Source organism: Myotis nattereri, assembly GCF_964212035.1.
Source record: "Myotis nattereri genome assembly, chromosome: 4".
NCBI lineage: Eukaryota > Metazoa > Chordata > Mammalia > Chiroptera > Vespertilionidae > Myotis > Myotis nattereri.
Window position 1 is genome coordinate 108,712,136 of NC_138079.1, and position 141,915 is coordinate 108,854,050.

General features: G+C 52.4%; 2 protein-coding genes across 3 annotated transcripts in view; both read right to left on the minus strand.

Moving 5' to 3' along the window:
• Positions 1 to 11,863: 11,863 nt before the first annotated feature.
• CACNG3 (calcium voltage-gated channel auxiliary subunit gamma 3) lies at positions 11,864 to 82,917 on the minus strand. Its single transcript, XM_081089365.1, has 4 exons — positions 81,809 to 82,917; positions 20,185 to 20,268; positions 17,144 to 17,284; positions 11,864 to 12,898 (listed from the first exon to the last, which is right to left on the minus strand). Exons 1-4 carry the CDS (start codon positions 82,017 to 82,019, stop codon positions 12,387 to 12,389), a joined length of 948 nt encoding a protein of 315 aa, XP_080945491.1. The 5' UTR covers positions 82,020 to 82,917; the 3' UTR covers positions 11,864 to 12,386.
• Positions 82,918 to 117,519: 34,602 nt separating this feature from the next.
• The window catches only part of PRKCB (protein kinase C beta), a 291,692-nt gene continuing 267,296 nt past the window's right edge, over positions 117,520 to 141,915 (minus strand). The window contains exons 16-17 of one of the 2 annotated variants that reach the window (XM_081089650.1): positions 138,780 to 138,920; positions 117,520 to 118,162 (exon numbers count right to left, since the gene is read on the minus strand). In XM_081089650.1, the coding sequence (XP_080945776.1) occupies positions 118,010 to 118,162; positions 138,780 to 138,920 (294 nt within the window). In that variant the 3' untranslated portion in view covers positions 117,520 to 118,009. Of the gene's footprint in view, positions 118,163 to 120,615; positions 123,771 to 138,779; positions 138,921 to 141,915 lie in introns of those variants that run through there. The other variant, XM_081089649.1, reaches the window with a different exon arrangement.

Below are 141,915 nucleotides of genomic sequence, written 5' to 3' on the forward strand. Positions count from 1 at the left end.
AAGTTATCAATTTTTATAAACAGCCTATGGGCCCAGCTGAGCAAGAATGTGAATGGACTTTGGTGACTTCTGAAGTTCAGGCTCATTTCGGATGAATTAAATAAGAATCTCCACAGTGGGGTCTGGAAATTTGTATTTCTTTTTAAAGATTTTTAAAATTGCCTTTTAGAGAGAGAGGAAGGAGAAGGAGGGAGGGAGAGAAACATTGATGTAATAGTGAAACATTGATCGGCTGCCCCTTTCATGTCCCCTACAGGGGATCTAATACAAAACCGGGTCCTGTGCCCTGATCAGGAATTGAACCAGCAATCTTCCAGTGCCTAGAACGATGTCCAACCAATTGAGCCACCCCAGCCAGCACTGGACATTTATATTTTTAAAGTTTCCTCCAAATGATGCTCATGGGTAGCTAGGCCTGAGGACCACTGGTCTTGGTCCCTCATGGTCATGTCGTTCCCCTTATTGGTAACTGGCTTAGTGGGGAGTCAATCCTGGCCTGAGAGAGGAAGGCGTAAAGTTTCTTCCCTCTTAAAGGCACACAGGGAAGAGGCAGCTCTTTCTACGGGTTGTTGTATCTGGATATGATGGATACTGGCCTAGGATAGAAAGGTTTCTGATGGAAAGACTTTGGGTCCTTAAATTTATCTTTGAGCTACTGAATTATCTAATCATGTGGAGGAGTCTTCATCTTGAGATTTTTTTTTTTTTAATGGAGGATACCTTTTTCTTAAATTGTGTGGCAGAGATGACTAGTCACCTGCCAAAGGTTCATAATGCTTTGTAGTACGTAGAGCAATTTCTTGGAATCAACTCTCCAGCCATGAGTGACATTTTCTGTGTTTCCACCCCTGGGATCTAGATGGTACCAGGTCACTCAGTCCCACTAATGGGATGTGAGATGAAGTGGCTACTTCTGGGTCAAGGTGATTAAGTTTTGGTGGGAGATCCTTCACCTTCTCACCACCACCCCTCTCTTCTTCCTTCCACCTACCCAGGTGGATGAGATGAGGACAACCCTGAAGCCACAAGACGGCAGAAATAGAAGACAGAAACAACTTGAGTCCCTGCAGAGCCACCGGGAGTGCCGCTCAGCCGTTGGCCTTTATGTGAACAGGAAATAAAGATTTTTGTTAAGCCCTGAGATTTTGGGGTTTGTTTGTTTTGACAGATAGCCTGATGAATACAAGCTAGTTAATAGAACTGGGTGTTACAAAACCAAAAGATTATTTATTTATTTAAAAATCTCTATAGTTGAAAGTATCATGTATGTCCCTCTTTCCCCCCCATTGAAACCTTCTAGCCCGCATCTGCCCCCTGCCCTAGGCCTTCACCACCCAATAATCTGTGTCCATGGGTTATGCACATATGCGTACAAGTTCTTTGGTTGATCACTTCCCATTCACCCACCCTCTTCCGCCTTCCCTCTGAGGTTCCACATTGTGCTCTATGCTTCTATGTCTCTGGATGTATTTGTCAGTTCATTTTATTCATTCGATTCCACTTATGAGTGAGACCATGTGATACTTGTCTTTCTCTGACTGACTTATTTCACTTAGCATAATACTCTCCAGGTCCCTCCGTGCTGTCTCAAAAGGTAAAAGATCCATCTTTTTTACTGATGCATAGTATTCCATGCTATAAACGTCCAGTTTTTTTATCCACTCATCCACTGAAGGGCCCTTGGGCTGTTTCCAGATCTTAGCCATTGTAAATTGTGCTGCTATGAACATAGGGGTGCATACTTTCTTTCTGATTGGTGTTTCGTGTTTCTTAGGATATATTTCTAGAAGTGGGATCGCTGGGCCCAATGGCAATTCCATATTTAATATTTTGAGGAAACTCTGTACTGTTTTCCAGTCTGCATTCCTACCAGCAGTGTATTAGGGTTCCCCTTTCTCCACATCCTTGCCAACACTTATCATTTGTTGGTGGTAGCCATTCTAACAGTGTGAGGTGATACTTCATTGTCATTTTAATTTGCATCTCTCTGATGATCAGTGACTTTGAGCATTTTTCATATGTCTCTTGGCCATCCATATGTCCACTTTAGAGATGTGCCTATTTTGGTCCTTTGCCCATTTTTTATTGGATTATTTGTCTTCCTTTTGTTAAGTTGTATGAGTTTTTTATATACTTAGGATATTAACCCTTTATCAGGTGTATCATTACCAAATATGTTCTCCCATACAGTGGTCTCTCTTTTTATTTTGTTGATGGTTTCTTTTGCTGTGCAGAAGCTTTTTATTTTGATGTAGTCCCATTTGTTTATTTTCTCCTTAGTTTCCTTTGCCCTAGGACAGTGGTCAGCAAACTGCGGCTTGGCAAACCGAGGCTCGCGAGCGACATGCGGCTCTTTGGCCCCCTGAGTGTGGCTCTTCCACAAAATACTGACTTCTGTGCATGGGCCACGAAGTTTCAATCGCACTGTACGTGCGTGCCCACATGTGGTATTTTGTGGAAGAGCCACACTCAAGCCAAAGAGCTGCATGTGGTTCGTGAGCTGCGGTTTGCTGACCACGGCCATAGGAGATGTATCTGTAAACATTACTACTAGGGGCCCGGTACATGAAATTTGTGCATGGGGGAGGGGGTAGGTCCCTCAGCCCTACCTGCACCCTCTCCAATCTGGGAGCCCTCAGGGGAGCCCTCTCCAATCCGGGAGTTTCTGTCTTTGAAATCATATGAGTGAATTGTCTGAGACCCCAACCCAGTTTGGTTTGGTGCTCACAGAATAAGAGAGGTCTTTTTTCTTCTTTGCTCTATTGGTGGAGATTTCATAGAAGTTGCAGGATATCTTCCTTTTAATTTTTCCTCAACATTCTACTTATGTCTCTCACCTTTGCTTTCCCTCCATCCCCCACCCGCAATAGTAACTTGCTCCAGGCTCACTTTGCTCTAGTGTCTAGGAGATCCCGCAACGTGTCTGCCGCCAGAACTATGATTCCCAGCATTCCTAGTGCTCCCCGCACTCTTGGTTTCTGCTTCTGGTCCAGGGGCTGCAGAAACTAAAAGGACTGGGAACTTCAGCCGCCCCCAGGCTGGGCTGACAGGACCGGACACTCCACTGGCCACAGAGCGCTGTCTGATCAATAGCTGATTCTGGCTGATTCTGTGGGGGTGGGACTTCCTCCTCCCTGCTGCCAGTCTCCACGGCAGCGATGAGGAAGCTGGGGTGACCGAGGGAGCCAAGCCCCCAAGCCACCCACTCTCTGTCCACTCTCCCACTCTGCCAAGCCCCCCAAGCCGCCTGTTCTCCATCCGCTCTCCTGCTCTGCCAAACCTCCCAACCCACCGCTCTTCATCTGCTCTCCCACCCTGTTCTCCGTCCAGTGGCTTGGGGGGCTTGGCTACCTCAGTCACTGGGAGCCACCCAAGGACCCAAGTCCCCCAAGCTGCCCTCTCTCCGTCCACTCTTCCGCTCTGCCAAGCCCCCCAAGCCACCTGCACTCTGCCCGCTCTCCGCTCTGCTCTCCATCATGCGGTTTGGGTGGCTTGGCTCCAGCGACCGAGGGAGCCAAGCCCCCCAAGTCACCCGCTCCCTGTCGCCTGGTCCCACCCTGCCCCTGGCCTCTAGGCGCCTGCGCACGTGCTTGCTGCCCACAGGCTCACCATCTTTGTCAGGTTAATTTGCACACTCACTCCTGATTAGCTGTGAGCGTCGCAGAGGGATGGTCAATTTATATATTTGTCTATTATTAGTATAGATGAGTGATGTCTGAGATTTTGCTGCCTATGGTTTCTTCTAGGATTTTATGGTTTCCTGACTTACATTTAGGTCTTTTATCCATTTTTAGTTTATTCTTGTATATGGTGTAAGTTGGTGGTCTAGTTTCATTTTGTTTGCATGTATCTGTCCAACTTTCCCAACACCATTTATTAAAGAGACTATCTTGACTCCATTGTATGTTCTTGCCTCCTTTGTCAAGTATTAATTGAGTGTAATGCTGGGGTCTCTGTTCTGTCCCATTGACCCATATGCCTGTTCTTGTGCCAGTACCAGGCTGTTTTGATTGTGGTGACTTTGTAGTATAACTTGATATCTGGTATTATGATCCCACCAACTTTGTTCTGCTTTCTCAATGTTGCTGAAGCTATTTGGGGTATTTTTTTGGTTCCATATAAATTTTTGGAGTATTTGTTCTAGATTTGTGAAATATGCTGTTGGTATTCTAATAGGGATTGCATTAAATTAGGGATTGCCTTGGGTAGTATGGACATTTTAATGATGTTAATTCTACCAATCATGAACACAGTATCCACTTGTTTATATCTTCCTCTATTTCTTTTTCCAACGTTCTATAGTTTTTCAAGTACGAGTGTTTTACCTCCTTGGTTTATTTTATTTTATTTTATTTTTTAAAATAAATTTTTATTGTTCAGATTATTACAGTTGTTCCTCTTTTTCACCCCATAGCTCCCCTTCACCTGGTTCCCACCCCACTCCACCCCCTGCTTTTACCCCCCCCCCACTGTCCTTGTCCATAGGTGTACAATTTTGTCCAGTCTCTTCCCACACCCCCCACATCCCATTCCCCCCGAGAATTGTCAGTCCACTCCCTTTGTATGCCCCTGATCCTATTCTATTCACCAGTTCATTCTGTTCATCAGATTTTTTATTCATTTGATTTTTAGATTCACTTGTTGATAGATATGTATTTGTTGTCACTTTGTTGTTCATAATTTTTATCTTTACCTTTTTCTTCTTCTTCCTCTTCTTAAAGAATACCCTTCAGCATTTCATGTAATACTGGTTTGGTGGTGATGAACTCCTTTAGCTTGTTCTTACCTGTGAAGCTCTTTATCTGACCTTTAATTCTAAATGATAGCTTTGCTGGGTAGAGTAATCTTGTTATTCATCACTTTGAATATATCTTGCCATTCCCTTCTGGCCTGCAAAGTTTCTGTTGAGAAATCAGCTGACAGTCGTATGGGTACTCCCTTGTAGGTAACTAACTTTCTTTCTCTTGCTGCTTTTAAGATTCTCTCTTTGTCTTTTGCCCTTGGCATTTTAATTATGATGTGTCTTGGTGTGGTCTTCTTTGGATTCCTCTTGTTTGGGGTTCTCTTTGCTTCTTGGAATTATAAGTCTATTTCTTTCACCAGGTAGGGAAAGTTTTCTGTCATTATTTCTTCAAATAGGTTTTCAATATTTTGCTCTCTCTCTTCTTCTGGCACCCCCATAATTCAGATACTGGTACACTTGAAGTTGTTCCAGAGGCTCCTTACAATATCCTCATATTTTTGGATTCTTTTTTTCATTTTGCTCTTCTGGTTGGGTGTTTTTTGCTTCCTCGTATTTCAAATCTTTGACTTGATTCTTGGGATCCTCTAGTCTGCTGTTGAATCCCTGTATATTATTCTTTATTTCGCCAGTGTATGCTTAATTTCTGATTGGTCCTTTCCCATTTTTTTTTTTTTTTTGCATTCTCACTAAGATCCTTGAAGGTCTCAATAAGTTCCTTGGAGGTTTCTAGAAGATTCTTGAGTAACCTTATAACTGTGGTTTTGAACTCTATATACAGTAGTTTGCTTTCTTCCATTTGTGACATGTTTCTTTGTCTCTGCATTTTGGCTGCTTCCCTGTGTCTATTTCTATGTATTGGGTAGCTACTAAGTCTCCTTGAATTGATAGAGTGACCTTGTGTGGTAGGTGTCCTATAGGACCTAGTGGCTCAGCCTCTCCAGTCACCTGAGGTGACCACTCTAGGTCAGCGGTTCTCAATCTGTGGGTCGCGACCCCTTTGGCGGTTGAACGACCCTTTCACAGGGGTCGCCTAAGACCATCCTGCATATCAGATATTTACATTACAATTCATAACAGTAGCAAAATTACGGTTATGAGGTAGCAACGAAAATAATTTTATGGTTGGGGTTCACCACAACATGAGGAACTGTATTAAAGGGTCGCGGCATTAGGAAGGTTGAGAACCACTGCTCTGGGTGCACCCCTTTGTGGGCTGTGTGCAGTTTTCTTGTAGTTGAGCCTTGATTGCTGTTGGTGCCACTGGGAGGAATTGACATCCAGGCCATTGGCTGTGGGGACCAGCTGCAACTACAGTGGGAGAGCTGCTGTCCAGGAGACACCCTTATGGGGCATGACTTGCTTCAGAAGGGCTTTGGTGCTCACTGAGCCTGCCTCTTGAGTGTGTCACTTATGGATGTGAAGAGTTGTAATCTGGTGTGGTCTCACACTGACCACTGGGTACACTGGCTCTTGGGTCTCCAGGAAGGTACAAAGTCAGCCTCTGCCTGGGGCCACCCAGCAGGAGCTACAGAGAGATCTACAGATTCCTCCTCTTTGTATTGGGTTTGGAAGTGGCCAGATAAGGACCAGCTGTGAAGCAAGGCAGGCTGGTGCTGGTACTTTGGGGCTTCCTGACCCAGCTGCAGCTTGTTTTAGGCTGAGAAACGACAGGCCATTCATTTGCCAAAGCCTCTGTGCACAGCTAAGGTGGGGCTGTAAATTGGGTGGGGCAGGGTCTCAGGGAATCACCAGGGTGGAGCAAATAGAAATGGCTGCCAGTCAGCCCTGTACCGGGCAGGTCCCAGCACAGGAACAATGAGCACTGCAGGCACCTCTGTCAGGAAGAAAGCCACCCCGAGTTCCTGCCCCAATGTCAGACAGTCCAGTTTCTCCCTGTATGTGTCTGAGTCCCCCAGAGCCTCACCCAGGCAGGCACTGGAACTCGGAGCCAGTGGGAGCTTGTAAATTCAGTTCACTGTGCCAGCCTTTTAAGAGGAGCAGCTGCCTGTGTGTCACTCAGCCCCAATCTGCACTGGTTTTTACAATCCATAGTTCTTATTGCCCATAGGGACTTCTTTCCCCAGCTGTGGAACCCTGGGCTGGGGATCTGGTGTGGGGCTGGGACCCCTTGCTCCTCTAGGTGGCCTCTGCAGAGGTGATCTCCCTCTCTATTAAAAAAGCGGCTCACCCGAGTGCCAGACCAGCCCTTTCTGCTCCTCCTACCAGTCTCAATCCACTTTCTTCTTTACCTCTCTAGTTGTAGTTCTTCCACTCAGCCAGCTTCCCCCTGGTTCTGGATGATAGTTGTTCTGTATTTTAGTTTTAATTTTGATGTGGTTGTGGGAGGCAGCAAGTACAGGCGTTTACCTATGCCACCATCTTGGTTGTCCCAAAAGATTCTTATTGAAAGCATCGGAGAAGGGCCCATGAAGTCCAGACCTCCATGTCAAAACTTATTTTTTATTTTATTTATAAAGAGGCAATCAGCACTCCACAAATTTAAGCTAACATCCAGGAGTTGCTTGCTTTCAGCCCAGTGACCAGGCCTTGCTATTGGCTTTTTGTTGGCTATGATGTTAGGCTACGATTTACTAGCCCTCAGACAATGCCATTTGGCTTCCGGTCCTTGTTTCTCCTCCCTCCCTCCACCCTCCATCTCTCCTTTTCTTCTTTCCTTCCTTCTGATATTTGAGAATCAGATAAATAGCTCCATACTTGGCATGGGAGAAATCAGTGGAGAACAAGACAGTTAGGTATACTGCTCCCACAGAATGTATATTCTAGTAAATAAAAAATCTCACAAAAATAAAATATTGTAGACTTTTGAGCTATCAAGGGGAGAAATATGAATTATACTAAAGAATAACTGAAGATCTACTTTCTACTTTCAAGAGTTTGTGAATGAAGGTCTCACTGAAGAGGTGACTTTTCAGCTCAGACCTGAAGGATGAGAAGGGGCCAGCCATACAAAGAGACAGAAGACATTTGGAGCAGCAGGGACAGCAGGTGCAAAGGCCCTGAGGAAGAAATGTGTTTGGCTGGATCAAAGAACTGAGAACGGAGGACACACAACTAGAGTGTAGGCAGCAAGATGCAAAGTGGCATGAGTAAAGTTTGATAGGTTAACACAGTCTTGAGAATGCAAGACTTTGGAGACCATGGCAAAACTTTGGATTTTATTTAGGTACAATAGGAAACCTTTGCAAGGTTGTCCTCTCTTTACCAGACAGTTAAAAAAACCCAAAAACTTCAGCTTGAGTTTTGCCCATTGTTGCTGCTCTAGTCCCATAATGTCCTTATATCTTTTCTGTTCTGCTTCCCCTGGCCAGTAGCAACTGCTCTCTGCATCTCTTAATTAAAATTTCCAGCAGAGATAACCTGATTGACTCAGTTTACCTTTTATGTCCAGTCATAAACCCTGGGCCACTGGCCACCCTATAAATGAATTGGCAAGCTTTAGATCAGGTGCAATCTGTGGTCCAATCAGCTGTGGCTGGGGGCAAGGTCGTACCCAATTCATGGTCATGTTCACTCACTAGGTGGGGTCTCAGGGCCTTTGCACATGCTTTTTTCTTCCTCCACACATCTCTTCTTTTTACTTAGACAACTCCAATTCTTTCTTTAGGTCTGCTTATAAGTGTCATGTCCACTTCTTTGACCCTTCATCAAAATTAGAGATCCCTGTTTATATTCCTTTGTACTCTGTATACAATATTTTCCCCCTGATGACACAGATCCCAGTTTCAAATGATATTGATTTTTGATGTACTCATTTAGTGCTTGTTTCTCCCACTGCACTGAGAGTTCCATGAGGGCAGCGGTCATATCTGTTGAGACATGGCTATTTCTGGCACATAGTAAGCACTGGATAACAAGTGCTAGCTGAATGGATAAATGAATGAATGAGTGAGTGAATAAATGATGAATAAATGAATGCCAACAAGCAAGAGATTATGTGGCCTAGGAGTCACTGAAGACTTTATGAGAGCACCGAATCCTGACCACTAGACCACCGGGAGGTAAAGACTTTATGGAAGGGATCTTGGTCTTGAAGAATGGACGGCATTTGGAGAAAGCAAGGAAAAACATTTCAGGCAGAAATGTCAGGGAGTTGGGAATAAGTATGGTGTAGCAGGATACAGTGTGGGCACTGGCCTCCTGGGAGCAGAGGTGTGTGTTTACATGATTTGGAAAGTGAGATGGTCTAGGTCCGTGGTCGGCAAACTGTGGCTCGCGAGCCACATGCGGCTCTTTGGCTCCTTGAGTGTGGCTCTTCCACAAAATATCACATGCGTGCATGCACGTACAGAGCGATTGAAACTTCGTGGCCCATGCGCAGAAGTATTTTGTCATGGTCATGCTGGGCCAGAAACGAGTGGGCTGGGGAAGGGAGCTGCATGACATCTAGCTGTGGGTTTAGCAATCGCCCCTGCCTCAAAGGTTAGGATGAAATGAGAAAAGAAGAGGTGTCCATGGCAAACTGCTTGGCACACACATGGGGACCTGGTGAAGCGAATACTCTTCACAGGGGTTTGGAGGACCAGGATTGCCCAGGACCTGGCTGTGAGCTGGAGTGTTAATATTAATATCTCTAGAGGCCTGGTGCACGAAATTCATGCACTTGGTGGGGGCAGGGGGGTGGGGATCCCTCAACCCGACCTGCGCCTTCTCGCAATTTGGGAGCCCTCAGTGGATGTCCGACTGTCGGCTTAGGCCTGCTCCTGCCACCGCCACTGCGCTCACCAGCCGTGAGCTCGGCTTCTGGCTAAGTGGTGCTCCCTCTGTGGGAGTGCACTGACTACCAGGGGGCAGCTCCTGCATTGAGCATCTTCCCCCTGGTAGTCAGTGTGCATCATAGCGACCAGTCATTCTGTTGTCGGGCTGAAACTGGCTCCCTGACATCCCCTGAGGGGTCCCAGATTGTGAGAGGGCTCAGGCCAGGCTGAGGGACACCACTGGTGCACAATCGGGGCTGGGGAGGGACGAGGGAGGTTGGCCAGCCAGGGAGGGACTGCGGGAGGGCTCCAGGGCATGTCTGGCCCATCTCACTCAGTCCCGAGATTGACCAGACCCCAGCAGCAAGCTAACCTACTGGTTGCAGCGCCTGCCCCCTGGTGGTCAGTGCATGTCATAGTGAGTGGTTGAGTGGCCTTAGCATATCATTAGCATATTATGTTTTGATTGGTTGAATGGCTGACGGATGACCAGAAACAGCATATTAGGCTTTTATTATATAAGATTTGATGCTACCAGCTGTGTCTAGATGAGGACTTTTTAAGCAAAGGCACTCTGAGGCCACATGCCAAAGCCTTGCAAAGACCAGGGTTAGCAGTTGTGCGTGTGAGGGTCCTTCCAGGGCTCAGGGCCTCCTTCTCTCCCCCTCCCACCCCTGTCTCTGGTCTTTGCAGGAGGGCTTTGTACCTCAGTCTCCAGAGCAGGCATCTCCATACCCTAGAATCTTTCTCTCCATCTCTGACCAACTCCCCAGATGCCCTGTTTTTAACAAACTTCTAGGTCCCAGGGCTGCGAGTTGCCGTTCCCACCTCATAGTATTCATCAGCTACTCAATGCATAGCTAAGATCCTTCCCTCCTCACAGGGCCTCAGCCATTTTTCCCGAAGTGCAGGCGGGATGAGATCCCTGATGTGACGTGGCCGGCTGTTAGAGAGCAGCAGACCCCTAGAGAGAAAGCGACCCCCTTTCCAGGCCTCCTCTGATCCTGCTGGTCCAGCCAAGGGAAGCTCTTCTCTGGTGTGAGAATACCTTCAGCATCTTTCTAACACCTGGGTTATACCTTTTCACAAAGAGCAGAACAGCCTGCATCTAGAATGTGGCGTGATTGTGGTGTCCCATTGTATTTACTTTCCCAGTTACTATTTCTACTGGCAATTACCTTTTGAGAGTAGTTCTATAAAGTTCAGTCTCAAGAACTGAAGTAGAAAACAAGCCAATTTCCAGAGAAACATTAGGTAAGTGATCGCCGATGTGGTGTGTGGACATGAAACTTCACGGGGGTTTCACTCCATCAGTAACTGAGGTTCGGAGATCAGTAAGTTAGAGCAGAGGCTTGGATGGAAACGCTGGCTCTGCTTGCTGGCTCCTAAGACATGTGCAGTGCTGGCACAAGCCGCCTCGGGGAAGTGTGAGCTCTGGGACCGTAGCTCCACCCCTGAGAGACTGGGGCGGAGCAGGAAAGCTCTTGGAAGGGAGAGTGCTGGGGTGTGCCTCAAACTCCAGACAGTCAGTGTCGGTGGAGGTGACTGCAAATATTCAAAATATTCAAAAGTCCTTCCACTTTCTCCCCCAGCACCCTCTGAGCCTGTGCAAGCACTCCCCTCCCTGCAATAGGGAACAGCCTCATTGGCCATGGACTGGGTGGTGCTCCACCCTAACTTCACATGCTGAAGCCTTCACCCCAAGGTGAGGATATTTGGGAGGGAGGGTTAGGGTCAGATGAGGTCATGAGGGTGTGGCCCTGGTGATGGGATTAGTGGCTTTGTAAAAGGAGGAAGGGAGAGAAAGAGTTCGAACTCACCCTCTCTCTGCCATCTGAGAGGAGGTGGCTGGCTGCAAGCCAGGAAAAGAGCCCTCATCAAGAACCCAATTGGCTGTGCCTGCTCTTGACTGTGCAGCTCCAGAACTGTGAGAAGTAACTGCTGTTAGAGTCACACAGCCTATGGGGCTCTGTTACGGCGGCCTGAGCAGGCTAATGCCATGCTCATTCTCTCCCGAATCCATCCAAAAATTACATATGTACACACATGTATAATTTACAATGTGCTAGTCACTCTACCTGTGGTGTTTTTTTTAAGCCTCACAACCTCATGGAGAACAGCACTAAACCATGCTCCATTTTTAAGATGAGGAGACTGAGGCTTGAAGTGTAGGTGGACTTGCCCAAGATCCTGGAGCTACTGGGTCCGAGAGCCCGGCTTCAGACCACATGCTGGCCCCGGGATCCAGGTGGGGGACACCGACTCTGACATTGGTGGGAGCGCCTCGCTGCCTCAGGAGGCGAAGGGATCGTCCTGCCAGCCAGCGTGCAGCTGAGCAGAGCTGGGCCTCCAGCTCAGCGGGGCAGCCGGCTTCGCAGCGAGACGGGAAGCAACAACACCTTGGCGCGGTTGGTCACGCAGAACCTTTAATCACATGAGTGCTTATTACAGGAGCTGCTCCGGGGCTCCGCAGCTTTGATTTCTGGTCATGTTTCTCTAACACGGAAAGGTGAATGCCTCCCCAGGGCCACTGGGCGGTTGGTGTCCTGAGGATCTGTGTGAGGGGACAATCGGGACAGCTGTGCACACGCCTGGGTATGCGGGGATCCCCCCGAGCCACCACCTGTGACTCTGAGTGAAATCCTATTCCCAGGAGGGAGGAAGGTGGAGGTCCTTCCGGGGAAGAAGGAAGGAGGGAGACACTCGGCACAGATACACAGAGAGGACGCGTCGGGATGGGCTTGGAGATCGGGGGGAGCAGAGGGTTAGGGCCTGGAAGGTAAGGGGCAGAGGAGGGGACAGGGCCGATCCATTTGGTTTCATTCTTTGTAAAAAATAATACCATCACGAGGACCATGCCATGCAACCTCAGCGACACCTGTGCACCCGCCTCCCCGCCCAGCTGCCCGGTGGAGGGCGAGAGGCAGTCAGACCGGCGTGGTGCGCCTGTTGGCCAGGTCGTTGTGCAGCGCCTCCTTGAAGTCTTTGGGCGTGGAGTTGTGGAACTGTAGAAAAGCGTGGTCCCGGTCGGAGTTGAGGAGGGTCCCCATGGTGATCTTGGAGGGGTCCCGGGAGAGGGTGAACATGGAGATGTCGGTGGAGGGGATGGCGTGGAAGCCTTTGCTGATGGGGGACAGGTCTCGGGACCTGGGCTCCGTGGAGCGGGAGCTGGACCGCCGCCGGAACCTGTACCTGTAGGGGGGCAGGCGAGCGAAAGTCGATTTCTTCAGGAGCTCCGAGTGGGACCTGGCGCGCAGCTGCTGGTGCTTCTCTATGTAGATGTGCACGGCGACCACCCCCACAATCTCGGCGATGATGAAGGAGAAGGCTCCGAAGTAGAAGGACCAGCCGTACGAGTAGCTCTTCTTGGAGTCGCGCTGCCCGGGGTCCCCAGCATTGGCCGATATGTAAACTATGATGCCAATGATGTTGCTTAACCCTAAGAGAAGGGAAGAGAAACACACCTTTTATAAGCCTCAGTGATATAAAAAATAATAAAAAAAATATAAGCCTCAGTGGTAACTTGCAGTCTTGGGATATTTATAGAAGATGTGGAGGGAACGGGAGCGAGAGGAAAGGATTTGTGGCGGGAAGCCTGAGCCTGCTGAGCTCTCCCACGCGTCTGTCCCTGGGACCTGAGCTCAGTCCTAGGCGGTGGCCTTCAGCTAAGAGTCAGCTGACTCCCACTCGGGATGCGCGACTGCCCCCTGAGAACCAGTTCACTCCACCGACACGCAATCTCCGGCAGGAAGCCATGAGGATGGTAAAATGAATGGGGTGCAGGTCCCTGCCCTTGAGATTGATATGTGAATGCAATTGGAGCAGAAGACAGGAGGGCTCTCCCAGAGACATGGACAAGTGGCTCAGGAGCCAAGGAGAGAGATGACGCAGCCACTGCCCTTTGAAGACAAGGTGACACTGAGCTGGGCCCTGAATTTGAGGAGGCGTGAGCCAGGCGATGAAAGGCCATGGCCCAGGGAGTGAGAGGAAGAATGACTTACAAGGCTCCAGCTTGAGTCATGGGGACACTGCTGGCATCTTGAGCTAAAATAAGAGGCAGCAGAGAGAACAGGTTTTGAAGAGAGGAGAGGAGTGGAGAGGAGAGGAGAGGAGAGGAAAGGAGATGGAGGAGAGGAGAAGGAGGGGAGGGGAGAGAGGGGAGGGGAGAGGAGAGGAGAGAGGAGAGGAGAGGAGAGGAGATGGAGGAGAGGAGAAGGAGGGGAGGGGAGAGAGGGGAGGGGAGAGGAGAGGAGAGAGGAGAGGAGAGGAGAGGAAAGGAGAGGAGAGGAGGGGAGGCAGGGGAGGGGAGAGAGGGGAGGGGAGGGGATGGAGAGGAAAAGAGAGGAGAGGAGAGGAGAGGAGAGGAGATGGACGGGAGGAGAAGGAGGGGAGGCGAGAGGAGAGGAGAGGAGGGGAGAGGAGAGGAGAGGAGAGGAGAGATTTGGACACACCGAGTTGGTTGCTGTCCAGTGGATGTGTGTGGAGCTGCAGCTGCGGTTTGGGGAACTAAGGAGCCCTTGGGGAAGGGACAGTAGCCCCCCAAGTCTCCTCTGAGGGTAAGGTAATGCTGTAGATTAGCTGCTGCTGGAGCATCGGGATTGGGGCATGAAGTGTTGCCCCAGTAGGCAAGGTCCCCACTTCGTGTCCCCAGGTGCCAGCACGGTGGTGGCTGCCGAGGCGTCGGGGAGGAGTCAGCTCTCCAGGGAGTGGGAAGAAGGAGCCACAGAAGCCGGGCCTGGGCTGAGCGCCTGTCTGACCACCTCCCTCCCATTTCTGCTCCAAAGGCCGAATGTCTCCCTTTGTTCCTTTGCTTCAAGGGCCTCGATACCAGCAATGACTCCGAGAGGTGGGTACAGCGCTGGCGTCTCCTGGCCTCCACATTTAGACCACCTGCAGCGCCCTCACTGTCCTTCCCGCACTCGCTGGTCAATCATCGTCAGGGCCTCCTGACTCTCCCCTCCACTCCCGAGCACCCCGTACGCTTCCCGGGATCCCCAGGGTCTCCCCATGGTCCAGCACCCGAAAGGTGAAAAGCAGGGCCTGCTCCGTGCTGCCATTCTGCCCGGCTGGTGCCCGCGCACTAGGGGCCTTCACATTGGAGAGGTCTCCGGCCGCACTCCATCAGGCCTGGCCCCTGAGGGCAGGCGGGTCTGCTTCTACCGTCTCCTCCTGGCAGGGCTCCGACAGGCATTGGCGGCAGGCGCTGGTCCTGAGCTCGTCTCAGTGCGGGCTTGGCCCCGCCAGGCCGGGCGGCCGCAGCACCCACAGGAGGGAGGCCTCCCTCCCGGGCGCCAGCTCCAGGCTCAGTAGGGCAGGCCCAGTCTGTCATATTAAAACGAACATAAGCATAACGAGGAGGGGAGAGTGGAAGTCCTAAGTGTCAAAGGGAGACAAAGACATTTCAGCTTCTCACTGTGGCCCGACGCCCCTGCGGCGGGAACACATTGGAAGCTCCAAGTGGAAGTCTTGCCAGAAAAAAAGAAGTTCAGAGAGAGGCTCCGAGGTCAGACCAGGTGAAAGGAGGCGGGAACAGGCAGTATCGGGCACTTCCTGTGCACCGCCCCGGGGCCCCGGGCGGTCTGCATGCACCACCCAGGCAGCCCCGGCAGCGGCCGCGTGGAAAAGTCCCCTCTCCCACAGATGACAAGACCGAGACAGAGAGCAGGAGGCACCTCCCGTGCCCACACGGCCAGGAAATGTGAGTGGGATGTGAGCCGAGGGTGGCCCCTCAGCCAAGGTGGATTGAGATCCCGTTGACCAAGCTCACGAAGCACCAGTGGTGAGTGGGCAGCCACTGCCTCCTGCTGCCTGCTGTCAGCTCCCTGCGGGCAGGGCCGAGACTAGTTCTGTCACGGCTGTGGCCCTTCTCCCTGCCCGGAGCTGGGCCCGCAGCGCGCGTGCAGGGCATATTTGGGGGTCGAGTGAGTGAACGGAGACGGCGTAAGAATGGCATGGATCAAGGTACAGAATGGCAGCTGCTATGCATTGAGAAGTTGCTGTGTGTGGGCAGTGCTAGGCACTTTATACCAACACATCTAATCCCCTCAGCAGCCTGAAGAGGTAGAGCCATTATTAGCCCCGTTTTTCAGATGAGGAACTGAGGCACAGAAAGGTTAAGAGACTTGTCCGAGGTCACACAGCTGCAAGTAGGAGAACCAAGCTTTGCAACAGACAGCCTGGCTTCAGAGCCCAGCAGGCTCTTCAGCATTTTGCACATAGGAGGTGCCAGTAAAGGGTTGTTGATTGCTTGTCTGAGACCACAGGTCGGTAGAATAGCTGAGCGAACAAGAGCCTCCGAGAGGGCTGAGTCCTCGGGAACTTCCATTTTTTTAGGTGGAAAACCTGAGGCTCTCCGAGTTCCCTGCGGGAGATCGTGGGGGAGGTGGCCTGGGATTTGACCCCAAGCTCCTGCTCCTCCTCCCGCAGGTTCCCAGCTCCCTGTCCCTGATCAGCCAGACAGCCCCCAGCTCCTCCGCTGCCGGTGACACGCCTCCCTAGGAACCCCCTGGGGCACACACTCCGGATTTTCTCCTGCTCAGACCCCTCCCCTCAGCACAAGGCATCCCTTCTGTGGGCGCCCAGGGGCCTGGTCGGGCCGCCAGAGACTAGAACACGCCTCTAAGCAACGTGTGACCGGGCGCTCCTTTGGGGTGACCACAGCGGGGAGGTCCTGCAGGGGCCAGGACTGTACCTTTGCTGCTTTGCCAATACTAGACAGTAATATTGTGCTTTTTATGTTCAACCTACTTTCAACAACCCTGTGAAGTAGGAAGGATTATTATTTCCCATTTTACAGGCGAGGAAAGCAAGCTACAGGGAGTTGGTCGGGTTCCCAAGGCCTTGCAGGTGGAGGAGCAGAATGCAAATCCAGGAGGTAAGCTCCACCCCTTCATGCTCTTCTCCCGAGAACTATCCCGCCATTATTGGCAAAGCTCGATGTCATCGCCCAAGAGGCAGGCCCCTCCCCAGCCCCTGCCTGCTCTTTGCTTTCCTAAAGCATTGCATCCGATGGCATTGGGGGGGGGGGTGGGGGTGAGGTGGGGTGGGGAGCGGAGGGGAGGAGATGGGGGGAAACACAGAGGAGCCAGGGGAAGGTGAGGAGAGTGGAGACAAGGGAGGAGAGAGCAGGCAGAGAGCAGCCCTTCCTGCAGCTTGTCTCTCATCTCCTGGGCCCCCTCTGCTCAGGGCTGCCGTGGACTAACTCTTCCCCTGGCAGCGTCTGGCGCTGCTGGCTTTGCCTTGTTCCCAGAGGTGCTTTGAGCGATCTGCAGCTTTGAGCCCTTGAAGAGCGGTGAGCAATCTTTAACCAGCAGGCACATACCTCCAACTGCCAAGAGGCCCTGATGAGCGGAAGTTGGACCCTTTCAAACACACGGACCCCGTCTCTCAGGCCGCACGCCATCCAGGCCCCTCGCCCTCGTGCGAGCGTGGGCACCCCTCAGTCCTGCCCCCTGAGCTGACCTTGCACGTCGCCTCCCGTCTCTCCTCTATGCCACCCCTCGCGAGTGTTGGCATCTCTATTCTGATTAAAGTCCGTGGGCCCTCCTTCCTAACATAACAAGCGAAGGTTTTCCTGCTGCTCCCTGGAGGGAGCCCTGGGCAGCACTGCCTTGCCCCTGGCCCTGGCCGGGTGTGGTGTCTGTGTGGTGTCTGTGCGGATCTCAGGGCGGGGCCGGGTGCTCACCTGCAGAGACAAAAAAGATGCCCGCGCTGAGGATGACGTTGTGCCTGCTGCGGTGGAACTCGCTGGCCGCCACGCAGAGTCCCCCGAAGAAGAGCAGCGTGACGCTGAGGATGGGGAAGACGCTGGAGGCCCTCACAGCCCCTGCGGAGAGAAGGAGAGGCCCGCCTGTCCCAGCCGGCCCAGGGCCCCCGCCCCCCTCCCTGCGGCCCCGGCACAGATGCCTGAGGGAAGCCAGTGTGTGTGCTGGGCAGAGCCTGCATCCGTGTGGCCCTGAGACCAGCGCCTCCCCAGGGCCCGGGCTGGGCTCCTCTGCAGCAGACCCTGAAACTCAGTCATTTAGCTTTGGGTTTGGGTAAGGAAGTCTGATGGGCCAGTGCAGCTACCCGGGGCTACGGGCCTCACTCACATGAGATTACCCCCGACCTCCCACCTCCCCTTCTCCTGGGGATGGGTCCTCAGCTGCCCACTTCCCTGCCCAGCCAGTGAGCACAGCCGCTGTTTGCTCCTGGTGGGGGTTGGGCACGGGCACAGGAGAAGCAGGGCCCCTAAGATTGTCCCTGCAGGAGGGAGTGTGACAGCGAATAGCAAGTATAAGGCACTGTGCCAGGATGACAGGTTGCAGAAGAAACCGACGTTTTGTTTTGCCCACATTTCGAATCAGGAGCCCGGGCTTCATGTTGCACGGGGCCCTGCAAATACATGGCCAACCCGGGTCCCGGGCCTCCCACCGATCACACGCTAGTCACCATCACGCAGGCTCTTCCCGGCGCACACCTACACCTCACAGCCCTGGGCTGTGTGCACGTGTGAGAGGCGTGGCTATGCGGCGCGTAAACGTGGCTGTTGCCCTGTGGTGCTGTCACTGCGTGGTGACCGGTCGGTGGCCAGCCCACTCCCCCGAGCGCTCGGCTCCACTTGCTGCCTCACGCCGCACGCCAGCTGTGCCGTTTCTTCCTGTCGGCTGGTGTCCACTCTGGGTTTGTGTTAGCCCAGCCAGGCACTTTCAACAGCCTTAAGAGGTAGAGCCATTATTAGCCCCATTTTTCAGATGAGGAAACTGAGGCTTCCGAACAAAAAGGCTTTACTGTTTTCTTCCCCAACCACCAGGGCTGAGCGGGGGTCTTCAGGGTGGGGAGAGATGCTTATTCCCAGTGACCTCACCATCGGTGCCTGAGCGGGGCTGGCCGAGCCCAGAGGTCTCTTAAGGGGCGTCTCTGGTCCACAGGAATGTGTGTGAACAAACCTCCCACCAGAGGTGTAAGCTGTCGCCCACCCACAGCACACGGGAAGGAGCGAACGGCAGAAGAGTCAGTGTGCAGAGCCCTGTCCCGCCACGTGTGGTCACAGCAGGACCTGCTGTCGCCAACACTGGGGCTGGCGCCCCTGCGGGAACATGACCCTGTGTGGCTGGGTCAGTGGCTCCAAAATTCTCAGCAAGAAATCCGTGTGCCGAACCCCTTAACCTGGCCACTTCCGTGGCTGAGGGTGGAGCACAGGTGGGCCGTGGTGAGGACCCCGCCCTTCCAGAGGCAGAATCGTGTTTTGTGGGAAAAGCCACGGACCGCTCCCAAGAGCTGTCCAGCAGGTTTGCCGGTTGTGAAATAGAAGTCACAGTTCCATTCGGTCTCCAACGGGGCAAACACCACAGCCTCATCAGATGCGAAAGAAAACAGAAAAACTCCGAGCACTTGGGAGAAACCCCACTGGGAGGGAGTGTAAAGTCCTCTTTGGAGGGGTCCACGGACTCTCTGTCATCCTCAAACTTGGGTCACACCAGCTCTCTAAGCGTGGCCTGTATTCCCCACACCAGTCTTTCTGAGCTGCTGGCATAAATACCTCTGAGCAGGACTTTGGGTAAAGGCTAGTAAATGGATAAGGACTGAAAAGAGGTAAGTGGTACGCTTATGTTGTAAAAATTAGCTTAAATATGACTGTTTCTTTCAAATTGACCCCTGCACCACTCACACTGTTACGTGACTAAAGGCTCCTACATAGACCCACAGCCCATCTGCAGACTAGCGGGTGTGAACAGAGCTAAAAATGATTTTAATTGTAAAAACACTCATCTTGAGGTATGAGTTACACACATACTCTGAATAGGACAATTTCTCAAAGTTCTTATTTTAATAGGAGTTTTATAAACAGCCACCTTGCCTTGAACACTCCCCTCGAATTCCCCTTTCAGGCGAACTGGGTACACACGCCCGTTGGAGAAGTTACATTTCAATTACACTAAGTCCCAATTCTCCTTGTGCCTGCGCGGGACCTTGCTATTGCTCATCTCACGCAAGGAAAAGGGCTAACGTGCGCTGGCTAAATGGAGTGGGCGTGAGCTTATTTACTAGTAATTGTCCTGACCCTGTCAGAGGGAGGACATTATAATCTCATTTCTGAAGAGATAAAGAAAGCGAAGAGATGGAGGGATAGGCGGCTTGGCCCAGGTCCATCCCCGCTGGCAGGGCGCCAGGCGGGCACTCGAGCCCACAGTGACCGGCATCCAGAGACCTTGCTCTGAGTCACCACACTCTGCACCTCCGCCTGCTGTACTTGGGACAGTCCGTGTCATTTCTGGGTTATGACCTTGGGACAATCCTAGGGAGACACTGGCCCTGCCCTTGTAGGACTGAAGTCAAAGAGAAGTGAGCTTTGCTTTTCATTTATTCCCCCAGGTCTTGCCCCTAGCACCTCGCCATTAGCACCTCGCCCATTAGCACTTTTCCATTAGCACTTTCCCCATTAGCACCTCACATCCACCCTCTGGGGAAGGTGCAAACTTGGATGCCAGTTAAAGGAAACGCCTTCGATTTCTCGCAAGCAGACTACAAGGCCCACTTCATTCCCGGTTTCCTGTTCAGTGAAAGGAGAGACTTGGCTATCAGAACCGCCTGAATGTCCGTCCAGCAGCGAAGGTCCCCTGAAGGCTCCTTTGCACGCGTCCATTTCTAGGGGGAGCTCTGAGCAGCCCCAAACTCAGGGGCAGCTGGGTGACTCCAGGGCACCTTCCCTCCTCCCTGGGGAGACCCGGGAATGGGGCAACTTACGAAGCAGATACTCAGCCGTGTCCTGTTCATAGTCAGCATCGTCTGGGAAGTGGTCGATTTTCTTGCAGACCCCTCGGAACGCCCCTGTGGGAACAAACGTGGTCCTGAGCGAGGGGGAGGGCTGGGTGTGGGTGGCGGCGGGGGGCGGGGGAGGGGGGTGGAGAGCAGAGTCTCTGCCTGGTCCCAGCCCCGCTCCTCAGCCCCACGGTGAAGACCCGCCTGGGTTGCTGGGGTTGTGGCGGGATGTGTGGAGGCTGGCCCAGCAGCATCTTTCTTAGGGCACAAAAAGGAGCCAGTAGAGGAAAACAAGAAGAAAAAGACAGGGGCTTTCTGTTTTCTAGGTGCTGCGTGGTCTTGGGATCCATTTAGAGGAGCAGAGAACTCTGAAGCACAGGCACTCATGTTGAGGACTGTCCTCTTTCCTTCCTCCCAACCAGCGCGGGAACCGGGAGAAGGGAGCGGAGCGTCACATAGAACTTCCCTGCCCGCCCCGCAGGCGCCGAAGACGGGCATAGGCATTTGCTTGTGCCCAACCGGTGAAGGCAGCACTGGAACTCCCGTCCAGATGTGCTGGCTCCTGGGGGCAGGTCCCAGGCCCCCCAGGAGGAGCCACTCCCCTAACAATGGGCACGGCTGGCACAGGACCGTCCCTCCTCCCCGACAGACTCTAAGGCTCACCCTTCTGGCAGCTGCATGGCTGCATCTTGGGGAAAGTGACTGCGGTATTTCCCTTCCTTTTCTTTCCTCAGCATCAGCTTGACTTAACTCATTGTGGGTGTTTGATAGTCGGTGTGGGTGTTTGTTAACTACCCAATTAACCGGTCTCTGGGGGCAGCTAATGGCTCCGCCAGTTCTTATACATGACAAACAACTTTAGAACCTCTCACCACAAGCAGCACGGACTGCGCGTTATTGGCGTTCCGGCCCCTGTCACAGACGTCTAGTGGTAGCGCGGGGCGGGTGTCCTGGACAGCGGGCAAGGTTTACAGTCACACAGAGCCTGGCTTTTGCTGTGAGAATTACGTGAGGTGACATGTGAAGATGAGCTCATGGTCTGCAAAGCTCTGGGCACGTCAGAATAATGGTCAATACTTAACGGGCTTCCAATGGGCCAGGCACAGAGCGGAAGCCCGGCTTTCCTTCTCCACTCAGTTGGGCAGTCCCAGGCGATGGGCTATTCACAGGGACATTTGATGGTGAGGCCAGAGGACCACAGAGGGGCTCAGGCATCACCACTGGCGGTGGGGAACCTAAGCCCACGGTTTTCCATGACACTATGGATGTAGCTGCTGTTATGATGCGTAGTATTATCTTACTAGAGGCCCAGTGCACAAAATTCATACATTCGGTTGGGGGGGTCCCTCAGCCCGGCCTGCACCCTCTCATAGTCCAGGAGCCCTGGGGAGGATGTCCAACTGACATCCTTAGTGCTGCTGCGGAGGCGGGAGAGGCTCCCTCTACTGTTGCTGCGCTCGCCAGCTGTGAGCCTGGCTTCTGGCTGAGCGGCGCTCCCCCTGTGGGAGCCCACTGACCACCAGGGGGCAGCTCCTGCATTCAGCGTCTGCCCCCTGGTAGTCAGTGCATGTCATAGCAACTGGTTGAGTGGCCTTAGCATATCATTAGCATATTACACTTTGATTGGTTGAACATATGACTGGATACTTGGCATATTAGGCTTTTATTATATAGGATACTATAAAGAGGCTTCGAGCCAGAGGCATCTCAGAATAAATGCGATGCACTATGAGGCCATCCTCTTGAGCTCCGAATCAGGAAGGGGTGTCCTGGCGAAGAGACCTAAGGACTCAAGGAAATTCTTGGGAGAAAGACAAATTCATAGCTTCTTTCCTGATATTGAAAAAAGGATTTCATTGTTTTTTCTTTAGACATTCGAGGGTCATTCACATGTCCCTGGTTGTTTTAAGCCCCCTGCCCTTCCAACTGGCTGGGTGTAAGTCGGAATAAGTCACCCGTTGAGCACACACCAAATAGCACATACCATTCTGAGCACTTTACCTGTTTTATCTTCTGTTTTTTGGGTTTTTTAAAAAATCTTCATCCAAGGATATTTTTCCATTGATTTTCAGAGAGTGGAAGGGAGGGACAAAGAGGAGATAGAGGGGGAAAGAGAGAGAGATACGAGAGAGACTCACTGGTTGATTGTCTCCTGCATGCGCCCTGACCCAGGCTGGGTACACACACTCTTGACCAGGAATCCAACCTGTGACCCTTTGGTCCTTAGGCCGACACTCTAACCACTGAGCAAAACCGGCCAGGGCTGTTTTGTCTTCTTTAGCTCTCAAAATACTAGTAGCTATTTGAGGCACCTGGTCGTCTAATCCTATTTTCCAGAGGAGGAAACGGAGGCTTAGTGAAGTGAGTGCCTTCCCCACGGACACAGCTCCCAGTGGCCACTCCAGGGCAAGTCTGCCTGGCTCCACGTTCCTGCCCAGCACTGTGACTGCTTCTCTTCCGCAGCATAGAGCTGGAAGCGCAGACCTCTGCTAGGAGGCTTTGTGATAGTTTTGTGGTCCATCCGCTTGTATCAAACTGGACCAGCAGTTCTCCATCAACCACGCTTTTCCCATGATATACGTGGGGGCCACAGAGCAGGGTGAGGGCAGTGGTTGTGTGACCACCTATTGTCAGCTGTCTTACATCCTCCAACCAAGATTTCCTGGGAAGAAGAGTTCAGATGATGATGAAATGCAAACCCTACTAAGACAGACCAGCCAGAACCACGTGGTGATAAGGACCTGCGCACATGCCTGCACCTGCGTGTGACCTGGGCCTCCCCGAGGCGGCCTAAGGCGGCTTGAAGCGAGCGAGGACTTAGAGCGAGCGGCACACCCCGCAGCTTCCAGAGAAACAGCGTCTGTTTTTTTTCACAGTCCATGAGCTAAGAATGGTTTTGCATATTCAGGTGGTTGGGAAAAAAGTCAAAAGAATAATATTTTTTTCATGACATGTAAAAAACATGTGTGCAATTCAAATTTCAGTGTTTGTAAATAAAATTGTACAGAAAAGCATTCCCTGGTTTACAGCGTTCATGCTGCAATGGCAGCGACGGCGAGGCCGCAAACAGCCACTGTCTGTCCAGGAAAGCCTTGCTGATCCCTCACAGCCCTGGCACAAACTCTGGAGTCTGGCCTTCCTGGGACAGAGGACATGGCGCAGGGGGCACTCCCAGAGCAGAGGTCAGGCGCCACGGCTTGCAGAACGGCGTGCGGTCTGGATTCTCATTTTGCTTCGTGTGCGGTATTTCGGTGCATCATTCGTAAAAATTAAATATGCTTCTGCAGGTTGAAATTTAGTATTTGTCACATGAAAGCTTGATGTGCAGATTCTCTTTGAGGAGGAGGCGCTCTGGCCCACCTTCCCCTGGGGCAACGACCCCTGCAGGGCCCCCACCCCCACCCTGAGAGCAGCCCCAGGCCTTCGTCACCGAGGCCCCTGCGCAGGTGACCACCCGAACTCAGCCTCTTCTGCACCTTGACGACAGTCACAGCTCCCGGCGCCGTCAGAAGGGACTGAGGCCGGGGTAGAGGCACAGCGCCAGCCCTGTGCTCAGCGCCTTCCTCCTGACTCTGAATCAGGCACCAGCGTGAGCACTTAGTGCCGTCCCTGGCACGTGGTTAGGAACTCGGTGAACTAGAGCTATGACTACCGGGGATCTCGGTAGGTATTTTAGGACCAGAAGAGACACGCTGGTGTCGTGGCGGGTTTTAAAAAGCAACATAAAGGAAAGAGAAGCAGGAGTTTCCCCGAGGGTGACTCCACGCTGCACGAAGCCGCTGGCACCTCGTCATACGCGCCCCGACAGGGGGCTGGGCCATGCGTGTGCTAGTAAGCGGCATGTTGCCGGCTCCCAGAATACCCACTGCTAGCGCGTCTGTGCGCTCCCTCTCGGGCTCTCTCCCCGAGCTCGCACACACACGTGGTTTTACAAAATTGGGCTCATGCTGCTCTTCTCAACTCCATACTCCCAGGAGTATTTCCCCATCAGTAGATGAAAGGGAAATAGGATGGGGTGGACCTGCTCCCGAACAGCAGAGGGTGGGACCAAGAGCGACGTCGGCCATAGGCACCTGCGGGGACGCAGTCAGAGGCAGAGACAGCCCTGACCTTGCACAGCTGCAGCTAAGGCCCCAGGGCTGAGAGTGTGGGAGCCGGGAAAAGGAGCGGTGCAGGTTGGTCTGGGGGAGAGACCCAGTGGTCACAGGTGAGAGGCGATGGGAACCCGGGTAGGACGGCCTGAGAGCGAGGCTTTGAGGATCCAGGCCCAGTAAGAGGTTTGAGATGGAGAGAGTTGGCAGAGGCTGCCTGAGACTGGCTTGGGGGGTGGGGTGGGGTCTCATCCTGTGTAGAGGCGATTGTGCTGATGGTTCGTCTATGACTCGGACAAGGGAAGCACCTTTCCTTTATGTGAGGAAGGGCGCACCTTCTTAAAGGGGAACCTCAGAAATATTCCATTAGAACCAAGAACTAGAGGCGGATGCCCACCCCCACCACCTCTATTAGACCACGATTCTGCAAGTGCCCGGGCAAGAAGCAGTAAGACAGAGCACAGAGTTAAAGCAAAAGAGAAAAGAGGCTGAAATGACCGTTTTCCAGGTGATAGAGTGGCTACTGAGGAAGCTGAAGGCTGTCTGCTAGAAAAAACTTCAGAGTGAATGCACGAGCTCAGTAAGGTGACTTCTTAGGATACTAAGCCACACAATGAGGCTGCAATCATGAAGTCACTGTGGTCCTGGCATTAAAAAATAACATTTATTAGGATATTTTTTTCAATGCAGAGAAATATTACAAAGAAAATAGGAAGCAGATAATCCATGTAAAATTAAAAGAATGCATGTACACAGAAAATTCAGTGTATATAAAAAGCATTAGATTAAAACTAAAAAGCATCTCCCTCATCACCAAAAATTCTCTCACCTAATAACTTAGTAGAGTGATTTTTGTTAACTGAATGTTGATGGAATCATGTGTAAGCTGAGATCCGCAGGTTAATTAAAAGTTAATCAGAGTACGGGAGGCGTGTCGCTTCAGGCAACATGTGTGATGATGAGAACTCGGAGTAGCTCAGGGTGGTAGAGGATCGAAGGTGGTTGGTCTGGGGACAGATCCAGCGGTTACAGGTGAGAGGTGAGAGGTGATGGGCTGTGACAACTGGTTGATTCAACCTTTGTCCCCTCCCTCTCTCCTTCCTTCTTTCCTCCCTCCTTTCTTCCACCCAAATTTAATGAGCACCCATGGTGTACTAGAGCTATGTGAGGGCCTGAGAGCCTGTCCGCATTGGGGAGAGCGTGCAGACCAGCGAGCCAATGAGCAGGACTGCTGTGCCTGGGGCGACGCGGCCGTGCTCACTGTGCATGGGCGAGGGCAGGCGGCGAGGGCAGGCGGTGGCGGTTTTGAGCAGGGTCTCTGGGCAGACACTTGAGCTCAGGCCTGAGTGAAGGGGAGGGGCCGGTTTTATGTAGAGCCAGAGGGGCTTTAGTTTGAGGACCAGGAGGGACGTCCGTGAGGTGAGGACGGCGTATCATGGCAGTCTCACCAGGCCCAGCAGCTGCCCTCCTCGCGTCCCTTCAGCGGCGGGTCTCTAGAATATCCAGGAGGTTGGGTGGCACAAGGACCAAGGTCAGTTCCCCCCTTCCTTGGGGTTGGGTGACCTAAAGGACCCACGCGGTCCTGAGTGGTTTCCGAACTAGGGAGGCGGCCGGGCGGGGCAGCGTCCTGGGCGAGCGGTGCGTCCAGGCTCCGTGGCTCCGTCTCCTGCGTGTTTCCCTGCGATCTCTCACGGCGCCCAGCCTGGGCCCCGGGCCTGGCCAGCAACAGTCAGGAAGCCGAGTGAGGCTGCTCGGCTGTGAGTCTTCATACACAGGCTGGGTTCTCGCCATCTGCAGGAAATGGAGGCTGTCCTTCAGCAGGACGTGTCTGACCTCTAGAGGGGTCGTGTGGTGCAGTGGTCACAGCATGAGCGTGGGGGACCTCAGGCTTGAGTTCGAATCTCTGCTCCCCCACTCACTAACTTACTCGGGGGGTCTTGGCTGAGTCATTTATTCCCCCGAGCCTTGGTCTTCTCTCCTCTAAAACATCGATAATCTGCAGGTTGTTGGGAGTTTTCAGAGTGGCAAGAAGAGGGTTACCGCGGGACAGCACTCTGTTCCTCGTTCTGTTTCGGCCATGGGGGTGGGAGGGCACCAGTGGGCAGCGGGGGGATGGCCTCCTCTCGTCACCCTCACGTAGACGCACACACATACGGGAGATCTGTGTGTGGCGCACACGCGGAGGGTAACGCAGGCAGGGGCTCAAGGCCGACACGACGCTCCAGCAGGGACAGGCTTCGACCTCCAGCAGGGACAGGCTTCGACCTCCAGCAGGGACAGGCTTCGACCTCCAGCAGGGACAGACTTAGACCTCCAGCAGGGACAGGCTTAGGCCGCCTGCCGTGCCGGGTGGACAAGGGCCAGGCCGAGCCTTTCCGGGTCGTCTCCGGCAGCTCTGCGCTTCGTGTTTCAGCCTCGAGTCAGGAGATCCTGGACCCAGAGCAGAGAGGCCTGGGAAGAGCGAGTGTCATCCCAGGCTCAGCCTTCTTACGTCTGCAGCCCCGAGGGGAGACCCCACGTCTGCAGCCCCGAGGGGAGACCCCACGTCTACAGCCCCGAGGGAGGCCCCGAGGGAGACCCCACGTCTGCAACCCTGAGGGGAGACCCCACATCTGCAGCCCCGAGGGGAGACCCCACGTCTGCAGCCCCGAGGGGAGACCCCACGTCTGCAGCCCCGAGGGGAGACCCCACGTCTACAGCCCCGAGGGGAGACCCCACGTCTGCAGCCCCGAGGGGAGACCCCACGTCTGCAGCCCCGAGGGGAGACCCCACGTCTGCAGCCCCGAGGGAGACCCCACGTCTGCAACCCTGAGGGGAGACCCCACATCTGCAGCCCCGAGGGGAGACCCCACGTCTGCAGCCCCGAGGGGAGACCCCACGTCTGCAGCCCCGAGGGGAGACCCCACGTCTACAGCCCCGAGGGGAGACCCCACATCTACAGCCCCGAGGGGAGACCCCACGTCTGCAGCCCCGAGGGGAGACCCCACGTCTGCAGCCCCGAGGGGAGACCCCACGTCTACAGCCCCGAGGGGAGACCCCACATCTACAGCCCTGAGGGGAGACCCCACGTCTGCAGTCCCAAGGGGAGACCCCACGTCTGCAGTCCCAAGGGGAGACACCACGTCTGCAGCCCCGAGGGAGACCCCACGTCTGCAGCCCCGAGGGAGACCCCACGTCTGCAGCCCCAAGGGGAGACACCACGTCTGCAGCCCCGAGGGAGACCCCATGTCTGCAGTCCCGAGGGAAGACCCCAAGTCTGCAGCCCCGAGGGAGACCCCATGTCTGCAGTCCCAAGGGGAGACCCCACATCTGCAGCCCCGAGGGAGACCCCACGTCTGCAGCCCCAAGGGGAGACACCACGTCTGCAGCCCCGAGGGAGATCCCATGTCTGCAGTCCCGAGGGAAGACCCCAAGTCTGCAGCCCCGAGGGAGACCCCATGTCTGCAGTCCCAAGGGGAGACCCCACATCTGCAGCCCCGAGGGGAGACCGTGAACGGGAGGCAGCCGTACCCTGTGTCCCAGGGAAGGAGAGGACGCTGGCAGGGCCACTCCCTGGTCCTCCAGGAGGGGCCCTCCTGCGAGCAGCCCACACTGATGGTCCTGGAGCAGAATTCGGTGACTGTGGCACCAGCCGACCCAACAAGGGACGCTACTTCTGAGCAGTCTCGGCAGTTACCATGCGCCCAGAGCGAGTGGGACACCCCTAACCAGCCCGCCCAGCCCAGCAACAGTGCCCAGAACCTGGTCCAGCCCAGAAATACAGCCAACACAGGCCCAGAGCTCGGCACCTGTCCCAGCCACGAGTCCCACTGGTGCACCCACATTCGAGGCTCCAAAGTCCAGCCCAGACCCAGACCAGGGTTGCCTGGAGCTAGGGCCCTGGGCCCGCAACGGGGGCCTTCTGTGAGGGCCATGGTGATGAACTTGCCTTGAGAAATCAGGAAAGAGGAGAAACATCACATTTGTCTATGCCCCTGAGTGCTTGGGTTAAGAAAGCAAAAGTAACTGCCTGACTGTAAGAAGGTTCGGGTTCCTGTGTTACAGCAGGTTTTCATTATCACAGGATACAGATACCATAAAGCATGTTGTCAGCGTGGGCTGCACATGGAGCATGTTCTCAGCGTGGGCTGCACAGGGAACTAGCAGGGGCAGGTGAGGGGTGGAGGGCTGGGGAAGTGAGTTGGAAAAGATGGACGCTCGGCTCTACCCTAGAGGTTGTCAGTCAATCAGGGCAGCTGGGCTTTGCAGGGCCCCCAGGGAGGCCCACCTGTGCAGCCAAGACAACCACAGCCTCCAGGTGAATCCACTTAGAAATAGGGGCCAATAAATAATGACCTTCAAGATGTGCTTCCAGCTTTATCTTACAGTAAATGGTCGCTTATGAAAACATGCTATTTTGTCTTATCTTTTCTTACGATTCACTCGGGTGATCAGAAACGGAAGCGCTGTTGCTCTTGGTGGGAGGGGTTATAATTTTTTTGACAAAATCGTGTGATGATCTGATGTGAAAGCTCCGCTTTCCTGGCCGGGCTGTGAAGCTTGGCTTTCACAGTAGATCATAAAATGGGTCATTTTTGCAGAACACACGTGAGCACGTCATCCGTTTTCTCTAGGGCTTCGCTAATCCTTTGATATTCAAATCCTTGCACGTGCCTCTCACCATTCTGGTCCACGGTCTCTTCCCCCATTGCCAGCTGGTGTCCCCCTGCCCGGCTCTCACTGCCCGTCGGCATGCACGCCACCCCGGCAGACCCACGCCCTCACATCCCTTTCCTGACGTCCTGTGTGCTGTGCTAGACATGCCACCTCACTGTGCAGCCGTCCGCCTCCTGCTGGCACGGTGCTGACACGTTGACAGGAGGCGGCGATCGGAGCCACGGGCCTCGCGGACTGTGAATTGCAGAGCAGCCAGCGGGGCGGTGTGGGCCGGGCGGGGCGGCTCTGAGTAGAGGCTGGTTCCTCAGTGGTCAGGCCAGGCATGCACACGTCCATATCAGGATTGGGTTTGCTGGCTTGTCCACGCAACCTCGCAGGTGCAAGGATTTGGATACCGAAATCAGGGGCATGAGGACCCTGAACTAAACTTGATCTCTGAGCAAGATGGGCGTGGGCACAGCAATGACGGCTTCCGTTTCTTATAGGAAAGCCGAAGGCGCGAGTCAGGGAGGATGACACCATCCTCTGATGTTCCCGAACTGCTGTCAGTGCACAACCCCGGTTCAGTCTTTCGTTCCACAGACTGAGGTGAAAGGTCATTTCACACAAAGCAGCATCCTGGGCACGAGGGGCTTATCAGCGAACTGAACAGACGAGGTTCTGGATCTCAAGGCTGCTATATCCCCGTAGGGGGAGACCGACTGTATGAGCACGTTAAGAAACAAATGCTTCTGTCAGAAGGAAAGGTAATTTCAGACATTGATAAGTGCCGGGACAGCAATACATTCTGGAGGGAGGCTGACTCCGGAGGACAGGAGGAACAATTAGGAGTTCGGGTGGACAGGGAAGGCCTCTCTGAGAAGGCGGCTTGAGGGGCAACATGAAGCCGCCCACGGGAAGATTTAAGAGAAGAGCTTTCTGGGAAAAGGGCCCCGCGAGTGCAAAGGCCCTGGGGCAGGGTCACCCTTTGTGTGTTTCTGGAACCAAGGGAAAGGCAGGTGACCGGAGCAGAGTGAGGGGGAAGCAGAACAAGACCAGACCCAGGGGAGAGATGACGATGGGGTGCCTGACCGGCCAGGTCGGAAGTCCGACAGGACTGTGGCACACAGCTTTGGAGGCTGTTGAGCATGTGACGCGCACGTCTGGTTTATAGTTTTAAAAGGTCTCTTGGATGCCAGGGGCTTGCGGAGGAGCAGGAATGGAAGTGCATTTTCAGAGGAATCATCGAAAGCCACCGTGACCTTGGAAGACATACTGGCGAGGGGGGCAGAATGGCAGTGCCGCCAGAGTCCTGCCCGTCCACTCAGAGAGAGAGGCCAGGCAGGAAGTGTCCGGCCGTGGGACCGAGTGCGGGAAACCTAATAGGAAGAAGGGGCTACGGAGCTTCCGGCCCTCTCTGCACGGTTACCAGGCCTGCTGCATTCTGGGAGTCTGGGGTTGGGAGCCTTGCTTGATCAGCTTATTGGGTGGGTTTGCAGTAAAATGCTTTCTCTGGTCCTAATTATGTAGTTCATTCAGGTCCAATCGGAACACAAGCCTAGCCCAAAACCCAGAGCCCAATCCTAGAGACTGGAGCCCAGGGCCCTGCCCAGAGCCCCCCCCCCCCCCCCCATCCGGGCCCAGACCAGGATCCTAGTCTAGTTGTATGTTCTAGGTCTCTTTGCTGCCTGTCACCCAACACAGCACCTGGGACTTCATGGGCCCTGGTGTGGGATCAACCAATTAGGCAGAATAAACCTGTGTTTGGGGTACCAGCTAAACAGGGGTGCAGGGAGAAAGAGAGGAGAACTTGGAATTATTTGATATTTGACTTTTACAAAAGAGCATTACAATAGCATGGAAAAATTAGAAGTGTGTTGATTTTCCTCATTTAATGGCTTAGTATTACTATTTCAGTGTTGGATTATCTATGAGGGTGGGTGGTCATAATCATTTTAGTGCTTCTAAAAGTCTTACTTCCGCCTTGGGAGGCGGTAAGTCAGGAACTCACCCAGTTTCCAGACCACAGAGGTGACAGTGGCCATGGTCGGGGCAGGGGGAGAGGGTGGTGGCCTCTTCATCTCTGTGCAGTGAGGTGGGCTCTTGTTAGCAGAAAAGCACATTCCTGGGCCCACACGATGCGCTGACTCAGACGAGTCCGAGAGCCTGTGCCTTTTGCAGCAGGCACCTGCAGGGTTTCAGCGCCAGGAGCCGGAGCCAGGAGGACACTGTCAGCGGCACGCTCGACCAGGTGGCCTCTGTGGGTATTGGACCCCCGGCTGGAAGACAGTCCAGGTGGGTTTGGGGTTGGGAGTGTTTGTACACGGTGATCCCCACTTATGTGAGCTGAAGTTGAGGCCCTAGGAGACGTGTTTGAGGTCCCTCACCAATGGAGCGTCACACAGCCCTGGTACTTGGCCTTCACATTCACAGGTGCCAGGGGACGGTGGTGTTGTTCCCAAATGCAGCTCCGCACACGGCCACAGGGACACGCTGACATCCACCGTGCACCTCTGACCCTGTTCCCATCCCCAGACCCTCCACTGGGGCTCTACTTCCTGTAAGTAGCATGTAAATGGCACAATTACAATATAATGTGGGAGGTGTGGGGTTCAAATGATTATTATTATTTTAATAGATTTTATTTTTTAGAGCAGGTTTAGGTTCACTGCAAAACTGAGCAGAGGGTGCAGAGCATGCCCACACACCCCTGGCCACACGCACGCACAGCCTGCCCAGCGGCAGCGTCCCCCCAGGTGGTGCCTGTGACAATAGACGAACCTGCATGGATACATCATTATCATGCAAAGTCCATCGTGGACATTAGGGTTCACTCTTGTTGGTGTACATCCTATGGGTTTAGAGAAATGCATAATAGCATGTATCCACCATGACGGTATCATACAGAAGAGTTTCACTGCCCCAAAAAAGTCTGTCTCCCCATCCCCCTGTGCCCCGAACCGGGCAACATTAATCTTTTCACTGTCTCTGTAATTTGCCTTTTCCAGGACATCAGACAGTTGGAATCACACAATGGGTAGCTTTTGCAGATTGGTTTCTACCACTTAGTCAGATGCATCTGAGGCCCCTCCGTGTCTTCGCATGCCTGGCGGCTCATTTCTTTTTAGCGCTGATAATATTCCACTGTCTGGAGGGACCACGTTTATTCACCCATCACCTACTGAGGGACATCTTGGTTGCCTCCAGGTTTTTGCAATTATGAATAAAGCTGCTCTGAGCATCTGTGTGCAGGTTGTTGTGTGGACATAAGTACCAAGGAGGATTTGGGTGGACACCAGGGTGAGTGGCTGCTGGGTCCCATCGTAAGGGTCTGTTTACTTTTGTAAGAATCTGCCACAGTTTCCTGTCCCATCTGCATCCGCACCAGCATGAGTGAGAGCTCCCGCTGCTTCGCCGTCGCCAGCACTGGCTGCTGTCAGTGTTCTGGGTCTCGCTGTTCTGTGGGTGCGCATCGCATCGCGTGGTTTCACTGGGCGCCTCCCTGATGTTGTGTGATGTGGAGCATCTTTCCTCTGCTTACTGGCCGTATCAATATCTTCTTTGGTGAGGTGTCTGTTACCGTCTTTGGCCCATTTATTAATCGGGTTGTTTGTTTTCTTATTGTTGAATTTTAAAAAATATATTTTTATTGATTTCAGAGAGGATGGGAGAGGGAGAGAGAGTTAGAAACATCAATGATGAGAGAGAATCACTGATCAGCTGCCTCCTGAATGCCCCACACTGGGGATCAAGCCTGCAACCTGGGCATGTGCCCTAACCAGGAATTGAAATGTGACCTCCTGATTCATAGGCCGACGCTCAACCACTGAGCCACATGGGCCGGGCTTATTGTTGAATTTTAAGAGTTCATTGTATATTTTGGGTATGGTTCTTTATTAGATGTGTCTTTTGCACATATTTTCTCCCAGTCTGTGGCTTATCTTCTTATTTTCTTGACATTGTCTTTCCAAAGGTTATGTTTTAAATCCAAATTTAGCACTTTTTTATTAAAAAAATAATCCAAGAGAGTTTTGTTTTGATTTTTAAAGTGGCATCTCATATTATGAGTGATCTGGGCTCAGATATCTGCCCTCTGTAAACATGTCACAAAAAATCCACAAAACTGGAGCATATGTTTAAACTGTCTCTACAGGAAGCCACACTTTTTGACATTTTGTGCCACCTGAGAAAGGGGAGAGAGGGGCTCCTGGACCCATTTCCAGCTGCCCTGGACTGCTCATTCCAACCCTCACTGGTCAGCTCTGCCGACACTCGCAGATCAACTCCTGAGCAAATTCATCCGGGGCCCTGACATTTACCCAGCGTCTCTTACTCTCTTCTACTCACGAAGCATGGGCGGTTGCCATGGCAACCATTAACTGCACCTGACATCTTGGAGTGGTTCCGGCATTGGGAGCAGACACTGCACTGGGGTTCAGTTCTGCAAGGTAAAGAGCTGGCTGCCTCCTCTCACCCCGTGACATCGTGGTTTCTCCCTGCAGCTGGTTAGGCGGGACCTGGTGCGGTCGATGGCCCCAGGACATGAGCGGCGCACCTGCACAGCTGCACGTAGGTTAGTTCGCAGGCTGCTGACTGCACAGGTCGGTATTGGTTTAGATAGAATAGTCATGAAACAGATCCGGGCGTAAATGTGTCTCAATAAGCATCGGAGAAGATTGAGAAGGCTCCTCTCAGCGGCGGTTACCTCTGGGGGTTGGGAGAGGATGGAATTTGAGTAGCAGATGGTGGGTAACTTTTGCCTTTTAGTCTTTTGTTTTTAGAGTGGATTATGAATGAGTTTTACTGTGTTGGTTCCATTTCCCTATATTTTTCAAATTTAAAAATCTTCTAAAAACAGAAGTAATATGTAAGAAAACGTTGAGCTGATCACTGTCTGGCACGGGTTGTGTTTTCAATAAAAACGTCTGGCCACTGAAGGGGAACATGCGGCATCGATAGTATGTCTGGTGGGAGGAAGAGGCTACGAAGCTAAGAGAAGCTGGGGCCGTGGAGCCACAGCTGGTTTGGCGGTTTCTGGTGTGTGCCCATGTGACCAAGGCGAGGCGCTAATGAGACCACGGAGCCGTTCCAGGTGCTGGCTGGGCCAGCTTCCCTGGGGCATCTGGAGACCAGTCTCCTCTCTCTCCCCTAACTGGAGGGATGCTGAGGTGAGAGCTGCAGGGCTAGTGGGAGCGGGGGGTCATTGAGGGAGGGCGGCAGGGGTGGCCCCGTCAGATCCAGGCCCTTCTTCTCGCATGTACTCATCTGATGGCAGAGCCTGAGCCGAGCTGACGTGAGCAATTATTCTTGCTCACAACTGACTTCACTTGAGACCATTTCAGTTTCGCGGCAGAGCGATGAGTGCGTCTGATCGCTGGGTGCTGCCCAGAGATGGTAAGCCAGCTGTGCTAAATGCACACTGTGCTTTTCTAAAATCCTAAACGTTCTCACTCCTAGAATGCACGGGCCTGGGGCAGCAGGTGCAGCTGCGCCAACCGCATGTCCCAGGGGCCCTTCTCCATACATTTATATCACCTACTAGAGGCCCGGTGCATGAATTCCTGCACAGGTGGGGTCCCTCTGGGTTCCCTGCGGGGATCGGGCCCCACTCACACCCCGAGTCATGCAGCTCCAGCTTGTGCCCCCAGCCTCGCAGCCCCACAGCCTCGCCTGGCACCCTGCCTTGGCCTGGTGCTGCCCCCTCACCTGCTCCACCATCCCATCCCGCCTGCCTGCAGGGCGATCGATCAGACCGGGGCCTCAGCACCTGGGAGCCGGGTGGCGGCCCCGTTCCCTGGTGGTCAGCACACCTCTTAACAAACGGTTGAATTCCTGGTCTCCTGGTTGAACTCCTGGTCAAATGACGGCCCGAGGGGACAATTTGCATATTAGGCTTTTATTATATAGGATTTTAGGATCTGTCTTACTATATAAATCAACTCACTTTTTAAATAATCAAATTTATTTTAAAAAGAGACTTTATAACTCAACTGTACAGGGAAAGCAAGTACTGCCAGCCATAACTAGAAGGCCACTGCAAAAATAAATACAACGAAAACAAAATGATGTGTTAAACCCCAGCTAGATACTGTGAATCGAAAAGCAAATAGCTTTCTTGCCATGTGCTGAGAAGTTGTCAGTGCCACACCGGACAGCCTGCACCAGCCAGGGCAGGAGTGACCAGAAGCTGGGAGCATGGAGGCTGCTGCTGGGGGCTGTGGGGAGCCCCTGGTAGAAGGAAGGGGCTAGGGAACCCCCTTCCCTCTGGGGTGGGCAGCGCTGGTTTTGCGTGCCACAGTGGGCACCATTAACAGCGCCCTTGGTGTGAGAAGAGCAGCCAGAATTTGCCCAAAGCCGCCCGTTCCCACCTGTACAGGAGATTTCCCCCTGAGCCCGCCTGCTGTACACTTTGCCTGAAGAGCCACTGTGTACCAGCTGGGGCGGGGCCTGGGAGCCGCTCTCTGAGTACCTGGCTCCGGGCAGGCAGCTGGTGTCTGAGCTGAGGCTGGTGCTGAACAAGAGCCAGCCACCTGAGGACAAGAAGGGGACATCTGGGGGGGAGACTGGAGTCCCGAGGCCTGTGAGCCCTCCTCCTGGGCAGTGCCTCTCCAGCCTCAGGGGCTGCAGAATCCCCAGGGGAGAGGGGTCTTTCATTAGGACAGATTCCCCAGGGATCCTGGGTCAGCAGGTGTGGGGTGGGGCCGAGGATCTGCATTCCAACCTGCTCCCAGGAGACGCTGATGCTGCCGGCCCAGGGCCCACCCTGTCCCACTCACAGTGCTCCCTGAGGGAAGCTCTACTCTCTAGCCGCCCCCACCCAGGGTGCTGGGCTGTGCAGTCCCCCCGCTTCCAAATGTGCAAACACTGCTGATGCCCAACCAGGCTGCGGCCTCTCCAAACCTCCCTGTGCCAGAGCCGCCCGCAGCCTGAGTGGGCAGGAAGAGAGCCCAGTCCTGGCCCAGGCCTACCTGCTCCTGGTGAACTGGGCTCCTCCACATCCTGCCGGTGGCCCTGCCAGGCTGCGGAGCAAACCCCGCCTCCCCTCCTCTGATTCTTCGGGGATGCATGGGCGTGGTCATGCGTCTCAGGGAGGGAGCCAGCCTGGTGGGATACCCCGCTGGCCAGAGCTCAGGCCCAGGAACCAGTCCGACCCAAGTCAAACCTGCCTCTGCCCCTTGTTGCCTCTGCAGCCTTGTTCAAGTTTCTCAATGTCTCTAAGCTTCAGTTTCCTCCCCTGGAAAGCTGGAAGGGCCAATAAATGAGATCAGAAATAAAGCCCCTGGCACGTCCCTGGGACATAGGCAACGCGGTCGATAGTGCTGATGCTGGTTGCCAGGCAGGCGGGTGGGTTACTTGTAGGACCTCTTGGTTCACACTCAGTCATTTGGTCCCTTCCTTCCCTCCTTCCTTCCTTCCTTTCTTCCTTCCTTCCTTCCTTCCTTCCCTCCTTCCTTCCTTCCTTCCTTCCCTCCTTCCCTCCCTCCCTCCCTTCCTCCCGCCCTAGTTCCAGTCTGGGAAGCTGGCCCTACTCCCCATGCTGTCTACACCCTCAGCACGGTAGGAGGCACTTCCATTATGTTATTCCATGCGTGTTACATGTGCATGCTCATCCTTATCTCATTGGTGAGGACACATCAGACCGGGGGAAGTGGAGGGAGTGATTTCAGGGTGACCCAGCTCCACAGCTGAGCTGAAACTGGAACCAGGTCTGTTGGTTCTCACTCTCGGGGGGCCACCACATGGGGACATGGAGAACACGCACACCTGGGCAGAGCCAGCACGCACTCCCAGGACTGAACGCACGCCGCCTGGATCAGGCCGCGGCTCCTAAGCGTGGGTGAAGTCTAGGGGCTCTCAGCTGGGCTGCTGGGAGGCCGTCTGGGCAGGCGTCCAGAGCAGAATGAAGCCACAGATGGATCCATCAGTTGTTGCTCCCGGAGGGCCAGGCTGCTGGCCGAGGCCACGCTGGCTCTGTGGGAGGCCAGGAAGCAGGCCAGGACCTTCCCGCGGGAGCTCTGTGTCATTGGGAGAGAGCACACACTCACAGAGTGGGGCCATTCAGAGCGGCAGTGGGTGCTTAGCGTGCAGAGGGCTCCCAGAGTGCCGGCATTGCCTGGGGCTGGAAGGAGGGGCTGGGCCTGGGCCTGGGCCTCGGCCTGGGCACTGGTGGGGGAAGCATGGGGCATGCTTTAGGGCCTGGCATAGCCCAGACCGAAGGGGAGGGCTCTTGCCAGGGATTGGAAAGGAAGGCAGTGCCTGCTGTTGATGCCCTGCAGGATGGATGAGGCCCAAAGAGTTCCTGAGATCCGCCTCCTCCCCAACCCGGAGTGCAAAGAACTCAAGGTTTTAGCCAGCCTGGCTCCCAGGCTGTGTGGCCTCGGGCCAGTTCCTTACACTCTCTGAACCTCCTTTCCTGCTTGGTAAAATAGGGATGATCATAGCACAACCCCTCAGGCGTGCTGTAGCGCCAGACAAGAGGATGCCTGTGAGCACGCTGTCTGGTGCGTAGACACGCTCAGTAAGGTGACCAGTTAAGTGATGCTGGAGATGGGGAGGGTGGCGAGCGGAGTAGGAGAAGTGAAGGACAGGCCGCTCTGCAGCGAGGAGTGCACTGGGAAGTCCCAGGCCCTTCCTGGGGTGCGGAGAAGACCTTCCTCCCGGAATGTGAGATGGAGGCGTGTAAACCTTGGCCAAAGGTACCAAGCAAGTCGGCAGCATGTCCCTGTGGCCTGGCCCTGGGGAAGCGCTCAGTGCACTTGTTGAACTAATAGATTCCAAAAATAGTTCTCCCGAGGTTGAGGAGAGGTGGGGGTGCTGGGTTAGGAAAGTGCCAGCGCGAGCTGGGAAGTCTGGGAGCTCCCTGCCTGAGCCATCACCTCCGACCTTCGACTTTCGACTTTCGGAAGGCAAAGGCACGCGCGGGAGCCCAGGAGAATCCTCAGCTCCCTCATGGGGCTGAAGGCTCCCAGCCTCGGCTTCTCCGTCCCACGGCTCAGAGCCCACGGCTCCTGCTTTCTACTCCCCACCACCTACCTGGATTTCCTGACTGCAGGAGGGGCCCGGATGGCATGCAAATGAGGGAGGGTGGGTGGGGTGCAGAGGAGCAGGAGATGCAGGAGGAGGAGGAAGAGGAGGAGGAGGAGAAGGAAGGAGAAGGGGAGGAGGAGGAGGAGGCAGTGAGAGTCCTTGAGGAACTTTCCAGGTCTCAGAATGAAGCTGCCACATGGCTGCTGGGGGTGGTGGGAACTCAGGGACATAATATCTATACTGCGAGGGTGGTGGCGGCCCACACACGCAGGATGTTGCGACGGCTAATAAATCCTGGGGAAGAAGCTGGGCTTTGGCTCAGACTGAGAAATAGCCTGCGTTCTAGGTTCATCCATGAGGACGAGGCTTTCTACCTTTTATTTTTATTTTTTAAATTTATTTTATTGATTTCAGAGAGGAAGGGAGGGAGAGGGAGATAGAAACATCAATGATGAGAATCATTGATTAGCTGCCTCCTGCACGCCCCCTACTGGGGATCAAGCCCACAACCCGGGCATGCATGTGCCCTGACCAAGAATGGAACAGTGACCTCCTGGTTCATAGGTTGACGCTCAACCGCTGAGCCACACCAGCGGGGCACCTTTCTACCTTTTAAATATCATGGTGCACTGGCGCAAAGGTCAGTGCCACTGGGGCAACAGGTCTGAGGCCTGCCCCTCCCCTGGGCTGCCCCGAGGACCAGGGGCTCCAACCTCCTTGACAGGGCCAGCTTCATGGGCACAGGACTGAGAAGTCTCACTGGGTCCCAGGCTAAGGAGAATCCTGTGCCTGGATGGGCATACTGAGCTCTTCACTGCCCCAGGGCCTTAGCACACGTGGCTCCCTCCGCCTGGATGTATCTCCTCCATGGTCTCACAGGCTGGCCTCATCTTCCTACTCAGCTCTCAGCTCAGATGTCACCTCTTCGGGAGGCCCTCCCTGCCACGCCATGCTCTGACTCACTCTTGAAGATCATTCTCTCTGCTTCGCGGAGAAATCATGTTACGCAGCACGTGCATAACATGTGCTGTTTTCACCACCCCCCTCCCCCAGGCACCCCTTCGTGAAGGAATGTGGACTGTAACTCATCTGCTCACTCAACGGGCATTGTGTGAGCCAGTGTGTGCAAAACCAAGACAGACAACACTGTGCTGGCCCATCAGGGGTCAGAGCCCACGCCTGAAGCTTATCTGGTGCTTCTCACGCTGAAAACATTTCACGGCCCAAAGTTTCTACAAAGAGCAAAGCTGCTCTAACAGCTGTCAGGAGGCCGGTTAGAACTCTGGCTCTGCCGCTTGCTGTGGTGGCTCTGGACAGGTACTTCACCCCCTGAGCCTCCCCGTCGCATGTGCTGCTGTTGGGGGAGAAGACCTCAAGTATGGCAGGGGACCTGGCACAGGTGGCATTTGTGCACGGCCTTCTCGTTCTACCCTAGCTACGTTTTAGTCCTTTCTTTTAACTTCGTGCACATTGGAGACATATAAAGTGATGGTGACACACTTGCACTCAGAATCTGACTCCACGGCCTTATTTGCTCTGTGACCTCAGCAGGTCGCTTGACGTCTCTGTGCCTCAGTGGCACATCTGCAGAGCAAGATGAACAACGCATCGAGCTGATGTGAGGAAATGTAGCTAATCCAGCGGCACTTAGTAAACGCTTAAAAACGGTTAGCTTCTGCCACTGAAGATGTTAATCAGTTAAGTGCTCACAGTGGGCTCAGGCCTGGACCAGAGGATGCAGGACTGCAGACTCAGCCCAGGTCTGAGGACGGCGTGTAGAGATGATGGACGGACCTGAACAGCCAGCACAGCTGTGTGGGCCGGGCAGGCCTCAAGTGCAGAGAGGGCAGTGGGCATGCTGGCCCTGCCCTGGCCCTGCGGGCACCGTCCCACGCAGGCCTGAAGCAGTGGGAGTGGGTCTGTACCTCCCCAGGGCAGGGACTGCTCCATCAACGGTATGGCCAGTGCTCTGGGGTCACTCACCATCTAACCCCCCACCGTGACTGGCCTTCCTCCCGGGTCCCTGGCTCATTTGTTCATTCAAGCAATGTTTCCTGGGTGTCCACAGGTCAAAGGTCATGTCCTCTGCCCAGGAGTTTGAGATGCAAATAAGTGGGGCCCCACGTGGAGAGTTCAGGGAGGAGGGGAGGAGGCAGCAAGCCCATTGCCCACAGATGCAGAGCAGGAACATGGGTCTCGGATGCACCCCTGGACCAACAAAGGGAGGTCCTCCATCCAGGCCCAGGCTGCTGCAGGGGTCCTCCCCAGCCCCCCTGAGCTGAGCGGCGCCACCACCCCAAGAGCCGTAAGTCTGGATGCAGAGACTGCAATGAAGTCTTCCGGGAGTGGGAGCCCGCCCCCCACACAGCAGGCAGGTGTCTCCCCAGCCACATGTCCCCCACAAGCCTTTTGCCCCATGTGGGGACCTCCTGTTCTTCTGAGAGGTGCAGGGAGAGGCAGAGGGACCAGGGCCCTGTGTCCCATCTCTGCGTGCGGACCGGACCGAGGGCACGCTTACCATGAGTCCTGGGAGCTCAGGTGGGACTCGGATGGTCTCAGCCCGTTGCCCAGGCCGCAGACTCCAGAGACGGCATAAGAGGTCCCTGGTAGGGTCCTCAGGTGCCTGCGTGTGGCGGGAGGAGGAAGCCGGGCAGACAGGGACACGGGACAGGCTGTGGTTGCCCTGTGGCTGGGAGCTGGGTGGCACTGTGTTCTGAACGACCTCCCCGACCGGCTCCTGAACACGGATGCTTCCAGGGAGGTGGGGGAGCTCAGCGAGTTCCTGGTCCCAGGAGCTTCCCAATGAGGAGCTGGACGGGGCACAGGCTGTTGCTGGGAGGAGCGGGGCTGAGGGGAGAGCTTGCTGTGCACCCCAGCATCAGCTGCCCAGGTCACACAGCCTGAGGTGCCCGCAGCTCTGCCACTGCAGAGCCTCACTTCCCCATCTCTAAAGGGGGCGGGGGAGGGCCCAGTGGGGGCTGTGAGGCAGGGGCAGGGGCAGGGCCGGTGTAGGGCAGGAATGTCGTGGAGGTCGCTGTCAGTGTCGCTGGGACAGCGCGGAGTGTGTGCAAGTCCATTGAGCTGTATGCTTAGCTGCATTTCTCTGTAAGCATGCCACACTTCAATTCTTAAAAAAAAAAATGTAAAAGCGCTAATATTAAAAAGATGATGGCACCCTTTCCCACGTGTAATTAAAAATACTTTCCTGAGAACATGCATAAGGACACACAACACACCCCGAAGATTCTGTCAGCAGGGCTGACCACAGCGTTGGTGTGACCAACCCGATCGCATTGTTAAAAGGTCCCCTCTCTCCCCGCACCTCCTCTTGCCCGCAGCGCACACGTAGTCTGCCATGAAGCCAGCCCGGAGGTAACTAAAAGCACCAGCTCCCTGTCTTCCTGCGGAGATGCTGAAGGAAAGCAGCCACTCACAGCCACGCCCGGGCAGCGGACAGGGAGGCCAACCAACCCCAGGAATGCTCACTCAGGGCAGGCTGCCCGGGGGGCAGGCAGGGAGGCTCCCGAAAGGCTGCCTGGAAGGGGGCCCACATGCTGAGGGGGGCTTTCCCAGCAGCAGAGGCCGAGGAGGAGCCACAGAATGAGAGCCAGGCCGGGCGGCTGGCGTGGCGGAGAGGGGTGGACACAAAGCCGGAGGGGCAGCAAGGGGCAGAGCAGGCCCAGGGGGTTCTCACCCCAGCGGCACCTACACCCACCGGGGGAATTTGTAAAGGAAACACCGGTGCCTGGAATGCTCCGGCGGAACCGGGCCTGGTGTCTGAACTCGGCGGGTGACCCAGGGCTCCTTAAACGTCCCTGTGCCGCGGGGGACAGACGGCTGTAGGTGTGCAGAGCTCTGTGGGGAGGCTGGGCTCCACCGCTGCCCTAGGAAGGAGGCTGAGTGTGAAGGACCCCTGAGGCCCTGGCAGAACATTAAGCCCCAGGACAGCACGACCTTTGACCTTACAGGGGTTTCCAAGATTCCTCAGTGGGCGACCATGCAGGAAGCGGCTGGAGGGGCAGAGCAGGTGCGTGGTGAGGAGCAGAAGGGAGGCTGAGTGACCTCTTGCTTTCTTTATTGCCTGAGGCGCTGGGGACCCCGAGCATGGGGACACCAGCGAGAGATTGGACACGATCTGGAATCCTCTCTGTGCCATCTCACTAGATACTCAGAACCATCCCTCGAGGGGTAACGCCCCCAGGAATGACCTTCTAACCCAGATCTACCACAGGGCGTCGGAGAGCAGAGAGCAGGTGCAGATCCAGGGAAGTCGAGAAGAATGTACAGTCGTTTTGAATTGTATGAAAATGATCGTTAGTGGGGTCGTCATGCCCGCGTGGGGGAGGCACAGGGCTGCATGCCGAGGCCATGAGGTCTGGTTTCCATATGGAGACTCGATCCTGCTGGATGGAAAAGAGTTCCCCAGCCCCTGCCCTGCCTGGGGTGAAGCCTTTAACCCATCCCTGCAGCCCTGAGAAAAAGAGCCCTGAGCGGAGGAGCGTGCAGACCTCGGGGGGGGGGGTGAGGGGGGGACGGGTACATCTTCCCAGTCCATCGGCATCCTCCTGGCCACACCCCTGTGCCCCTGCTGGGCAGGGACACTGCCCCTCCCACCCCCACACACTGCCAGAGAGGTGCCCTGCCGGATGCTCCACCTCAAAGGCTGTTCTATGTCCCAGAGCATCCCTGCACCTCCCAGAATCCAGCTTCTCTGGAATCTCGTTGGCTAGGGAAGAAATACAAGTGAACGTGTTTTGCAAGACAAAATGACCCAATGTTATGCAAACTTTTTAGTATGTGGGACCCCCTTTTCAATATAGACGGATGGTCATGGATAATGGAATTGTTATGCTTTTTCTATCGACGAGACAGTACAAACACAGAGGTCCCAAACTGGAATTCCCAAGCTCATATTCTGCCAGAGGACATACTCTTACAGCGGGTTGGGAAGATGGACAATCACAGCCAAGGTTTAAAAACTGCAGGGTTCGCACAGAAATCTAGATTTCTGGCTTCTCCCAACATATCAGAAGACCTGCCAACAAGGCCCACCTCGCTGTAACAGACCACGTGATTTCCAGTTTGCCAGCCCCGCGCCCCCCCCCCCCCCCCCCCCGTGTATGACCCACCCGGCTCTGCAGGCACCTGTGTTTGTGACCCTTGTCCTTCCTACAGATTCGAGCGCCCATTGTTCGTCCCCTGAGGTCTTAGATCCACACGTTGGAAACAAACAAACATAAAAAGCTCTTATCTGAGACTTAAAAGGACTTTGGAAGCCACTGAGATCAAAAGATCTTAGTCAGAGCTCAAAAGAGGCCTCTACAAAGCGAGAAATGCGTGTAGAAATGAGCACAGCTTTCCAGGCGGAGCCCGCCCTGGTGCGCGCGGTCCCCGGTCCTCCGAGTGGCTGCACTGTGCGCGCAGGACTTACGGATATTGATCTCCTCAAGCAAAAAGGACTGCGAGTTCCCGGAAAGCCTGGGAAATGTTATCCTCGGAAGTGTCCTACCCTGTGTGCGTGCGACCAACTTCAGTGAGACCTGACCGGCAGCAAGTAGGTTCAGGGCACATTTCTCCCCTCCTGTGCTGCCCTCCCACAGAGCAGTGCCGGGAAGCATTGTTTAACCAGAACCTGTAACACACGCTGTCTTCAAGGCTGTGTGTGGTGGGTGGGGGAGGCCAGAACGAGCCGCGTGAAAGTGGTCAGACTTGGAGACAAGTATGAACTCATGGTTACCGTAATGTAAATACAAATAACTAATATAGAAATAAGTATAGACCTGTCTATGCAGATGGGGTAGGAGACGTGCATCCATTCCCAAGCGTTGCCTGCGCAGAGGGCCAAGAAGCAAAGGCACCTGGTAGCAGCGGGCATAACCAGCACCAGGCCTGGGTTTCTGCTCCCACTCTCCAGGAAAAGGAACAGGGACACTTGGAGAAACACGTCTTCCCGAGCTGGGCCAGGGATGTAGGAGATGAGCCCTGAGCATTTTGTAGGTCAGGAAATAAGTGTTCAAGACACAAACGCATGTGGGCGAGTCAAAGTGAGCAGGAGCCTGCTGACAGAGCCCCTAATGGCCCAAACTGGAACTACATGAGCAACAAAATAAATAATGGAGCAATGAGTCCCAATCCAAGTATAAAATTGATATCTATGAGCCCATACTGATATAAATACATGAATAAACAGGTAAATGGTGGAGAGTAGATTGGCCTCCCACACAGAAGACTTCCACATGGTTTGTGCAGATACTACCTCCTCCGGGAGGGAAGCAGAGCTCCCGCCTTAGGTGTGGGTTGTGCAGAGCCGCCTTCTTCCAAACAGAGCAGCAGGGGAGCGGGTGGAGGAACTATTGCGGAGAAACCTGACGAACTCGACCTCCACCAGGTGGTCCAGTCGCCATCAGCAGTGCTGTCACGTGGCTAGCATGTGCCCTTGATGTGATGTGATGAGAATGGCATGTCTGTGGTCTTCTCAAAACCCCACAACCCCGATGTAATCATGAGAAGAGCATCGGACAATATCGAGGGGCATTCTACAGTCCACATGGTCAGTTGTTCTCAAAACTGTCAAGGTCACCGAAGACAAAGAAAATGAGAGACTGTCATAGTCTAGAGGAGTCTAAACACAACATGGGATCCTGGAACAGGAAGAGGGACAGGCAAAGACTAAGGAAATCAGACAAATTACAGACTTCAGTCAATAATCAGGTATCAATATTGGTTTTTTGTTGGAACAAATGCAGCATACTAATGTCAGACTCCGGGGAGACCGGGCGGGGATGCAGGGCCCTGGTGCATCGCCACAGCCTTGCTACAGATCTGAAACTATTCCATGCTCAACGTTTATTTAAAAGTATGCTTGTCTTTTTACTCAGGAATTGCAGTTCCAGAAATTCCATCATCAGAAAATTATGATGAATCTGTGCAAGAATTTACTTACAATGACTTGTGTGTGCCTATTATTTTTCATTGAAAGCAAATGAAATCCTCAATAAGAGAGGATTAACTAAGTAAGTTATGGGGAAGTGTAACAGTGAAATGCTATCTGGTCATTAAGTGATGCGATGAAGCATTTGCTGGTGTAGAGAAGACAGTCACAATGCTTCGGTAAGTGGAAAAGTACCTTTGGGGTAAAAAGACACAACTACGTAAAGTGACAATGTAGTTATGGGCTAAGGGGACATGAGGGTGATTATTACTTCTTACTTTCAAACTAATTTTTATTTTCTAAGTTTTCTGTAGTGAATAATGCATTGCTTCTTTTTTTTTTTAAATATATTTTATTGATTTTTTACAGAGAGGAAGGGAGAGAGATAGAGAGTTAGAAACATCGATGAGAGAGAAACATCGATCAGCTGCCTCCTGCACATCTCCTACTGGGGATGTGCCCGCAACCCAGGTACATGCCCTTGACCGGAATCGAACCTGGGACCTTTCAGTCCGCAGGCCGACGCTCTATCCACTGAGCCAAACCGGTTTCGGCGCATTGCTTCTATAGTGAAAAAAAAAAAGTTGTCAAAGGCTAGACCCTGACCATGGCCACTGACTGCAGCGCCTCACCACAGTGGACGCGCACGGCATGCTCCCGGTCCTGGGACTCAGACACCTGGAGGGTGCCAAAGTGCGCACCCACATGGCCAGTCCCAGGGGAGCGGCTGGCGGACAGGCTGCTGGGGAGCCGCGGGAAAAGGGCCTCCTGGGCGGAGTCACATAGTCCCACTTGGAAAGGGATGCGTTCTCCCTGGTCGTCTCACTGATGTTTAGGGAAATCTACTTGAGGTGGGGATAGTCCGAGAAACGGCCTTACTGAACCATGCACGTCTTCAGTCATCAGAATGAACTTCTTTACACCAGGCTCGCTCTACTTCCGAGAGGTGTCATGAAGAGCGTTCTATTAAATGAACAGGTTTTGGAAAAAAGAAAGAAAGAAAAGCAATTCTGTATACTTGTTGTTGTTGTTAAAGAACAGAAACCCAGGCCTCTGGGCCCGGCCATGGGCCCCCACTCGCCACAGTGACGGGGCTTTGGGCTTTCCCTTTCTCCAGGCTGCTAGAGAGACACAGGCGACGCTTCCCAGCACAGGGGTTTGCCGCTGAGCGGGTGAGGCCCTAGCGCCTTGCAGAGCTCCCCACCCAGCCGCCCTGTCCCCCGCCCAGGCCTTTTTCCCTGGGGACCCTCAGAGGCCTCAGCGGCCAAGGGCTCCGGAGTGCTGCTGCCAGCCTGGGCGGCCGCGGGGCTGGGGGGACCTCCACACGCTGCGGGCCTGAGCGAGCGGATGGACGGATGGACGGAGGCTCACCTGCTCCACTCGCTCTGTCCTCTCGTGATCACAGGTCCGACTTGAGAGGATTTGTGTTCTGGTCGCCGGAGGCCTTGCTCCCCGTGGCACGCGGCCCTCCCCGGGCTGCCCTTTTGCAACTCGCCGAGCAGCTTCGGAACAAGCTGTTCCCTCGGCCTCGGTTCCAGCGGGGCTGCAGGCGGGGCCAGGTGTCAGCCGGCCAGGCCGTCTGTGCGGCCGGACTGAGCACGCGAGGCCGGCTGTGCTCTCGGGTCCTGTCCTTGTTTGAGGAGCAGCTGCAGGGGAGGGCCATTTGCAGACCCAAGGGGACCGGCGGACTGGACAAACGGCGAAGTCCTGTCTGGCCCAGGCCTCGCCTCCTTGGGACCTCGGTGACTCCCTGGGCACCGAGCAGCCCCGGCTGCCCTGAGGCGTGTGGAGGCTCCTGGTTCCCGAACGGCAGGCTAGTGGCGGTCACACACAGCCGTGGGCGCCATGCACCGCGAGGAACGAGGCGGGAAGTGCTGGCTCCCTGCGCTCAGGAAGGGAGAGCGGAGCCTGCGGGAGCCCCTCCAGCCCCGCCCGCACCCCAGAGCCACGCGGGAGTGTCCCACAGATAATGGGGTGGCGTCCACGCTGCTCCTCTGCGCTCTTCTCTCAGAAGCACTGGTTAATTTTTTGTGCACAGCTGGACGCCTGGTGAGGAAGGGGCTTAGTTTTGTCCTCTGCAGGAAGCAGTGACAGTTGTGGGAGGGCTGCAAGCACAGAGCACAGACTTCCGGAGGGGACAACAGGACGGTCGTGGGTCTCTGTCGGTCAAACAGCCCAGCCAGTGGTGCGCGGCCACGCGCCCCGGCTCCTGGCGGCAGTCACCCCGGGCGGACGGAGACAGGACAGAGTGAGGTCCTGAGAGAGAAAGACAGCAGGGACTGGCGGCCGCCGGGAACATCTGACCGTGGCATCCCCGGGCAGGCTGAGCAAGCAGACCCCTCCCGTCAGCTCCTCCCGGGGCGCATGGTGATGTTACGCGTGGTTCCGCTTCCAGTTCCGGTCCTGGCTCTGTCCCTTTCACAGTGGCCGGAGGGTTACTGAACTTCTCCAGTTTCCTCCCCTGTAAATGGGGACGATGCTAACACTTCCCCCTGAGTCATTGTCAGAATCTCATGAGGCACAGTATGAACGTGCTCAGAGCAACACCCAGTCCACAAATCACTAAAGCCCGCGATGACTGTCAGCGGTTGTGTCACTCACACCTTAAAGGACCACAGCCCCCGGGTAGTGATTGCATGGTCTCCAGAGCCTGAGCTCTAGCCGAGATCAGTGCCGGGGGGGGGGGGGGGGGGGTTGGGGGGGTGGGACAGAGAAGATCTACTAGGTGGGCCTGCCCAGAGGCAGGCCGGAGGACTAGACTCCAGTTCAGGCTGCAAGACTGGAGAAAGCGGCCTGACCCGTCAGACCCATGGCAACCTGGAGACTCAGGGAGACCCCAGGGGAAAGAGCAGGACTTCCAGCTAAACTGGCAGGTGGGGATCCCAGGCTCGGCCTCGGCACTCCCGAGGACGCGCTCCTGGGCGCACCCTGTAAGGACACCCCCGCCCCCCCCCCCCCCCCGGGCAGGTGAGGGCAGCCAGCCACCTGGCACCGCTCTGTCCCCAGTGCGGGCCTCTAGGGCACCCAGCACCGGTCATTTGAGTAGATGCACGGTGCATGCGTAAATGAAGAAGTGCTATGTATTTCTCACAATCTCTTATACCTGGTATCTCATTTAATTCTCATCAAAGCCCTATGAAGTATGCAGGGCAAGATAAACTGGCAAGGACTCGCTCCTGGCTACCTCCGGGTCTCAGACCCCTTGTCCCTGCTACTCTAGGACGCTGCTTCCTAGATGTCTTTCATTTGTTGTTTCGCCAGGAGCTGAAGACAACATGGCTTTGTCGCCACCGTTTGCCCACTTGGCCTCTGAGCCGAGCGTCCTCTGGCTACGGAGGCAATTATCTCCTCCAGTGCCCTGGAACCCGGCCTCCCGCCGCACAGCGGACACTGCGCCGGCCTGCGGGCAGCTTCGGCACAGGTGGCCTTGCCGGCTGTTCAGAGGCTTTCTCATTCCCAAGCCCAGGGGATCCTGGCCCAGCCGCCTAGAGGGGGACATTCTGTGTCTCCTTCCGACGCCCCCTGTAAGCTGAGAGTGCCGATGAGCTAAAGGGAGGGTTTTACTGCCTCGATTCGCTGTCTCGCTCCTGCACCTGCCATCCGGTGCCCAGTCTAGGTTTGTGGGAAGAATACAGCTCTTTAGAAGCAGTGGATTTGCTCAGAAGGGAGATAAGGCAGGAGCAGTTTTCTTGGAAAACGCATTTCTGCAGCTGAGGAAGAGGCTGGCGATCAGAAGAGTGGAAAGCTCCTGGTTGAGGGGTTTTGCTTGTTCCTGTTCCACCCGGATGTCCCTGGATGGGTTCCGGAGCCAGAGGCAGGCGGAGGAGGCTCTCAGACACCTGCTGCCTGTCCAGGCATCACGATAATCCCATCACCAAGAACAGCAGAACTGCTGAAATGCTCGGGGATGTGCCTTTTACTTTTATGATGAAATTAGGGCAGGCTCTCTTCTCGCTCAGGTATTTTCTGAGTTGCTTCTCGAGTAGGGTGGGGGGAAGGGGTGTAAAGAACCCCATTGTTATTCAGTCTCCAGAGGAGGAGACCAAGGGCCCTGAGAGTGCAAAGCAACTTGTTCAGGGATCCGCAGCTTCGGGCGCAGAGGCCAGATCCGCAGGCTGGCCGTGCGGCTCCAAGTCCGTGCTCCCCGCTGGCCGCCAGGTGGCGGGCGGTGAGAGGGCCAGAGGCGGAGGCTCGGCGCTGGGGGAGCTGGGGGGCGTCTAGTCTAATTCTTTGATGTTTACAGAGGAAATGGGGGGGGGGCACGGGGTGAACGAGCAAGGGGCAGAGCTGAGACTAGAGCTAAGATTCTGGTGTTTCCAACAGAGACTCCAGGAATTGCTTGACAGACCCAGGGCCTTGAAATCTAAGAGGCAAGGACTTTGACTGGGGAGGGGGCCCACGTCCAGAGGAGCCGTGATGCGAAAGGCCAGGTCTGCACAGCGATCACCCAAACATTGCCAGGAGCCCGAGGTCCGCCAGGGAGAGGACTTGGCATCCAAGTGGTTGAATACCCTTCTTCTCCCTGCTGGCTCCCAGGCCAATCCGCCCCCTTGGCTCGGCTTCCTCCCAACACCCCGGCCTTCACGCGCCCTCGTCCGTCCGTCCGTCCGTCCATCCGTTCCCTGCTCCTCACGCTGGGGAGTTCAGGCTCTTTCCTCTCAGCCATTTTATCTTTCAAGGTTTTCGTTGGGTTCATTCTGGTGGTACCCACATTTCTTAGGACTGACTCAAAGGAAAAAGCATTTTGTTAAAATAGCTGCGTTGCTTTTAAACAATTTGTCCTCCTACTCACTTTTTCTTTTTGGGAGACAGAAACTGAATATAGATTTGTGGGAGAGAGAAAAGAGGGAGCCAGAGGAGAGGGGTAGAGGGGTAGAGAGGAAGCAGGGGAGAGGAGAGCGGCTGGGGCGGGGGGTGGGTGCGGGCAGGCAAGAGGACTGCGGGCTCCCGATGGTGCCGGGACCTCAGGCAGGACCCCCCGTTTCTGGCTGAGACAAGCTCCGACCTGGGACCAGGCCTTGTTTCTGTCATAAAGGAACCAGCTCCCTCCCTGTCCCTCAGCTCCTGGGGCCCTGACATGAAGTCCCATTTAACACGGAAAAGGAAGGCCGCTCTCTGGGCCCCTAAAGGGGACTCGGGAACCAGTGGCCTGACCCCGGAGATCAGGCACAGGCTGCACTCAGGTGGTTCCTGGACTCTGTTTCCCCATTCGTGACTCCCCGCAAGGAACAGATGGGAGGACAGTTCATGCATATTCAAATCCCTCCCTTCAGCGCTAAGCTTAGCTGCCACCTTGCTCATCCTGAATGCCTTCCGCCTCTGCACCGGGTCTCCGCCCCACCTGTGTCCGGGAGCCCTTCTGCCTGTCGCTCCCAGCTCCCACATCCCTTACCCCCAAATGACCGCCCCTCGTGTGCCTGAGCCTGTCCCCTCTGGCTCATCCTGAGTCTCCAATCTGCCTCCCTTCAAAGTACATCCTCCTGAACCCCCCTCCACCGCCTGCTGCCTGCTTCTCGCCTCCATTCGCTCCATGTAATGTAGCTAACACTTAGGTTGGAGCCCGTGTTCAGCACATCTTCCATATCCTAGTCACGTGATCCTCGTCCAGCCATGCGAGGTTGGCACTGTCATTGCCTCTTCTTTTGTTTAACAGACGAGGAAACTGAGGCACAGAGAGGTTAAGTCGCTTGTTCCGGGTCACACAGCCAGTAAGTGGCGGAAGCAGGCCCTGAGCCAGAACAGGTGGGCTCCCTATGCCGGCTCCGCACCACGGAGCCGTGTAACAACGCAGCCCCCCGCGCCTGGCTTTCTCCAGCACTTTGTTCTGAGGAGGATCTGAATGTGAGGCCCTTTGTCTTCTCCCCCTGCACAGGGTGCTGTGCCCGGAGACCCGCCGTCAGCCCTGCCCGGGGCACCGTGTTATGTGAAAGGCGCCGGTAGGGAAGGAGACGCTCCTATCTGCCCCTGGCACCCAGGACAGCGGTGCACAGCTGCACACCCTCAGGTTTCTATTAAGGAGCTGCTACCTATTGAGCACACTGAGTGGCTGGTGCTGTGATGAAGACTTTGCGTGTATTACTTCATCCTGCCTTCAAAATAGCCCCATGGCCACCCCTACTGTCCCCCTGACAGGCGGAGCAGCTCGGGCGGGGAGATGGAGTCCTTTGTGCTGCAGTGAGCAGGGAAAGCCTACTGCTTGTCTCAGCCCGGGCCGTTCCTGCGAGTGAGCCAGCAGCCAGGCTCCCTCTCATCCAGGGGCGGTGAGGAAGCTTGGTCTACAGGCAGCCTGGGAACCCTCAGCCTGGGAACCCTCAGCTTGGGAACCCTCAGCCTAGGAACCCTCAGCCTGGGAAGCCTCCGACTGGGAACCCTCAGACTGGGAACCCTCAGCCTGGGAACCCTCAGACTGGGAAGCCTCCGACTGGGAACCCTCAGACTGGGAACCCTCAGCCTGGGAACCCTCAGACTGGGAGCCCTCAGCCTGGGAACCTTCAGCCTGGGAACCCTCAGCCTGGGAACCCTCAGACTGGGAACCCTCAGACTGGGAACCCTCAGCCTAGGAACCCTCAGACTGGGAACCCTCAGCCTGGGAACCCTCAGACTGGGAAGCCTCCGACTGCGAACCCTCAGACTGGGAACCCTCAGCCTGGGAACCCTCAGACTGGGAGCCCTCAGCCTGGGAACCTTCAGCCTGGGAACCCTCAGACTGGGAACCCTCAGACTGGGAACCCTCAGACTGGGAACCCTCAGCCTGGGAACCCTCAGACTGGGAACCCTCAGCCTGGGAACCCTCAGCCTGGGAACCCTCAGACTGGGAACCCTCAGCCTGGCAACCCTCGGCCTGGGAACCCTCAGCCTGGGAACCCCTCAGCCTGGGAACCCTCAGACTGGGAACCCTCAGCCTGGGAACCCTCAGACTGGGAACCCTCAGCCTGGGAACCCTCAGCCTGGGAACCCTCAGACTGGGAACCCTCAGACTGGGAACCCTCAGCCTAGGAACCCTCAGACTGGGAACCCTCAGACTGGGAACCCTCAGCCTGGGAACCCTCAGACTGGGAACCCTCAGCCTGGGAACCCTCAGCCTGGGAACCCTCAGACTGGGAACCCTCAGCCTGGCAACCCTCAGTCTGGGAACCCTCAGACTGGGAACCTTCAGACTGGGAACCCTCAGCCTGGGAACCCTCAGACTGGGAGCCCTCAGCCTGGGAACCTTCAGCCTGGGAACCTTCAGCCTGGGAACCCTCAGACTGGGAACCCCTCGGCCTGGGAACCATTGGCCTGGGAACCCCTCGGCCCGGGAACCGTCTCCCCGGGAACCCTCCTGGCCATTTATTATAAGATGCATGCTCAGACTCATTCTTGGCTCTGTTCTGTTCCACTTTTTCCCTTCTTACTTAGTCCAATTTAAAAATCCAACCTATCTTGCCTTACTTTGGGTACTTAGAAGCCACACTAAATTCTTTCTGGGACAAGGTGGGTATGCATCAACAAATATGTCAAACATTTATTTTGAACTACAGTAGGGCTTCTGACACATAGTAGGTCCTCACTATATCTATGATGACATTTATTCTAACCTACCCCTGGCTTGCTAGATTCTAAGTCTCTCCAATCCCCAGGGCTGGGCTTCCCACAGTTCTTAGCGACGACCCCACATCTTTCTCTGCTAACAAGCAACAGCCACGTTACTGACTGTTTCCAGTGTTTCCTACGTTCTTGGTACTGTCCTAAGACACTTCCAAGACTTAGTCCTGGCCGATGGCTCAGTTGGGTGGAGTGTCGTCCTGTACACCAAATGTTTGCGATTTCTGTCTCACATCAATGTTTTTTTTTCCTCTCTCTCTCTCTTTCTCCTCTCTTTAAAAATCAATAAAAAACAAAACATCCTCTGGTGAGGATGTAAAAAATATATATATAGGCTTACCTCAGTTAGCGCCATAGCAGCCCTCTCAGGTAGTTATGATTCCCATTTTAAAGATGAAGAAACTGAGGCACAAGAGGAATCAAGTAACGTAAATAGGGCCCTAAGTTCTAGGTAGTGGCATCAGGACTGCAAAGCCCTGGTCAGCGCCACAGCCTGACATCTTCACCGCTGAGCGTGGCACCGGCAGAAGTGCTGGTGCCCTGAGGAAACACGGTGTGTGAGGGCAGAGGGCAGGCCTCGTGGGCTGAGTGAGCCCTGCGACTGGTGCAGGGAGGCACGCGGGGTGTGGGTGGCCACAGTTGTGTTGATGGCTCAGGCTCACGGGCTCATCAAACCCTCCGAAGTGCAGGGCTCCCACTCTTGTCAAATTGAACCGACTTTGCAGATTTCACTTTCAATCCTGCCAACTTGAAAGTTTTAGCATTTCAGCTTCTTCAGAATTATAAAAGCCTACAAATGCTAAGGTGCTTTTTTTAGAGTTTAAAAAAATGTGTCTTTTCCCCACCATCACATAGCAATCTGAAGCGATTTTTTTTTTTTTTTTTACAGATTCTTGCCAAATGTGTATTTTTAAAGATTGCATTTGGCCAAAGACCAGAAGTGGAAAATTGGGGAGGAATGTTGGGGAGGTTCTAAGGCACATCCACAGAGGGGGAGGGGAAGCTCCCCCATGTCTGCTGGGGTGCGTGCTGCTTATTTCAGCTTCTCTCTACCGTGGGGCACTGACAGAGTGTTTCCTTAGGACCAGCATGTCACTGCTGCGCGGCCCAGGGGACATCTGGGCTGCAGCCTGGCCAGGGAAGACCACCACGACTGTCACCAGCAGCCTGATGGCCCTCAGTGGACACAGTCACTGCACCCACTGGATTAGGTGCCAGTTCCATCCCTCCTAATTAAGTGTGTGTTTATGTGTCACAGACGCTCCCCCTGTGTGAATCAGCTCAATCATCATTTTGCAGTGTTTCAGCCTCAGATTGCAAACATCCACCAACAAACAGGAGCCTTGCTTCCTAACGCGCTGGAGATGTGTGGGAAATAGAGCCGCTCGCAGGAGTGGTGAGCCACAGATGTTCCCCGGAGACGGCGGGCTGCGCCAAGTGCAGACGGTGTGTGTGGCCACGAGACAGGTCGCAGAATCTCACCAGGAAAGTGTTGCCCACGGAGTCCAGAGATGAAGGCATGAAGACAGGCAGGACGGAATCTGGTCTTTCCTTCCCAAAGCCTGGCCTCTGGACAGCTACAGGCCAGTACGCTGGGAGTGGTCCAAGAAGCTGAATATTTAAATTTGAACAACTACTACCAAGGTCTTCACTCCCAAAGCACGGGGAAGAGGTGTCTCTAAGGAGTCAGAGAGATCGGGTTCAAATCCTGGCTACAACACTTGGTCATTGAGTGCTCTTGACAAGTCACTTAACCTTTGGGGGTCTTGACCTTCTCATCTATAAAGGTGAACAATAGTAGGACTTGCCTGTCGTGTCGATGTGAGAATTAAATGAGATAGTGCAAGCACAGCTCTTAGCATAGTGTTCACTCACGGCTAACGCTCAATAAACAAGACCTGTCTTCTTTGCCATCGTCCACGTCATCATCATCAGCCCCTCATTTCTTTTTTTCTCACTCTAGCCAAGTTGTCCTGATCTTGCTAAGCTTCGTTTTTCTCCTCTGCACAATGGCAGTGATGAGGCCTACTTCAGAGAACTGAGTAAATGTTTATTAATTTCCAGGACAGTGTCCAACACGTAGGCCCTCGGCTATGTTCTTGAACTTTTCCTTTTCAGGGATTTTATCAATGACTCGGTGAGGAGCAAAGCCGCGTGCGCGTCTGTCACACCGCAGATGACACTTCGCGGGGAGGTCTCGTGACAGCCGGGATTGCCAGGAAGGGCCTCTCCACAGGAAAACATGCCAACCTGCGCAAGAGGAAGCTCTAAATCTGGGTTAGAAAGCCCCGAGAGCAAAAACATGTTGCTCCGAATGGCATTTGGTGAGCTGCTCTCAAACAGCTCTTCCCCAGCTTTTTAAAAAACACAGTGAGAAAACAGAACGCCGGAAACGCAAAGCTTAAAAATGGAAGACTGAAAGATAATTTAATGGTATAATTTTCAAAGCAACAACTACTGATGCAGTTGGAGACACAATGAAAAAATAGAGAGAGGAAAAAAAGTAGACGAAAAGAAAACTCTACGCCATCGCTGAGAAAACTGGTCAGCGCCACCCAGGCCTTTACGCAGCGCGAGGAAGGCACTGATGTTCTAGGAAACAAAACCCTCCAGAGGAAGGCCCGATGCAAGCAAACAAGCAGGAGAGAAGTCGCCCAAGAAAGGCCCCAGGCGCCAGGGGCACGGCAGGTCCATGCTGTGCAACCCACTTCAGAGCACAGAGACCGCTTACCAAGCTGCTAGGACTCTCATAGCAAAACTGCACAAAGCACACAAAAGGCAAAGTGCAGACAAACATCACTGAAAAATATCCGGAAAATCCTAAATTACATATTAGAATTTCTATTTCGGCATTATATTATAAAATATGCCCCCAAAGGATGTATTATAGGGATGAATGGAAGCTTGCTAATATGACAGGCATTACACAACTTATCCTATTAACAAACCAAAGGAGAAAAAGCTTGTAATCTCAATAGGTATCCAAAAAACAAAACCGCCATACTCAACGACAATTCTTCGTTAACGACATTGATAGAAATGCAGGATAAAGAAAACCCTTTGACACCAGCAGTAAACACCATGTTGTTGGTGAGATGCTGAAGCAGCAGTTCACTTCAGGGGGAGAAGGAGTCACCCAGGAGTTTGCTAAAATGCAGATGACCAGGTTCACATACATTCTGGGCTTTATCCCTGAATCTGCAACCACATTCTGAGAAACACGGCCTGCAAGCATTACCGCTGCAGTTAGGAGTGGGCAGGGTGGTCTTTAAGCACCCCCGTCATTCAAGCCTATTCTCTAAACCTCAGTCAAACAAACAAAAAAAATCCAGTTCTATCTATTATCTGCAGGTGACATGATTGTTTACCTGTAAAACCAAATGAAATTAATTACAGTGCAATTGGCATCACTAAGAAAGTTCGAGCAGCTTACAGATAATTACAGCACTAACCACTTAGAAAATTTCCTGAAAAACCCCCATCCATTAACGTTAGTAATTGCAAGTATAAAAGCCATGCACGGCTTCAATGAAGAAAATGGTGCAACTTCTGTAAAAGACACAAAAGAAAACATTAATAAATTAGAGATATATTATGTTTTAAATGAGGAAGACTCCATGTTCTAAAGATGTTGATTGTGCTCAAATGATGCTATTACTTAAATGTTATTAATATTCCAGTTTTTCTGGCAACCTGACAGAATGGTCAGAAAATCCACTGGGAAAATCAAAGCCTCAGAATGAAGAAGATATATTAGTATTCAGTCTCAGAAAACTATCTTAATTTGAACAACAGTATGATAGAATATCAGACATAGAATTATAGGTGAAAAGGAAAGAATACAAAGTCCAGAAAACAGATACAGATCTATTATATGTGTAGACAAAGGTCACAATACAACTCAATGTGGATGAACTATTTCATAATTCACAAATAACTTAATTTGTAGTGTAAACATTTAACACAACGTAGCCTACAGGTGCTTGGGATTTTCCTATCCATCTACAACAAACACAGGAGGGAATTAACATGGAGGAGCAGAGGGGTAAAGCATTCAGGGTCAGTCCGCCCTGAGCCCGGTAAGCCTCCAGGCCTGTGCAGCTTCCGAAGCATTGACTGCCCTCTAGGCTACATCACAGAGGGGGCGGGAATGGGATCCTCTCCCTACTTCACGTCTGACCTTGAGCAAATCGCTCCACTACCTTAGCCTCAATTTCCTCCACAGAAAACGGGGCAACTGCTCCCAGGTCCTGTCTCAGTCAGAAAGTTGTGAGGGGAAAGGAAGTCATGTGTGACAGCCTCTGTAACAGTAAAGTGCTGAGTGACAGTCGACATCTGGTAACCTTTTCCCAATGTAGGGTTAAGAGGCTGTGGCAAGAGACTGCCTGAATTTGTACTGTGATTCCATCACTTACCATCTGTGGGCCTTCTCTTATCATTAAAGGGTGATGACACCTCAAAGGTTGTTACAAAGAGCAAATGAACACCCCCCCCCCCACACACACACACTGCTTCGAATCGTGCCTGATATGTAGTAACTGATGGATGATGCTTGTTTGAGTAAGATGTCGTTGAGACCACCTGGACTGAATACTTCACAGAGCTCAGTTAAGGCCTCTGGGTAAAGGTTTAAGATTCCAGTGACAGGGACAGAGATCTATTTGCCTTGCACAACCAAGACAAGCCTTGCATGTAAGTCCCTTGTTTAAAAAACCTACCACCTACCAAGCTGGGGTGGCCTGCCTCTTTCTTCAGTCTCTTTGCCTCCTGTGTATAGGGGCCAGTTTACAAACCAACACTCATCTATTACTCTGAAATGGCGTCCACAGAGAGGAAGCAGAGAAAGAATGGTACCAGAAAGAGTGTATTTGTGGATCTGACCCCTGCATTGAGCCATCCATACATTTACTATCCAGTGCATGTGCCAATAGCATTCTCTCTCTCTCTCTCTCTCTCTCTCTCTCTCTCTCTCTCTCTCTCTCGTCAATTAAAATTGGGTTTTCTGTCACTTGCAACTGAATGAATTCTAGGTGCTACAACAGTATTATTGTATTATTATGACCTCGGACAAAATGTTCCCAAATTCTCCACAACAGATTGGGTCTTGCTAGCAACAGAAACTCCGCACTTAGTACATTTGCCGCCTTGGTGTGTAGTCACACAGTTACAAGTGATGATCCTTCATCCGGATGATGGGCATTTTAAGAATGAAAACAACACTGCCCTTTTCCAAATTCTGGTTGAGAGAACAGGGCTAGAGACAAGTCAAGAGCTTCAAGCTCATGACCTTCAAGCAGCAGCTCCAGGGCTGAAAAGAAAATTAGTCAAAACCATCATTTCAAATTCCAAAAGGTCACCATTTATGAAAAGATTCTTAAACCAGATGATACGTCGGAAATGAAAGGGAAAACAAGAAATGGAAGGAGACGGAGCTGAAACAATGGTTTGCACAACTTGCTCTCCACACCCCAGTAAACTCTCTCTGTGCCCAATTAGATGGGCCGTGACCTTCTGAGGCTGCATTTAGACTTTTAACGTCAGTTAACCTGTCGCACAGAACCTCACCTAACGACCTTTTACTGGTTGTCTCTGATAGAATTAGCAGAGATGGGAACGTAACATGCTTGACTGTTTCCTGATCAAAAAGGATAGCTATGCACACAGAAGTAAATAGTCAGACGTCCCTTATGCGCTCTGGGTCGCTGCATCCAGTGGCCCTCTTAGCACCCCAGCTGAATGCCAGATGGAAGCTGCAAGTTGCATGTTCTCCCCCTACAAACTTTCCAGATATAAAAGCATCACTGTCCACCTAAGGGTAAAGCCAGAAACGTGAGTCACCTGACCTCATTTCCCTCACCATTGACATACAACACCAGGAAATTCTGTTGATTCCAACTCCTAATGGCCAAGGTCTCCATCACCACCACCACCTCCTTAATAGGGAAATCTGTCGTGGCCCCTGCATTTTTATATCAAGGCATTTTAACTGGCGTTCAAATATTCCTCTTCCATTCCCGAACCCACTGTCCACGCTCCAGCCAGAATGAGCCTCAAGAATAAAAGCCTTATCGTGCCAGACTTTTAAATTCCCATTTTGAACTTTTTAACGGATCCCTGTTGCGCTCAGGATAAAGTCTAACTTACCACCCCTGCCATGGAAGCGTATGACATGGCACCTGCCATTCTCTGCATTCACCTGTTTCCCTAACCGCGGCTGGTTCCGACTACGGTTTTGTTCCTCTGTTATGCCGTGCGCTCTCTCTAGCTTCCAGACTTCTGTACGTGTTGTTCCCTCTTCCGGGAACAACACTCAGCCCTTCGTCTCTCTAACTCCCCTTCATCCTTCAGCTCTTTTCCAAGTTGTACTTTTTCTTTTGTAAGATTCTTCTCGGTCCAGGGAAGTAGCTGGTGGTTAAGGGGAAAGGCTATGGAGTCATATCATTGGAATTCAAATTCTGTCTCAGGTAATTGCGAGGTGTGTGGCTGTTTTATCTGTAAAATGAGGATAACAAGCATTGTCCAAAAGGCCAAATGTGGCCACGTCAATTACTGGCATCACAGCTAGCACGCCAACTACCAAACAATGTTAGGCATGATTATCACTATGACTTCATTTGCTGTGCAGGGTGCTCCCAAAGCCTATGTCTTTGGTTCTGTCCCCTTATTTTTACAGCCAGTTGGAGTCTTATTCATGCTCAAGGCTCTACCTCTACTACCGGTGATCTCCAAATATGTGCTTCCAGATCCGACCTCCCTCCAGACTTCTAATTCCTTATTGGAGTTATTGCAATAGTAACCCTGCTCCATTCTCACATCTCTTAAACCTGTTTCCACATGGCACCCAACTATACTTTTTAAAACATCAGCTCATTTGGGCAAAGGCCATTCCTATGACATTCCCTCAAACCTGACTGGCACCTCCCCTCATGGGAGATCTGCTAGCCCCACTCTCTAGGGTCTTGGTGGCCCCAGCCTCCCAACACTTGATGGCTCTGCCCTGCTGAGATCTGGGTAGAATATGGGACATTCTGAGTTGTGTGGCTCTGAGGTGGGGGCCACTCCCCACACCTTTCCCTAAGGCTGATCGAAACTTCCCCTTCATGGGAGATTCACTAGCGGCTAGTGACTAGCCCATCCTCCTGGCTCCCCCTGTGGCCCTGCCCTGCTGATAGCAGGCCCCGGGCAGAGTCTGGGACAGACTGAGTTGTGTGGCTCTGGGGTGGAGGCCATTTTCCCCTCATACACCAACAGGTGCAGAGTTCTCCCTTCACACAGCCAAATCTTTTTTATTTTATTTTATTTTATTGATTTTTTACAGAGAGGAAGGGAGAGAGATAGAGAGAGTTAGAAACATCGATCAGCTGCCTCCTGCACATCTCCCACTGGGGATGTGCCCGCAACCCAGGTACATGCCCTTGACTGGAATCGAACCTGGGACCTTTCAGTCCGCAGGCTGACGCTCTATCCACTGAGCCAAACCGGTTTCGGCATCACACAGCCAAATCTTGATCTCTTTGGACCTGATGAGCTCTGCTGGCCTCACTCTGATGACACCCAGAGACCCTGCCCCACCACAAAGTGTGCAAGCACCTAGTGGGTGGCAGCTAGACTTGGTCTAGCCTGGGACATTTTCTGAGTGGCCTCAGGTCCAGCACTGGCACCAAGTTTGAACTTGTATCAGTCTGGTGAACATCACCTCTACCTGGTGACTCAGATGCAGTATCATGCAGCTCAAGTATCGCCAGAGGCTCTTTCAGTGACTGAGCCTAACAGGCAGCCGGCGGGCAGAGGGTGAGGCAGATCGCAGGGCGCCTTTGGGGTTTTTGCTGATCTGCTCCTGGACCTGGTGCTGGTAAAGCCAGCCTTGGTGCACAGCTTGGTCCTTCCCGCATCCGTCCAGACCCAGCAGTGGCAGCCGCACTGTAGACTGCTTTGTAGCTCCACACAGGTTGGCCGGGGCCAGTCACTGGCAGTGTCTGACACTGACTACATCAGAGTCCCTCCTAAGAGGCCCCAGAACCAACACACCCAATGGCCAGCTTCAGACAACATCAGAGCAAGGTCTGATTAGCTTCATGAATAGCACATCCAAAGGTAGATCTCAGCAGGCACCAGACCCTGCTGCTTCATCTGGTCAGCCCCTGCACAGCAGTTTATACACTGTGGTCGGGGCCACAGTAAGCCAGCCTGAGGGTTGATCCCACACACAAATGGGCCAATAGCAATCAAGACTCAATTACAGCAGGAAGGCCCATAAAACCTACACAAAGGACATTCTGAGCACCTAGCTCAGGTGATCAAGGAGACTGTGCCACTGGGTCCCACAGGACACCTACTGTGTAAGACCATCCTACCAAGACTGGGAGACATAGCAGATCTACTTAATACATAGAAACAAACAAAAAGAAAAACAAAAAGAAGCAGCCAAAATGGGGAGACAAAGAAACATGCCTCAAATGAAAGAATAGGAGAAATCTCCAGAAAAAGAGCTAAATGAAATGGAGGCAAATAATTTATCAGATACAGAGTTCAAAAAAGTAGTTATCAGGATGTTCAAGAACTTAGTGAGAACTACAACAGTGTAAAACAGGACATTAGAACCATAAAAAATAACCAGTCAGAAATGAAGAATACACTAGAAGGAATAAACAGCAGGTTGGATGAAGCAGAGAATCGAATCGGTGACTTGGAAGATAAGGTAGCAAAAAATACCCAATCAGAGCAGCAAAAAGAAAAAAGAATTTCAAAAAGTGAGAATATTTTAAGGGAATTAGGGACAACATGAAGCATAATGTCATCCATATTATAGAGGTACCAGAAGAAGAGAGAGTAAGGGATCGAGAACCAATTTGAAGAAATAATGATTGATAACTCCCTTAACCTGGTGGGGGAACAAATACACACACACGTCCAGGAAGCACAGAGTCCCACACAAAATGAACCCAAAGAGGTCCACACCAAGTCACATCACAATTAAAATGCAAATGGTTAGACCAGTTGGACTGGCTCAGTTAGCTGAGTGTTGTCCTGTGCACCGAAAGGTTGCTGGTTCAATTCCAGGTCAGGGCACATACCTGCGTTGCAGGTTTGATCCCCAGTTGGGGTATGTATGGAAGGCAAGTGATCAATGTTTCTCTCTCATGTTAATGTTTCTCTCTCTCTCTCTCTCTCTCTCTCTCTCTCTCTCTCTCTCTCTCTCTCCATGTACTCAGGTGAGGATTAAAAAATGCAAAAGGTTAAAGACAAAGAGAGAATCTTACACGCAGCAGAGGAAGAGAGTTAGTTACCTACAAGGGAGCTCCCATAAAACTGACAGCTGATTTTTCAACAGAAACATTTCAGGCCAGAAGGGATTGGCATGAAATATTCAAAGTGACATACAACCAAGACTACTTTACCCAGCAGAACATCATTTAAAATTGAAGGAGAAAAGCTAAAGGAGTTTGCTACCACCAAACCAATATTACAAGAAATATTAAAAGGCCTTCTTTTTTTTTTTTTTTAAAAAAAAGGTTTTATTGATTTTTAGAGCGAGAGGAAGGGAGAAGGAGAGATAGAAACATGGATGAGAGAGAAACATCAATTGGCTGCCTCCTACATGCCCCCTACTGGGGATTGAGCCTGCAACCTGGACATGTGCCCTGACCAGGAATCGAACTGGTGATCTATTGGTTCATGAGTTGATGCTCAACCACTGAGCCATACTGGCCAGGCAAAAGGTCTTCTTGAAGAAGGAGGAGGAAGAGGAGGTGGAGGAGGAGGAGAGGAAACAGAGGGATACAGTTAAAAGAATAAAATGGCAATAAATATGTACCTATCAATAATCACTTTAAATGTAAATGGATTAAATGCTACAATCAAGAAATTATGTAAAAAGCAACAACAATAAACAAAAAAACCTCATAGACACAGATAATAGTATGGTGATTACCAGAGGGAAAGGAGGGTGGGGCAGGTAGAAGAGGGTAAGGGGGCATGAATGGTGATGGAAGGACACTTGACTTCAGATGGTGAACACACAATGCAATATACAGATGATGTATTATAGAATTGTACACCTGAAACCTATATAATTTTATTAACCAATGTCACTCCAATAAATTCAATAAAAAAACTGTTTAAAAAAAGACACAGGGTAGCTGAATGGATAAGAAAACAAGATGCATATATATGTGTACAAGAGACCCACCTCAGAATGAAAGATACAGATTAAAAGTAAAGGAATGGAAAAACACATTTTATTTATATTGAGAGGAAAAGAAGCTGGGGAAGCAATACTTATATCTGACAAAGGCTACTGTAGGAGACAAAGAAGGACACTTCATGATGATAAAGGGAGCGACCCAGCACGAGGATGGAACCCAGGTAAACATGTAGCACCCAGGATGGGAGCACCTGAATATGGAAAGCAAATCTTGCTGGGCATAAGGGAGAGAGCGACAGTAATACAGTCATACTAGGGGATTTTAACACCCCACTGAGTCAATGGGTAGGTCTTCCAGACAGAAAATACACAAGGAAAAAGCAACCTTAAATGACACACTAAATCACATGGATGTCATTGACATCTTCGGAGCATTTTGCCCCATAGCAGCAGAACAGACATTCATTTCAAGTGCACATGGAACATTTCTAGAATAGACTACATGTCGGAACATAAAACAAGACTCACACAATTAAAACAAATTGAAATCATATCAAGCATCTGGTCTGATGGTATGAAACTAGAAATCAATCACGAAAAAACTAAAAGCACACAAAGACAGGGAGGCTAAATAACATGTTACTAAATAAGAAGTGGGTTAACTATGAGATAAAGGAAGAAATTAAAAGATACCTTGAAAAAATGAGGACACAACAACACAAAACGTATGGCAGACAGGAAAATCAGTCCTGAGAGGGGAATCATAGCATTACAGGCTGATCACAAGAAACAAGAAAAATCTCAAATAAACAATCTAACTTTACACTCAAAGCACTTGCAAACGAGCAGCAAACAAAGCCCCAAGTGAGTAGAAGAAAGGAAATAATAAAGATCAGAGCAGAAATAAACAAAATAGACTCTAAAAAATCAAGACCTGGTTCTTTGAAGAGATAAACCAAGATTTACACACCTTTAATCAGACTCATCAAGAACAAAAGGGAGAGGAGCCAAATAAGTAAAATCAGAAATGAAAGAGAAGTAACAACTGACACCAAAGAAATAAAAAGAATTGGAAGAAAATATTACAAACAACTATATGCCAACTCATTGGACAAAGTGGATAAAATGGATAAATTCCTAGAAACATACAGTTTTCCAAAACTAAATCAGAAAGAATCGGAGAATCTGAATAGACAGATTACAGCTAGTAAAACTGAAGCAGTAATGAAAAATTTCCTGTCAAACCAGAGTGTTGGGCTGGATGGCTTCACAGGTCAATTTTACCAAACATTCACAGAAAAACTAACACCTTCTCAAACTGTTTCAAAAAATTCAAGAGGCAGGAAGACTCCTGCGCTCATTTTATGAGGCCAGCATGACCCTAAATCCAAAACCAGATAAAGGCACTACAAAACAAACAAATAAAACAAACAAACAAAAAGCCACAAAAAAACAATATTCCTGATGAACCTGATCCAACAATACATTGAAAAGATCATACACCATGATCAAGTGAGAATTATTCCCGGGATGCAAGATTGGTACAATCTGCAAATCAATAAACATGATATATCACATAAAAATGAAGGATAAAAACCACATGATTGTATCAATAAAAGCAGGAAAAGCACTTGATAAGACCTAGCACCCACTTATGATAAAAGCTCCCAGCAAAGTGGGAATAGAGGGAACATAACTCAATGTAATAAAGGCCATATATGACAAGTCCACAGCCAACATCATACTCAATGGGTAAAGACCTAAAGCATTTGTTTCCTTTAAGATTGAGAACAAGACAGGGATGTTCACTTTCGCCACTCTTATTCAACATAGTACCGGAAGTCCTAGCCACAGCGATCAGACAAGAAGAAGAAATAAAAGGCACCCAAATTGGAAAGAAAGAAGTAAAAGTGTCACTATTTGCAGATGACATGATAATGTATATACAGAACCCTACAGATTCTACCAAAAAAATTACTAGAACTGATCAGTGAATTCAGTAAAGTAGCAGGATGCAAAATAAATATCTAGAAATCGGTTGGATTTCTATGTACCAATAATGAACTATCAGAAAGGGTAACTAAGAAATCCCATTCACAATTGCATAAAAAACAACCTAGGAATAAATTTAACCAACGATGTAAAAGACCTATACTCAGAAAATTACAAGACACTGAGAAAGAAACTGAAGAGATAAGTGGAAGCATATACTGTATTTATGCATTGGAAGAAATAACATCTTTAAAATGTCCATACTACCCAAAGCAATCTATAGATTCAATGTAATTCCTATCAAGGTACCAAGAGCGTATTCACAGAACTAGCAGGAATATTTCAAAAATTTATGTGGGACCACAAAGACCCCAAATAGCCACAGCAATCTTGAGAAATAAGAGCAAGTAGGAGGAATTATGCTACCTGATATTCAGCTATACAAAAGGCCATAGTAATCAAAACAGCATGGTACTAGCATAAAAAGAGACACATAGATCAATGGAACAGAACCAGGGGCTCAGAAATAAACCCATGCCTCTGTGGTCAATTAATATTTGACAAAGGAGACAAAAACACACAATGGGGTAAAGAGAGCCTATTCAGTAAATGGTGCTGGGAAAACTGGATAGCTATGTGCCAAACAATGAAACTTTTTTTCACAGAGGTGGACAGATTCTCATATCTGCTCCTGCATTTGCTCTGCTGACAAATGCTGTTTTACCTGAAGGAAACCTAGCTCAGACAAACCTGTGAGTAGCAAAGAGAGGTGTTTGAGTAGCCTCTGGAGCAGGGGCGGGCAAACTTTTTGGCTCGAGGGCCACAATGGGTTCTTAAACTGGACCGGAGGGCCGGAACAAAAGCATGGATGGAGTGTTTGTGTGAACTAATATAAATTCAAAGTAAATATCATTACATAAAAGGGTACGGTCTTTTTTTTTTTTTTAGTTTTATTCATTTCAAACGGGCCGGATCCGGCCCGCGGGTCGTAGTTTGCCCACGGCTGCTCTGGAGAGAACGGTGGCTAGTCTTCCTTGAGACTACACCAAAACACGGCAAGCAGTGTTGTCTTAAAGACTAGCTGCCACATGGAATCTGAAACCAATCTAATGAACTTTTCATGCTCTAGAGCCGTGGTCAGCAAACCTCGGCTCGCGGGCCACATGCGGCTCTTTGGCCCCTTGACTGTGGCTCTTCCACAAAATACCACGTGCGGGTGCGCATGTACAGTGCGACTGAAACTTCGTGGCCCATCTGCAGAAGTCGGTATTTTGTGGAAGAGCCGGTATTTTGTGGGAGAGCCACACTCAAGGGGCCAAAGAGCCGCATGTGGCTCGCGAGCCGCGGTTTGCCGACCAGTCTAGGGCAGTGATGGTGAACCTTTTGAGCTCGGCGTGTCAGCATTTTGAAAAACCCTAACTTAACTCTGGTGCCGTGTCACATATAGAAATTTTTTGATATTTGCAACCATAGTAAAACAAAGACTTATATTTTTGATATTTATTTTATATATTTAAATGCCATTTAACAACGAAAAATCAAACAAAAAAAAAGAGTTCGCGTGTCATAGGTTCGCCATCACTGGTCTAGGGCATTAAACTCCATTGTTGTAGTCCGTGTTGAGTGACTCTTTACCCGTGGATAGTTTTGTAGCATCATGCATCGGTCATTTGGAAATGATTGGTTCACTGAGTGACACGGGTCTTTCAAACGTGCTGAAGACCTGGTGCTTTGTTTGCAAGCACATTTCATTACACAATATTTAAAATATGACACTTGCTCATAGGAGCAGATAGAGGCAAAACTGTGATTTTCACTTAAAACTTTGAATTTTATCTTTGGCAACAAATACTGTCAGCTGCTTTTCTTGAAGTGACGAGCTCTCTTAGCTCAGTCTGGAGAAAAGGCCTGCCAGCTCCGCAAGCCTGAGGGCCATAGTTTGCCCATCAATTGTGTGTTCAAGTAAACACGGTGTTTCAGGGGGAAGCAGCAGGCTCAGCTCGCAGCTCAGCCGCACAGGCCCTGCTGGAGACCATCTTCGTACTTTGGCCAAAAGCCCAAGTGCTTTGTATGTACTCCCCGTTTTGCTAAATGCAAGGTTCGAGATTTACTGAAATCTAATAAAATCGATGCTTTTGTACTGCTTCACCAGGTGCCTGCAGCGCTTTCTTCCCTCTGGGTGGTGGCGGGGCTGCTTGGGGCACTGCCCCTGCTCCTCGCAGTGGCTTTGACTCATCAGTGTAAGCGCCAACACAGCGCAAAAGGCAACTACGCCTCACGACTACCACGAAGTAGACATTGCAGGCCCCATGACATGGTCTGGGGAGGGGTCCTCTCACCCCCGGGGTTAACAACACACTTTGAGAACACCAGGCTGTAACATCAGCATGAAGGACAACAGCTTTCGGATTTAAAAGACCTGGAACTGCATCACCTCTACCCCTCACTAGCTTTAAAAATTTGGGACCGTTGCTCCTCTGAGATCCAGTTGCTCATCAGTAAAATGGGGATGACACCCCATAAGGCTCTTGGGAGGGCCCAGTGAGCCAATGCATTAAGCACCCAGTATGCACTCACTATTGTTATTTACTAAGGCCTAATGGTTCCACCCTGTGTCTCAGTCAGCTTCCCTAAGGTTTTGGCCACCTCATCAACCAGCATGAAAAGAATCAGGCCCAAGTATATCACCACCAAGGACTCTGAGTCTGGCCTCCTGCAGGGTCTCATCAGCTACAAGGCGCTGGGAAGCAGACTTGCAGAGATTCGGGGGGATAGCGGAGCAGGGACCACGCCTGCAGGACTCCTTGCTGACGGCAGAAAATGCAGATGGGCAGATTCTGTCCGATCTGTTTATCACAGGAAGGCGGTGACAATCAACACCAAATTAGTACTCACAGTGCCAGGCTCTGAGCGCTGTGCAAATATAGCCCATTCACTGCAGATGAGGACAGTGAGGTACGGACAGGACAAGTAACATGCCTAAAGTGACACGCTCTATGTGGTTGACCTGGGATTTGAAACCAAGCCTCTGACTCTAAGGCGGAGTTCTTATCTACTGCCCTGTACCAAGGAAGCAGGAGCGAAGGAGGGGCATTTTCCAGAAGGTCCTTTCCTCTCCACAGAGCTCATGTTTAAAAAGCTCAATTTTATTCTAAAACGACCTGTTTAAAAAAACACTTTGAGTTCAAGAGAAACTCCAGAAAAAAAAGTGTACTTGACTCAAGCCAAGTGTGATATAAACAAATATGTGGCCGGATTTTGAGATGGTGAAGGATTAGAAAGGAGCCTCCATTTGGACATTTTTCTTTGAATGACTCAGAGACTGTGACATTGAACCAGCAAAGAGGAGGACAGAATCCTAAGAAGAGCTTGGTTTTGCATTAAACATTGTCTACATCAAACAATGATCAGTGGTTTCTGAGTTCAGAATTGATCTGTAGCCCAACATAGATGTTAGCGGAGTCAGACACAGAATCCCAGTGGAATAAATCTGACAGCGAAAAGGTAAAAAGGCAGCTCCAGGACCTGGGCAGGCAGGAGGGGGAACGTGGACAGCCGCATCCCGTAAGGTGGGAAGCTAAGACGTTCTACCCAGGGTGGAGGCAAAAGAAATGAAGATTTGTGTGATTTTTTTAGAAATTGGAAAGGTAATCAATATGAAGGGTGGAGTGAGCTCGCTAAATCCCCACCTATTGTGGCAGGAAGTCAATAGATTATAAATCAAGAAATAAAGGGCAAACATATTATTTAGAGGTTTGGATAGAACCACCAGAGGAACTGAGTCAGAAACGGTTCCTCTGAGCAGTAGGACTTGGGGTGAGGACGCGGGGGCACCGCGAAGCGATGCTTGTCATTAAAGCCCCTTCTATGCGCTATGACATTTGAATAGTGTGCGTGAGTAATGTCTTAATAAACTGTAAGATAAAGGCTCTTAATTAAAGTGTGAAGTTTTAGCTTGAAGAGAAAAGTATAACCTTTCTAATCTTTTTGACTTAGTAGAGCAGAAAATTAGGGCAATGATGTTTATTAGCTATTTACTAAACTGGGATCGCAGCCATTGGGGGTGAGGAAATGAGACGGTAGTGAGGGTAGAGGGGAAACCTTGCTTTGTCTTTTTTTGTTTTTAAAAATTTATATTGTAATGCATTTTGTGTTACTTTTATATTAAAAGTATTTTCATTAAGAAATACAATAGAAAAAATATGCCACTCAAAAGAACATGAGAAAAATTAAATACCCAGGATTTTTTGAGAGAGAGAGAGAGAGAGAGAGAGAGAGAGAGAGAGAGAGAGGCGCAGTCACTCAGTGTGTCTCCCTGGTCTCTAGAGGCGGGCTACCAGCCTGCCCCCTTCCCCTACTTGAGGACCAGAGCCTAGGAGGCTGGCTTCCTTTCTGCTCCAGTCCAGCTCTTGGGAGAAATCAGTTCTCCTCTGTGGACCCTACACACGCTTGCTTTTTCCGTGCATTTGGCAAGAGGGTTTCAAGCACCTATTGTAGGCCAGGCGGCCTGGGGACACAGGAGAGCATTTCTGTGACAGGGCCCCGCCCCCCGCCCCCAGGAGCATCCTGCACCTCCGCTGGGGGCACTGCTCAGCATCTTCCCTACATAGTTCTGACCTTCCCAGAGACAGCAGCGTGTCCACCGAAGGCTGTGTGTAGCACATAGTAGGTGTTCAGTAGGCACTCATAGAGCAGGTGACACAGGCTGAGGTTGTCCCCAAAGGCAAACCACGCACTCCCCACCCCCTACGGGTCTGCAGGCTGGGGAGAAGGTGCAGGTGGGCGGAGCAGGCTGGAGCCCGAGCCAGGAGGCCCGCCCAGCAGGACAATGGCCCTCAGACTCTGAGCACCGGCCTCCCACATTGCTGTCATGTCTGTGCCGTGTTCCCACGTGGGAAGCATAACACTGACCACGGCCGCCTTGTCTTCAGGGAAGGATGACAATGCGGAGGAGACGCCGTGGGCTGGCCAGTCCGAGAGGGATGGGCCAGGGTGAGGCGAGGCTGAGGGTGAAGCCTGCGGGGAGTGGGGTCACAGGAAGCGCCCTTGGGCCCAGCAGTGAGCAGCGCAGCTGCGGGGAAGGCTGGGACATGGCGACCTCCAGATCGCGTCCCTGGGCTCAGTCAGTCCTTACAACTTCCTTCAAGACCTGCCCGACCGACCGGCGCCAGGGCCTGGGCTGTCTGTGCCGCTCCCCTCCCCTCCTAGCCACACTGGCTCCTGACCCCCCACGTCCTCACCTGGCCTCTGCATTCATGCTTTCTGCCCTGAGTGCTGTTCCGCCCAGAGCCCTGGGTGGCTCCTCATCTCCCCCACACGTTGGGTTAAAGGTCACCTTCTCAGGGGACCCTGCCTCGGCCACACTGTTTACCATTTCATCCTCCTTGCCACCAGCCCACCCTCCCACCTGAGGGCCGCGAGCCCAGCGACTCTGCCAGGACCCTTGGGGGGCGGGGGGGCTCAGACCTTAGTGTCTCTGGGACCCGCCCTGCCATCTCCCCGGGCAGGAGCGAGGCCGCCGTGGAAAGCGGAGGAGCACTGAGTCTGACCCAACGCACATCATCGCCTCTTGACCTGACAGTCTCACTTTTCTCTAAACACGGAGTGCGAGCCGCGTCCATCGTCTTTGGTGAAAAGTACTATTTTGAAAAACCGGGACTAACTTGCTAGTCCGTATTTTAAGGCATTTGAAGCTGGTGAACAGTTCGCTGGCTCTGCGTCCTGTCATGGCGAAGGGGGATGACTTGCGGTGAGTATGCATCTCTGTGAGCTGCTCTTTGCCCAAACCAGTTTCCGCAGGGACAGCAGTCTCACACTAGAAGAGGAGATGGCAGACCCAGGATTCTCGGAATCGCTTTGATTTCGCAGGTGGGTGTGATTGCAGTTAAAGCAGCTGCGCGCGGTGCTGAATAGAATATGTGGCAAACGTGCAGGTAACTAACTGTGTACAGACTCTTAGGCCGGAAGAATAGACACAGAGTCTGCTGGGTGTGTGCACAGTGTAGCCACGCAGCCTGTTCCTCCCCTCTCCCCGCTGGGCTGCACCCAGAGCACTAGACATTTCTAAAGGAGACGGTGGGACCTCTCTGCATAATCTTTGAGGAAAAGATGGAAAATAAGGGATGGAGAACTAACGTTGAAACTTTCAAGACTGTGGAGTCCGACGGCCCCGAGCTGCAGGCTCCTGCGGGGCCCACAGTGCGGCCGGGACTGCAGCATGTGCTTTAGCGGGAGGTCTGTAGGCACTGAGCCCAGGAGAGCGATTGCAGAGGTTAGGGGGGGCTCTGAGTTCAAGGTGTGTGAGTTGCCTCATGAAGCACATTCCGTGCATGTCCCCTGGGCATGTGCTATGTGCCAGGCTCTGGTTCTAGGCCAGGGTCCTGGGAAGGGTGGCGGAGAAGGAGCGTTTCCATGGTGATCGGGTATTGGACAGTGCCTCTCTACAGTGTGCGAGGAAAAGGGGGATGATGGTGTCAGGTCTTGCCTGCCCCACGCCCATCTCGGCTGCCCATGCCTGGACTGCTGAGGCCACGGTCACGGAGAACCAGCCTGGTGGGCCGTTGGTCTGTGGCAGGTCTGGTGGCGTCAAAGGAGGGTTGGGCCCTCTGAGCGCTGCCCTGGAACAGGCTGCAGATCCCTAAGCCACAGAGTTATTAGACAGAAACCTCGACCTCTGCCTGCCACAGACTCTAAAACACAAATAAGTCAAATGATGGTGTGCCCAAGTCCAGTCCTCAGGAAGTGGGGCCGTCACGAACCCCACGGCCCCTGGGTTTTCAGCACCCTTCCCGTCCCCCCCCCCACCCCCCACCCCGGGTCTTCATGGAGAGTTCGCCTGAGTCCCCGAGAGTGTGCTGGCCTGCAAGCAGCCAGACTCTTTGGGAAAGAAACTATTCTCAATTCAAGTGATCGATGTTGCCTTTTTTAAAAAAAATAGTATATTTGGTCTCCAGAGATGCTGTATTTTTTGAAATATGTTTTTATTGACTTCAGGGAGGAAGGGAGAGGGAGAGAAAGAGAAACATCAATGATGAAAGAGAATCATTGGTTGGTTGCACTTGCACGCCCCCTACTGGGGATCGAGGCCTCAGCCTGGGCATGTGCCCTTGACCGGAATTGAACCTGGGACCCTTCAGTCCACAGGCCGATGCTCTATCCACTGAGCCAAACTGGCGAGGGCCAGAGATGCTGTATTTTTGCAGCCTAGAGCCACAACATCTAAATCTAGTTAGTTCTACCATTTCTTTTCCTTGACCTTGCTTTCTGGATTTGGAATAAAAATGGGCAAAGGTTGGGTTTATTATTTTTCGCAATATTTCTTGTTGAGGGGTTCAGAGCCGGTGACTGACAGGAAACTCTCTTTGACACAGGAGTGGGCGGGCTGGAGAAGGCCCTCCCCACCAGGCGGGGCCCTGCAAAGGGAGCCAGTGTGGTGGTGAGGGTGGCGCTCTGGCGCAGTCCCAGCTGCCGCCACTGGAGGTGCAGTGTAGCCACTGGGCTTCTCTGAGCCTCAGTCCTTGTTGGTGAAACAGGCCTACAGGTAGGGCAGAGGCCAGTAGGGGATTCAGTTGCATTTGTTTATCCAAGTGCATGGGGCGTAGTAATGACAGCAGCACAGGTAGGGTGGGGTCCCAGCTCTGCCTCCTACCAACCATGACCTCTCTGGCTCTGCTTCCTTATTTGTAAATGGGGACAATAGAGGTATCTACTTCCTGAGAAGGTCCAAGGATTGGATGAAAACCATGTGTCAAGTGCTTACAAGTGCCTGGCATGTACCATGTGCCTGATACACACATAAGTAAATGCTCAGGGTTTAGCCTAGAAATGGATGCTCATAGCTCGGCAAGGAGAAGGTGTTTATTAAGTGTTAGCTATTTGTCACTTTACTGTTTCCTTGTCACCTCTTCCTGGGATTCTCATGGCCCATCCTCTCCTTCTACAGCTTCTTTGGAAGCAGGTGTGAGGATCCACACTGGCGTCTCACCTGCTTGCTGACCCCAGGAGGAAGGGAAGACCTCCCCTGGACATGGCTTCCACGTGCAAACCCAGGAAGCAGCCCGCAGGAGCCTTGCGGGGAGCTCTCAGACCAAGAGCTTCTAGTCTCGGCCTTGCTGTTTATCTGTGTCAGCCGGGAGCACGCCTCCAGAGACCCTCCCCACACTTGCCTGATCCTGACTTCTCCTCCTCGGTGTTCACCGGCCCCTCTGCCCTTGCCCGGAAGTGCCGGTGCTCCCCAGGGTCCTGTCACGTTCCCTCCTGGTGTCCCCTGGGTTGTCTCTGGCACTTCTGCACTTTCAAGCCTTCAATTACCACCTATGCCTGGGTGACCCCAAGTGCCACTTCAGGTTTCACCTTTATCCTGAGCTCTCTGTCAGCGCTTCTTCACAGTTTCAGAGTGTGAGACTCTCTCCATAGAAGCACACACTCACATATTTTTCTTGAAGTTTCATGAGCACATGGAGCCTTTTGCATGGAGCCACATGGAGACCCAATGCTAACTCCATGGGCCTCCCTCTCGCACCCTCACCCTCCGCAGCTGTGTCTGCTGGGTCTACCCTTAATCTCTGGTGTCATTCCTTTTATCGCAGTCAGAACATCGCCTCCCAAGGCTTCTTCCCATTCCAGCCCCAACAGATACTACTTCCTGCATGTTTGGTCAGGGGCTGCCTTTTCCTGGAGACCATTACAGAGAGGGGGTTCGCATTGACTTTCTTTCAACCTCTCAGAAAAGGGCCCAGGACCCCTGAGCAGAGAACTGAGTGGGAGGTCTCCAGGAAAGAAGAGATGATGCAGCAGAATGCCTGACGAGATGAAGAGTCTCGGAGAAAGGCAAGAAGAAGTGCGATTCAATACTCTTGGAAAAACAAAGGGTACTTCCAGAAATAACATGTTGTTATAAATTTCTGTAATAACTGTCCCATTTATTCAGTGGCAGTAAATGTTTTAGGCTTTGCAGGCTAGGCAGAAAACTTGAGGATACTAAGTAGGTACTTATGAAATAAGAAACAAACTCCACACATGTTTTAATGGCAACATTCAAAATTATAGATGCTGAAATTTGAATTTCTTATTTGTGTGGGTTGTGAAATATTATTTGATATTATTTATTTATTTATGTTAAACATATTTTATTGATTTTTTTTACAGAGAGGAAGGAAGAGAGATAGAGAGTTAGAAACATTGATCAGCTGCCTCCTGCACATCCCCTACTGGGGATGTGCTGGCAACCAAGGTACATGCCCTTGACCGGAATTGAACCTGGGACCCTTCAGTCCACAGGCAGATGCTCTATCCGCTGAGCCAAACCAGTCAGGGTGATATTATTTAATTTTTTCAACCATTTAAAATGTACAAAATATTCTTAGCCCGTGCATTGTACAAAAATAGGCGATGCGCTGATGTCTGCATATGGGCTATCGTTTGCCAACCCCTGAGATGAATGTCTCCCATTCTCCACAGGCTGAATCCGACACTTCCATCATTTTAGAGGCAAAGCATGAAGTACATCCTGTTTATTTGATGAGTCTCAAGTCAGTGGCGTGTAAATGTGTCACTGTGCTATCTTTTGACTGTGTTATATGCAACCCCTCATTTCTTCAGTGATATTTTGGGCATACTTTATAACTTTCCAGCCACTTTTGGTTGTTAAAACTTCCAGTTGTATATCTGATTGCAAGGTTGTATCCCTGACCCTCTCTCTTTTGCACGCTGGCAGCTTCGGTATGTTGAGCCAGGGAGCAGGAAGAGAAAGAAGGTCACGTGCCACTTGGCTGGGTGAAGGTGCGGACCTGTCGTTCATCGTTGCCGCATCTCCAGCTGGCGCCAATGGCCAGGACCCTGTGTGGCGGGAGACACCTGCCTGGTTAGCGGAGGGCCCTGGGGCCTTCCCACTGCCACCTCCTTCTCTGATGTCAGCCATCTGAGTCGGGTCCAGGCTTTTCCATCCCACCTTGGCTCCCACCACTGACAGCTCCCATACCACCGAGCCCGTGGTACCCTGTGAGCCTTTGTAAAGGGCCCTCCTCCCTCTGGATAGACTCCGTTGTGGACCAAGGTGCATGGTTTGGGGAGTGGAGCTCGGGATGGCTCTCAGTCCTTGCTGGACCCCTAACTAAGAAATCCTGGGCAGGGCAACATCTTAAATGCTGTGCCATCCTGGCTGGGCTCTTCTTGCCTAGCAGGTTTCTCTGTTGGGTGGGGCACTAACAAAATGGCTCAAGCTCCGCCATCCAATATTGGACTCCCTGCACTCCCAGCACCTCCCCGTTGCAAACAGGCTGCCTTGCTGCCAGCCCCTCACTCCACCCTGGCACTTCCCTCCACGTCTTGTGAAGTAGGCACGTGAGCAGAGGGTCAGCCCCGCTGCCTAACAAGCGTCCAGTCCAGGAATGGCGCACCAGTCTCTTTCCCAGGTACTTGGATCTTGAATTCTTCTTAGAATCATCAAGGAACTAAAGGTATTGGGAGGAAGGATAGTGGTATAAGAACGCTAACATCATTTGTCTTAGCAAATGGATAGTGTCTAAAATGGATGGATCAAGGCCTACTGATCAGCAGACTATGTAGAAACATGAAGGAATGAAGGGACCACAGGAAGGACTGAGACAAACTGCTGAACGCCCTTGCTACTTTCATTTTCTTCCCTTGCAGGTGAGGAGACTCATGCTCAGAGGTTAACCAACTTCTAAGGTCTCACGGCTAGTAAATGGCAGGACCCAGGTAAGAACTCATGTCTACCTGCCCTCAGAGCTCCGCTGTCTGACATTCTTGTCGTCTCCCAGGGATTATTAAAGGCCATTTGCTCCTCTCAGGGCTGAGAGAGTGGGCTCTGGCAGAGTGGTGCGGGTGAGGGCGGGAAGCAGCATCGGAGTTTTGTGTGCTTCTCTTTACCCTCAGCAGCATTGGTTCACTGGGGGCACTTCCACATGTCAGAGTCTAATTTCCAAGTTGTAAGAAACACAATTCTCTTAAAATACACAGGGAATTCATGTCAAGTTTTATTCAACACATCAGTGAGGGAGCCGGCAGAATGACAAAGCTGGTTCAAAGGAGGATGCTATATATTTTTTCAGTGAAAGTATTCCGAAATAGATAGTTAAGTTAGATATAAAACTGATTAATGTCCTAGAGGGTAGGCAATAAATCCACAACAGTTGTGTCTGTCTTCTCTCATGAACAGAAACCATTTGGATCTCAACTGAACAAAAAGCGTATGTGCATCTTCTGGAGCTTCCTACAAGTAAACCTGTATCTACAGCTGGGCTCGCACTCACAGTAAACGCTAAGTCAGACAATGTCATGTCCCCGGAGAATCAGATGGCCCCGTAGGTAAGCTTGTTGGACGCTGCTCTATGAGAACATTCAAAGGACAAACCATCTTTTTGCCCAATTTCTTGTTTTATTGTTTCCCAATGCATGTTGGTAACCCGCACTGGTCACCCAACAATGGAATGCAAATCACTTGCCTTTATTCTAACAAAATTTCAAATGGTGATCAGAAGTATCTTCAAGCGTCTATTTCCTAAGATGGGTTGAGCCCTAGAGTCAGAAGGTAGGGGGCCAGGTTCCAGGTAGAAAGAAGAGAAGCAGTTCCTTTCCACCAATGATGACACATCTAGGAGTAAGATTCAAAATATTTAAACACCGGTAGGACACAAGGCCTGCCAATCAGAACGGATGCTTCCATAGGGCTGGAGCAGGGTCATGATGGCCCTGCTGGCTCAGGTCTAACCCTTTATGTGATGGATCTTACAGATGCCTGGGAGGATCCAGGAAGGACTATGGTGGGGTTTTGAGGGCTAGGGCTGGGGGTGGGGTGGGGGTGGGGGACGGGGATGTGGGCCAGGAGCTGTTTACCAACAAGTAGGGAAATAGTTCAACATTTTAATAACTTGTGTGGCTATACTAACATGTTCTGGCTGAATGTTAGTCAAGCTCACACCCTCCTACTCTTGCCACTATGCCAATCCTGACCCACTCCCAGCACAGTCCTGGCCACTCTTTCCCATCCTCCCTCAAGACTCCAGTTCACTTCTCTCTTCTCTCTGCCTCTTGGGCTTTAGGGACAAGGATGAACAGTGCAGGGACAAGAGCAGAGTCAGGGGTAGGGAAGAGAGCACCGAAGTATTCTGTACCCGTGGCCAAGGGAAGGTACCGCATTAGATCTGGGCCTGGAGGCACAGAAATGACTCCTCGATGCTGTTTTTAAGCTCTAAGGCAGTGGTTCTCAACCTTCCTAATGCCGCGACCCTTTAATACAGTTCCTCATGTTGAGGTGACCCCCAATTTCATTGTTACAAATTGAACATAATTAAAGCATAGTGATTAATCACAAAAACAATATGTAATTATATATGTCTTTTCCACGACCCCTGTGAAAAGGTCTTTAGACCCCAAAGGGGTCTCGACCCACAGGTTGAGAACCGCTGCAGGATATAGCAGCACCACCAACAGGCAAGAATCTCTGTCCTTCCCAGTTTACAGTCTCCCAGGGGCAGTGCGGAGACAGGAGCAGTGTGCCTTGATGCCTGTGGAAGCACCCAGCAGTGGGTGAGAACACGGGAAATACTCAGGCAGCGCTCTGTCCCTCGCTCACCCTGGCCCAGACACATCTTTGCAGCTTCCCTGAGGCTTCTGAGCACATCAGTAACGCTTGAACCCCATCTGGCTGAAAAAGTCAGCCATCTGGAGATTTGGAAATATGGGGAAACTTCTAATGACTGACTAATTTTTCCCCCCCAGTTTTTCAGCCAGATGTTTGATGTCATTCAGGCCCATCTATAGCAGAAATAGCAGTTTATTGAAACTCTTTTTCATATTTTTAATTTCTCTGTCCTAAAATCCTAAATGGGCTTTCTTTTCTTAGTAGGAATTTTTTTTTTTAATGAATCAAAAAAGTGATCCTCGGCTAATGAAGAGCAATTCAGTAATCAAATGTAAAACTATAAGAAATTTGAATTAAAAGGACCTTTTAGATCATTTCCAGGTCTCAACACTGGCAGCCCAGGGGTCAAATTCAGCTGCAGGGTGAGTGTGACTTGGCTGGCACCATGTTTTTAAAAGGTTGACTTAGTTGCCTACTTTTTAAAAATCAAGAGAGTTTTTATCTGGCATTTTAAAATTTGAACTACTGGGCCGAATTGGAACACATTTCCCCAGGGTAAAAATCAACTTAAGCTAAGGAGCAATCGTCCCTGAGATGGGGCTTGTCCCCAATTTGCCACAGTCCCCACCACTCTCTATTGCCCCCACACTGAGACAAAGTTTCCGTTACCATACATCTTCTTCAATGCACTGCTACTCCCTCCCTCCCCCATAGAATTGAAGTAAGGGGACTGTGAAAGGCCCTTTTTCACACTTTATACTGCCTGCCCAGTCCACACAGAAATCTGGGTTTGGTGCGCCTTAATCTTATCTGAAGCTCCCATTGTAGATTTGGGTAAAGCGAGGCCCAAACAAGGAAAAGGACACACACAATTGACATAACATTTAGTGACAGAAATGGGGAGAGCTGCCAGGGCTCCTCGCCCCTAGGCCTGTGCAGTGGTCTTTCCACTGCCTCAATGCACCGCTTTGATTGTGCCTAGGGCTCCACGATTTTCCTAATGAGAGCGTCACATGTCAAACAGGTTCTCATTCAAATTCACACACGGCTGTTGGAAGCCCGCAGCAGGTTGGGCTCTCCTCTGTGAGTGCCTTGCCTGCTTTCAGATAATGAGTCAGGCGTTCGTTTCGGTTTCTCAGTGTGGGTGTCTCTACATAGGTCGCTTGTTTTTTCATTCAAAGCATGTCCTTTGCTGCCTCTGAGCTTGCGCCTGTCTGGTGGCTCCCGTGCCCGCAGACACTGCACAGGCATGCTGAGTGTTCTGGGAACCGGAGCATCTGAATGGCAAGGCCCACGGGTCGGGGCGTCCTCACAAGCTAAATGTCTGTGCCAGTCGCAGCCTGTCCCCCAGAGCCTGAGGGAATGCTCTCCAGCCCATGCCCCGAGAAGCAACCTGGCTCAGGTGCAGTAAGCAACTGCTGAGTTGAGGTGTGTGACCTTGGGAAAGTTATATAACTTCTCCAGCCTCAGTTTCCTCATCTGTAAAATAAGGGTAATAATAATACCTATAGTGTTGAGCTCCTTTGAAGATGAAAGTTCATTTTTCAAAATTCTTAGAACAATCCTAACACCTGGTAAATGCTAACATAACACTGTGGTGAGTGATAGAAATGAACACTGGGCACATCGCCTCTCTGGCTTCAGCAGTCATCCCAGGCCCATTGTAATCACTCAGTTGGCTTTGACTTGATAACTGTTTGGAGGATTTTTAGGAAATTCAGACTCCCTCGGCCCACTGCCAACCTATGGAAGCAGAGAACCTAGTTGTGGGGCCTGATGATCTATTCTTTTTAAGCTCCTTATGTGATTCTGATGGCCACCCAGGTCTGAGAGCAATGGATGCACTTGAATATCTTTCTGACACTTGAATACTTCGGTGGTGGGCAGCTCATCGCCTCTGAAAGCTCCCCGTTCTGCAGGGGACACATTTTTAGATTGAGGCCAAACCTGTTTACCTCAAACTCCCACTTCTACCCCCTGGAGGCCACGCAGAACGCTTCACATCTCTTTTTCGTATGAGAGCTCTTCAGACAGTGCAGACAGCTGTCATATTCCTGCTGAGCTTTCTCTTCTTTTGGACAAAAAGGCCATATTCTCTCATGGGGAAAAAGTATGGATAAACTGACTCCTCTAATTTGCGATATATAAAAAAATGAGCTACAAGGCCCCCATACCCTAGTTATCCTTTGACACTCAAAGGACCAGAAAAAATGAGGATGTTGAGGCTCTGGAAGACAGGAGGTACCAAGCGGGAGACGGCTGTGCACCTTCATGTCATCAGGCAGGGCTCTGTCTGCGGCATGTGCCACGCAGAAGCCAGAGGCCCCTGCAAATGCCAACACGTGAGGTAGTCAGTACATGAAGGCAAATCTTGGCTTCCGTTTCATCCAGGCCCATCTAGGTGTTGGCTCTATGGATGCACACACGGCTAAAATTTTATTGGGATTCATTAAAGTTTCTGTATCTTACAGTGTTTGATACTTCAAAAATATAAACAAAAATGTAGCTGGACCAAATTTTATGGAGGCTGCAAGCAATATTCTCAAGAGAGTTCACCTGACCAAGAGCATGTCTTAGCTTCACCAAATCCCACTTGATTCAAATTCTCACTTCTCACAGAATGCCTGGGTGGGGCTCTGATTCCTTGTGCCAACTGTGGGTGTAGGACATGCTGCTGGAGAAAAGAGAATCCATCAGCTGAGAAATGCTAAAGGCTCGGGAATCCGAGGCCCTGAAGGGGAAGTTGGTGTTTAATTGTGCATTCCAAGGTTTAGTTCCTAGAGGCAGAAGAGTTGGAAATAACTGAAACATGGTCTACATGTGCAGACATCAGTAGGAATCTCCGATTTTTTATGCCACCTCTGGAACCATGTAGGCATCAAAATATCCACAAAATCACAGCTTTACAAATGGTAACTCAATTCCTTATTGTCCATATAGGAAAGCAAATTACGGAATTTTCCTTAAGTAAATAACTTCACCAAATCCAACCACAAACGACCACAAATGTTAGCTTCTTGTCAATGTTTAGGAAAGAATTATTCTAGAATTTCCATCAGTACACTGGATACAATATGAGCTTTGGATAGTGATAATTTAATACCACCTATTCCAAATTAATAATTTCCCAAATTAATAAACTGAGGGTTGACAGTGGCAAATGTCTTAACCAAGGTCATACAGATAATTTGCAGCCTTGCCCAGGTATTCTGACTTCACACACAGAATCCTTCTTGCATTTTAAGTATTCCTCTCCCACCTGGACTTCCCACCAGTTGCAAATGTGCATTGGAAACAGACTCTGTTGCAGTAACTCTTACAGGCAGGAGAGCAGTTGATCAGAGTGTCAGGACACGGGAAGAAGGCCAGGGAATGAAGCAATATTACACTAGCAAGTGATGTCATAGCATGACTTCCTAAGCGGCTGACATAGATGCAAGTCTTTAAGAAGCCCTGGCAAGTGTCAGCCAGTGAGAATGCAGGCTGGACAACCAATGATGAGCAGGGGAAGGGAGCATATAGGGAATCAAGATTCTCTTACCCATCACTGTAACAAGCTTCGCAGGTTCCCTAGAAGCCCAAGAAAACTCCCTTTTAACCCTTTAATCCAGGGCCTTCCCTCAGGCATCTAGGCTCCAAAAGCTTCGATTTTGTTCTCTATCTTTCTGCTCTCTCCCACTGACATCCAGCCATTGACCAGTGATGCTCAGAGTGACTCCAGTGGAGTGAAAGCAAGTTTAATAGTGAGACAGGCTACCGAAGAGCTTGACATTCTAAAATCGATCTGTCCTCTTCATTGTAATTAAGCTGATTCTCAATTTTTAAAATTAGAAGTGACAAGCTTCCATTCTTAAAGAATCAATCTTTTGCAAATATCATGAAAATATATCTGTTCAATCTGGGGAAGATTTAGGAAAGAAGAAAGGTGTATACCAAATACCAAGATTTCACTTTTGTTTTGATCCCCAAATAATAAAATGTGTATTTATAAGGACATTTTCTTAAAGTGCGTGTGTGTGTGTGTGTGTGTGTGTGTACGTGTGCGCGTGCATGTGTGTGTGTGGGAGGGTTCACGTATGTTAGTCTGGAACTGGTTGGCAATGGAAGTTCATGAAAATATCTAGTTAGACCAAACTCATAAGGAACTGGTAAGACTGTGTTGAAAAATAAGGAAATAGCTTAGAGTGCATCAGGCTAGGTCAGGGAGTCGCTCTCCCTCTCCCCCACCCCCACCCCCACTGAAACACAATTCAAGCCGAGCCAAAGACCCCATCTCAAGCCAGAGATCAAAGCAGTTCACAAAATGACTAGGGATTTTGTATTTGAAGACTTTTCTTAATTGCAGAAGCTGCCTAGGGGGATACACAATCTCATCTCATGAAGCTTATACCAAAAACAATCAGTAAGCTCCAAACCCTTCATCCCACACAACATGGCATTAGTCTTGCTGGGAACGGTCTGGACAGCCGCACCTTCTCCGCAATCATCGGAACCACTTTTCCTCCCCCCGCCCCCACTCACTGCTTCTGCCTCCCTCAAGCCCCCAGAGGAATATTTGAATATCAGAAACAGGATTATTATTGAGAGGAATTTGCAAATACCTTCCAGGCAGCAGGTCCTCCACAGCCCTGAGTGTGTCATTACTTCTTCATTCTTCCTGCTGGTTTCATTATCACTTGTAGATTTAGTCCTGCACACACCTCTGGAATATAACCAGTAGTCCGTGCCCACTGCAATGGTCATTAAACTAAACGCTGCAAAGGCTCCCACAGTGGTGATCAACATCTGGATACCTCTGTCACCCATCCTCATAATTCTTCATGGTATTCTGTATGGCTGGGGGTGGAAGGGGAAGTTCAATGCCGGAGGAAAAAAATCACTCTGCAGCTGGGTAACCTAAGGCAGGCTCTTTCAAAAATTCGGGTCTCCGTTTGCCAGCATCCACAGGGGCTTTGGGAAAGCTGGGCTTTCCTGTCTGGCGCTCTCTCCAGTTCCCTGGTTCGCCTATGGCCCTGGGAAGGGTGCAGGCTCCAGGGGGCTGGTCCACATCACTGCTGCCTTCTGAGGTTCCCTGGGTTCCTTTCATTCCTCGGGAGGTTGGTAAAGATGAGAGTCCGTGCAAGGCATGGCTCCGGAGCCTGGAGCTGCCAGCTCGGTTTGAGATGCGCCTGGCTCCTCACAGCCCCTGGAGACTCAAGGCAAAGAAATCCAGAGAGGTCTCAGTGTGTGCGCGTGTGTGTGCGCGCGCTTGCGCGTGCTTGCGTGCATGTGTGTGTGTGTGTGTGCGCGCGCGCGCGCGCGCGCGCGCGCGTGTGCTGGGGGTGAGGGCGGATGGCAAAAAATAGCACTGCTGGGAGGCGAGTCGCTGAGAAGAGTGTTCACTGCTTCCCCTGCCTCCCAGGAAAGCTCTCCGCCTGCTGCCGACACCCCCGCTCAAACTGGAGAAAAGAGAGTCGTGGGGCGGGGCCGGTGGTTTCAGGGGGGCAAAGGCCCGCGGTGCTGAACGGACAGCTCCCGCCCGCCGCCCCGCCTCCGCCATCCGAACGCCCGGGCTTCGGGTCCGCGGTGCTGAACGGACAGCTACCAGCCCGTCACTCCAGCGGCTGCACCCCCGCCCTTCTGGCGCCGGGGCTAGAAACTGGGGCTGCAGGAGGGTCTTCCCCTCCCCCCCCCCGCCCCCGCCCTTCCCTGGCCCTTCCCAGGATGGGTCTGAGCAAGCCCACGCTCCGCTCAAAGTTTGGGGAGCTGGGGCAATCAGAGCCGCTCCTTGCGCTGCAGCACAGCCTGGTCCCTCCGCTCCCGCGAGAGTTAAGGAGAGGGGAAGGGGAGAGAAGCCCGCAGCGCACCCTGGCGCTCTCACAGCTCGCACCCAGCGCGTCCCCACCTTCCACCGCACCCCCACCCCAACCCCCACCAATGAGCCAGGCAAGTTTGCCTTTTGCTGCGGGCTCTGCTGGAACCCACTGGGAAAGACCCAGTCTTCTTAAAGGGACCTGAGACTCTGGACGACAGTTCCAAGGCTCACTTGGGTGGGCAAAAAGTGTTGTCACAGACACATCTGTGTATAGTCTGTCTCAATGTGGCTCCCCACAAAACAAGCAATATGTCTACCCTCCTTTCTCTGGAGCCCTGGTGTACACCGGAGACCACATGTTCAGATCAGACCTGGAGCTGTTCATATACATTTGAGCATGCACTCCTAAAAGAAAGACGGGCTCATTGTATACAGACTCTGTTGCACACATATCAGGGGTTTGGGGAAAGGGGTGTTTAACATTGATCTCTGGATATACCTCATATGTTTTAACAATCCTACATTGCGGGGGTGGAGGGCAGAGATGGATTCAAGGGGGGAAAGTCATGGAAAACATCAGATTCCTTCCACAGGTCCTGGGTGTTCCTTTGTTGACATCCTTGTCTAAGGCCAGGGGCAGGTAAACTTAGTCCAAAGTGCAAATGCCATTGCACACCCGAAAGCTAGCGAGGCTCTCCCTCCGAAATAGTCAGTGTTGCAAAAGACCAGCATTTAACCAGTTTTTTCTTACCACGCATTCTGGCATATACATGAGCTGTCACTGAGTTAGCTAAAAACAGTCCACAGAATGCCTTGATCCCCCCCTCCGCCATCCACACCGTGGCCTGATGGGATGGATGCCCCGAGGCCAGTGTTTGGAGTGGAGGCTGCTTGGGTGATTTCTATAGTCCCTGAGATGTGTCCATAACCAACTGTAATGTTGGAATGTTATTTGACAAAAATATAATGGGAGGTAGTCACAGCCACACCTGTTCTGCTGCCACCTCTGGCTGTCCGAGAGGTCTACAGACGACAGCAGCAGCAGGTGCGGAAGAGTGCTCAAGGCAGCCACACATTCTCGGGGTCTTTGCTACTTGTCTTTGGTGCTAAGGTCACTTGAAGTCTTGATTCTTGGTTTTAGATATACCTGCATGTGCACGATAGGTTTGAGTATATAGTCATGGTACAATTATGTTGACCGGTGCTGTGTTTAATTTCATTGTGAGTTCTGAGTTTGTTGTAGAATAAACAGATATGTAGCTATGTCTGTGCTGCATGAGGTGTTGTGGGCCATGTGAATGTACTTGCTGTAAATGCATAGCTTTTTGCATGTGTGGGTGGACATGCCTGGGGCTAGGTATAGTGTGGGCTTGTGTACCTCTCTGCATATGCATATGATTTGTGGGCAGGAAGTGGAAATATTTAAAATTTTCCACATAACCAAAATGAATGATAGGAAATGGAGGGGGGTAAACAGGGCCTTCTTTAAGGTCCCCCTCAAAAAATTTTTTTTGCTATAGCTCTGGCCAGTTTTGCTCAGTGGCTAGAGGATTGGCCTTTGGACCAAAGGGTCCTGGGTTCGATTCCAGTCAAGTCCACATACCTTGGTTGCAGGCTCCTGCCTGGCCCAGGCCGTGGTCAGGGCTCATGTAGGAGGCAACCAATCAATGTGTGTCTCTCACATCGATGTCTCTCTCTATCTTTTCCTCCCTCTTCCACTCTCCCTAAAAATCAATGGAAAAATATCCTCGGGGGAGGATAAACAACTAAAAAGCCACATGTAACATGAGGTGAAACTGGTCTTTCCTGGGAGGGTTATTAAATATGTGACATTTTCCTTCCCCCTCTCAGAAACACAAACCATATGAATTAATAATAATAACCCAAACAGCCATTTTAGGATCCATTTGCTTCTTTCCTTGCTTCAGTCGGGATGAGAAGGGCCTTTTTCTCAAAGCAGGACCATGTACGTGGAAGTGCAGTGGGCTTGGGCTTAAGGCCTCCCCCCACTCACCAGACCCACCGTCCACCCACAGCAGCTCCCTCTCCACCTCCTCAGCTGTCACTTAACCCCAGGCAGGCGAGGCGTGGTGCCCAGGGGGTCGGGTATCCAGGCAGAATAGTGTGGAGTGGGTACAAGGGGCAGAGCTCAGGCAGATGGTGGAGTCAGGACTTGCACACATTTTCTGAAGGAGAGAAAGGGACATGTGTAGAAAGAATGGAGATTTGTACTGAGCCTTTGACCACAGGGTGTGGGAAGCCCTGAACCTGCCTGTGGAGCAGTTAGAACACCTGAGTGGCGTGGGCGTGAGGAGGCAGGGCCACGGCCAGTTAGTTCCTGATGCTGCCTCCCCACTATCTAGGGGGTGACCTCACCAGAGTCCGTCAGTACTGATGCGTAGGTGTGTGTATACATGGGTGCTTAGACAAGGTTTCTACGGAAGCCTAGATACAACTGCTATTTCACCACTAGAGGGCTTTTTGATCATCAGTCAAGGACCCAAGAGATTCCAAGCGCTCTTCCTTAGAGTGATGGAGCCAGGCTCTCTCTGTTTGCTGATGACCTTCTCTAATCCTTCTTATGAGGCAGGAGACTGGGAGGCATTTGGACAGCTTGAAACTGATATTTGATTCCCTTACTAAGGCTCCTTCCCCCTCCTCCCCTTCCCCATCCCCCACACCCACTGGGCTCAGCTAGGAGAGCAGCTGGCAGAGCACCACAGTCCTTTCTGCTGTTCACCCTCTCAGAGTCGCCCTCATCCCAAGAGGGGTCACTGCCCCCCGGAAGTGGTTGAGGGAGGAGTACTGGCGGCTGATTCCATTCAATAAACGTTTCTTGAGTGCCTACTGTGCACAGGGCCTTCTGCTTAGCGCGTTGGAGAATGCAAGGACACGGCTCCTGCCCCCACGGAGCCCAGGCTACGGGAGGGGATAGTTTGTTAGTCCATTTGGCTGTAAACAGCAGAAACTCACTGGAGCTAGTTTAAGAAATTGGGGGATTTGGTATAAGGATGTGGCTGTGTTTTAAGGAGCATTAGGACAAAGCCACCATCGGGCCTCAGGAAGGAGCTGAAATCAGGGAGGAACGCCATTTTCATCTTCACTGGGTTTTATATTTTTAGTTGAGAAAATCGTTTTGCCTTTTCTACTCTTCGATACTCCAGATGTAAGCTAGGTTTTGAGATTTCACGTCATCTCTTTCAAGATACCCACCCAGACTAAACAGGGCAGTTTCAATCCTAATTACAAATGTCCAGGGGAGACGCACTGATTGGCCCCGTTGTGTCACGTGCCCTCTCTTGGCCCAACCAGTGTCCCCAGAGCCAGCGTCCTGTAGTGCAAGGTGGTGTCAGTGCCAGGCCCTGGGGGCTGGGGAGGGGAGACATTGCTCAGATTAGGGGGGGTTCTATGACACCTCCACTTGGATGGTGCCATGGGCTCCGCAGAACAGCAGGGCCAGGAAGGAGACTTTGGAAACTGCTAGAGAGGAAGTGGGCTGCGTGTCGGTGTCGCCTCGCCATGGCCTGTGCCCTTCTTCCCAGGGGCACGGGTTAAAAGAGAAAAACTCCTCTGAGGGAAAGGCACCCACATGGGCAAGCGAAGGAGATGGTGAAAATCACCGGAGAGCTTGCGAGTTCCTGTCGCCCAGAGCAGTGAGGAAGCTGCGAGGTGGGAGGAGGGGCAGAAGGGAGGGGCAACCCCGTCTCACAAAGAGAACAGCCAATAGGTACCGCCTATGGCTGGTGAGGGCTGGAGGTTGGCGCATGTTATTGAACATACAGAGATAACCAAGGGATGCACTAAAATGATCTACAACCAGGTTTGGGGTGAAGTGAGCTAAACTAAGGCAGAAATGGGTACTTGTGGTTAGCTTTGGGGAGAGGCCTGGAGTGGGAAGGACAGCTGCTTTTCCTTATAGCTCATTCGATCCTATTTGATTTTTAAAAACCTCATACATGTATATCCAGAAAAACGTTTAAAGTCAGTTAAAAAACAAATGGAAACAGCAGCATGCCCGTCTATCTTTCCCAGCCCCTCCTGCTTTACCAGCGCAGAAATGCCAGGCTCACCCAGCCGGTCCCTGTGTCTGGAGTGCTCTTCCCGGAGGCATTCTTCTATTAAAAAAGTAACACTTATTTGGAAACAATTGTGAATTTACCTGGAAGTTGCTGCCATGGTTGTCACGGTTCAAGCCCTCACTTCATTCGGACCTCAGCGGGAGCGTCGGCTCTCGGGAACCCTCTGTCACTGCCCTTCCCCAAACAGCGCCTGCACCGCTCCTCCTCTCACTCGGCGCCGTTTTCCTCCCAGAGTCCGTCAGTGCCTGACATCATCCTCGGTCACATGCACGTATGGAAACAGGCTCACATATATGTTTGCGTGCTTATCGCCATCTCCCCAGCCAGAGCAAAGGAAAGAACCTTTTTCCAAGGACAGTGGTTCGTGTTGTCACAGCTAACTCACAGGTCCTGGGCAGTGCCCGGGATACAGGAGGCCTCCGTTAGCACGCGTGTAACCAGGTAATCGCATCCATAATCACTGTCTCACACTCTGTGGGAGGCACTGGCAGATCAACCCTAAGCAAGGAGGACATTGATTGCTCTTGATTAGCTGGAACTCTCAGTCTAATGGCGAGGACAGGGATGATCTATAATAATAAAAGCATAAGCTAATTAGACCAGACGTCCTTCTGGATGACCTTCTGGATGAAGCTGGGGCTGCAAGGGAAGCCGGAGTCCAGGGTGCCAGAAGGAAGCCAGTGCCGGCAGCCAGGGGAAGGAGGTCTAGCCTACTGTTGCATGAATTTCATGCACTGGGCCTCTAGTTAACAAATAAGAACAATTGTGGTGGATGCTGCTGGTGCCTGAAGACACCCAGATTCCTTTACTGGGTTGGTCCATTGCAACCCGAACCCTGACCTCCCCACTCCCGCGGCCCTCAGCTGCCCCTTCTTGGGAGAGCTGCTCTTGGCTGATAGAAGCTGCCTCGCCGGCCTGCAGTCAATGAGAGGCCCATACAGGGTATTGTCTTCTCGCCAGAGGCAGGGACCACTCTGTGTTGCCACATACGTGCTAGTCTAGAGTTCTCCACGGGTCAGGCCAAGGCAGGACGTTACCTGGGACCCATCCTGTTTGACTCTGTCCCTGTTCTCTCTGGTTCTCCAGCGTCAGTGCCCAGCAGGATCACATGTGAAGCTGGCTACACCCCCGTGTGGAGGGGGCTCTTAACATTTTGTGTCTCTAGCCAATGCCCCGGTGATGCCAGGGCTGCTCCTCTGAGAAATCGCACTGCCGTCCTTGTGCCGTTCCCATGCTCCCTGTGGGCTTCCTCCGGGTCACGCCTGGGAGGCAGGGCATCTGAACCCCTGCCCCAGGGACCTCCACCTGAGAGGGAGGATGGGGAGGGCTGTGAAGCGCTCTGCGGGGAGAGCAGGTCGGGGCAGAGCGTCACTGAGGGTCGTGGAGAGGGCTTCGAAGAAGGAGTTCCATTGAAACTGGACCCTTAACGATGGACAGCCAAGCGAAGAGCAGGGGCAGCTGCTGGACTAGCAGGTTAAAGCCTTAGTGCATGATGCGTTTGAGGAAATGAAAGGAGCCTAGCGTGACTGCAGAGGAATGTGGGCCAGGATGGTGGGCTCTCCATGCTTGAATATTATGTATGGAATAGACATTTGGCCATGACTGCTCTTCCAGAAAATATCGGCAGCCTACTGGCTTTTTCAAAGAGCTATGTTGCCACAGAATTCCCAAGCTTGATATGCAGCAACCTGTGGCAATTAAACCTGAATCAGGAAACCCCTTATAGATCCTGAGCCCAGTAGGAAGCTTGTCTTCCCATATCCACCTCAGATGAGTCCAGGGAGAGAGATGGAAAAGGAAGAACCTTTGGAGGGCAGACAGAAAGGGGAGGGAGGGTGTAGGCAAGGGCCTGCTTCACGCCAGCAGGAAACTCCCCCCATTCTCTGGGCAGAGCCATGGCACTCCTGTGAACCAGTGAATGCTGTGGTGCCTCAGTCTCTGTTTTCAGGAAGACCTCTGGTGATCTGTGCCCTTTCTGCTATTGAAGGATGGGTGCTGGGGCAGGTAAGTGGTCTTTTGTTCAGACCTGTTGGAGAGGACTGCCCGTTGCCCAGACCCTGCCCCTGAACGTGGTCTCTATGCGGCAGGTGAATGTGCTCTGTGCACGGAAAGCCATTTCTGGTGAAGGCCTGGGTGGTTTCAAAGACTCCTAGCTGCTTACCCAATAGCCTCCATTTCTTCTAACAAATGAAGTGGCTGGGAGTTCATTTTGTCTAGTTGAAAGAAAATTACATTTTTTCAGTCTTCCTTAAAGATAAGTGTACCCTGTAACAAATTTCTGATCAATAAAGTGTAATGAAAAGTTGTTTTGTGAACAATAGCCAAAAGGTGGAAGCAGCTCGAGTGCCCACCAACAGATGAGGAATGGCTAAACATCTGTAATAATAAAAGTTTAATATGCTAATTAGACCAAACATCCTTTCAGATGACCTTCCTGAGGAAGCTGGGGCTGCAAAGGAAGCCTGGGTCCCAGGTGCCAGAGGGAAGCTGATGTTGGCAGCTGGGGGAAGGAAGGCTTACTCTTGCACGAATTTCGTGCATTTGGGCCTCTAGCCTATATATATAATATGCAAATAGACCAGGGGCGGGCAACCTTTTTGTGAGTGCATGCCAAAACCAGCAAAATCGCTGACTCAAAATTCTTCTGCGTGCCAACCCTAATTTTTTGAGAACATGTTACGCCTACTTGATATCTCTTAAGGTGTACATATGTGAAGAACATTGAAGAAATAATAAAATTCATTTGAGCGACAAAACAGTATATGATGGTGAAAAATACATTTATTTTTTAATGTATACATGTACACTGATAGTCTGACAGAAAACTTTATGACTCAGTTTGATATTATCAGTGGGACTTTTGCTGCTGCATCACTGATGACAGAGATTTTACATCAAGTTTATATTTCGTGACCTTCAGAAATATGCACGAGATACTACTTTCATCTATCAGGCTACTCCTATTACAAGACTTAACAAAATTCATCACTAAGAACAAAGATTCATGAGCGTATGTGGATGAAAACATGGAGAGTAACGCTGTTGCAAAGTTTTTTAAACAGAAAAAATTTTCTGAAATGGCATTCCAAGTCCTCAATAGTTCGTTTTCGACACTTCTCTCTGGTACTCCTGTCTCTAATCACTTTTTTTCAATGTTTTCCAAGTCAACTCTAAGGTCAATAAATTTCTGCTTCCAAATTGAGCTACTCTGAAATTCAATCAACTGCATTTCAAAGTCAGCCATGTCTATCCATGAAAACATTTGTAAGTTTAGTTCCTCCAGTTTCATGCTGTCTGGGAACCTCATGAATTTTGCTGTCTCTTCCAGTTCTCTGAATTTCTCAAATCTTGAGAAGAACTGCTCAGTAGTTGACTTGATGATGTTTAAAAACAGCTTTTGAAGGCTTTGACAGTCTGTTCTGTCATCTTTTGGGAGGTCTTTGATGTGCCTCTTGAGGTTTGGGAAATATCTAAATCTCTCACCATCCACATCCCTCTTAAAGACTTCCAGTTTCTTTTCAGAAGCCTTTCTGTAACCAAATATAACATCAAGTGTCTTGCCAGTTCCTTGTAATTTAACATTTAAGTCATTCAAATGTTCACAAAAATTGTAAATGGAAGATTATAAGAGAGGGTTTCGCGTGCTGTGCCAGGGGTTGTCCACCCCTGAAATAGACTGAAGGGTGGAACAACCGAACAACTGGTCGCTATAATGTGTGCTGACCAGCAGGGGGCGTGCGTGCAGAAGGCAGCAGAGCATGGAACATGGCAGGCATTGGCCTTGGCAGGATGGTGGAGCAGGTGAGCGGGGGTGCCAGACCAAGGCAGGGCACCCGTCGCTGTCATTGGGGTGAGCCTCTGGTGGTTACTTAAAATTTTTTGCTCCCACGCTCCGCGGTCCCCCTGGGCACTTGCACCTGCTGCCGGCGCCAGCCCCACTCCTACCTGATGACAGTGCCAGAGCCACCTCTTGCACTTGCTGCTGGTGCCCAGCACTGGCCCCAGTCACCCGGCACCATCAGCAGGTGCGAGCAGAGGCTGCCCGCCCTGATTGCCCCTCAGGGCTTCTCCACCCTCCCCCCCCCTGCTCCTGAGGGGCAATTAGGGTTCACACCCACTGCTGGTGCCACTCCCAATTGCTCCCCTGTCAGTGCATGGGAGCTGTGGTGGTAGGAGCAAGGCTGCTGGCAGACAGGGGCCCCGGGGCCACGGTGGGAGGGACTGGGGGGGTGCAGACTATGGGCCGATACCCGCCCCTGTGCCCACCACAGCCTCGTGGCCCACAATTCCTTTCAAAGTGCACAAATTCGTGCACTGGGCCCCTAGTATGTTATATACATACAGAAGAACATTACTCAGCCATAAAAGAAATGGAATTTGGACACATGCTACAACATGGATGGGCCCTGAAAACACTGCTTTAAGTGAATTAAGCTACATACAGAAGTAGAAACAGTGTGTGATTCCCCTCATAGGAAGTACCTAGAATAAGCAAAATTCATAGCGATGAAAAGTAGATTCAAGGTGATCAGGGGCTGAGAAGAGATGGAAGTGGGGAGCTGTTGCTTAGTAGCTCAGGAATTGTTCAGTGTGATGAAATGTTTTAAAAATTGACAGTGGTGCCCTTGCTGGTTTGGCTCGGTGGGTAGAGCGTCAGCCTGTGGAGTGAAGGGTCCCGGGTTTGGTTCTGGTCAAGGGCACATGCCTGGGTTGAGGGCTCGATCCCTACTGGGGGGGAGGGGGCTTGCAGGAGGCAGCCAATCAATGATTCTCTCTCACATTGGGGTTTCTATCCCTCTCTTCCTCTCCATTCCTCTCTGAAATCAATTAAAAATGTGTATATTAAAAAATTGACAGTGTTGATGGTTGCATAATATCATGTATATAATTAATGCCTCTAAATTATGCACTTAAAATTGCTAAAATGGCAAAATTTATGTTTCACATATTTGATAATGAAAAATGGGGGAGAGAAGGTTTTCCTCTGGTCTGTAAAGTCTCCGTTAGGGGCTGTGGCCATACTTCGCTCGCACCTGTGTTGCTTTGGCCTTCTCTCTCCTCTGTCCCGCCTGGAACTCAGAGCTGGGGGTTGATTAGTCACCTGTCACCATGGGCAACAGGCACATGTGTAGGTGGCTGAGAATAAAATAAAATTGAAGAAGCCTGAGTCCCTAGTAGTATTACAGAGCCACCATCTCAGGCCAGGATAGGTTATCTCCAAAATTATTATTATTATTATTAGTAGTAGTAGTAGTAATAGTATTAAAATTATCATGACATGACAAGAATGGACTCCTTCATTTACTTCACCCTTTTCAAGTTTAGCAGCTGAACATAATCCCCAATTTAGATGAAAAGAAATGAAATTAGGGAGGTAACCTGGTCATGAAGCTTCTAGTCACAACTGATAGAAACCCAACTCAAAGTGTCTAAAATAATCAGAAGGAACCCGTAGTGCATGTGACCAGGTGCCGGCGGGCCTCTCCCCTCCCCGCCCTGCCTCCCTCTGCTCTGCTCCAGAGCAGCCTGGCTCTCAGGCACCAACAACTCCTGGCTTGATCCCGCGACCTGAGGAGAAAGGGGACATTTGTCCACCAACAGGTGCAGTCCATGTCCCAGGGCTGGTTCCTCACTGACCCATTTGGCTCAGACCTACCTGGATCCTGGTGGCCAGGAAATGAGTCCCGGAATTTCAGGTCTGGGCTACCTTTCTGTCCCCAGACACACCAGGAAGGCCAGTCTCACCTTAATCCGTGTGGACAGAGTAAGCAAAGGGCTGATTCTTTACAGGAATCTGAGGGTGCTCTTACCAGAAAGGTGACTCGATGGCAGGTAGTAAAAGTAACAGACGCTCACTGTGCCCGACAAGCGTGTGGCTGCCGAGGCGGGCGGGCCTTTCAGCCTGTCAGCTCATCGGCACACATCCATCAGACGGCCTGGCTCACCAGGCCCTCCGTGCGCCCTGGAGACAGCGGGGGCAACCAGATTCTCTGCCTCTGGGGACTTACGGGCCAGGGGAGGGAGACAGGCACTGACTGTGCAACCGCCCCCCACGCAGGCCGTGAGGAACATCAGACGGGCGGTGAGGGGATGTGACCAGTGCTGGCGGCACCAGGACTGCCGGACGTAGGTAGACAGAGGGCATTCTGAGGAGGTGACTGAGCTGCAAAAGGCCTGTGGTGGAGTCAGCCCTACGAGGACCCAGGGAAGGTGCCCCCAGCAGAAGGGTCATCGGGCGCAGGTGCCCTGCTGTTGAAGGATGGGGAGGCTAGTGCGTGGGAATCTTAGCAACAAGAGGGAAAATTATAGCCAGGAGGTCAGAGAGGCGAGCTGGGCAGGCTGGGCGGGGCTCGTGGGCCAGCACGGAGTTGTTTATTTCTTCGTTAGCATTTAAAGCCAGCACACAGTGTTAAGAGGGGGGGACGTGATTTGATCTATCTATACTTTGGAAATGTCGCTCTAGACACCGAGTGATCCTGGGCTCTCCAGGGGCAAGGGGGAGACCGGGAGGCGAGTCAGGAGGCTGTTGCGTTAACTGGGCAAGGACACTGGCTCTGGGACCAGGGTTGTGAGGGACACGCCTTTCTCCTGGGGAGGGGGGGCACCCCAAGAGGGACCAGCTGGGAGAGACCTGCTCAGTTTGTTTATTTGTGGCGCTTGTGGTACATCCGAGCCTGGGCTCTGCTCCAGGGAATGGAAACGGCAGCAGAGACCAAGAAGATGGCGAGGAAGTTGCAGTCTTTGCCCCAAGCCTGCCAGGCAGCTGCTCTGCTGCCCGCCCCGTAGGCGAGTAAGTGGGAGGGGCACTGGCCCTTCCCCATCCCTGACCAAGAATCAGGCCCCGGGGAGACCCCCCACATGGTGTCCTGGGCATCGTGGCCAGGAGCCCCGGGAGAAAGAGCCTCGATCTCCTCTAATCCAGAGCAGGTTTGGGGGCAGCACCACACCCTGTCCTTGGTGCTGGCGGATGTGTTGGTAGAGAGGGCGGGTTTGGCGTTAGTGAATCCTGGATTCAAGTCCTAATCGTGTCACTTGCTGTGTCACCTTGAGAAAAAGACTCAACACTTCCGTGCAACTCTCTTCTCATAAATGAAATAAAGATACAGTAAGAGGACCTATCTCTTTGGCCAGTAGGGTCTGCTTGTTAAATAATGGGGAATCCGTATAATACACATAAGTGCTTAACACAGTGCCCGGCGTGTATAAGGGGCTCGATAAATGTCAGCGCAGCTATAAATACAGCAGTGACGCCGAGGAAGCCGGCTCTCCCAACGAGATGTGTTTTAATCTGCCACCTTCAGGATGACAGACGGCCAGCGACTGCGTGGTTAGTCACTTTTCATGAGACGTGGGCACTAGCAAAACAAAGTGACCGGAGAGGCGGTTAGAAATTCCAAAGGCGTCCTATTGAGACATGAGATAAACACCCCAATAAACAACTAAGAGGCTTGAAACCACTTTGGAAACCTTCCTAAAATCAGCAAAACAGGATGTGGCTTCGGGCTTTTCCTATTGGCCTGAAATGTTGGCTGAAGCTCCCAGAGCCAGAACAATAAGCTTGGAGCATTTCGGCAGCCAGAGCCAGAGAGCTGGGGGCGACTCCCCGGGCTCAGGGAGAGGCCAGGCAGGTCCTGCCCCTCCCCGTGACTTCCTTGTGGATCCTCTGGATGTGTGAAGACTGGAGTTCAATGAGGAGGGGACCTACCAAGTCAGGAGCCAGGGCAGGAAGGGCTTTGGCTCTTTTGTCCCACCCCAGGGTGGGGGAGGGGCAGCTCATCCCCACCAGGCCAGTGAGAAGAGGGCCCTCCTGTCTGGTAGCGCTGGAGGGATGGGGACCTGCGGCTCCAGCCGGTGCCTGCGGAGCTGTGGGCACTGGGCTGGGCCTGGAGCACAGGTGGGCACATGGGCATAGCGGTGCCTGGAGAGCCCTGAGGAGAGGCTGGCTGGAGCAGTGCTGCCCTGCAGGCCCGGAGGGAGGGCACAGGGAGGGCAGCCTTGGCTCCAGTGCCAGGTGGAGACTGAGGAAATACTGGCCCCAGCTCTGTCCATGGACCATACTCACAGGAGAGCCGCACTCAGCAGCAGGCAGAGCCTGCTGGCAGGGACCCGGCCAGGTCCGCTGCCCCTCACAGTATGATCCTGCCTCTCAGCTCCCCCAGGCCCCAGCCCTCCTCCCCAGGAGCGGCCCAGGACTGGGGGGAGGGCGGGGGTCCCCCACTAGTGTTCAGGCTGGGGCTGGAGAGAGAAAGACTTTGGATTGAATGCGAGGTTCAATTCGGATTTCAACTGAATTGGACTGAAAAAAACTTCTATTATGAAAAAAATTTCAAACTTGTGAAAGTGGGGAGGAAGTGCAGTGGGGAGGAAGGTGCAGTGGGGAGGGAAGTGCAGTGGGGAGGAAAGTGCAGTGGGGAGGAAGTGCAGTGGGGAGGAAGGTGCAGTGGGGAGGGAAGTGCAGTGGGGAGGAAGGTGCAGTGGGGAGGAAGGTGCAGTGGGGAGGGAAGTGCAGTGGGGAGGGAAGTGCAGTGGGGAGGAAGGTGCAGTGGGGAGGAAGGTGCAGTGGGGAGGGAAGTGCAGTGGGGAGGGAAGTGCAGTGGGGAGGGAAGTGCAGTGGGGAGGAAGTGCAGTGGGGAGGGAAGTGCAGTGGGGAGGAAGTGCAGTGGGGAGGAAGGTGCAGTGGGGAGGGAAGTGCAGTGGGGAGGGAAGCGCAGTGGGGTGGAAGTGCAGTGGGGAGGAAGGTGCAGTGGGGAGGGAAGTGCAGTGGGGAGGGAAGTGCAGTGGGGAGGAAGTGCAGTGGGGAGGGAAGTGCAGTGTGGAGGAAATGCAGTGGGGAGGGAAGTGCAGTGGGGAGGAAGTGCAGTGGGGAGGGAAGTGCAGTGTGGAGGAAGTGCAGTGGGGAGGGAAGTGCAGTGTGGAGGAAGTGCAGTGGGCAGGGAAGTGCAGTGTGGAGGAAGTGCAGTGGGCAGGCAAGTGCAGTGGGGAGGAAGGTGCAGTGGGGTGGAAAGTGCCGTGGGGAGGGAAGTGCAGTGGGGAGGAAGGTGCAGTGGGGAGGGAAGTGCAGTGGGGAGGAAGGTGCAGTGTGGAGGGAAGTGCAGTGGGGAGGAAGGTGCAGTGGGGTGGAAAGTGCCGTGGGGAGGGAAGCGCAGTGGGGTGGAAAGTGCCGTGGGGAGGGAAGTGCAGTGGGGAGGGAAGTGCAGTGGGGAGGAAGGTGCAGTGGGCAGGGAAGTGCAGTGGGGAGGGAAGTGCAGTGGGGAGGGAAGTGCCGTGGGGAGGGAAGTGCAGTGGGGAGGGAAGTGCAGTGGGCAGGGAAGTGCAGTGGGGAGGGAAGTGCAGTGGGCAGGGAAGTGCAGTGGGGAGGAAGGTGCAGTGGGGAGGAAGGTGCAGTGGGCAGGGAAGTGCAGTGGGGAGGGAAGTGCAGTGGGGAGGGAAGTGCAGTGGGGAGGGAAGTGCCGTGGGGAGGGACGTCAGTGGGGAGGGAAGTGCAGTGGGGAGGGAAGTGCAGTGGGGAAGGAAGTGCCGTGGGGAGGGAAGTGCAGTGGGGAGGGAAGTGTAGTGTGGAGGGAAGTGCAGTGGGGAGGAAGGTGCAGTGGGGTGGAAAGTGCCGTGGGGAGGGAAGTGCAGTGGGCAGGGAAGTGCAGTGGGGAGGGAAGTGCAGTGGGGAGGAAGGTGCAGTGGGGTGGAAAGTGCCGTGGGGTGGAAAGTGCCATGGGGAGGGAAGTGCAGTGGGGAGGAAGGTTCAGTGGGGAGGGAAGTGCAGTGGGGAGGAAGGTGCAGTGGGGAGGGAAGTGCAGTGGGCAGGGAAGTGCAGTGGGGAGGGAAGTGCAGTGGGGAGGGAAGTGCAGTGGGGAGGGAAGTGCAGTGGGGAGGAAGGTGCAGTGGGGAGGAAGTTTTTCAGCAAAATGTCCCACCTGAGGACTGCTGGGTAATGCCTCTCCCAAGAATCAGTTTCCACAACCATCAAGGCCAATGGCGTGGAGGTGCCTCTCTGACCCCGCCTGCTCCCAGCACCGCAGGGATCACGCAAACCAGTTGCTCCCACCTGGTTTAACATTCCCGTGGCTGTGAATTGGGTGTTGGCCCACATTTCCGCCCGCAACTGGGTGGAGGAGAGCAGCGTCTGCCCCTTCGATGAGGCAAGCCCGCTTCCTTTTACCGCAGTCCCAGCCCCTGCCTCCCGCCCAGGGCCTCTGCAAAGAGGGACACGGAAGGACAGGGGCCACCAGCTCCCTCCAGCTCCTCCAAGCGCATGAGCTCACCTTTGGGGCACCAGGCCACTTCCGTTTCTTTGACTAATTTTTCACTTTCCCCGGCTTTGTATCTTACATCTTCTCATTGTTTTTTGAAATCAACTTTCTGGCTATATATGTTTTCCTATAATATAATCCATCTCATCAAAAGTTTCTCACTTATCAGTATGAAGTCACACATGCTTGCTGCATTTTAAATTTGTTTTTCTTAACCAACATTCTGATTTCTCTTATTCTTTTTTTTGAATTATTAATTCTTTTTTTAAATTAAATCTTTATTGTTCAGATTATTACATTAGTTACTCTTTTTTCCCACCATAACTCCCCTCCACCCAGTTCCCACCCCACCCTCCACCCTCACTCCCCACTCACTGTCCTCATCCATAGGTGCACAATTATTGTCCAATCTCTTCCCTCACCCCACACCCCTCCCCCCCCCCTGCCAAGAATAGTCAGTCCATTCCCTTTCTATGTCCCTGATTCTATTACAATCACCAGTTCATACTGTTCATCAGATTATTTATTCACTTGATTCTTAGATTCACTTGTTGATAGATGTGTATTTGTTGTTCATAATTTGTATCTTTAGCTTTTTCTTCTTCTTCCTCTTCTTAAAGGATACCTTTCAGCATTTCATATAATACTGGTTTGGTGGTGATGAACTCCTTTAGCTTTTTCTTATCTGTGAAGCTCTTTATCTGGCCTTCACTTCTGAATGATAGCTTTGCTGGATAAAGTAGTCTTGGTTGTAGGTTCTTGCTGTTCATCACTTTGAATATTTCTTGCCACTCCCTTCTGGCCTGCAAAGTTTCTGTTGAGAAATCAGCTGACAGTCGTATGGGTACTCCCTTGTAGGTAACTGAGTTTCTTTCTCTTGCTGCTTTTAAGATTCTCTCTTTGTCTTTTGCTCTTGGCATTTTAATGATGATGTGTCTTGGTGTGGTCCTCTTTGGATTCCTTTTGTTTGGGGTTCTCTGTGCTTCCTGGACTTGTAAGTCTATTTCTTTCACCAGGTAGGGGAAGTTTTCTGTCATTATTTCTTCAAAGAGGTTTTCAATATATTGCTCTCTCTTCTTCTGGCACCCCTATAATTCGGATGTTGGTACGCTTGAAGCTGTCCCAGAGGCTCCTTACTCTATCTTCATATTTTTGGATTCTTTTTTCATTTTGCTTTTCCAGTTGGATGTTTTTTGCTTCTTCGTATTTCAAATCTTTGACTTGATTCTTGCGCTCCTCTGGTCTGCTGTTGGGAGTCTGTATAATGTTCTTTATTTCAGTCAGTGTATGCTTAATTTCTAGTTGGTCCTTTATCACAACATTGAGGGTCTCATTAGATTTCTTGAGGATCTCACTACATTTACCAGCGGTCTCACCAGTCTTTTTGAAGATCTCACTACATTTATCGGCGGTCTCACCAGTCTTTTTGAGGGCCTTATTAAATTTATCGGCGGCTTCTAGACAGTTCTTTAAAGACCTTAAAAGTGTGATTTTGAACTCTATATCCAACAGTTTGCTTTCCTCCAATTCTGTCATTTGTGTCCTGTTTCTTTGTCTCAGCATTTTTTATGCTTTGCTGTGTCAATAGAGTGCCTTTCTGTGCTAAGTGTCCCAATTACCTGAGGTAGACACTCTTGGTGCACCCCCTTGTGGGCTTTGTGCACAGTCTTGTTGTAATTAAGCCTTGATTGTTGTAGTTATCACTGTGAGGAATTGACCTCCAGGCCAATTGGCTGTGAGAATCAGCTGTGTCGGCAGTGGGAGAACTTCTGTGCTGGAGACACCCCTCTGGGGCTAGACTTGCTTCGATGGGGCTTTGGTGCTCACTGAGTCTGCCCCCTGAGTGTGTCTTTTATGGTTCCACAGAGCTGCAAACTGGATGGTCCCACTCTGACCTCTGGGCTTCCTGGCTCCTGGATCTCTAGAGAGGTGCTAATCTAGCCTTTACCTGAGGCTATCCAGCAAAAGTCTCCCTGCAGGGCTTGGGCGGGGCAGGCCCTATGGGATCAACAGGGCGGGGTTAGCAATTATGGCTGCTCTCAGCCTTGCCATAAGAGGCTCTGCTTCTCAGTGTCCCAGTAATTGCTGCAAGCCCCACGGAGAGAAAGCTGCCCTAGGGTTCTGAGTGATGCCAGACAGTCCCGCTTCTCCCGTATGAGTCTGGGTCCCTAGAGACTCGCCCAGAACTGGAGCTCAGAGCCTGAGACTCCCTCCCGATTGAAAACGACAACCACGCCCTCAGCCGCCAGCCCGCTCCGCATGCACTCCGCACCTTAGTATTTTATTTCAGCACTGCGCCTCCTCTGAGTCTCGGTATGCTTTTCTCTTTCCTCCTAGTTGTAGAACTTCCACTTAGCCAGCCTTCCTGTGGTTCTGGATGATGTCCATTCTGTCTTTTAGTTGTATTTTTGAAGTGGTTTTTCAAGGCAGCAAACTCTGGTGTTTACCTATGCCTCCATCTTGGTTTCTCCTCTGATTTCTCTTCTTCTTAATGGTGCCTTGACTCTCTCCCTCTTCTTGATGAGGTTAACTAAATATTTATTTCTTTTTACCCATCCCCAACACCACCAAAGATCCACTTTGAATGTTGTCTCATCCATACCATATTGAGTGTAAACATTTTAAAGCTTCAAATTACATGGGTGGCAGCCTTCTATAATTGCCAGAAAGAACACAGCTTTACTCTTGGTTTTTTTATATATATATAGATATAGATAGATATAGATAGATATAGATATAGATATAGATAGATATAGATAGATATAGATATAGATAGATAGACATAGATATAGATATAGATATATATAGATATAGATATATATATATTAGAGAGAGAGAGAGAGAGAGAGAGAGGAGGGAGAGAATGTGCACACATATGCAAGGGTGGGCAAAATAGATTTACAGTTGTTCACATGGAAAAAGACATGCAGGCTCTGATTACTACAATCACTGTATTAACTCAGAAGAATGTCACATGGCACAGGAACCTACGTTGCCAGCCCTGTATGTATTTTTATGGGGAACAAGGGAGAAAGGAGGGCAAGATAGATAGTAGGTGCCTGGGACCAAGTGATCACATTGCCTTTTCCCCTGGAACTTTGTCTAGATTGTTTATTTTAATTAACATTTATTGATTTATTTATTATTTTAAAATTCTCACCCAGGGGTATGCTTATTGATTTTAGAGAGAGGGGGAGAGAGAGAGAGATCAATTGGTTGCCTTCTGTATGTTCCCCAACTGGGGATTGAACCCATGACCATCTGGTACACGGGCCAATGCTCTAACCAACTGAGCCACATCTGCCTGGGCAGTTTTAATTAACTTTTAAATTACTTTATAATGTTTAATCAATCTGGATTTTACCTTGATGTATAGTGTAAGATGAAGATTTAATTTTGCTTTATTTACGCCCCCCAAAATGTTAATCAATTGCCCCAGCATCATTTATTGAATATTTCTTTGCCACTTTTATTATCTAATAAAAGTCAGGCACATGAAAGACGGCCGCAGAGCTGCCTGCTCTATTGATCTATGTTTCAATACTTATGTGCTCTGCTATTTTAATATGTGAAACTTTACAGCCCATTTTACAATATGTGTTTAGTGCGTCCTGTCCTCATGCCTCACTTTCAAGTTGTTCTTACTATTTTGTCCATTCGTCTTCCCTGTGGAAGTTCAGGGTGACTGTCGGTTTCTCTCCTTTCCACCAAAGGAAAGCAAATACTGTAACAAATATCACATTAGCAAATATAAAATTAGTTGTTCATTAGGATTACATCAAACCCACATTTATTCAGGAAGAAGCGACATTATTAAACAATCATTCTTTAATTCCATTAGTCTGATTTTGCTTTAAACTTCCGTGGGGAACTTTTGCTATTGCTTCCTGCACATTTTGCATGACCCCCGTTTTAAACGCAGGGGCGACTTCCATCTGCGAGTGGAGCCTGACCTCATCACTGCTGCTTTGTCTAAGGTCAGACTGTACCTTGAAGGAATCTTGGTAATTATTTTCCGGAAGAGCATCAGTTTCATCAAAATGTGTCTGTCTGCCAACATAGAGCTATACTTTGGACTTTCACTGCCTCTTCTAGCTTCTTACGTTGGAGGCTTCACCTAATTTCCTTCTTCCTCTTTTAACAAATGGAAACCATTAAGGCGGCCCTCTCCCTCCCATGCGCCCTGCCCTGTCTTCCTGAATTCATAACCTCGTCACGGTCACCGGGGCTCCTCTGTGTCCTGTCGCTGGAGAAGAGACACAGTCACTCTGAGACCTGCGCTCTGCTCGGCCGAGTGGCCAAGATCCTGGACCACGCGGGGGCCCAGTCCAGCTCCTTCATAGCTCGCTGCGCACTCCCCGGCCTACACTGTGCTGGCTCCCAGGCCACCACCTCTCCTTGGTTTGGCCCGTGGAACAGCCAGAAATGACACTTTAAAAAAGATTTTACTGCCCTAACTGGTTTGGCTCAGTGGATAGAGTGTCAGCCTGCGGACTGAAGGGTCCCAGGTTCGATTCCAGTCAAGGGCATGTACCTTGGTTGTGGGCACATCCCCAGTGCAGGGGTGTGCAGGAGGCAGCTGATCGATGTTTCTCTCTCATGGATGTTTCTAACTCTCTATCCCTCTCCCTTCCTCTCTGTAAAAATATCAATAAAATATGTGTGTTTTTTAAAAGAGATTTTATTTTACATTTTCCCATCACTATTTATCCCTTCTCTGCCCTCTTCCACCTTCCCTCACCCCTCTCCCCAGCAATCACCTCACTGTTGTCCATGAGTTCTCTCTCTCTTTGTTTCTTTTTGTGCAATCTCTCCATCCTCCAACAACCCCCTCCCTCACGCCCCCCCCCCCCCCCCCCCGCCAGCTGTCTGCCTGCTCTCTGTCTATGAGTCTGTCTCTATTTTGCTTGGTAGTTCAGTTTGTTCATTAGATTCCACATCTGAGTGAGATCATATGGTGCTTGTCGTTCTCTGACTGGCTCATTTCACTTAGCACTATACTCTCCAGGTCCCTCCATGCGGTCACAAAGGGCAAATTTCCGTCCTTTTTACAGCAGAGTTCTATTGCATTCCGTAAATGCACCACATCTTTCTTATCCACTCATCTGCTGATGGGCACATGGGCTGCTTCCAAATCTTGGCTATTGCAAATAATGCTGCTATGAACATAGGGGTGCATGTATCCTTTTGAATTAGTGTTTTCGGTTCCTTCGGGTAAATTCCCAGAAGTGGAATCTCTGGGTCATAAGACAGTTTCATTTTTAAAATTCTGAGGTAACTTCATACTGTTTTCCGCAGTGGCTGCACCAGTCTGCATTCCCACCAACGTGCACGAGGGTTCCCTTTTCTCCACATCCTCGCCAACACTTGCTGTTTGTTGATTTATTGGTGATTCTGACAGGTGTGAGGTGATATCTCGTTGTGGTTTTAATTTGCATTTTTCTGATGATTAATGACATCGAGCATGTTTTCATGTCTCCTGGCCATCTGTGTGTCCTCTTTGGAGAAGTACCTATTCAGGACTTTTGTCCATTTTTTTTTAATTGGGTTGTGTATTTGTTTCAGTGTTGAGTTTTATGAGTTTTATAAATTTTACATAAATTTTGGATATTAACTCCTTATCATTGGCGAATATGTCCTCCTAATCAATGGGTTATGCTTTCATTTTGTTGATGATTTCCTTTGCTATGCAAAAACTCTTTAGTTAGATGTAGTTCAATTTGTTTATTTTTTCTTTTGTTTCCCTTTCCCAAGGAGATACATTAGAAAACATTCTGCTGGGAGAAATGTCTTAGATTTTACTGCCTATGTTCTCTTCTAGGGTTTTTACGGTCAACAGCGATCTTGAGAAAGAAGAACAAAGTTAGAAGAATCACACTACCTGATATCAAACTATACTACAAGGCCATAGTAATCAAAACAGCATGGTACTGGCATAAAACACAGAGATCAATGGAAGAGAACAGAGTGCCCAGAAATAATCCCACACCTTTATAGTCAATTAATATTTGACAAAGGAGGCAAAAACATACAATAGACTAAAGACAGTCTATTCAATAAACGGTGGTGGGAAAATTGGACAGTTACATGCTGGAAAAAAGCAGCTAGATCACCAATCTACACCACACACAAGAATAGACTCAAAATGGACCAAAGACTGAAATGTTAGACTCAAAAACAGAAATGGTGCTTTTAAAAAGCTGACCAGGTCATGTCACTACGCTATGTTTTTCAAAAACTTTCCAATTTCCCACTTTCCTTAAAACAGACCCACATTTACGGTGGCCAGCAAGGCCCGTGCGCTTCGGCCTCGCCTCGCTCTTGGCCCTCACTTCACACCCCCTTCTTCCTGTTCTTTCAAGGCTGGTCTGCTTTTTGTTGTTTCTCGAACAGGCCAACTCCTTCCTGTGATAACCCCGGCTTTCCTCTCCGTGCTTAGCGGCCCAGATGCTGTCTCCAGGATCACGTGGTCTAGGTGTCACCTCATGTTCCTCAAAGGCCCCTGGCGAGCCGGGACCAAGGCGGCTCCTGGCTTCCCCACCACTGCCTCACAGCAGTGCCCGCGGTCAGCCCCTGCTCCTGGTTCACTCACATGCTTGTGTGTGTTCTAGCCACCTGCTTCCAGGCTGGAGTCTGGGTGAAGGACCCCACCCGCCCTCTTCACAGCATCTGCAGGGCCTGGCACAGTGTGTGGTGTCTCCTAGGAGCTCAGTCCCTGGTGTGCACTGAGCGCGGTGCAGGGGCCTCGCTGTGCTGCGCACTGCGTGCCTCTGCTGGGCCAGGCCGAGCTCCGCAGAAACGGCAGTGCCTTGGGGGTCGGACGCAGTGCACAGAGCAACACAGACGGAGATAAGCCCTTTGCTGTCTGCGCACCCGCACGGCTCTCAGGGAGCGGCAGCGGGCTTACCAGCACCGCCAGCGGTGGGTGTGGAGCCGAGACGCAGCTTTGCAGGCTGCAGTCCGTCAGTCTGTCAGTCTGTCAGTCTGTCAGTCTGCAGTCACATCAGGCAGCCTGTTTCTATTTTTATTTTTTTGACCATTTTCTCCCAGGACCTACTTCACACTCACTGTTCCTGGTGCGATCATCTGTTATCACCTCTCGTGGGTAAGGGCAAGGTGTTGCGCATGAGGAGGAAGGGTTTTAACCCAGACCCTCCAGTGTCCAGTCTGTGCTCTGAACTGCTACACGTCACCTATAAACTGATTGGTAACGCCAATGGCCTTATTCTTAATGGTTTCTTGACTCTCTCCCTCTTCTTGATGGAGACGTGGATGCGTCCGGTGTCGTTGCCCAGGTGCGCCCTGGCTGCAGGCAGGGGGTGGCCGGGTGGGGTCGCCTCAGAGGCTCCCACTCGCAGGTCGTTGTGGCTGGTGCTGGCCTGGGCTGCAGCCTCCACAGGGGCTCCCAGAGCCTCGTGCCCGGGCCTCAGTGCGGCCTGTCCCCGGGCACGCGCCAGGAGGAAGCCCTCTGGTTTGCCGATCAGCTTTGGAAATCGGAAGGCATGACTTCAGCCCCAACCTGCCCCTCAGAAGCTCGCCCACAACCAGGTGCAAGTGAGTTCTGCTCTCGATGCGACAGGCGTCGAAACGACCGGCAAGATATTTAGGGCCATGAGCAGCCACACTGGAGCAGGCTGCTATCTGCAGCAGGTGATTCTTTACTAGTCAGCAAAAATAAATAGCTGTTCGATGGCTCTGAACATGCATGTCAGCCAGCAGCGCACCCCCTGCTCGCGGTGACTGCTGGAGGCTGGGGGAGGGCCAGCAAGGCTCCTATCTGGCTCGGCGCCTGGTCGCCTCGGGTGCTGAGCTCTCTGGGTCACCCTCGGTAAAGGGGGTGATGGAAGTGCAGTCCATGGTGAGAGGCACAGGGGCGGGGAGCAGTCCCTCCCTCTAGGGTGATGACTGCTGCAGCCCCACCCTCCCCAGATCCCTCCCTGTTACAGGGGCTCCAACCAGACCCGAGAACTGCTCCTTTCCTGGGTGAGCAGGCCTGGGGTCACCTTGCCCTCACCCACCACCTCCAGGACCTGAGTTCCACCCTTCTCACCGGCACGCAGCTCTCCAGGGAGCCCCTCTCCAGGCTGAGCCCCAGGCTGCTGGGGTGGGTGGGCATGGCAACAGCCCCTGCAGCCGGCGCGTGGCCAGGGATGCGCTGCCAGTGTGGGCGCAAACACGCTCCCCCCAGAAAAGCTGCCTGGAGGCATAGACTTGGAGAGGGAAAGTTAAAAATAAAGAGTGGTCAAGTCAGGTTAAAAGTGGGGGAGAGCCCTCCACTCCCCTGCTCTGGGAGGGGCGGGCCTGTGAGTCCCCTGCTCTGGGAGGGCCAGCGTCGAGGTGGCCGCATGGCGGAGCTTACGTCCCCAGAGCCCTCGTTCCCGCGACCCCCAGGTTCAGGCTACCGCATCTGCTGCCTCAGTGTGGCCTCATCCTCTGAAGCCTTCACGTTTCAGTTGCTTTTCAGGGCTAGCCCCCCACAGAGATTTTAAGTGTTCAACGTTGAATGTTTTTGAATTGGGCCCTGGCTCCCAGGTATCCCCAGGGCTTCCTATGATCCGTGAGCAGCCAGCTCACCACCATCAAATACTTTCTTGGCTTCGACAGACATTCAGGGCTGGTTTTGATCCCACTAAGTTTGAAAAGACGAACTTAGACTTTTCCTGCTCTCCCAGCGCCAGTAAAACTCTCGCAGATGCCGCACCCATGGTGTCCCCAGAGCTGTGCTCCGTCTCAATCAGCTACAACCTCGGTCACTCCCCTGGACACCGGCAGCTAAGGGTCCCAGGGCTTAACCGCGCTCTCCGTGCTCTCCGGAATGACCAGCTGGTGAGGTGACAGCACTGGCAGGTGGTTGGTGGTTGCATGTGACAGGACATGGGGTTAACTCAGGAAGCAGAAGGGTGGGCCGGGTTGGCGCCTCCAGGGCCAGCTCTCCGGCTCCCAGCGCTGGTCCTCTGTTTCAGACCAGCTCTCTCCGTGTGGCGTCTAGCCTCCCACAGCCAACAACCGGCCCTCTCACCAACCCCCGTCGAAAGAGAGCGTTTCTTTCCCAATAGTTTTATTTTAATGCCCAGGACAGTAGTAAGAACGGAATAACATAATCATGTCGGGACCAATCATGTGGCCGAGGTACTAGGTGACAACGCATGCTTGACACCTGGGTGAGCAGCCCCGCCGAGAGCCGCCCTGACGGAGAGCGCGGCTGGATGGTGTCACTCGGAGCCCGGGCGCTCTTCCCAGCAAGCGGACGGCCGGGACACCTGCCAGCAGAGAAGTCTGTCACCTTCCTCCCCAGTCAGAGGCTTGAGACCCTCCCACCCAGAGTGAACAGGGGACCCTCTAGGGCAGCGGTTCTCAACCTGTGAGTTGCGACCCCTTTGGGGGTCGAACGACCCTTTCACAGGGGTCGCCTAAATACATCCTGCATATCAGGTATTTACATTACGATTCATAACAGTAGCAACATTACAGTTATGAAGTAGCAACGAAAATAATTTTATGGTTGGGGGTCACCACCACATGAGGGACTGTATGAAAGGGTCTCGGCATTAGGAAGGTTGAGAACGGCTGCTCTAGGGTCTACACAGACCTGTCGCTGGAATCTTAGCATCCAGCAGAAGGCAACTCCACAGCCCGAGCTTCTAGAGGACCCCTGCTGGCACTGGCCCCCAGCACCCGTTCCTTGTTCTTAAAATCCCACCAGCACGTTCCTCCGGGAAACTACCCCTCGCCGTGCAATTCAGGGGATTGCATGTCCACCCTGCTCCAGGGGTGACCGGGCTTGCTAACCTGATGTTTCTCTCTATGGCCAAGGTGATTAACTTAGAGGTGGGTAGTTAGGTCAAGCCAGTCCAACTTAGTTCCATACCTGTCCTTGAAAATATTGGAGAAAATAGCTTCTCCCTTCACTGCTATTCCTGAGCCCTGGGATGGGGGCTGGAGCGTCCGGGGCCACAGGAAGGTGAAGCCACAGAGAGCTCTGATGGAGGTAGCGGGGGGACAGCCTTCGTATACGAGTCTCTGGACCCACTTGTGCCTGAAGCCAGACAAACCAAGACCCTTCAAATCACTGAAACAAATAAATGATCCTTTTTTTTTTATTTTAATGACTCCAGTTTGAGGTGGGCTTTGCCACTTGTGAACTTAAAAGGGTCCAACATATACCTCTCCCTTCCTCTCTGTAAAAAATCAATAAAGTGCATTTTTTTGGAAAAAAAAAAAAAAAAGGGTCCAACATACACGTTAACTACCAGAGCAGGTGTTGGGTTCTAGAAGGGAACGAGGCAGGGGTTCTCCTCACATTCATCCAGAGGGCAGAGGAGGCACCTGCCTTTTGCTTTGGGAGCAGGTGTCGGAGGGCAGGGCCTGGGCAGCGTCCAGAGGCTCCATCCTGAACCTGGGCCCTTCAGGCACTGCCCGGCACGTGGCCTTCTCTTGGCACCTGGCCGAGTTACTCCATGGCCATTACAAGGAGATGTTTCCGCTTGTCCCTTAGCAGAAGCCCTCCTGGAAGAAACAAGCTCCTAAGCGTTTTAGTGTGGGTCTTACACACGCAGGCGACAGGGTCCCTTCGATCTGCACTCAAGCCCTCACTTGACGGTTCACCGGCTGTGTGACCTTATTCAACCGTCTTGGCATCTCTGAAACTCAGCTCCCTCATCTGTAACATGGGTTTAATAACACCAGCTCCCACAGCTTTATGAGACTCCCATGACCTTACACTGATGGGAACCGATTCTCAACTCACTGAAAACTGGCTACTGGCAGCATTACCAAGCAGCCTGCATCCCCCCACTGTTCGGTTTTGTCTGCGAGGTAATTCGGAACCTCTCCCGTGGCTGTGTCCTTCCTTGCTCAGGGGCGTTATCACAGAAGTTACACCACAGGCCATTGGCGTTACCAATCAGTTTATAGGTGATGTGTAGCAGTTCAGAGCACAGACTGGACACTGGAGGGTCTGGGTTAAAACCCTCCCTCTTCATGCCTGGGCAGACTGGAACCAACGGCTCACCGCTCTGTGCCTCAGTTTCCACATAAAATGGGGATGATAGAAGTCGTCCCTGTCTCATGGGGCTTAAGTAAGCTAATATTTGTAGAGTGTTTAGAAGAGTGACTGGCTCACGGTCACCGCTCTGTAAGGGTTCGCCATCACCTACTTGCTGAATGCACGTCAACTACAAACACCCACCCGTGGCCAAGGGCCGACTTCCGGTGGACAAAGCAACTCTGAGGATGTGGCCAGGCTTTGCTGAGCTCTGATGGCCGGGGTCCTCTCGTGGCCCTGCTGATCCCAGCACCGCTCAGCAATGGGCATCCTTCCTTATAAATACGCGTTTTGGTGACAGCTCTGGCCATGCCAACATTCTGTGTGGGGTTTTTAAAAAATGTATGTGGTTCATAAGACATTGTAAGGGCAGCCCGCATTAGAAGCGGGCTCGGACTCCTGCCGTGTTGCGTGGGCAGGTTACTTAACCCCTGAGCTTCCCTTCCCGCCGCCGTGAAAAGGCATCAGTAATCGTGCCCCGCCTAGGGCTGTGGTGAGGATTAAGTGAGTTGTTGTCGGAAAGCCCTCGGATAGGGCTTGACACACGGCAAGTGCTAAATTAATATGTGATAAATAGCAATGCCCAGCTAATAAGTCCTGAAAATGGAAAGCTCCCCCAGCACCCTTAGAATTCTCTTGAAAGAGCTGAAAATGTGTGCCATTGATCCTGTACACTAGAGGTTTCACGCTGTGGCCTGCCTAACATATATATCAAATGGGCATCTTTTATTTGCATGACCTAGAGCTTCAAAAAATTACAATCGGTGGCCCACATTTCATATACAATCTAGACTCCCAGCCTCGCTGGGGGATGGGACATGGCTTGCTGGCTGCACCTGCAGGGCCCCCTAGAGAGGGTCAGGAACTCCGGGCGCACAGCATCCATTTTCCACTCCCAGAATGCTCATGCATTTGCCTGACCTGCGTGGCTCCACTAACAATGAAAACAATAGCCAACGCGTGCAAAACATACTACATTCCAGGCCCTGTCCCACTCAGCTCCGCCCCAGTCCTCAGGGAGAGGCGCTGCTATCGTCCTCTCCCATCTCAGGGCTGGGCAGACTAAGTAACTTTCCAAAGCTGTGCCGCCGGTACGAGGCAGAGGTGGGAGCGGAGCACTCGGGGTGCAGTCTGGGTTCCCACACTCTGCCGTACTCCGAGGAACCCCTTGATTCTAGCAGTGGTAAGGCTGCACCCGCCAAATGGGACCGTGTTGAAGGTGTCGATACTCAGTTCTCATGGCCACGCTGGCCAGGAAGGCTTCGTTACAGATGCCTGGGGTCATGATGTAAGTAATCAGATGTCTGATTTCCCCGTTGCCCTCAGCACCACCAGATTCATGGCCGATACCCCCGGACTGTCCCACTGAGCCTATCAGCTCCTGCGGAAAGGTAGTGAGCCCGGAGGGAGTTTCCTCCAGCCCTCGTGCCCCCCAGCTCAGCCCCTCACTGCAGGGCAGGGGACAAAGCCCACCCCCAGAAGTTGCTACATTCTGCTCACCCTTTGCAACCACAAACACAGCCCTCCCCAGGTGGCCCGCCTCACCCTCCACCCACGCTGAGAATGAAAGCAAGGTGGCACAGCCCTACGCTGGGGCTACGCCCCTTTTTCCTAACCTATGTCTCTTTTCGGTAAATATAAGAATCTCACATGGCCAGGAAGCTTCCATGTGGGGCCTGCGACTATTGATGGAAAACTCCCTCCGCTTTCTGCCCTGCTAGCAAGATGCGGTCAAGCGTTCCTTCCTAGAGTCTGTCATAAAAACAAGACGTTTTATTTCCCCTTCTTGGCTATCAAGTTTTATGATAATATTTGAAGATGTTGTTGCAAAATACGATTCGCCTTTTATTCCAGCCCTGACTCACGAATCCATGAGTGGCTCTCGTGAATTTTGAAGAGAATGTCGGTCCCCACATGGTGGCTTTTGAGAGAACACCCAACAACTGCTGTCAAATGCTTAGCGTTTGAAAATGAACCCATAGGCGATGAACAGAAGTGAGTGCGCCCCCTCTCTGCAGCTCCCGCCTCTCTGCCGCGAGACAGGCAGGCGCTGAGCCCCCGCAGGCGGGGACCGCCCGGGGAGGCTCTGTCCCCAGGCCTGAACATACGAAGCAAGGGCTGTCTTCTGGGGTCCCCCAGGAGAGCGGCACCCACAGAGGGGGGCCTTGCTCCTAATTCCAGCTGGTGGGGACCCCCACTAGGTGAGGGGCTTAAAGCACCAGCATCCCTGGCTCTCAGAGTGGCTTTCTTAATTTCTTCTCATCTTGTTTCCTGGGATGATTGGGAGACAGACCCCATCCCTGACCCCACAGTGGACAGTCTTGGCTCCAAATTACACTTTGGTCAGACTCGGCTAGGAGCTGGTCCCCCACAGGTGTGTTAGCTTCTTGGAGATGCTATCACAGAGGGCCACAAACTGGACAGCTTACATGACAGAAGTTTATCCCCTGTGTTCTGAAGGCCAAACGTCCACAGTCAAGGTGTTGGCAGGGCCAGGAGGCCCTGGCGGATCTAGGGCAGACCGTTCCCTCCCTCTTCCAGCTCCTGGCACTGGCAGCGTTCCTCGTTCCTCGGCTTGTGTCCGGATGGCTCTCAGCTCCCTCTTCACAGCGCCTCCTCCTCTGTGTGTCTGTTCCCTCCCGCTGCCTCTCTCTTAGCAGGTACTGTGATGGCATTTAGGACCCACCTGGTGATCCAGATCTTCTCTTCATCTCAAGATGTTCGATTTATTACATCCGTGAGGACGCTTTCCCCAAGTGCGGGGACGTTTACAAATCCCAGGGTTAGGACTCGATACCTGGGGTGGCCTTTCTTCCACTTACTCCACCAGGCTCCCCTCACCACAGCTGAGGCCCTCACCCTCGCCTGCCTCTGCTCCCTGCCAGTCTAGGCCTCTTCCCTCCAGGAAAGGCGCACAGACCCAGCTGGTCTCTCCAGGGGCTGAGCTGGGGTGGTTGAAAGCACCGGTGTGGCTGGATTTGTTCAAATCAGTGCCGCTCCGTCTCTGCCTTTCGTCTCAGCTCTGTGAGGGTGGGTGGTCCAGGGCAGCTGCCCCTCGGCTGTCCCGGCACCAATGCAGAGGCCTCCATGCCCTGCCTGCTCTGCCTGTACCCTCACAACCACGTTCCCTAAAGTTAACCAGGTCATATCCATCCTCAATGCTTCAAGTCTGCGGACAGACAGACTAACGGATTTCTAAAGAGGTCCACATCCTAACCACTGAACCATGAACATGTCACCTGATGTGGCAAAGGGGACTTTGCAGATGTGTTCGGATAATGAGCGGGGGAGAGTTTCCTGGGTTACGGGGGGGGGGGGCGCGGGGGGGGGGGGAGGCAGTGTAGCCACAAGGGAGGCGGGAGGGCCATAGATAGGAAAGACGTGACTACATGAGCAGAGGCCAGAGTGATGTGCTTTGAAGAGGATGGGGCGGGCGGGCTGTGAGCCCAGGAACCCTGCCCCTCTGGGAGCCGGGAAAGGCAGGGAACGGAGTTTGGGACTTCTGGGCTCCAGAACTGCGAGAGAATAAATCTGTGTTGCTTTAAGCCACAGAGGTTTTGGTCATTCGTTACAGCAGCAACAGGAAACAAACACAGTGTCCAACGGATTCTCATTGGATCGAGGACGGTGTCAAACTTCTTCCAAGGCCTGCAAATGCCTGCAAGATCTGGGCCTGCCTCCCTCTCCTGCCTCACGTTCCCCACCCGGCCCTGTGCTCACCGTGCTCTGGCGACAGGAGCTAGTTTCTGCTCTCCTGCAGCCAGGCCTCCCACGCTGCCCTGATGCCCCTCTGTCTGGAATGCTTTACGCGGGCTCCTTGTCATTGATTCAAACCATCACCTTCTCAAGGAGGCCTTCCTTGAGCATTCGGGGTGACTATCTGCCCACCCAGCCATGCCCGCCGGCCGCTTCCACCCACGGCCCCGCTTTGCTTTCTCCGTGGCACGAGTACCCTCCGCGATCACGTCGTTCACTGTACTTGAGACGGTTCCTCCAGAGCGTCAGTTGCAGGAGGGCCGTTCTGTTCCCCACCAGAACAGTCATCGGCCCTAAAGAGAGGTGTGCTGAATGAACAGACATATTCATTCTTCCTCAGGTCTGAGGACCCCCGCTGCAGTCACGGGCTGCCTGGCCGAGTTTCCGCCTTTGTAGTGTAATAACAAGCCCAGGTCTGAGCCAGGAGACACAGAGGATGGGAGGCGGCGTTTCCTGCTTGCTGCTCTCGTCAGCTTCCTCCTCCTCAGCATAACGGAAAAACATCCCCCTTCTCACTCACTTCCCTTGTGAGCCCCGCTGGGCAGCGTTCCTGAGATGGCCTGGGGTCAGGCTCTCTCGGCTCCTCACCTGGAGTTGCTGCTGGCCCTGTGGCTTTCTGCTCCTCCACGGCAGCAGAGACGTCAGTCTGAGGCTGCTCACGGTTGAGGGGCTCCAGGAAACTCCTTGTTTGAGACCAGGGGCCCTTAAATTTTCAGGGCTTAATAAGTGATGACTTCTGTTCATGAGGAGTCTGAATCTTTTGATCTGAGAAAAAAGTCATTTCCATTTGGATCAGTGGCGTCAGCCTGGCCACCCACGCCAGCCCGGAAACTCTGGGTCAGCGAGGGAGTGATGGTAGATGGCGGCGTCTGCTCCCCACCTCCACTTCACTCGATCTGGTACATCAAGACGGAGCACATTCATTGGACACAGTGCTAAGACCCGCCTTTCTCTCCCGTAGGCCATCCCTTACCATGTCTTGGAGGACGCCCTTTCCGCCACAGGGTAGGCAGCTCCCAATAGTCCCTGCCCTCCCCCCTTAGTTCTTGTGCAATCCCTTCTTCCTAAGTGCTGGCTGGATTTAGTGACTTGTTTGTAATAAACAGAACTCACTGTGAAAATGCTATACTGCCACTCCTGTCCATTCACAGGAGAGAGGAACCCCGTTTACTGATGTTCTCGCGAGTGCCATCCTAACGGTGCACTTAGGTGAAGTGAGCGGTCATTTTGGAAAGGCCCACATGGGGAGGAACTGAGGGCAGCCTCCAGCCAAGAGCCGGTGAGGATCGGGGGCTGTCGGTGGAATGGCTCACAAAGAGTTGAATCCTGCCAACAACCATGTGAGCGAGCTTAGAAGTGGAGACCATAGCCCCAGCCAACACATCGATTGCAGCTTCTGAGGGTCCACCCACTGTGCCTGGAGTCCTGACCCACCTACAGAAGCTGTGAGCTCATAAATGTATTTTGTTTGGGCTAATCTGTTAACAGAGATCAATATGTAATTTGTTAAAGGAGATCAACAACCCACACAATACCTAGGAACTCACCACGTGATCCAAGCCACCTGAGCAAGTCTTCATTTGCTAGGCCCTGTCCTCTATGCATTTTTTTTTGCCTCTTGGACCTTGGGAGGAAGCGTGACTGTTTGAAAACAGAACAGAATGTTCTTGCATCTCTTGTTCAAATGCCACTTCATTCTTACCCTGACATCTGGCCTAATTTGGGAGGCCACACACCAGGGAGAAGAGCATTTATGAGACAAGATCCACAGTGGATAGTGAGGTTCAATCATCGAGCCAGGACTCTAGAGCCCAAACCTCTATTGTTTGGGGAAATCAGAATTCACGTTGGGAGCCTGTACTGTTTGTCTACGAAGTGGTGAGCAGCAGAATCCCATGTAGGTCAAAGCAATTTAACCTCGAAACCAGGAAAGATACAGGACCTGAGACAGTTGGCTTTGGGCTTTTGGGTTTGGTCCCCATTCATCTTGCTTTGCAGTCCTCCCAGATTTCTCCAGCACCTTAGCTGTGTGGGGTTAGAAAAAGAACCATGGCAGGAACAACACCCGAAGGTTTAAGCATTTTGTCCTCCTTGGTTTGAAGAGCCTACACCTCAGCTCTCTAGTTGGCTCTGGTTGTCCAGCTGACAAGCCTGAACTCTGGCGCTGGGTTTTTGTATGTCGAGTTTGAAGAGACAAGTAAGACTACCACCTTCTGGTCATCCCTGTGGTCTGCCCATGGGACGCCCAGGAAGTTCCTGGCAATTTCTTGGTCTTCTGTCTTATTTCTTTAATGCCCCCTGAGTTCATGAACAGGTCCACTGATGGACTGTGCAGTGGTTGCAAAATGGCCACACATTTTCCTACCCTGTGCCCATTCGCCTCCGCAGGGTGTTTCTGCAGTGCCCCGTCCACCTGTGTCTGGAGTTTGGCTTATGGGAAAAGCAGCAAACATGACAGAGCAGAGGCTTGAAAAGTGCCCGGGCACCAGGCCTTGCTTCTCATTGCTATTCTTTGGGCGTCCTTAAAACCACCAGCTGAAGACCTCGCTGGAACACACAAGAGCATTCGGGGCAAAAACCAGTCCTTCCAACTGAGCTTCCCCGAGGCCAGCCAGCGTGCCAGACACGTCACATGTGAATGTGGCCGGCCTAGGCCATCTGTCACCACTGGCCTTCCAGCTGACTGCGGAGACACAGCACGTCCCTCACAGACACGCTGGGTGGCCGGACCAGGAAAACCACCACTGCGATTAAATGCATGGTGCTGTTAAGAGACACGCAGGGTGGGGGTGGTTGTCACTCAGTATGGATGACTGACAGACTTCTATTGTGTGTATGTTTCTACCAACGCATCTTCTTGGTGGATTTTGAGTCCCCGAAGGCAAAGGACTATGACTCATCAGAAGTTCACATTTAAGCCCCTGCCCTTGGTGGTAGCTTGGCAACGAAACAATGGCGACCTGTGAAGACCCAGTGAGTCAGTCTTTTAACTGATTGTCAGTACTGAGAATCTTCAGGGCAGCCCCAAATTCCCATCTGGGGAGAACCCACCATGGTCTTCCTGAGCATACACCCACCTTGTTCCAAGAACAGCTTCCAGTTTTCATTCGGAGAGCTGTCCCCGCCCACCCTCCGTCCCTGTGGTGTGGGTGGCACACCACCCAGTTCCAGAGGTGCCGCTCAAGTGTGTGTGGAAGGCAGTTACTAAGCTGACACCCAGAGGCCCCACCGGACTGCTCCCCTCGTGGAATCCCCTCCCTTCAGCGAGGGCGGGGTTTCTTTTTTTAATTTTTTTATTGATTTTTTACAGGGAGGACGGGAGAGAGATAGAGAGTTAGAAACATCGATGAGAGAGAAACATTGATCAGCTGCCTCCTGCACACCTCCTACTGGGGATGTGCCTGCAACCAAGGTGGAATCAAACCTGGGACCCTTCAGTCCGCAGGCCAACGCTCTATCTACTGAGCCAAACCGGTCAGGGCAAGGGCGGGGTTTCTTGACTTGCTTCTAAAGAACAGAAAACAGCAATAAGATGGGGCTACTTCTGAGATGAATGGCTTCTGGATTAGGTGCTTTCACTTGCATCATTCACACCTGGGAAGCCAGTGGCCATGGCCAGAGGCACCCATGGAGATGCTCTCTGTTGAGGAACTGAGGCTGCCCAAGGCCATGTACGTGAGCATGGACATAAGTCCCACCTCCCCCCAGTTGACCCTTCCTGTGTGACTGCAATCCTGGCCGATGGCTTAACTGCACCCTCAAAGACAAGCATTACACCAGCTAAGCCACACCCACTTTCCCACCCACAGACCCTGAGAGGTAAGAAATATTTGTTTCAAAATTTTGGAGTAATTTGTTACACAGCAATATATACAACTTAGGTCTGGCCAATCAAAGCCCCTCACCCGCCTCCCCTCTCTACCCAGGCACAGTGCTGGCCAGGCTGAGCCAATCAGAGTAAAGTGCAGAGCTTTATAGGAGTGGTCCCAGGAGGGGCTGGGAATTCTGCAGTCTCCTCCCGGTGAATGGACAGTCCTATACTATCTTGTCACTTTCTCCCCAGCACACAGAACTAGGCCGGGCTCAGAGCAAGTGCTCAATATTTGTGAAATGACAGACAGGTTTATATCCAGCAAAGGGAGAAAATATGAGGGGCTGGCATGAAATAGGGAGACGGGCGCTCGGGCATGAAATGAGGGGCTGGCATGAAGTGGGTAGCACGGAACCTCTTCTATAATATTATCTTAAATGGAATGTGTCATCCGACATCGATAGAGAGCCATGGGTTTTGTTTTCTAGATGTGATGCGTTAGAGCACAGTTTTTTCTTGGAGTTGGCTTTACTCAATTTTAATTGGCAGCGTTTCTAAAATTCCGAGGATCAATAGATCCGCTGTCTCCTCAATGCTCCATTGCCGGGAGTCTTCCAAGGAGATGAATAAACTCCGTGGAGTCACAACGTACTTGGTGGGTCAGGTTTGTCCTTTGCTGCTACCCACGGGCGTCGGCCGCTCCGAGGCACGTGCCATAGGCTGCATTACCGACCTTCCAACAAGAAGCCTAGGCATGACTCCTTCAGAGGAGGCAGCAGGCGATGCCGCAATGCAGCGACGTGCACGCTGCTGCCAGGGAGACGGGCTCCTTCCCAAGCCAGCAGCGTTCAGAAGAGCCCGCCCTGCCTGGCCCCCACTCTGGCCTCCTTGGACAGGAGGGAAGGACATATGCCCCGTGGTGGTGTTTCTGTTGCTGTTTGTTTGTTTTGTTGCAGAGGCTACGTTAAGAGAAAATAGGGAAAGGTAAGTAGTTTACAATGACATCCTCGTAGACCACAGAGAAGTGGTGTTGCTATGTCACCAGCAGCCTCCGTGCTGACTCCGTCACGGCTAGAATGACATTCTTGTTGTCTATTTCGTGCTTGAGGATTTAATGCACAAAACCCACACCGACTGGGTGACTGAGCAGATACTCTGATTATGGGCACGGGAAATATTGAGGTCACTAAGCTTGTGACTCTCAGATGTCTCACCTGCAGATGGCTACTGCGGCCAGGTAGGTAGATAAAAAATATAGACAATAGGGCATGGTGGAGACTGTGGCAAAATGAGAGCACACATTGCTCTTAAAGGAGACAGCCATGAGTCAGTTCTGTCAAATTATTTCCACATGGGAACCAAGGCCCAGTACTGCCAGTCTTTTGATTTTTTTCAAGTGACTATGAAAGCCCAGAAACTTAAATAAAATATCACATTTTTAAAAAATGTTGACAACGCCGTCAATTAAATAAAATTTTGTGCATGTGGCGCAAAGCTCATGTTCTGGCTGCATTAGACTATGGTTCTCCAATTTGCAACCTCTGTACCGGAGTCTATTTCAAAGCAGACATGGTAACAAGAGAGTTTGCATATATTAACTCAGTTTAATCATGTCAATTCTTAAACAAAAAATTTCCTCCAAGAGACAACAGTTCACAGTAACTGCAAAGCTTACTCACTATTTTTAAAAACACCAGTCATGCTTAGCATTCAAGGAAAATACTGCAGAACAGCTGTAAAAACTTTCACTAGGAACATCAGCTTCTGATTTTAAAAATTACAAATACTGAAGCATTTTGGGATCAGACACGGTAGTTTTGACATCGTCTGTTCATTTGATGAGTTTCTGGAAGATTGGAAAACGGTTCCTTTCTACTTGGATAAAGCGCTTACTCTAAACTAAACATTTTTCAAATGTAGAAAACAAACTAGCAAGCTACACATCCAAAGAGAAGCCTCCGGCCAGCTCCCACCCTGGAATGCCGGCAGGAGCACCACGGATCTGGAAGACGAATCAATGCCTACACTCGGCCTGGAGTCCTACCTCCAGGCTCGGCGAGGAGCGGGCGCTCACCTACACGTTAATGACAAACTCTGGGTTAGTATAGGAGAAGCCGGCAAACTCATTTTGGTCCAAGTTCATGATGAAGAGTTTGTCCGTGGGCGTGAGTTCCACAGGCTGTCTGGTGAACTCTTTGTCGAAGTTGGAGGTGTCTCGCTTGTCTCTCTGCCAAATGGAAAGCAGACACGTTAACACAGCACAGAGGGCAATGTGACCGAGATACGCCAGCCACGGGGAGCTGACGCCCTCTGGGGCGAGTGGGATGCCCGCGGAGCGGCCGCAGGGCGCGTGCGACCGCCTAGCCTGCGTTTCACAGGCGTGCTGGCTTCAGGAGAGAAAGCTTGCGATGTTTCTAAGGAAATGAGACATTGAATGTCTTTGAGGCCTGTCATAAAGTGGGGTGTGCTCTGTTTTTGGCTTTGAGATGAATTGAGTTGGGAACTGCTTCTCACCAGGTGTGATGTCAGAGTCGGTCATTGGGTGGAGTGTCCCCTAGCACACCACCCCAAGCCACCCGTGGCCAGGATGGGTTTCCTGTAAGGAGAACAGCTGCACAAGCGCGCAGCTCCCCACAGCAGAGCGCCCGCCGTGGGGAAAGGCGGCCACTGCTTCGTGAAAGGAGGGGCCGCACCCTCCCTCCCTCCCTGCGGCAGCCCAGGCGAGCCCGGGAAGCTCAGAAGCCCACAGCCGAGGCTGGGCCTGCAGCCAGAGGGCTCTCCCAGGTGACAGAGCCCACATCTAGTAACAAACTATAAGAAACGAAACCCAAAGCTTAGCGTCAGGTCTGCAGGGGCAGCCTTACAACAAGCAAAACTCCCTTCTCCAAGTGAATCTGGCATTTCTTGGGGTGGGGAGCAGGCAGTAACTCCGGCTCGGGGCAGGTTTCGCCAGGGAAGGAGTGCGGGCTGACTCCCCACAGCTGAGACAGGCTCGGGCCTCTGTCAGCCTACCCTCTCTTCCTGTCCTCACTACCCACGGGCAGGGGGAGCTGGAGTCCTCGCCCCACCTCCACTGTGACCTGTGAGAAAACCAAGGCATGGGAAGGTGCGGTGACTTGCCCACGACCACCCGGCGGGTGAGTGACGTTACCCGACCACACTGCTCCCGTGGGGCCTCATCTCAGCCCCTCTGACTAGCGAGCAAGCCTGCGGGCTGGTTCATCACAGGACAACCCGGATGCCACGCGGTTCCCTGCTGCCGGGCAGGCTGAAGCCCCGTGGGAAAGAGGAGAGGGTCAGACATGAGTGACTGGCTAACGGTGGCCAATCACCACCCAGGTTTTAGGTTCAGCCTCCAGTGGGCACCGACTGATAAGGATCTCTCATTCCTGGGCTCATGCCCCTTTGCAAAAGGCCCTCTCAGGAACATTCCTCCTCAGGCCGCTCCCCTGAGATAGGTAAGGTGTCCTCACGGAGGTCCCCACCTCCTCTGGCCGTTGAGTGTGGCCGTAGGAGTGAGAAACTGGGGTACACTCCAGGGAGCGGAGCCCGAGTGGAGCGGATGGAGGATGCCCATGGAGCTGTTCTCTGGCTGGGCCTCTCCTGCCACGCCCCGCCCCTCTGCTCTGTCCTGTCCTTCCTGTGTCCCGTCCTGCCTGTCCGGCTCTGCCTGTGTCACACCTGTGTTCAGAGAAAAGCTCGAGTGCACCTCTTCCTTCACTCCTGCCCTGCACGCCTCTCTGGGCCCCACCCCACACTTAGGAACCTTCTGATGACCTGCGTTGAGCTTGCTGCAACCGGAAACTGACTTATTTGTGGCCTCTCTCCAGGAGGGCAGGGCCTGGCTGTTTCTTCACTACTGTGTTTCCAGGGCCACGCGTGGTCTCGGCACACGGCAGGCTGTCCACGCTCAGGTGAATGGATGCATCCACGAGTGAAGACCCCACGAAGGATGAGCCTCTTCACTTTCTCTCCTTCTAGCTGCTCCCCAGCCAGAGGCTTCACTCTGGAGCGAAACAGTGGAATGTGTGGCCACTGAGCCCCTGGTCTCTCCCGTCCATTTTGAGCCCCAGGGTGAACTGAACTGTATTAGGCCGCTTCAAGGCCTGGGTTCCGTGGGTCCATGGGGTCCCGGTAAGTCTTGGGCTAGAGGGCAGGCAGCTGCCTCCTGGCGGGGCTCCCCAGGTAACGCTGACCCCACGGGCCCTTCCCTGCCTCGGCTCCCGCAGCCCAAGGCTCCTTCCCCACCAGCCCAATTCTGAAAGCCCTTCCCCCTTGTGGTGATGACTCGTGCTGCCCCAAACAGCCACGTGGTCCAAACAGGGCTTCCATATGCACGTTGTCCCAGAGGCAGATCTCCATCGGCAATACCCCTGGGTTTCAGCCTAGAAGTTGGGAGGGAACCAGCCTCTCTGTTGGGACAATTCCCGACCTGACAGGCTCGCGGCCCCATGAGAAAGTCTCGCTCACCGAGGAGGGCTACGAATCCACTGGCCTGCCTTACCTTCCCAAGTCACGGTGACCGTGGGCCTTCCTACTTAGAAGAGGGGCAGGGTAAGAAGTCGCAGGAATGACAAGCGGGCCTTAGATCCCGGGAGACAGCTAGTCATGGCTGACATGTTTAGGGTTCCTTGGCTTTCCTTGCTTAGTTGTTCATTCTCCCCTCATTTTAGTTCTTTTGGAAAATCTCAGGCTGTGTCATCTAGAGGCGCCGGGCCGAGTGCAGCCAGGGCCGTGTGCTGTGGGGCAGCGTCCCCCGAGGGCCCGGAAGGGACTCTGAGTGAGCCTCAGGACTCAGAACTGAGCTGAAATCCAGGCCCTCGCTCCAAACGGTGTCCGTCTGCTCAAGTCCCGTGACCCGCGTTTGTTTGAGCACGGACAGTGCTGTTGGATTCTAGACGGAAACCCACCCCAGCTGCCCTGCCTCCCTTCCCGCCCGCGCACTCTACGACTGTCCCAGAAGCCCGGCTCCAGGGGCGCTGCTGCGCCGCTCCGTCCGCTCAAACCGCGGTCTACAGAGAAGCCCAACCGGAAGACCTGTGAGGACTTCGTCTTTCTTACCAGAAGCCTTCCCTGACCAACCCAGGGACGGCTCTCCTTTGATGACAGCATGCGTTCAATGACTGCGTCAAGGCTGCCCTCCTGGATGGCATCCTACGCTTCCCCACGGTGCTCCGGGCACCCAGCGCAGGCCTGGTATACAGTCGGTGCTCAATAAATGATGGCTGGGTGAATGCATGGAGGGCAGAATACATGCACGATGGGAAAAATGAACTAATAGCTTTCTTCCCGGATCAATTTGCGAAGATGCTGTATGTGGAAGGCTCGCCTCCCGGGCTCCTGTGCACGGAAGTGTTGATGGAAGAAGGAACCACAGGCTCTGACTCAGGGCCTGGCTTCCACAGGCTCCCTGCCGGCCTCGGCCAGGGCCTAGGGCAACAGAGGCTTGGGCTGGAGTTCATATTTCTGCACACTATCAAGCTTCTGGAAAATGATGGCAGCAAGTGGGGAAATGTGGAGCAGTGGACATGTACACTGTATTCTCCCATCTATCTGATTATCATCTCTCCACCCCACCCCCACCTGGCTGCCTGGCTGCACTGGTCTCTAAAGTTGTCTCGGGTCCTTTGTCAGCCACCCAGTGTTTCTCATGGTTTTTTCCCTCCTGAGAGCAGATCCAGGAAAGGCTGGTCACCCAACAGCCATAGGACGGACCTCCGCTAACCTGCCTGCGGGTGGGCGTTGCTCAGATGCCAGTTACAGGGAGAAAGCATCTTGTGCTGAGTGTCAGGAACCGGGTTTGCATCCCAGCTGGCTGACCCTGGGCAGGTCACTTCCTCCCTGGAGGTGGTTTCCCCCGCAGCTAAGGAGGGGGTTCTGCCCCATTTCCCTCCTCTCACCTCCGCAATATCCCTCTGGGACACACGTTTGCCTTCCCCGAGGTCTAGATGGCTACCGCAGGCAGCCGCCGGGAGGCCCACAGCCGGCTGCGAGCAGCGGCGAGAGGCAGAGAGGGATGAAGGGCAGGTTTCCCTAAAGACGAGAAGTCTGACTGCAAGGATGTTTGTCAAGTTCCCTTGATGGTCTCTTAGAAGCCCTGGAGCTTCCGGAAACCACTCAACTGGTGATGAGAATTCTCTTTAGGCCTGAGAATAGCGGAGGCAGGAGGCAAGGATGGGGAACCACTGCTGTCCTCGTCTGTGAGACAGAAATGGGGTTCCTCCTGCCCACGGGCTTTCCTTGGGCTTCTGGGGCCTCACAAAGCTGCTTGCTACAGAGAATATCTAGTCCAAGCTGGGAGGAGTAGTGATTTTGATGAGAAAGTAAAGCGCTTGGGCCATGCTCCTAGCTGGCCCCTAATGTGGGCTGTGGGCTCTGATATCATGAGAAGGCCCACCCCAGGCCACCAGGAGGCCGTGACAAGCCCACAGCCTCGGCCTCTGCCTGGCTGAGCACGGGGCTGAGATTAAGCTCTGGGTTTCGCTCCTCTGTCCGGAAACCTCGGAGGCCCCCTCTGTAGCCTGGGTCCACATTTTTCAAAGCCATTTTCCGTGAAACAGCTTTTCTCCTCCAGTGTTCGCTATTGCATCTCAATGCTAGAAGAAAAATGGCACATGACACATCCAGACACAAATGGACATTTCCACAGACATCTTGGGAAACCACATCGAGAAATGGCGTCTTTCTCCGAGCACTTAAGCCAGCTGCACCCCAGCCCCACCCACTGCCCAGGAGCCTGTGCCGCCCGGAGCAGCCTCCTTTGTAGACCCAAGCTGGTCGCTATGGTCAGTAACATTTGGACACATTTTTCGAAGCATGTAGTAACAAAATGAGTATTTTTGTTTGTTTTTTGTTTGTTTTTGCATTTGAACAACAACAGAAATAAAGCCCCAAAGCAAATAGTTTGAAATGTGATGTGAATCCTGGTCCTGGGACCATGCGAGAGTGACCATGTCTCTCAGGAAATGGTGCAAATGCCCTTTCCAAGCAGTTTGGGGTGAGGGTGAGCAGGGACGCATCGGACCAGAGGTGACAGCGATGAGGTAGCACCCAAGCTGGTTGGCTTTTGACCCCTTGAGGTGCTTTTAGATAGAAACTTTGTAAAAGCACAGTTTTGGAATTTTTAAAGGACTTAGACAATCTTCTTAACTTTGAGTAAAAAAAACAAAACACAACAAAAATGTTATTTGTAGCAGTTCTTTTCCAAGCTCGTGGTGCCCCCAAGCCAGAAAGAATGGAGAAATTCCCGCTAAGGCAAAGCAACCAGATCCTTGGACCCCAGCCAGGCCGCTAGCACCCGGCCATCCACTCACTGGGCAGAAGAATCTAGATGGGATGGTTGGAGGGGGAGAATATGTAAAAATGGCCATGCAGAGAAAAAGGAAAAGAAAGCAGGTGTTTTCTGTCCCCACTGGATCTGCCTGACAGGCATGCAGGAGGAACTGGGAGAGGACTTCGACAATGTGCTAATTATGCAGCCTTCTCGACAGGCATCTGCATAATCCCATCTTGTAGAGACGCTCCAAACTGCCTGAGGACATTTGTGTTCCAGGACATGGTCACTCTAGTCCCATCAGCAAATAAACATGGATGCAACTTGGCAATGAAAAATATGTCACCATGATGGCCGTCGAGCTCGAACGACAGAAACGAAGGACGGAGATCTACACATCTACTTAGCTCTTGACTTCAGGTTTTAAAAATTCAGAGTTAACAAAGGAAAATCCTTCGAATTCTGACTGGTCAATATTCCTGATGACTTCCTGGTCAGGAGGTGTGAGGACGGGTGGATGGCGGGTGAAAAACCGGTCGAAGTTTTCAGCGTTGCGCCCACACTATGAGAGGGGAAGAAAAGAACTTGAGGTGGGTGGACACAACACAAAGCAGAAAAAAACAAAGCTGGGTGTGGGTCTCTCCTCCCTTCCCTGTCACCACCTCTGTGTCAATGACCAGCCATGGGAGCAACAGAAAATGCAGAATTCTCATGACCTTCAGGAATGCCCTTGGGCTCCTGACCTTCGGTTTCTGTAGCTCTGAGCTGCCGCGGGGTCCCCCGGGCAGTCAGGAGCTGTGTGGCAGAAGCGTGAGATGGTGGGGCTGCAGGCACGTGCCATGTTTCTCACCCCTCCACCCCTGAGCCAGCCAGGCTCATCTGCTGAAGGAGATGCGTTCAGGCACCGGAGATGTTTCATGTGGCGAAGGATGCGAAGCCATGGCCGGCTTATACGTCACCTGGGAGATCTCAGCATTTAGCAGCAGGTCCCTCAGTGCTGGCGGAGGCTCTCAGTCAGGGACCACGGACATTTCCTAGCCCAGCAGGTACCGGAGTTTACCAGCTCCAGTCAACAGAGAACAACCCCAAGACCCGGGTGTGGTGCCCACCGTGCCTGGCCCCCACAGGGGGGTTGGGGCGGAGCAGGTCCTGGATAAGCTATCGGCCTTTGATCTCCTGGTGGAGGAGTAGCAGCCATCTCTCTCTATCAGAAGGGAGGATGTGGGGAGAATGCAAACCAGAGCTTGGTGAGACTCTAGAGAGAAAACCAGCGCCATTTCCCACCCACCCCGCGGTCCTCCTATGTGAAAAGGTCCCGGCCTGAGGCAGTTATAACACGTGTGTGTGCATGTATAACACATGCACATGCTGGTTCCCACCGAACGGGAAGGGGAAAGTCACTAAATCTGAAGCCCCCGAGTCAAGCCCAGTGTAGCCCCAGCGTAGTAACACAGTGCTGGCAGTCGCTGAATCATGACAGCTCACAGTCGCTACACCCTTACTACATGCCAGGGCCCAGAACTCTCTTCCATGCGTGATCTTATTTAACCTCCAATGACGCTGTGAAGCGGGGTTGAGATCCTGCTACGGGACAGACGAGGACAGAGAAGAGCTGACATGGGGCCCGGGCTGCCTGGAGTCAGAGCCCAGGCTTCCGGAACGGCTGACAGGTTGGTAAGTTGCTGAATGGTGGGGTGGGCGGGCGGGGGGAGGGAGGAGAAGTCAAGGTGGGGATGATGAGGCCTCTGGTTTGAATGACAACGAAAGGGAGGGTTGAGAAGGAGGACTATTTCCGTTTGGGGACCAGTGAGATTCTGGGAGACCATGAGGGGTTGGAAGCACAGGTGCTGGACGGCAGGAGAGAGGCCTTGAAAAAAAAATGTTTCAAAGACAGAATATGGAGGGCGCAAAAGAGGTCATCGCAATAGGAAGAAAACCCACTGAGCAGCTCCCAGGCCACAGACAACTGGCCTTGCTCGGCGCTCTGCTCACAGTGCCTCTCAGTGCACATCCCGCCCTGTGCTTAGGCATTTGGTTCGCACGGGTCCATGAGGAAACTGCCCCTAACACTTAGGGCGGGAGGAGCAGAACCAGGAGAGAGAACACCAGACAGGCTGGGATGAGAGGAATAAAAACAAAGGGCACTGTTGTGGTAGGAACTTCTCCGAGAGCCGAGCAGGGAGGCCCTGCCACGGCCACTGCACTGGCAGCGGGAGGAGATCCCGGCTGCTGCCCACCTCGCTGGAAAAGGAGGGAGCTGAGAAGGCACGGAGAGCACGCTCCTCTTTCAAGCTCTGCAGTCGGAGCAGAGGTATCGGGTGCAGGTGCAGGGGACTTAGCTCTCAGGCCCCTCGGCCAAGGCTTCGTCGGGTTCGGGAAGAAGGAAGCCCGTGCAGGCATGGGTTCGAATCCAGCCATCGCACCACTAGCTGTGCAGCTCCAGGCACGTTCTTTAAAGTGAACCAGACCATTTCATTCCTCCCATAGGGGTGTGAGTGCGGTAACAGGAGACGATGGGCATGCCTGGTACAGTGCCTGGCACCCAGCAAGTGCCCCGCACACCCTTGCCGTGAGCATCACTGAGCTCGTCTTCTTGCCCCCACTACAGACCCCTCCAGGTAGCACGTGCCCTGCAACGGCGTTCCCAGGACAGTGAGGTTGTAAGAACTGAGGAAACAGCCTTCATTTCCAAAAGGCTGCGTCAGACTCAGAGAAAGATCTGTGTTATCCCAAGCTAAGTGCTTCAGTTTTTTCGTATCTTGGCTCCAGTCCTCAAAAAATGAGAAGTGACCGTCCGCCCCCCCACCCAAAACAACTGACCATACGATCAAGACTCAGATGTAAGGGATGGTGTACTGGCCGGTGGGGGGAACGCCAACACAAAGATGGGCTCTCAGGGTCAGTGCAGGGTGGACAGGACTGCTGTCCAGATTGTTTCTTCATTCATTTTCTCAGTCAACAAATATTTATTGAGTATCTACTACCCGCTGATCATAAATTGTACAAAATCCGTGCCTTGTGGATCTTACATTCTACTGCAGGGCAGGGGAAGAGGGGGTTGGTTGGAGAGACGGCAACAAACAAATAAATAAATATATACTTGTAAATGTAAATATATGTTTTAATGCTAGAAAGAGGTAAGTGATACTAAGAAAAATAAAGCCAGACCCGAGATGAGGAGTGAAGATAATGCCATTTCGACAAGGCGGTCAGCTCTGCGGACATGAGCTGTGCACAAGCCTCAGTGAAGTGAGGGAGGAAAAGCACTCCAGGCAGAAGGAACTGCAGGTGCAAAGGCCCGGAGCCACCACACAGCAAGGGGGCCAGCATGGCCCGACCAGGGGCCCAGGGAGAGAGGGGTCAGAGAGGGCGCCGGGAGCCAGCCACCGACCTCGCCGGCCGCGTGAGGACAGAGGGTTTCAGCCGCTGGAGAACCCTGAGCGCGCCCGCGGGGCCGGGCAATGGCGGAACAGTGAGGCCAGTGAGGAGGCATGAGCTGCGGAGGCTGGGGGCGGGTGGTAGTGGGGCGCGGGGAGGTGCATGTGGTTTGGGGACGTGCTTTGAACTTGGGGTTCACAAGGCCTGCTGATGGGCTGGATGTGGTGAGGGGAGAGAGGACTGGTCAGTGACCCCAAGCCTTTTGGCCAGAGCTACTTGGTGAGTGGGGCACACGAGGGGCAGAGCGTGTTGCGGGGGGATCGAGCATCAGTTTCGTTAAGGTCAAGTCTGCGCGTCCCGTGGAGAGGTGACAGAGCGAGTGGGAGTCCCCAGCTGCCGTGGGGGCCTGCAGAGGAGCGGGGGCGGGACGGAAGGCAGAGGCGCAGGAGCGGCTGCCATCGTCCCCAGGGGAGAGGTGGTGGCGAGAGTGGTGGGAAGGGGTGGGGCAGAGGGGACGAGGTGCCCACAGGGATGCAGGGGCGAGATGGCAAGTTGTAAGGCAGACAGACCTGCAGGTGTTTCTCCTGGCCTGGGTGTTGGGATCCACACCAGCCAGTCTAGGAAGCACGTTAACTGAGACACAGTCTTCAGGGGCCATTTTTTTTTAAAAAAAAAACACAAAACCCATCCATTTCCCATCGAGAGCAGAAGGCTGCTTTGCTGGGGCCCCCCCAGAGGCTATAATGGGAAACAGAAAACAGCTCCTGGCAGCTGGGCAGCCTCCTAGACATCGCTGCCCGCGGCCTCCAAGAGCAATGACATCTTTTAAGGGAGGCAGCAGGGAAGAGAGGCAAGGATGGGGCAAGCACGGGGGCACCATAGAGAGAGCGTGACGTCCCTGCTGATACGCGACACGCGGGGCTGACCGGTCACAGCCTCCCTAAGTGTTGCCGTGGTTTTCAAACGGAGCTGCCACTGCCTGTTAGCTTCAGGAGCTCCTAAATGGAGACGGCACCCTCGGGAGACGCAGCCAATCGCTCTGTGCCCGCTGCGTCCGGGAGAACGGCAGCTCCGTGCTGGGGCCCAGCACAGACGCAGTGTGGGCCACACCTGCTTCCTGTTCCTGGGCGGTGCTCTGTCCTCGCTGCGCTCCCCAAAGAAACCCCAGCCCCCCAGACACCCAGAGGCACCGCTGGGGCTCCTGGAGCAGCGATGGGGCCACACCAAGCAGGTTACGTAAACAGATGGCGCTCCTCCAGGGCGCAGAGAAGCGAGGACTGTGACTTGTTCAGTCGTGCCGAGTGTGAGAACCTAGACAGTTTGAAACATTTCTCTGTGAGCTGTGACACGTGAGCATTTTTTCTTCTTCTTCGATTCTTTCTAATTTCTGTTTCATTGTGTTAATAACAGCTCTGCGTCTAGCTGTCAAATGAGGAGTTGGCGCAGGGCCAGCAGCCGCAGGATCCTTCAGACTCCAGCCTGGATATGTCACCACTTCCATCAGCGGCGGCTCCCGCTGCCCGAGGCCCCACTCCTTAGCAGGGCTGACGGGACTGCTCAGGACTTAGCCCTGGCCATCTGGTAGTAACTAGCCCCTCGGTGCCCACAATCCCCAGCTCCACGCCCCACCCCCAGCACACCCTCCTCTGTAAGGAACTGCCATTGCCTGGGAGCACTCACTCACACCCTCTCTCCTCCAAGCCTTTGCTGGGCTGTCTCCTCCCAGGAGCAGCGGCCTCCCCAACCCGGCTGTGTCCCAGGCAGCCTCCCTGCCTCCAGCAGGGGGCACTTCCTCCAGGAGGCCTTTCCTGGACCATCCTCGACGCCTGGGCTTACCCATCAAGACAAAGGATGCTCACCAAATAATTGGTAGAAAGGGAAAAGATTTGAAATCAGCTATCAGCTGGTAGGGAAGAAAGTTAGATAAATAATGACATGTCTATTTGATGTATGACCATGCAAAACACTTCCAAACATTGAAAGAAGATAAAAGAATATTAATGGGCGTCACTCCATATAAGAACTCACAGTGCATGCACTGTGTTCCCTTTCTATAAATTATGTGCACAAGGTGTGTGTGCTACCTGTATGCATGTCTTATATATGCTCACGGAGATTGGGAGACTTCCAGATTGGTTCATTTTCTACTCTTTTACTAGAGGCCCAGTGCACAAAATTCATGCATAGGTAGGGCCCTAGCGGCTGCTGGCTGCCAGCCCTGTCCCCTGGTTGAACTCAAGGTCAAACTCCTGAGCGAGGGGACAATTTGCATATTAGGCTTTTATTATATAGGGTGCTTGACTGTGTTTTTCAGATTTATATTACAATCAGTTCTTTCTATAATAAGAAAAAAAAGCTATTTTAAATGAAGGAGCTATTGCCGTGGAAGAAAGCGGGAAAACAGAAATAAAGAGAATGGGGCATTTAGCCAGATGGGTAAGGTCTGCCTGGCGCTATTTCATGGGCTTCGTCTCAGCCAAGAACACAAAGCCCTCCCACGCGGCTGCCTCGTGTGTGCCGGGGCCGAGGAGATGCTGATGGGGCTAGCACGGAGGCCCTGCGCCTCCTCTGCCCAGCAGTGTGAGAGGTCCCTGTCCTCGTCATCATGGCGCTCACAGCTAGCAGAGGAGGCAGCTGCACACCGGCCACGGCAGGGTGCCACGGAGAGGCGCTGCCTGGGAGCAGAGGCGGGAGCCTAGGGAGGGCCAGGGAGACTTTCTGGAGGAGGTGACACCTCAGCGGAGTAGGACCAGAAGGAAGGGCACTGCTTCCTTGAAGGAGGGAAGGAAAGAGCCCAGAAGAAATGGAGTGAAAATAGGGCCAGGCCAGGCTAAGGTGCCGAGGAAGAGAGTCAAGACCCAGCCCACGCTGTTCGCTGCTCAACTGGGTTGGATAACGCGAGGCTAAGGGCGCTTCCCTCGGGCCTCCATCAAGACAGGAACTGAAACTAGAAGGTGCCGTGAAAAGATCACCAGGCCAGTCTCTCTTTTTCAAACGTGCATATCCGATGAAGTCCAGGGTCCTCTGGATGCCTCGCACAGTTCTCCACAGCGGGAAGCAAGGAGGGACTGGCCCAGGGAGAAGCGGCCGGGAACACACAGCCACGCTCACACCCGGTCACTTTCAAAGGCCGTGCATGGACCCAGTGCTTCCGCCGAGCAGTCACGGCACCAGCGTGGTCGGGCCGCGGCGAAGGAAAGAAAGGCAAAAGCCCTGGTCCGTGGTGACGAAGGCCCTTGCAATCGGGACGTTGGATCTCGGGTCCCCTTAGGAGGAGGTGGCAAGAGGGGGGTCCTTTGTGCTTGACAGCAGTTTCGTTTATTTTTTTTTTAATTTTTCATTTAAAAATTACAGGCACTGTTTGCTTTCCTCAGGTCTTGGTTTAAAGGCCACGTCCTCAGAGAGACTGTTCCGATCCCTTCCAAGTGGGGGGTCCCCATTCTCCCTGCCCTCACTCTCCATCGGAGCACCCTGTCCACCTCCTTCATGCCAGACAAAACGTCCAAGCACACCAACCTGAAAGCACAGTTTCCTTCCTGCTCGTCTGCTTGTTGCTGTGTCCCCTCCAGACTGAGAGCGGAAGCCCCTGGCTCTGCCCGTCACTGCTCCCCAGGCCCGGTCCAGGCTTCGGCACATGGAGGCACCCCGTGTTGTCCAGTGGATGATGTCAAGAGCTGATTGTGAGCCGGATACCGTGTAGCTGCTTTACACGCATCATCTCACTTAACCGCCCAGCAGGCTCTGCTGTCCGAGGAGGAACGGGTGTAGAGAGCTAGGATTTGACTCCAGACCTGACAACTGGCCCCGACCTTCCATCAGTCTTCTACATTTTTGCCAAAACGGAGTTGCTCAAAGCACCAAGAAAAATAAACACCACAGCCCTTGTGATTCCACAGCCGGCATCTCCACGATGTAGCATGTGGTCAGCGCCCGGGTGCTGGGGGATGGGCGGTGGCTGCTTTCCACCCTTTGAACCGAAGTAGACTTGTTACTTTCTGTTCACCCTGCTTTTCAAAACACAGGTGACAGGCCACCATCTCTCATGCCAACAAAGCGCCACAGTTTCCTGATCTCTTCTTCACCATTAACCTGGAACCATGCTGCTGGCTTCAAAAAAGCCAGCCCCCAAAGAGGAATTGTCCCTCCATCTGCCAGTGTTTCCATGGCTTTGATCCTCACAGGGCTGGGAGGTTACCGCCACCCAACAGGTCATTTGAAAAGTTCACAACGTGGTCAGCTCTCACCGCTAAAGAAGAACCACGATTCAGTCTCAGCTGCCAGATTCCAGGGACCACTCTCACTGCCTTCTCACTTCTATCCAATCACGGGGCATGCACTTAACCTGGGTATCAGTCTTGGCACCACCAACCCCCAGCTACACAACCTTTCATCAAGTTAGCGAGGTCCCCGAAGCCACGTTTCCTGCTATGGCAACGGGCCTACTCTTCAGTGTGCGGTGAGGATGACTGGGCGACATGCACATACGATATCTGACAAGGTAGCTGCTGGCTGCTGCTGAGTGGTGACTGGCTCAGTCCTGTCCTGTGAGCTAGTCCGACACGTGTGGTTGTGCTCTGGCCACAGAGGGGTCCGGAAGGCACTGCACCCTAACCTATCCTAGGATATTACTGTTATAGGCACTTAAAACACAAAACCACCCTGGCTGGGTGGCTCAGTGCACAGAGAAGTGGCAGATTCAATTCCTGGTCAGGGCACATACGTAGGTTGTGGGCTCAATCCCCTGTTGGAGTGAGTATGGAAGGCAGCCAATGATGTTTCTCTCTCTCTCTCTCTCTCTCTCTCTCTCTCTCTCTCTCTCTCTCTCATCAATAAAAATGTAGCCTTTGGTGAGGATTTAAAAAGTTTAAAAAAACCACACAGCAATATAAAATGAAATCTTTCCCACCAAGGCTGGTGGCATGGGTGAGGGTCGGCAGGTGGGCGGGCCCTGGGCTCCCATCAGCGGAAGTGAGGAAAGATGTGTGCAGGGCAAAGGGCTGCCTCTCCACTCGCAGCCGAGTCGCAGGTTAAGCAGACGCATGGACCACCTGGGAGCTGCTGGGTCTCACACCCTAGTCGGTTGTTTTTAAGAAACTGCACTTGTAAATAAATAAATAAACACGAAATATGCGTTTCCCCTTCCTTTCAGGGTCATGGGCCTCTCTCTCCCTCCAAATTCTACTGACACCAGACGTCTCCACGGAGTCAATACTTCTACCAGGACCGGCCATGGAAGTGGAAGAAAGTCAGTGAGCCCAGCACCATAAAAACAAAGGAGAGGGGCCCAAAAGGGAGGGAAGGATGGCCCTGGCCTGGTAGCCCACTTGGTAAGAACACCATCCCGATGCACCAAGGTTACAGGCTCAGTCCCCGTGAGGGACATACAAGACAACCAATGAGTGCATAAGGAAGTGGAACAACAAACCCTTATCTTTCTCTTTCTCTCAAAAATCAATAAATTAAAAAAATAATTTAAAAAGGAGGAAAGGAGTCTGAGTTTATATCCTATAGACATACTCACACATACAGGAAGCCAGGAAGCTATTGAGAGAATGACGGAGATTTCAACGTGCTTACTAAGAGAAATCTCCAGGACGGACGGGAGTGGAGGGGAGCACAGACCTGCACAGGCGGGTGGGTGCAGGAGGGGGTCTCTGGTGCGGGAGGGGGGCGGGCTTTAACTTCACTGCACAGCTTTTGATGCTGCCTAAATATTGTACTTTTTCAGTTTGTTTTCTTATGGGAGGAAAATCAAACTACCAAATAACATAGAGAGGTCAAGAAAGATAAGACACATCTGTGAAAGGCCTTCCTGAGGTCATTGCTGACTCAAGGAGATAAGTGCCCATAGAAGAAGCCAGGATGCACCGGAATGAGGAAAGAATGGGCTATAATTAAGTGGAGCATTAACTGGCCACTCTTTCAAACCTGTGCACGACAGGATAAGGCAGTGGCCCCAGGAGCAGGAAGGAGGAGCCGATGGGAGGGCAGGGTTTCTAAGATGAGAAGGTGTGGCTGGGTATGTGTGGGAAGAACCAGAGCAAGTCCGAGTGGATAGCTGCTCTGCCTCCTCAGCGGCCACCACCCTTCCTAGCAGGAGGACCTGCTCCTCCGCCCAAGAGACCTGGTCCAGACGGGAGGGGCCGGGTCCCCTGCCGTGACCCAGGCCTGGCCAGTCAGCACACCCCGCCCCCGGGGGGTGAGAGCTCAGAGATGGCCGTCTGGCCCAGTACCTTCCAGTCGACTGAGTGCCGGCTGCTGGGAGTCTTAGGAAAAGGAAGCTGTGGTTTGCAGAAGCGGCTAAGATGAGGGTGTAAGTCTGGAGCAGCTCTGCCTGGGAAGCCTTCTGAGAATGAAGCCGACACAGGAAAGCAGCCGCAGGATGCAGAGAAATGGGTCCCTTCCGACATTACTGAGACCCTGAATCTGGCCCTAACGGGACACTTTAAAAATGTTCTTTAATGTCACTTTGAATCAGGTTCCTATTTGCAATCACAGGAGCTTTGATTGATACGGAGAGAAGCTGTAGGCACAGGCAGACAGAGAGATGGAGCAGGGGGGCGGGAGGTCTTACACGACGGGTACACGGAGGGAAGGGGTCCAGGAGGTCAGCACGCAGGCCCAGGAAGTCAGGAGCCACCCCCACGGGTGCCCGCTGCCTTAATTTCTCCCTTGACCTAGGAGACGGGTGATCAGCTGAGACCACGGGGGTGGGGGCGGGGTGCGCAGCAAAGCTGATGTTTGAATCCGGTTCCGTTGGACTCTCAATCACATTCTGCTTGACCCTGTCTCCCCGGGTCCGTCGCTTCCCTCCTCCAGTCCTCCCCCGCTTGGCCACTAGCTTTCCGGGGCGTTGTGGTAAGAGTTACAACCTGGGCAGGGCTGACGACGAATCAGGAAGCTGACGTCATGAATCTTCACTCAACAGAGCCCATGGCCCAGGAAAGTTCAAAACCTGTGTGTGTGCAGCTGGCTGGGAGGCGTGGGGAGTGCGCTGCAGAGGCCAGGAAGGAGGGCTCTGGAGGCAGAGGTGGGAGTTTAATTACACTGGCACGCACGCGTACCTGCTGTGTGACCGTGGGAAGTCGCTTCGCCTCCCCGAGCCCGTTTCCCCAGGAGCACAGAGGAGCCAACAGCACACCTGCTTCAGGGGGTTGAGTGAGATGGCAGCACCGTGCTCCGTGCTCTAGTGAAACGGAATCATTTCATAGGGCCTGCCTGACCCGTTGGATTGTCTCTGCTAAAAGCAGAGTTATTAATAACACTGAATGGAGCCTCTGTTTCCTTGCCTGGTTCTGCTTTGTTCCCTGCGTAGGCAAGTCCCGGCACTGTTTTAAGTGCCTTCCGGTCTTACCTCAGGTCCTTCTCCCAACCCCTCCAGGAGGCAGGTGCCAGCACCCCGCACGCGAGGGCACGGAGCTCGGGAAGGCAGCTCCAGGGAAGAGGGGCGTCCCACTCCTCGGGCATCTTCCAGCTCTCGACCTCTACGATATGTCAGTGGTTGTTGCCAGACACATCCTAAGAGTTTCATGCTCCCCCAGCATGCTTCCCAGCTACCGTTCAATCCAAACTGTTGGCTTCTATGCCAGGAGACAGTTCAAAGCCATGCACCTGGCAAGTGACAGGAACTTCACTGGCCTGGAAACCTGCCCATTCAAACCATCCCAGGGAGCCCGGCTTGGTGGCAGTTTCTGTCGGAGCTCCGTGGGCGAGTGGGTGGATGAGCGAGGCAAGCGGGCAGGCTCCAGGCTTTCTGTCCTAAACGACTCTTGGCTCATTGTTAGTCAGCCCAATGCTCTGATTACGCTCTCTGCGTACCCCACACCCTGCGCCTGACTGCAGTGCCGCATCCTTGAGGCTCCCACCGGCCAGTCATTGCGTGCTGGCTGTCAGCCTCAAAATCAAAGCCTCAAGGAGCAAGTAGACTTGCATTTAAAGGCCTGCCAGTGAATTATAAAAGGTGAGACTATGCCACTTACTTGTGGCGATATTTTATAATAAATGTGAAATCATTTGAACTGTAAGAATACTTGGTCTTTTCCTGCCGCGCAGTGGGCGCCATCAGATGGAGCATCCGCGCTCCTGGCATCGCGGTCGGAACCTAAGGAGCTCGACCGCCTCCTGAGGGGCCCTGAGAAGGAACCGGGAGACTGGAAGCACGAAAAGCAGTGCCTGGGGCAGAGGGAGCGCGATCTGTGTGAATAGCAGAGGTCCCATGAGAATTATCTTAAACCCCAGCTTCCCGAGAGGTATTGTTCTGTGAGCATTCAGGGAGATTCCATTCCTAAATCAATCATCCCATCTCCTGGTTAGCCATGCGGAATCGGGCTGGGTCCAGAGAATCCATGTGTTAATCAGACAGCAGGGGCCCGTGTGTGCCGTTTACGAAGCTATGCTAGGCTACCTCATGGCATCCGTGGCACTGGCCTGGGCAATGACAGACGGCAGGAGTCACAGCCTGTCCACGCACTGCACCCTGAGGCCCCTCACCAGTCTCCCCTGGTACACACTGCACCCCACGTCGCCAGGACCCACACTGCAGCCCTGGATGAATGGGGCAGCGGCTGCCCGACAGCCGTTAACATGGGAGACGCTGCTGAGCGTGGGAAAACACAGTGCTCTACTCCCGGCCCCCACAGCCCCCCCTACAGCCCTCAGCAGAGCACACTGCAGGATCGGCTCCCAGAGCCGAGCGTTCACTCAGTAAGCATTCCAATTACCTGCCGTGGTCTACGCCGGATGCTAAGCACTGCTGTTCGACCGTGAGACGACTGTCACCAAAAAGGCACACATGATACTGAACCAGCAATCACAGGAGTCTGATGGGACACTGGGGCAGGGTCCCCACTCGGGACCACAGGGCCTCCCAGAGGGTGCCCTTTGCTCACTCCCTGAGGGGAAGGGGCAGGCTGGGGGGCGCTGGCAGAGGCTGGGCACTCGGGGACTCTGGGTGGAAAAGGCCAAAAGGAAAGGCAAGGCGGCAAGAAGCTCAGCAACGCGCTTCCCTTGGGGGAGGGGCACAGCTGGACCTCGGGAGCCCCCAAAGCCATCGCTAAGGAACCTAGACACGGTCTGGGGCAGCGGAGAGCCCTCGGCAGGGGCTTGAACCCAGAGCGCCACATCGATGCGCATTCACTCTGCGCCCTGAACGACACTCAAAGCCAGTGTATTCCAGGGCTAAGGGCAACACTGTCAGCCCCTTGCCACCATAGAGACGGCATGGGAACACCTTAAAGTCCGCGTAAATGATTCCCATGGCCGGCACTGTCGGCACCCTCCACAGCGTTTGAGTGCACTCCTGCTATCGCCCACGGTTTCCCTACCCCATTCTTCTTAATGGTGAGCATGAGTCAGGAACACCGACAGACTGTGGGTGCTCAGTTCCCATGAGGCACAGCGGCGCTCGCCCTGAGCCCCTGGGAAGGAGTGGGGAAGGGGAGACGTGAAATCCTTACAGGAGGTCCAGGCCAGCATGCAGACATGAAAGGCACTCGCTCAGGTTGTATCAAATGAGTGGGTGGCATTGTCATCATTGTTTCTAATTCAGTCTAAGGGTGACGGGCAGTGCCCGCTTCCCCTGAGAGCTGGAGGTAGACATCCCAACGTGCATAGCCCAGTCCAGTCACTGTATGTGAGAGTCACTGCTGGAGCCCACGCAGGGAACTGAAGGCACTGGCCAGTAAAATCCACGCACAGCCGCCAAGGGATCCTGACGACTGCAACCTTTTTCATTCCCCACGAGAACAGCTACCTTTACACTTTCCTAGCACCTTCTGTGAGCCAGACACTGGGCTCGACCTTTTGTAGTCATTATTGCTTAGCAGGAATCGTCAAAATGCTGGACCAGTCAGAGGGGACTCGGTGGGAATAACCAGAACCAATGGGAGTGGACTAAATGTCAGCCGACTTCCCCAGGGGCCGCACACTCACCATCCACAGCTTCAGACTGCTTGTGGATGTATTTGATTTGGCCGGAATGATGTTTAATTTTTAAAAATTTGTTGCCCAGCTGGCGTGGCTCAGTGGTTGAGCATCGACCTATGCACCAGGAGGTCACGGTTCCATTCCCGGTCACAGCACATGCCCCATTTGCAGGCTTGATCCCCAGTGTGGGGTGTGCAGGAGGCAGCTGATCAATGATTCTCTCTCATTATTGATGTTTCTCTCTCTTTCTCCCTCTCCCTTCCTCTCTGAAATTAATAAAACTATGTTTTATAAAAATAAAAAATAAAATCTGTTGCAAAGATATAAAAAAATAGTGAGATTTCACATAAAGATGCTGACGAGGACGGACCAGTGCGGTGCCTGCTTCCTGGCACAGGGGGCCCAGCCAGCCCAGACAAAGGCAGCGGCTGCGGCCTGGCTAATGTGAAAGACTGCAATGCCAGTGGTGGCCACCAGGCCCTCCTGCTGGCCGCTGGGAATGAACACCCGCTGAGCCTTCTCGGTAGCTGGCGCTCTGCGGTCGGCCTCTGGCCGCCTCCCCTGACCACGTTTCCATGGCCTGCCTTGCCTCATAGGCAGCTGAGTTGACACCCAGGCTGGGTGGGAAGCAGTGTCTTCCTTACAGAGATTCTCTCTGGCCACACTCCCGGCCTCTGCCTGGCCCCGCCCCCAGGCTCTGTGATGCTGACACCGCTGGTCAGGAGGCCACGCGGAAAACCACTGCCCTACAACCAAAGCCTGAACCCCAACGCCGCTGGGTTCAGAGCCGGCGGGCATGGGAGCGTTTGCATTCTTCCTCTGGCCCGCTGAGGAGGGGATCCACGTTTTGAGACGTCATGAATGCCCCCACAAAACTCCAATGAGTTGTGTCCACCTCCAGTTTCCTGAATGGACAACCCATTCTTCTCTTCCCGATTGTCCTTTGACCTCTTCCCAAATGGTGTAATAAAAGCGATGCTGCTGCCTGTGACTTGCAGGCCCCTCTCCAGCCGCAAGTGGACACCAGGGCACTCTAAGGAATCACATCAGCAGGACGCGACGCCATGCCCCTCAGACATGCTGCGCCCGAGACCCTGAAACTCATTATCAACTGTCCTGTGCGGGCGCATGCTGAGCGCTTTATGCATAGACGGTCCTCCCTGTGTTACAGAAGATGAGCGGAGGGGCCGAGGGGAGCTCACGCATCCAAGTCCACCATCGCTAGCATCATCAAGTGTGTGTTGGGCCCACTGTATCCGCCAAGAGTCAGACACTGTTAGAAATACTGAGCCCAGTCCTGTGTATCTTAGATGAGTGTTGATTACCTGGAGGACAATAGGCACTTGGAGGTGATGTCATATGAGACATGCTTGCAGGTACATGTATGTGTGAGTGTGTGTGTGTGTGTGTGTGGCGGGAAGGGCCTGCCTCTGAGCACCAGGAGATGTCCAGATGGAAGCAGGACTCACCGGGGCTGCTGTCTTCTAATCGTTTGGGACGTGCAGGACTGGGGTGATGAGAGGTCATTGGGAGACTTTCTCAAACCCCCTGCCCTTGGTCCGGGCATTCTGTGCCTCTGCCGGGCCAGACTGTGAAGCCTGGCTCCGTGGTGCGCTGGCTGAGTGACCTCACAGCCTCCATTTCCTCTGCCATTACAAGGAGGGGCAGGTCGTTGTGAGGACTTAGATCAGCGGTTCTCAACCTGTGGGTCGCGACCCCTTTGGCGGTTGAACGACCCTTTCACAGGGGTCGCCTAAGACCATCCTGCCTATCAGATATTTACATTACGATTCATAACAGTAGCAACATTACAGTTATGAAGTAGCAACGAAAATAATTTTATGGTTGGGTCACAACATGAGGAACTGTATTTAAAGGGCCAGAAGGTTGAGAACCACTGACTTAGATGTTGCATGTGAAGTGCCTAATACGGTGCCTGGCACATAGTGAGTGGCCAGAAAATTAATAAAAATGTGTACCATTAACATGGCCATTTCCTTCACACCCGAGTCCCTGACACCTGCCGGTTTCTATGACAATGTTTATGTTCACTTTCAGCCTCAGTTGGCAGTTGTACAGCCCATAGTAGAGGCCAGGCTGCGTGGATGGAAATCGCCATTTCTGTACCTGAGACTCTGTACAGAAATGTGAGCGATCCATGTGCCCGTGTCCACGCCCGCCTCTGAGAGCAGGGAGGGCGCACACGGGCGGGCGGGGAAAGAGCGTGGGGTGTACACGTGGCCAATGGCCAGAGGGAACGCCTACTTACGGCTTTTGGCTTATACGGGGGCTGAATCTCTTTGCGTTCCAGTTTCTCCCAGTCAATGTACCGGAAGAACGCGTGCTCTTTGATGTCCCGCTCGCCTTCGGGCCCGCAGCCCAGACGTTTGCCCGGGTGCTTGGTCATCAGCTTCGAGAGAAAGAGAAAGGGAGGGGTTAGTGACCTCTGGGGAGCCGCCTAAGGCACAGAGCACCCCGCTAACGAATTAGGGAAGGAAGGACCCTGCAGAGCCCCAGCCAAAACTAACAGTAGCCCTAGCCGGTTTGGCTGAGTGGATAGAGCGTCGGCCTGCGGACTGAAGGGTCCCAGGTTCGATTCCGGGCAAGGGCACATGCTTGGGTCGCAGGCTCCATCCCCAGTGTGGGGCGTGCAGGAAGCAGCCGGTCAATGATTCTCTCTCATCATTGATGTTTCTATCTCTCTATCCCTTTCCCTTCCTCTCCGAAATCAATAAAAATATATTTTTTTAAAAAAACTAACAGTAATATCAATGGACACTGTAATTGGGGAAAAGGACTTAAAAAAAGAGCCCCAGCTAATTTTTTGTTGCTGTTATTGTTAATCTCCACCAGAGGATATTTTTTCCATTGATTTTTTTTTTTTTTAAGAAAGAATGAAAGGAGAGGGGGAAAGAGAGAAACATCCATGTGAGAGAGACACATCGATTGGTTGCCTCCCTCACGCGCTCGACCAGGGTGGGGATCGAGATACGTGCCCTCGGTGGGCTGATGCTCTAACCACTGAGAGCACCAGCCAGGGCCCAAGTAACTTTTATTTTTTATTTTTCATCCCAGCAATGCTTTCCTGGCCAAGGGCTTTGTACCAGGAGGACCCAACAATAGTGCCTGCAGGCTACTCGTCCAGAGCAAGATCCCTGTGGCTAACTGAGGACCGGACTTCAAGTTAGACAGGTCACCACGATGAATCTGGGTTCAAGAATAAGATCTATGCAACCACTGCTGCATTGATGAGAGCAGCTCCGGTCTCTTCCCGCCCTCCTCCCGCCACGAGAAAGCCAGAGGATAGCCCTGGCCACGGCCACATCCAGACAATGTCGGCTTTCTCAGTAAGCCTCCGTGACAGCAGAAGGAAATACTAGTGAGATGGGCCCAAGTTTCAAGTAATTACTTCCCGAAAGCTCATTAAACAGTCAAAGCCAGCCCGGCTCCTTTCCCTCGCCTCACACTCCCTCAGACTCCGCAGGGGCCTCCTGTGAAATTACTTATCAAACCCTCCATCTTCGGGCCTCAGAGCCGCGCAAGAGACCAGATGAATAGCTGCTCCGAGGCTAAACCAGACAGACTTTCTCTTGCGAGCAAATCAGAGGAGCTTGGAACTGTCTCCATCGGCACTTCAGCGAATGCACAGGGTGGACAGGAGGAGTGGTGATTATTAACAAGTACCGACAAGAGGGCATCCAAACACAGACCTGGCCGGCAGCTCAGTGGTTAGAGCATCGCCCTTGGACTGAAGGGTCATGGGTTCGATTCCCGGTCAAGGGCATGTACCTCAGTTACAGGTTTGATCCCAGCCCCAGTCGGGGTGGGTGCAGGAGGCAACCCGTCGATGTGTCTCTCTCACATCAATCTCTCCTTCCCTCCCTCCTTCCTTATCTCCTCCCTCTCTTTCACTCTCTCTAAAAATCAATGGGAAAAAATATCCTCAGGTGAGGATTCTTTTAAAAAAAGAGACGAAACAAAAGTGATTGGGACACACAGGTCCAAGAAGCTTCCAGCGTTGACCAGACACAAGGAGCCCATGGTGTCAGAGCTCTTAGATTGTTGCCCAGGATTTGCTGATTGAGGGGAAGGGAGGGGCCCAGCCAGTCACACCTACTCTGTTGGCCATTCCGCTCAGCTGATTCCTGCTTTCAAGATAACTTATCTCCGCCACCTTCTCCCGCCCCCCCCCCCACCACCCACCCTCACACCCCCTGCACATGCACAAACTTTCCACATGTGCTCCACCTTCCAGGGGAGAATAACTGGGCACGTAGTGTTCTAAGCTACGTCTTCACTTACACACACAATCCCACCTGGTTCTGACAATAGCCCCAGGCACTGGGCATTTATTTTCTCCATCGAATGACAGGCAGGCGGCACTCACAGAGGTTAAGCAACTAGCAAGGACTCGCAGAGCGTAAGGGGCAGAGCCGAGACTGACCCCGCCTCTCACCATAAACCGTGGGCTTTTAAGAGGAATGGGAGAGCTCCTCGCGGGCGGTTTCCGGAGGTACCGGTGGCTTGGTCAGGGAGGGTCTCTGGAGGGCGAGCAAACTGAGCTGAGCCTTGAGATCTGTGTAGGGTCAGGATGGAGGGCGGGAAGGCTATGAACCGTGGCCACAGAACCACCACCACCGCTATCAGGAGGGCTCCGTGCACAGGGCAGGCTCCTGCCCATGGCTTCCTGCGCACGTTATACCTCCGTCTCCACACACTCGGAGGCCTTAGCAACTCTTATCCTCACTTCCAGACAAAGAGCTGGGTCCAGTAAAGGAGCCATTTGTCCCAAGCCGCACAGCGAAGCAGCAGCAGCGGCCGAGCAGATGTGCCCGGCCCCCGGCCCGCGGCTCTGCCCGTAGCCCCTCCTGCCTCCACTCTGGATGCTGTTCAAAGCGGGCGTGGCAGTCTGAGCAGATGTGCTGATGTTTTGCTTTGGTAGAAAATAGGGTCTGTCAGGATGGATACAGAAAGAGCATTTTCACTGGGGTTGGGACTGCATTCAAGAGCCTGTCTTAATGTTCATGTACGGGGAGCTGCCAAGCCAAGCCACTGCAGCCACAGCGGCACTCAGCGAGGCACTGCGGTCCCCACGGCTGGTGCAGACAGCGCCCGTCCCCGAGGGCCTCCCAGCCGGACGCCTGGGCACTGAACGGAAGCCTTCTGCTGTTCCCTGAGCATCGCCCCTTCTTTGGAGGCCCAGCCTTGAGAAAAGCCCACACGGGACTCAGACCACTCAACTCAGCGCCCAGCCTCGTGGCTGGAAAGTCGCCCCAGTGAACCCTGAAGGTTCTGGGTCCTGAATTAACAGAAACCTGCCCTCCCAGGGAGCTGCTAACTGGAGCTGAAGCTGAGACCTGGACACTCACCCCAAGGCCGCCTCAGCCCCGCTGTGCAGGCCGGCA

What these genes read in the sequence shown, in the direction of transcription:
- CACNG3 (XM_081089365.1), bottom strand. Translation starts at nt 82,019, where the DNA reads ATGAGGATGGGTGACAGAGGTATCCAGATGTTGATCACCACTGTGGGA. An exon ending in GAGGACCTGCTGCCTGGAAG is followed by an intron (nt 20,269 to 81,808) that starts GTATTTGCAAAT and finishes TTGTTCCCACAG; the next exon opens with GGGCGTTCCGAGGGGTCTGC. An exon ending in CATCTTTTTTGTCTCTGCAG is followed by an intron (nt 12,899 to 17,143) that starts GTGAGCACCCGG and finishes CCCTTCTCTTAG; the next exon opens with GGTTAAGCAACATCATTGGC.